This window comes from Phoca vitulina, unplaced genomic scaffold (assembly GCF_004348235.1).
Source record: "Phoca vitulina isolate PV1807 unplaced genomic scaffold, GSC_HSeal_1.0 scaffold23, whole genome shotgun sequence".
Lineage (NCBI taxonomy): Eukaryota > Metazoa > Chordata > Mammalia > Carnivora > Phocidae > Phoca > Phoca vitulina.
In genome coordinates this window covers 19,722,634-19,834,377 of record NW_022589726.1, presented here as the reverse complement: position 1 = coordinate 19,834,377, position 111,744 = coordinate 19,722,634, and the positions used below count along the sequence as shown (strand labels likewise).

At 43.4% G+C, this 111,744-nt stretch overlaps 2 protein-coding genes and 1 pseudogene across 8 annotated transcripts; 1 reads left to right on the top strand and 2 right to left on the bottom strand.

Moving 5' to 3' along the window:
• Window positions 1–6,156: 6,156 nt before the first annotated feature.
• Window positions 6,157–63,016, bottom strand: TFCP2 (transcription factor CP2). Of its 6 annotated transcripts, none has more exons than XM_032420485.1 (15): window positions 62,166–63,016; window positions 25,750–25,901; window positions 24,891–24,967; window positions 23,883–23,988; window positions 20,628–20,734; window positions 18,388–18,540; window positions 17,431–17,541; window positions 17,002–17,090; window positions 14,415–14,481; window positions 13,925–14,018; window positions 12,915–13,005; window positions 10,370–10,482; window positions 9,799–9,941; window positions 8,112–8,163; window positions 6,157–7,678 (listed from the first exon to the last, which is right to left on the bottom strand). In XM_032420485.1, exons 1-15 carry the CDS (start codon window positions 62,285–62,287, stop codon window positions 7,641–7,643), a joined length of 1,515 nt encoding a protein of 504 aa, XP_032276376.1. In that variant the 5' UTR covers window positions 62,288–63,016; the 3' UTR covers window positions 6,157–7,640. The 6 variants fall into 6 exon arrangements, with proteins under 6 accessions (XP_032276376.1, XP_032276377.1, XP_032276378.1 ...); XM_032420486.1 differs by having other exon boundaries at window positions 6,157–7,675; XM_032420487.1 differs by having other exon boundaries at window positions 14,433–14,481.
• A 6,930-nt stretch (window positions 63,017–69,946) lies between these two features.
• POU6F1 (POU class 6 homeobox 1) lies at window positions 69,947–98,713 on the bottom strand. Of its 2 annotated transcripts, none has more exons than XM_032420715.1 (11): window positions 98,467–98,713; window positions 87,782–87,875; window positions 85,596–85,791; window positions 81,308–81,411; window positions 80,237–80,462; window positions 79,454–79,710; window positions 78,618–78,746; window positions 77,786–77,989; window positions 74,900–75,041; window positions 74,177–74,345; window positions 69,947–73,164 (listed from the first exon to the last, which is right to left on the bottom strand). In XM_032420715.1, exons 2-11 carry the CDS (start codon window positions 87,827–87,829, stop codon window positions 72,819–72,821), a joined length of 1,821 nt encoding a protein of 606 aa, XP_032276606.1. In that variant the 5' UTR covers window positions 87,830–87,875; window positions 98,467–98,713; the 3' UTR covers window positions 69,947–72,818. The 2 variants fall into 2 exon arrangements, with proteins under 2 accessions (XP_032276606.1, XP_032276608.1); XM_032420717.1 differs by lacking the exon at window positions 98,467–98,713 and adding an exon at window positions 89,205–90,109.
• Window positions 89,368–90,079, top strand: LOC116642360 (annotated as a pseudogene).
• Window positions 98,714–111,744: the final 13,031 nt, after the last annotated feature.

Below are 111,744 nucleotides of genomic sequence, written 5' to 3'. Positions count from 1 at the left end.
TATAGAGAAGAAAATACAACGTATTGAGTTACCGTAATACGTATTGACTGGTTGATGTGTTTCCTATCAAAAATATTCTTACATGATCTCTGATCTTCACAACTTTGCAACTCATTTTTAAGATGGGATAAACGAAGACTCAGAAGTCAGAAGTTATATGTCATTTGTCAAGGACACCCAGCCTCGGCTTCCGGTCTCACTCAGAATACGAGTATATGTCTCTTCTTTGACTTATAAGGCCCTACCACATATAGGTAGGTACATCCCCTCTCCCTACTACCCTCACCACCCCCCATCCTGTCATCCATCTTGTTTCCTTCTACTTTTCCCCTCCTGTATTCCGTTTTAACTACATTGGCCCATTGGCCTCCTTGCAGTTCCTTCAACGATCGAGCTCTCACCTCAGGGCCTTTTCCCTAGCAGGCCACATACGTACTCCATCACTTAATTATTTGCTCAAATGTCCCCGTATCAGATTTTCCTTAACCATTTTTCTAAAATAGTGCTTCCCCTTAGTCTCTATCCCCTTGGCTTATATATCTTCTTAGCATTTACCACCTGATGTATATTTTTCAGTCTTCTCTCACTTGACTAAATTCCATGACAGCAAGGAATTGCTTTGTTTACTGTATCGTGCACCCCGTACAAAGCCTGATATTTGACATTTAGGAACTCACTAGATATTTACTGGATATTTATTGGATGGATGGCAGGACTTAAACTCAGGCTGGTTCCATAGCCTAGTGTACTTTTCACTGCAACCACGAACTATGGAGCCAGATCTGCTGGTTACCAAGCCATCTCAGTTTATGAACTGAGAAGTAGGCTAACTTGGACAAAATGCCAAAGATTCCAGTCCTCTCACCTAGGTGACATCAGAGGCTCCATGAGGCCAGGAAACAACAGTGCGAGATGAAAAAGCAGATCACAAAAAAGCAGTCCTTAGCGTACCATGCACTGATCATCTCCCTATCTGCTGAAATTTAGGTATGATATAACATGTAATCCAGAGCCAGACTGCCTGAATACAAACCCATCCCTCCACTCAGTTGTAGTATGACCCTTGGCAAGGTATGTAACTTCCCTGTGCCTTAGCTTCCTCATCCGCAAAATGGGGAGGACAGTATGTATCTCATAGGGTTTCATGAAGATTAAATAGTTAATATAGTATGTTTACAGTATAGTCAGTGCTATGTAAATGTTCATGATTCTGTCTTTCCTGGACACACAGATAACAAAAAGAGAAAGCCCCAGACAACTCTATAGAATCAGTGAGCAGAATTACAAAATAATAGCCAAAAGGCCATGTTGGTTAGGCTAAAAAAGTGTCTCATATGCCTACGCATCCACAGTTTGAGTCATAGAAATTCATCAGGGTACCATCAGCCTCAATGCCCATGATTAGTAGGTTAATGACACCAAATTAGAAGATACCCAAACCAAAGTTAGCACACCCTTTGAAAACACAGTAGAATCCAATTTGGGAATAAGCCCTGTATTAGTCAGGAAATCACCTGGACCTGTAACAAACATCACAACTACATATCACAGAGTCACTTATTCACCACATTTCATTGTCTTAGTAGAATCACTAGATAAGTAATAGTGCCAGTTTGCCCATAACTGCAATTCTGCCCCCTGCCTAAGCAGAGCCTATAGAGGGCAAATGACCAGGAAGCTCAAATGCAGAATAGAAACTACAAAAACAAAGTGAAAAGAAATGCTAATAGCCTTTGATGTCTAAATCTAAATGGTACTGCTTTGTTCCAAACCACACTGTAACATATGTATGAACCAGCTCAGAATACACAACTCACGAATGGGTGGTTTGTTTTAGGGACAAAAATGTCAAAGCAGAACAGGAAGAAAAGACATGAAAACCAAAGTTCAGATTTCATGTCTTGGACAGCTTACAAATCTGTCTTGCAGTTATGTCCCTACACATAGAGGTGATTTTGTAATCCTAAATTTATTGAGCAACTGGATAAGGGTATTAATACAAAACTGTGTTTTATACTCAATATCCTTTTTAATCTCCCAAACAATCGTATGAATTAAGTATGATTTCCTTTTTAAGATGAGAAAGTTGAGGTTTAAGAGAATATTTTGTCCAAGGTCACATCTAGCAAGAGCAAGATTTGAACAGAGACTTATCTGACACCAAAGAATATACTGTATCGACTATTCTTTACCACCAAAACAAGAATACACTCGGGGGGGGGGGGGGGGGGGAGGCGGTTGAAAATTAATAGGTCAGGGGATACTATGTGCTAAACTTCTTAGAGAAAAAGAGTTAACCTGTAGATTTAGCCCTGAGGTTGACATTACTTTACTAATTTACATTTAATTATAATCCAAATCTAGAGAGGTAGGCACCTCTTTGTGATTGGTTGCACAACAACAAAGAGATCAGTATGCACAAATCTGGGGAAAAGTGCCACAGCAATTTAAAGGCACAAACAATGAAGAAGCTGTATGCTTCAGTAAGATTTCAAAAAGGACACACACAAATTGATCTATGTATGTGCACAATACACACCCTATTTAAAAAAGCGAAATAACAATCAGGTTTAAGGGGGTTGAGTGCGGGGGTGAGTTTAGCGAGGGCAAGCTTAATAAGCCTAAAGGAAGTGAATGGAAGTCTGACGCAAAGTTTTAAAGATGTGTAGGGAAAGATAAATAAAAAATCGGTCATTAGAGTTCAGGAAAAAAACAGGAATCTGTAGCAATTAAAATGAGGAATATTTACCTCATCTTACACAAATATATGAAAACACAGATTCCATGTGAGAGACTGGTTAGTACTCATGCCCCCAAAGAGCCCATACAGTACAAAATAGTACAATAATGTAAGTACAATAGTGTTTTTTAAATAGCAAGTTTCCTTATAATTTGCATTAATCCAATTGAAAATTTAAATTCATATAGAACTTTTAAACCTTTGAAATTGAGAATGCAAATGCTAGACTTAGGTACAGTTTGTTGATTAGGCCTGTGTTCGTAAGAAATAACACAGAGGAGATCTAGAAGTGAAAAGGAAAGATGAAGAAAAAGAGGAGGAAGTGGAAATAGAGGGACATTTAAGGTCAAAGGTAAAATACAAGGTCATTAAACAAAGCAAGAAGGAGAAATAAAATATTAAGTCAGAAAAAGAAAAACAGATGCTGATGTCACATAGGGCATCTTTTTTCCATTCCATTTTGCAGTGGTAGTACATTCTTCCTCATTTAAACTTTAGAGCTTGTATAATGAAACAAAAATTTAACCACAAACAAAAAATAAATATTCTAGCTTTAGAGAAAGCCGTAGCCTACAACTGAGAACATATATCATTTTTAGGAGAAGCAGAAGAATGATGCAGGATACTCTGTATGAATTTGTACATAAATGATGCAGCTAGGTGGGGCATTTGTGCAATTCCTGTTGAGATTGGAGTTCTCATAACAGACCAGTAGAGGCCACAAACAGATCGAATTCCTATAGAGGAACCATCCACAGCCAAAGAAGCAGAACAATTCAGTAAAATGATAAAACGGCTCAACTTCAGCTCTCCGATCAAGCTATCTGGAATTGTTAGGTTTTGGCTAGAGAAAAAAGCTACAGTGAAGAGGGATAAGTTCAGTCTTGATTTCAAATATTTGCACCCCAAATCTGTGTTACTTTCAAAACCAAATGCTGAACCTTCATTCAATCCTTCACAGTAGTTTAAAAGACAGCCCAAATCTCTGCAGCAACCCTGTCCAAAAGATTTGCTGAGGGGCGCCTGGGTCGCTCAGTCAGTTGGGTGTCTGCCTCCGCCTCAGGTCATGATCCCAGGGTCGTGGGATTGAACCTCGCATCAGGCTCCTTGCTCAGCAGGGAGCCTGCTTCTCCCTCTGCCTGCCACTCTCCTGCTTGTGCGTGCTCTGTCAAATAAATAAAATCTTAAAAAAAAAAAAAAAAGAAAAGACTTGCTGAGAATACTTGGGGACAAAGGTTTTCAGAACACTCCTCCATTAGGCATAAATTAGAAAGGACCAGTTCCATTTTGCCAAGCCTTCTCCACTCACCAAGCTTCCCCATGCTCCTTCAACCCAGTGGTGAGATCACACTCTACCCCTCACAGCATACCTAGTGCCTGACTGTGCCTGACGTTCAGGAATCAGAGTATCTGCCCCCTTATGTGGACCTTTCTCTGGTCTCCCAGGTTCTGGTTGTCTTGTTATTTGATGTACTGTACTCTCTTTCCAGGCACTATGACCATTTCCATTTCCCCTCCCTTTAAATAGCTTCCTGAATAAATCATTTATGTGGGTAAACATTTTTACTAGCCACAATATTGGACAATCTTATTATTTAATAGCCATATTTCTGTAATAACTAGTACTTAATCCTTGGAGTCCTGCAATGACCTATCCCCTCCTTTTATTTCCCAATAACTCCCTTTTAACTATTAAGTCTTTATATAGCTGATTCTTCTAGATAAAACCTACCCCTTCAAGGGAACAGTACACACAATACTCAAATAGGAGCCTACTCCACTTCTCAGGAGGGTCTAAATCTAACCGTTCTCGCTCTCAAATACCCTCACTCTAATAAAACCATTTAACTATCTACTCAGTTTAAATATCAACTGGCAGGGCGCCTGGGTGGTTCAGTCATTAAGCGTCTGCCTTCGGCTCAGGTCATGATCTCAGGGTCCTGGGATCAAGCCCCACATCAGGCTCCCTGCTCTGCGGGAAGCCTGCTTCTCCCTCTCCCACTCCCCCTGCTTGTGTTGCCTCTCTTGCTGTCTCTCTGTCAAAAAATAAATAAAATCCTTAAAAATAATAATAATAAATAATAAATATCAACTGGCACATTGTTAAAAAGATAAAATCCAGTAAATCTTACTTCTAGGAATATATCTTAGAGGCACATGCAAAAAACTTATGAAGATGCATTTTCAAATGCACTTAACCTAAACATCTATAGGGAATGGCCATCTTTAAAAAGAATGATGTAGAACTATAAATTCTAATAATAGAAAGATGTTCAAGATGTTAAATACAAAAAGCAAATTGGAGACTATTAGTGTAACATGAGCCCATCTGAGTATTTGTCTGTGTGTGAGAGAGGGAGGGAGGGAGGGAGAGGGATGGGGGGTGTTCTAAAATGATTATCTCTTTAGAGTGGGACTAGGAGGTAAGAAGGAAAAGTTATACCCCTCTTTATTGTTTGAATTTATCATTTTGTGTATTATTTTGATAATAAAAAAGCTAGTTTAAAATTTTCATTTAACTGAAAGGATCACTAATAGTAAATAGATGTGATCCTTAAAAGCAAGTTGAATAATCGCAATGTTCTATCACTATACCAATTCTTACCAATTGTATAGCATTGGCACTATACTTTCTGGAGCTAAAGAAAGCCTAAACAATTTTCTGGTTAATTTAGGATCTGTGATTGCAAACTTGTATAAATTAATTTCTTTTTTAAAAATATTTATTTATTTGAGAGAGAGAATGAGTGTGCACAAGCAGGGGTGGGCAGGGGCAGAAGGAGAGAGAGAGAATCTCAAGCAGACTCCCTGCCGAGCATGGAGCCCAATGCTGATGCTGGGCTCAATCTCACGACCCTGAGATCATGACCTGAGCCAAAATCAAGAGTTGGATGCCCAACTGACTGAGTCATGCACGTGCCCCTATAATTTCTAAATATATATATATATATTTTTTTCTATAATAAATTTCAAGACTACTCTGAAAAAATCTAACCTTAAGTAAATTAGTAACTGTAATTTGTGGTAAATATATTAAAAAGATTTCTATATATCATTTGCAGTAAAGAAGAGTCACAGGTTCAGAAGGGACCTTAAAGGTTATCTAGTCCAACACTCCCAGCCTAATATTCAGACAGAATAATAAAAAAACAAAAACAACCAAAACCAAAAAACTAATAGCAGCCTACTGAGGAGAGAACTGACTTCTATGAAACTGAGAACAGTCCCAGGAACTTAATACAACCAGAAATGCCCCTCTTCTGAAACAGGGACATCTGGTAATCAATACTTTCATTTAAAAAGTATTTTGGCCTAATAATGTCAAGTTACCCAGGTCAGTTTTTAAAAGTCACTTGACTTCACTTTCCAGTTTCAAAGTCTTCAATTTGTTTCAAACCAAAAGAAATCAGACCATGTTGTGGGTTGATTTTAATGAACAAAATTCTCTGTATAAAAACAGTTAAACTTTATCAAATGCTTTAAAAACACACACGCACAGATCCAAATCCATTACAGAATCTTTGAACATTATCTTTTTTCACCTCAACATAATGTGTAAAGGGATTTCTGGATAAAACTCTACATGTGAAAAAAGACAACCCATAGTCTTACACGTTTGCACACGCACGCACACACACGCACAGACACACACATACACACTCTTGAAGAACTAAAATAAATGGGAAGAGTGTGACTGGGATAGGAATGAATTTCTCATAAAGCTTATATAAAAGAACACTACATGAGTAAAAGAACTTCCTATACCAAGGAAAGACGCAGAGAGGGGAAAGAGAAAGCAGGGGCTAGCCAAACTCATGAATAAATAGTTTGAGAAGCTCATTCAAGAACAGTGAATATGGGGAGTTCCAGATGACCCCTCATTTTCACCACTTCAGAGTCTGTGAATCTGATAACTGACGATGCTTCAAAAGCACGTATGTTCTCGGTTTTTGTAGCTCTGGATTTGTTCATCATTATCTCGGTGTGGTTTGTCCCTGTCAGTGGTTGCTTCCCCAGCTGTCACGTGGTGTTGTGTCCTATCCGCCGGCAGAGCTACGGTCAGAGACGGCGGCAAGCACAGGGTATTGCAAGGGCGGCATCGTGGCTGGCGGGTAAAACGAGCCAGATTGCCCAGGTTTGGGTTTCAGCAACACTGCTTGCTAGCTGCCTGTCGCCGGGCAAGCTCCTTAGCCACTCTGTGTCTCCATGTCCTCACCTTCGTTAGGGATCATTATTACCTACTTCATAGAGGATCATTAAAGAGGAGTTAAACAAGGTAATCCACTTAAAGAATTTATCACACTATGAGGCACAAGTAAATGCTCAGTAAATGTTAGCTAAAATTACGATTAGTCTTGGTATTACAGGGCGCCCAGAAGAAAAATTCTCTTCTACCTCTCTGTATTTCTCCTCTTTGGTGAGGTTTTCAGGGGCCGACGGTGGCAAAAGCCAGTATGTATGATGCAGAAGAGACTGAGGATCTAGTCTTAGGAATATAGATGTTCATTTTTATATTAGAAAAAAATTACATGGCTCCATATCACAAACCTTAACATCTTTCCATGAAACACCACACAATTCTCATCATCATTATGCCCTACAAACACCCTAAATGGTGTGGAGTTTCTAATGATATTCAACGACAACAGGGTCCATAAATTTTAACTAAGAAACCACAGCTGCAGAAATGCATGTTGGGCAATAATCTGTGTGTGCCACAAGAGCTTGGGCCAAAAGATGGCTGGGATTCTGCCTCCATGGCCTGGACTCCCCCACACACAGTCAGATGGGTCAGGTTCCCGCAGACCTTCCAATCTCCATCAGCGAGTGACTCCCTGTGAGAGGGAAGCTTCCAAGGGGTGAAGGAGGCAGCGGCCAATGAGGACGGAATGCCCGGCACCTACTTCAGTATGATATGATAGCTATCATTGGTTTCTGCTGTAAAAAAAAAAAAAAGAGAGAGAGAGAATAATCTTTAGTCACCTCTAAAACACAGTAGGAGAAAAAAACAAAACAAAACATGGTAAGGATCTTTTGAGAAGAGAAAAAAAAAAAAACCCCAGCAGGACAAAGCGCAACATATTTATTACCACAAAATACTTACAATAAATATGCATTATAAAAACAACATGCCTTCATTTCCTCATTTGTCCACGGAAGGTGGGAGAGAATGGCAGAGTCATCAGTTACACTTTGTCTATTCTGATAATGGCAAGAAGCCAATTCATACAAAGAAACAATCTCCAAAGATATCACTTTCTCTGCCTCAGATATGGTAGTTGATATTTTCCCTCTCTCCTCAGAGAAGTAAATCATGAAAAAAAAATCTCTTAAACTCCTTAGAGAGGCATCTGTCCTACTATTTTATTACCTTTCATTGTGTCCAGAATAAAACAGGCTTCTTCTTGAAAGTTCTGTATCATCTGAGAAAAGCAAGAAAAGTTGCTAATTATTAAAAACTTGGGTTTGCTGCATTTATTTAGACTATATGGCTTTTTATTATACTGGACTTAAGGGAAAAATAATCCTTTGTTTTGTTTTCTCGCGTTCAGTTTTTAAGTTTTAAAAGCTAAGCAGTCTAGGGGCGCCTGGCTGGCTCAGTTGCTAGAGCATGTGACTCTTAATCTCAGGGTTGTGAGTTTAAGCCCCATGTTGGGCTTTGGAGCCTACTTAAAAAATAATAATAAATAAATAAATAATAAATAAAATAAAATAAAAGCTAAGCAGTCTAAAACAACTGATCTTAAAATTATAGGATGCATTTTCCTGATTAACCCCAAGATGTTGCAAGAGTACACGGACACTGGTAGGCCCATTCGGGAGAACCGACTTCCAGGTCTTCATCTCCCAAAACTGCCTGAGAACCTCTTCGGTTTTCCCTACCCACTTTCCCTTCTAAACTCCCCTCCCCATTTTATAAAATAAAGGCATAAGTTTCACCCTCCTGGAATCCTACCAAGATGCCCCGCCCCAGGGTACAAAAACCTCCAGGATGCCAAAGTGTGACCGTTAATGTGAACTTTAATGACTGGGTAACAAAGTATTTTGTGAGCCACATGGTTTCTAATTCTTTCCTTGCACCAGAACTGAAGACTGACCTAATCACAAACTGTCAAATGATAGGTGATTCAAAATAATTCTTTGTGACATCACTATATAACTTGTGGCACCTAACTCCAAAGTTCAAAAAAAAAAAAAAATCCAGCGATGTTTTTATAAAAAATTCCATCCATTCCTGTCTGTCAATTAATCAGACTCCATAGCATTATTAATCTAGGGGGATAAAACAGAACGGAAGTGGTGCTGAACTCTATTTCATTCTAAAAATCAGTAGAGAGTATTCATCTATACATGAATTAATGTGGGCAGGGTGGGTAGGGAATCAGACAATCCCATCCATCTCATTAATAGACAGACTTCTAATACATTTTTCTTAATGTTTAAAAATTTATCAAAACATATAATACATTTTAGTTTATTGATTATATAATTATGGTGATCATTCTATTCAGAAGAAATCATTTTTAAATTTTTATTGAAACAAATTCTTAAGTTGAAGCAAAGTTGTTTCAAAGAAATACGGTAAGATAATTAATAAAAGATGTTTGAGCATAAAAACAGGTATGGCAAGATAAAATTCTATGGGAGAAGTGAATGGAAACAGGAGCTCAAGGAAACAAAGAAATGACATAAAAACTCTGTTAAAGAAAAGTATATTCATGTATTTTTTAAGACAGTGATGGTGGTATTACATCATTCTTCTATTTAGGTTACATGAAATATAGTTAGAATAGTGATGTAACCATTTCATTTTTAAAGGTTATATAATATGCCCAGGAATGACATATTTTGCAACTATTTAAACTTAAAACAAAAAAAAATTTAAGTCAACCTAAAAATGTGCACGGGGGGATACGTGGTTAGAAAGTCAGCAAGCAAAAACATTTGAAAAGCCCCGGTCTCGTAAGCGGAGCCTGTACCCCAGGAGGACGGCCCTTGCTCCTGTCACACGCCCTGACAAACTGGCATGTGGTGACTGAGCTGCGCTGAAAATCTACCTCATCGCTAATGAGCACATGGATTCCTGTTGGCCCCTGCTTGTAGATCTGGCTGATCTGGCGAGGGGAAATGCTGAAGAGCTGAGCAATTTTTTCTGTCAGTTCAACAGCTGTCAGTTCTTCTAGATAGATGGCGTGGTACACTGCAAGAGGGACAGAGCAAAGGGAGTCAATACAGGCTTCTCTGCTCTTAAAGGTAACCCAGTCACTAGGAATGCCCGCTCTTCTAAGGGACTCACAGACTGCCTGAGTTCAAATTCTGGCTCGGCCACCTGCTAGCTGTGTGACTGGGGTGAGTTACTTAACGTCCCTGAGCCTCATTTTCCTCACCTACATGTTGGCGAGAACAATAAAGGTACTGCAAAGAAGACACACCGGTTGTAAAAAGTAAAGCATGTCAACGTGCTGAGCATAGTGCCCGGTCTCTGGGAGGAACTCAATAAACGTGAGCAATTACCATTATTCTGGCAAATGCGCACTCTGCTGTCTGAGGCATTCCCACCGCACAGGCTCCTACGTCATCCCCTCCCCTCGCCTCAGTATGTGTCCTGGCCTGTCCAGAAGGACCTACCGAAGAAAGTACCATTTGAGTCTCCATCCTCACGCTTCTGCTGCTGCTGCTGCTGCTCCCTCAAGTGCAAGGACTCCTGACAAACATAAATGGTTAGCCTTGGCCGCACCATCCTGAGGAGGAAAGCGAGGCTGTTAGTGTCACGGTCTTCACGGGAAACACATTTTAAGGGAGAACCTGTGTGTCTGGGTTAGCACTAGAGGGCAGAGTTGCAAACTGGCAGCCCGCGGGCCAAGGAAGCTCATTTGCTGCTTCATTAGCTCTCCACTGCGGTGGATGTGTGCGCGTGTGCGTGCGTGCAGTTCGACTGAATCCGTTCCAATATCATACAAATCTCTGCAATTTTGGCTTTTCTCGAAAAATCAGATCTGGCAATCTGAGGCCCTCATTCTTACAAGAAAACAGTTGGCTGTTCTCCTTGCATTGACCCATGCATTCTTCACTACACCCCAGATTTGACTGTCGCACATTTACATGTGGCCTTTGAGTTTATCATTTAGGATCATTTGAGTTTATCATCCTTGATGTAAACCTTAGAAATATTCGAAACGTGTGAGCTGCTGCTGCATGGGTCCGGCTCAACATGTACCTTCTCCTTAGAAGCGCCACTATAAAACAGAGAATCTTAGTTCCCTCATTACCTTCTCCTAAGCAGCCTAAGCCTTCTGTCTCTTCTTACTTCTTAGACAATGGTATTCAATTACCTCTTGATCTGATCATCTCATTCCTATTTTTAAACGCTCTTTTATTTTTTAAGAGACAGCACATGTGTGCGTGCATGAGCAGGGGCGGAGGGGGGAGAGCCCCGCTGGGAGGTGTTTGGGGGGCTGGGGGAGGAGCAGAGGGAGAGAGAGAGAATCTTAGGAGGCTCCACACCCAGTGCGGAGCCCAAGGAGGGGCTCAGTCTCATGACCATGTGATCATGACCTGAGCTGAAATCAAGACTCAGACTCTTAACTGACTACATCACCTAGGCGCCCCTTAAATGCTTTTTAAATAAGTAATATGTTCAAAAAAAATGAAGATCCTCCGGGCGCCTGCGTGGCTCAGTCGTTAAGTGTCTGCTTCGGCTCAGGTCATTATCCCAGGGTTCTGGGATCGAGCCCCACATCGGGCTCCCTGCTCAGCGGGGAGCCTGCTTCTCCCTCTCCCACTCCCTCTGCTTGTGTTCCTGCTCTCACTGTCCCTCTCTGTCATATAAATAAAATCTTAAAAAAAAAAAAAAATGAAGATCCATTCTTTTTTCTCCAAATCATCAACCTCTGAATTTTTCCTCTTTTCTTTAAAAATTTCCAAGATTAGAGCCAACCTGACGCAACATTTCTTGTGATATACCCAAACAAAATACTTCACGATCTGTCTCATTATTTAGTCACTCATTTGGTTCTGTGGCATTAACCTGTATGTTTTTTACATTAATCCTATTACCTATTTGAAACTGAAAATCCCAAATAGAGACTACAAGTTACTCTGTTTTATAATTTGTAAGTGGACACTTAAGTAGTTCCTATCCAATTCAAGAATGACCTCTTCCCCAGTTAAAATGGACTCAGGGCCCTTGCACCTGTTGTTCCTCCTGCCTAGAGTGCTCTTCCCTCATATGACCCCATAGCTTCCATCCTTCTCATAATTCAGTTTATTTATTTATTTTTAAGGATTTTATTTATTTGGGGCGCCTGGGTGGCTCAGTTGTTAAGCGTCTGCCTTCGGCTCAGGTCATGATCCCAGGGTCCTGGGATCGAGCCCCGCATCGGGCTCCTTGCTCTCCGGGAAGCCTGCTTCTCCCTCTCCCACTCCCCCTGCTTGTGTTCCTTCTCTCGCTGTGTCTCTCTCTGTCAAATAAATAAATAAAAATCTAAAAAAAAGATTTTATTTATTTATTTGACAGAGACAGAGATAGCTAGAGAGGGAACCCAATCAGGGGCAGTGGGAGAGGGAGAAGCAGACTCCCCGCTGAGCAAGGAGCCCGACATGGGACTCAATCCCAGGACCCTGGGATCATGACCTGAGCTGAAGGCAGACGCTCAACGACTTAGCCACCCAGGCGCCCCTCATAATTCAGTTTAAACACCCCTGCCTCAGAGAGGTCTTTCCTGACCATATTCTGGGTACTCTACAGGTTATAACCTTGTTTTTGTTTGTTTGGTTTTCCTTCAAAGCACTTATCACTATCGAAAATATTCACTGTTCATATTTTTATCTCTCCCCCCATTAGAAAGTAAACTCATAATAATGGGTCCCTTGTCTGTTTTCTCACCAATGTATCCCCAGAGCCTACAATAGTACCTGGCTCATATTAGGGATACGGAGTATTTATCAAATGAAAAAACTAACTAGAAATGAAAAATGGGATATCATGAGGAATTCCTTAGATCTACTGTAGGAAAAAATATTTTTCATCTTCGTTTATTTGGTACATAGCTGGCATTCAAAAAGAATGTTTCGACAAGATGTAGTGAGCTATGCAAAGAGTACTATGAAGAGTCCCTGAATCCAAATCCATTTGAATTTCAACCTCACTGATATTTTTACACTAATTACATACCGGCCTTTTAATGCATTAAAAAGTCGGATTCCATCAGCAGGGCCACAGATTTGGATCACATCATCTCTAGTTAGTTTCAATAAATCTGCCCCTGGAATAAATATAAGAAAATGGGTGATAAAGGCAAAGACTGTCTTTGTTTATGACCACTGAAATGGCTCTGTCATGTTATAGTTCATCATCTTTTGCATGGTACATAATTCTCCATGACCTGGCCCCTGTTTCCTCTCTCACTTCAATTGCCACCCCATTCACTGATCCACTTAACCCCATGCTTTCATCATACTGATGAGGTCTAATGAGCATACTGTCCCTCCCTGAAATATCCTTCTACTGTCCAACCAACAGACTCCTCCTTATGCCCCAAGATTTACCTCACGCATTACACGTGTTCCCTAACCACAGACACTCTCCCAATACCCTGCTTCGTACCACTTATCTACTGCGTCACAACGATTTCCTTATTTTTTTCAGGGTTTTATTTTGATTTGATTTGGGTTTTTGTTTTTATACTAGATGATGAATGATCAGAAAGTAGGCCTTACCCATTTGTGTATTCCTACAATACCTGGTACCCAGAAGGTGCTTAATAAAAGTGGAACGTGCAAATACAATATAGTGATTTCAAGGGGAAAATTTCAGACTACCTACAAATGCCCTTGATAAAATACTGTATGGAATATACATTTTAAAAAGTATTGTATAGAATAAATATTTTTAAATTAAAGTGAGTTTAAACTAAGAAGTCTTTCTTTTTAAGTATTTCACAGCACAGATGCCGCTGGTGAGAAAATCTGAAGGGTTCTATGAAATTCACTTAATCCTAAAAATGCATGAAGATCTCTCCTTCCCTTCCTCCCTTCCTCCCTCTCTCTCTCTCTCTCTCTCTCTCTCACACACACACACACACACACACACACACACACACACCCTCACATGGATACTAGGAGGCCCTAGAATGTAAAGGACTTTCCTGTGTTGGGAAAAACAAAAGGACAAATGAATTTAACCTGAGAAGTTTGTAAAAAGCCTTGTGAACGTAGAAAAACGATTTCGATGCAACCACTGCTGAGCTTCCTGAGGTGTGGTTGTTGGCAAGAGGTTCTGAAAGAGAAAGCAAGCATTTTTTTTTCTTTTTTTGGTAACTGAAGAGATTTATGTCTTACATCATTAGGTAACATAGAGCTAAACACACCCACACTCAGACAGGCCTAGTTTGCTTGGAAGTTGTTTATACCTCATCAATATTCTTTCCCTGACCATGCAAGAAGCCCATGGAATTCCATCCTTATCTTCCTTACTAAACTGTAAGCTCTTTAAAGGCAGGGGTCCTGCATTAACTTGTTTCACATCCCTGGTCCCTAGGTTAGTGTCTAGTTCATAGTCAAAATTCAATAAACGTCGGTTTAATGAACGAATAAATATTATTCCTTAAAGGTTGGATATTTCTAATGACCTGCACAGTTATCAAAGTATTAGTAGACATTGCAAATAACTTACATTTAACTTTAGACTTACATCTGTCACTGGAGGGGGTGGCTCTGGCTGGTGGTTTGGTGAACCATTTCTAAGGAAATATTGAAAATGAAAAGGATGAGTCCATGACACATACTAGGGTTCATCATCTCACAGTAAGTCTCATGCTAGAGATTTTTTTTCTTTTAAGATTTTATTTTTAAGTAATCTCTACACCCAACGTGGGGCCCGAAACTACAACTCCAAGATCAAGAGTCGAGGGCTCCACCGACAGAGCCAGCCAGGCACCCCCCAAGCTAGAGATCTAAAGGAAACTGTGCTCTCTCCTAAAGCAGTCTTAGTCTGATAGTCAATTCTTCTATTATCTGTTAATTTAACATTAAGATTATGGGGAGAGGGGAAGAAACTGTCACTTGCAACCTTTATTATTATTGGACAAATTGAAAAAATATCAAAATTCCAGTAAATTGCGTTTAATTAGATAAATTATGGCATGAACAATATTTAACATAAGAAATGTATAATAGAAACAAAAATATCAGAACATAAAAGTAATCAATATATCACTATTATATTAAATATATAAATATACACACAAACATATACAGGAAAAAATACCAGAAAAAACTTTATGCAATGCAATGTAATCACATACTTTTATAATGAAAACCAAATTATTTTTAAAGCAGCTTCGAAAATTAGTGCTGCCTAATTTGCGATACACGGGCTCTCTCTCCACCCTCTGTTTTTCCCTGTATTTCCTTTTGTTTTAAGGATTGTCCCTATTTCCTAATGCTTACTTCTTTTATGGGAGAAAAATTTGAGTCTAATAAAAAAGTAATGACAAAGAGAAGAGAAAAAACTTTAAAACACAACTCTTAAATCCTATATATTTATAATTGCCTAGGGGTGCCTGGCTGGCTCAGTCAGAAGAGCATGTGACTCTTGATCTCAGGGCTGAGTTCAAGTCCCAAGTTGGATGTAGAGATTACTAAAAAAAAATAAACTTTTAACAAACATAAAAAATAAAATTGCCTATAAGTAGACTGCATAATCCATATGGATGGTAAGAGATTTTTCTTTCAAAATAGATCTTCTTTTTCTTTTTTTGCCTCAGCTGCAAAATTCAAATTCAGTATTCAAATTTAGTAATTAACTTATCACCAGGCCCTTACTACCTATTCCCTCTATAACTTCTACCTATTTTCATTTTTTTTTTTTAAGATTTTATTTATTTATTTGACAGAGAGAGACACAATGAGAGAGGGAACACAAGCAGGGGGAGTGGGAGAGGGAGAAGCAGACTTCCTGAGGAGCAGGGAGCCCGATGCGGGGCTCGACCCCAGGACCCTGGGATCATGACCTCAGCCGAAGGTAGACGCTTAACGACTGAGCCACCCAGGCGCCCCTTACCTATTTTCATTCTTAACTGTTATATTTTGAATAGTGAAGCTACCTTAATTACTTTTAGAAGCAGACTGAACATAGAGCCTACATAAATTCAAAAACAAACATTACAGCCAAAAAAAAAAAAATCACACATTCAGTAGCCTATTTTAAATTTCAATATGACCTACGTGGAATATGTGTTAAATGCTAAGACTAAAGACAACTTATTTTAACTGGAATAGGCAACTGTACCAACTTTCAATTATCTCTGATGATAAAAGACAATAAAGCAAGAATAAATGTATCCCATAGATAATTCTAAAACTTCATTTGAGCTATCATCTTCAACCTTCTTCCCCAATTATCAAAGATCCATAATTATTAGGTATTAGGATCATTCTTTTTTTTTTTTAAAGATTTTATTTATTTGAGAGAGAATGAGAGAGAGAGAGAGAGCACATTAGAGGGGGGAGGGTCAGAGGGAGAAGCAGACTCCCCGCTGAGCAGGGAGTCCGATGCGGGACTCGATCATGGGACTCCAGGATCATGACCTGATCCGAAGGCAGTCGCTTAACCGACTGAGTCACCCAGGTGCCCTAGGATCATTCTTAAAAAGTAACAAAACAGGGGCACCTGGGTGGATCAGTCGGTTATGCGTCTGCCTTTGGCTCCAGTCATGATCCCAGGGTCCTGGGATGGAGCCCTGCGTCGGGCTCTCTGCTTATTGGGGAGCTTGCTTCTCCCTCTCCCTCTGCCTGCCTCTCTGCCTACTTGTGCTCTCTCTGTATCTGTCAAACAAATAAATAAAATCTTAAAAAAAATAAAATTATTTAAAAAAAAGTAACAACACAGATTTTCGTGTTTGTACAACTGTATTTCAGTTCCTGAGGACCACTCTGGTGAAAGTATGCACAGGAAGTGAAATGACCACAAGATAAGCAGTGACAGGGAGAAGTGAAAAGCCCAGAAAATCCATCTCTGAATCACTAAAAACTGATTATAAATGCTGTTTTTTTTTTCTTTAAATGCTGTTTTCTAATAGGAAGAAAAAGAGGAGGAGAAAGGACTACATAAAACTCTTTTCAGTCACTTTTGAAGATAATCCAAAGCTCAATAGATCCATCAATGGATTTATTGATTTAGAAAGAGCTTCTACATGGGAAGATAATGAAAGAAGACATATTTAGGACAAACACAACCTAATTTCATTTCCCACACTTACCCTTCCCCAAGAGAAAAACTGCTATGGGAACTGTTGAAGCCAGGTGATGGGGAATTATTGACATATGTGATCTCAGGCCATGGAGAACACTAAAAACAAAGAACAACTTAAATACTGAAAAAGTACATTTGACCCTAGTGTCCCACCAAAACATTGTTACTTGAATAGCACATCTTGATTAGTAAATCTTAACTGCACAGAGGTCCCTATAATTAAGAGAAAATATACCCAGGACAAGTAAATCTTGACCAGGCTAGAACTTATGGGTTTGTTTTTTTTTTAACTGAGATGTAGTTGACATAGAACATTGTATTACTTTCAGGTGTACAATATAATGATTTGATATACGTATATAGTGCGAAATGATGGGATTTTCTTTTAAGAATAGGAAGTATTGATTGAAATCATCACCAAAAGAAATCCTTTCACCTCTGTGAGTATAGTTGTCTCATAGGAAGGCTGGTATTTCTCCTTTTCGTGAGGTGTTCGTTTCTCCATTTTCTCCCGATCCGTTTTTTGCTTTCTGTCTGCACCTTTGGGCTGGAAAGAGAAATGTTTTGTTTTGACTCATCAATTGACTTTTGATGCAACAATATTACCTTAAACAGTCCCATGCAAAACAAGGATGTATGTACAATGATATAAAGACAAGATGCATCCTTGCATCTAAGTCTGAAAATAGAAAATTTAACTGTGTGATGGAGTTGAAAAAGAATAAGAGATCTATAGCGACGGACATGGAAAGATCTCTAAAGCTCATAGCTAACTGAAAAAAAGCAAGCCTCATAACAATTTATACAGTACAATCCTATTGATGTTTCAAAGAAAAGAAAATATGTATATACTTATGTACATGTGTATATAAAAGCACAGAAGGGGACTGGAAGGATACATGCTAAATTATGACAGTGGCAACCTCTAGGAAAGGCTGGGAAGTCAGGGTAAAAGTGGTAAAGGGGGACTTCGGTCTGAATACTTCTGTATTAATGAATCTTTTGCAATGAGAATACATTTATATTCATATGATAAAAACAAATAAAGACCAAATTAACAAAAGAAAATCAAGTACCAATGTAACCAAAACTATCAACATTTCATAATTTTGTGAGCTTTTACAAGAGCTTGTAATTTCAACAGACTTTAAGAGCTTTCAGTGAAAATCCATGTTTTAGCCTCTAGCTCCCTTTCCAAGTTCCTCTTCTCCCATGCCCATCCCCATATAAATTCATTACCAGGCATCTCAGGGATTATCTCAAGGACTCTAGTGTAGACTGAGTTTTCACAGTTGTTGAAAAAAGCCAAGGTGACTTTCTGACTTGGTAGCTAATGTTAAAATTGAAAGATGAGGGAAAAGGATACAAGGGACAGCAGGAGGCCCAGGAATACCTTGAAGACTTTGATCTGGCAGCTGGCTGAGTGTAAGTGCTCAGTATATTCCCCATTTTCATTTTCTTTGAAGGTATCAATTTGTACTCGGAACGGCACTCCCTTTTCTCCTCCATGCTTCCTCATAGTGAACTCTGTGCTAATGCAGTGTACCTACAAAGAATACAGCATCCAGGTTTCAGTACTGCTAGCTAGCCACATCAGTCAACAATATTTTCTGAGCAACTACTAACAGCAAAACCTTTAAAAACACTATGAACATCTATAAAAAAAACTTTTATGCTAGGGGCACCTGGCTGGCTCAGTCGGTAGAGCATATGACTCTTGATCTCAGGGTCATAAATTCGAGCCCCACATTGGGCATAGAGTTTACTTAAAAACATCTGTGTAAATAAAATCTTAAAAAAAAAAAAAAAAAAAAAACTTCTAGGAGCTCCTGGGTGGCTCAGTCGGTTGAGCACCTGCCTTCGGCTCGGGTCGTGATCCTGGGGCCCTGGTATTGAGTCCTGTGTCAGGCTCCCTAGAGGGAGCCTGCTTCTCCCTCTGCCTCTCTCTCATGAATAAATAAATAAAATCTTAAAAAAAAACAAAACTTTTAGGGTTGCCTCGGTTAAGCATCTGACTCTTGATTTCGGCTCAGGTCATGATCTCAGGATAGTGAGATCGAGCCCTATGTCGTGCTTTGTGCTCAGTGCAGAGACTCCCTGAGATTCTCTCTCTCCCTCTCCCTCTGCCCCTCCCTGTGCTTACGTTCCAGTGCTCTCTTGCTCTTTCTAAATAAATAAAATCCTAAAAACAAAACAAAAAAACTTTTACTCTCTTTTAGATCTTAAAGAATGGATATTCTAATGGAGGAAATAAGGAAGCTTAATTATTACAAATGAAACAAAGCAGGGGCGCCTGGGTGACTCAGTCAGTTAAGTGTCTGTCTTTAGCTCAGGTCATGATCCCAGGGTTCTGGGATTGAGCCCCACGTAGGGCTCCCTGCTAGGCCGGGAGACTGCTTCTCCCTCTCCCTTGGCCATTGCCCCCCTGCTTGTGCTCTCTGGCTTGCTCTCTCTCTCTGTCAAATAAATAAAATCTTAAAATGAAACAAAGTAAATATACAGATCCAATGCTAACAAAAGCTACTGGGAGGAACTAAATTCATTAACTGTTTTAGACAATACAGAGTTAATATAAAAGAGAAATGATTTCGGGTTAGTAAAAGTTTCCTGGACTCTAAGGTAGACTTTAGAAAGCAGAGGCACCAACCATGCTGGGAAACTAGCAAATATGAAAACTCATATTTGGGGAAAGAAAGGTTTGCAAAGGCTTGCTTGGTACTGCATAAAGTGAAGACCCTGGTGAATCTTAACAGTGAAACCTTGACTGACCAAATATTAGCTTAGGTACATTGTTAATTTCTCTAAGCCTCAAAAACTATTTCTACTCCATAGGATTATTGCTGAAAGTTTTAAATAAAATCATATATATGAACTGTTTACTTAACATAGTGACTATCTAATGGGACATAATAAACCATAGCTTTCTTTATTACAAGTAAGAATTTTAATATTACAAATAAGAATTTTAAAGGAATCTACTCAACAGACATAATCAGATATGTAAAACAAATTTTAAGCATAAAGATGTTCAAAATAACTTTACAGATAATAGGGAAAATTTAGAAGAATCTAAATGCTAAATAATAGGGAAGTTATAGTGCATCCAAAGAATGGAATATTATATAGCCATCAGCAAGCGTTTTTGGTTTGTTTGTTCGCTTGTTTTTTATTTTGTTTTGTCATACAAATAAATAAATTGGGGAAATTAGAAGGGCAATTCAGACACTCCTCATTGCCCTCAGGCAAGTGTTGAGGAGTCTGGACTTGACAGGCTGGAACACTGTAAAAATTTCAAATTTAACATGTTTTATCCTTCAAGAAACACACTGGTAGGGGATTCTGGGTGGCTCAGCAGGTTAAGCATCCGACTCTTGATTTTGGCTCCAGTCATGATCTCAGGGTCCTGGGATCAAGCCCTGCGTCAGGCTCTGTGCTCAGTGGGGAGTCTGCTTGGATTCTCTCTCTCCCTCTCCCTCTGCCCCTCCCTCTGCTCATGTCCATGCGCTCTCTCTCTCTCTCTCTCTCTCTCCCCCCAAATAAATAAATAAATCTTAAAAACAAAAAAAAGAAAAAGAAACAAATTGGTAGTAAGAGATGCTGTTCATAACTGGAACCCCATCTGCAATGCTCTACCTGAATAAACACAGATGTCCTCTTTGCCGGGTCCCACAGGAACTCCACTGTATTCAGTTGGGTTGGATTAGCTCTAGGATCGATTATACCAACAGACATTGGGATATCTGAGAAACAAAATGGTAATCACTGAACAATTCTGAGGACTATTGGGTTTAAATAAGATAGCACCGATTGTTTTATTATTGGTCCCTAGTTACCAAGATTTTTATGTATCACACCCTAAACCTCTTGTCAATGAAAAGGGTTTGATTAGAGCTAATTTTGACCTAAGTCCTTTCCTTCTGAGTATCTTTTTTTCCATTTTAAAAGGTTTTTAAAATAAGACAATTTAAACGTAGTTTCCTTTTAATCTGCCAAAATTCTACTTAAAGACAAACTTAGTCTACACACTAGCTCTAGTGTTATGAAAATTGTAATATAATCTGCTTCACTTACAGTTTTAGGATTAGTGTTACTGATAGAAGTACACTAACAAGATTGCTATAGAAATATAAAGCAGAGTGTCTGAATAAAGGCAGAAGCATTGTATTACAGATAGAAGTGGGAAAAATTTAGGGGCGCCTGGGTGAATCAGTCATTAGGCGTCTGCCTTCGGCTCAGGTCATGATCCCAGGGTCCTGGGATCGAGCCCCGCGTTGGGCTCCCTGCTCCGCAGGAAGCCTGCTTCTCCCCCTCCCGCTCCCCCTGCTTGTGTTCCCTCTCTCGCTGTGTCTCTCTCTGTCAAATACATAAATAAAATCTTTAAAAAAAAAAAAAGAAGTGGGAAAAATTTAACATAGGGATTGATGCTGGCCTTAAAGTCATCAAATAACCCTGTAACAGAGCAACAAATCTGATACTCAAGAGGGAAGCAAAAATGAATGAGCTCCAGTAGAATGCTGCTTTCCATTCTATATAGCATATAACCAAATATCATTTCCTGACTTCTCCTATTAATATTCAAACTGGGGAGAGAAAGCCAGGCTGATATTTATGATCATAACTGTGCTATCACTATACTACTGTTTTACTGTCAATTCAAACAACAAGGTGGGTCCAACTGTGCTCGTTGTATTGGATTTATCCTAAGGTCAATTTATTAAGTGGATATCAGGATAGCTGTATAAGAACCAGTGTTTTCTCAGGTAAAATTAGTAGGTACTTAGATTTGTTCAACAACTGTTTACTAGTAGGAGATAATGACCAATAAGAGATCAAAGACATAGATGCCAGGATTAAAAATACATTCATGAAGAGAGACTGCATGTATGTTTGTAAAGGAACTTTCCTTAAACCCTATGATTTAAGAAAAATAAATTCTACCCTATGTAGCAAAGCAGTAGGGGAAAAACCTAAATTGTAAATCAAGAGGCATAGATTCTAATCCCAGGTCTCTTACTTTAGGTAAAACAAACCACTAATCTGCCTCTCAGGTATTAGTAAAATAAAAGAACTTGCAGCAATTTGGGAAAAAACCTGGCCCCTTTTACATACACACAAAACAAAATATCAGACCCTGAATAGCCAAAATAATCTTGAAAAGTAATCTTGAAAGGTAAAGTTGGAGGTGCCACGTTTCCCGATTTCAAAACTTACTACAAAGTTAGTTATCCAAATGGTATGGTACTGGCATAAAGATGGAGACACAGACAAACAGAACGAACACATTAGAGAGCCCAGAAAGGAGTCCTCACATACACAGTCAAATGATGGGTGACAAAATTGCCAAGACCATTCAGTGGGGAAAGAACAGTTGTTTCAACAAATGGTGCTGGGAAAACTGAATATCCACATACAAGAAATGAAGGCAAATTCTTACCTTATACCATATGCAAAAATTAACTAAAAAATGGATCAAACACCTAAATGTAAGACCTAAAACTATAAAACTCTTGGCAGAAAACATACCAGGAAAAGCTTCATTGGGTTTTGTAATATTCTTAGATATGACACCAAAAGCATAGGCAAGGCAATAAAATTATTAAATAAACTGGACTACATCAAAATGTAAAACTTTCATGCATCAAAGGACATTATCAACATGGTGAAAAGACAACCCACACAGAATGGAAGAAAATATTACAAATCTTGTATCTGATATGGGGTTAATATCCAGAATATATAAAGAATGCCTACAACTCACAACAACAAAACCAACCAACCAGATTAAAAAATGAGGGAAGGACTTGAATATACATTTCTCCAAAGAAGATACATATATGGCCAATAAGCACATGAAAAGACACCCAACATCACTAATCATTAGATAAGTATAAATCAAAACCACAATGAGATAACCACTTCACATCCATTAAGAAAACAGCACGTGTTGGCAAGGACGTAGAGTATTTAGAACCCTTGTTCACTTCTGATGGGAATGTAAAATACACAACTGCTATGGAAACAGTATGGCGGTTCCCCCAAAAATACAAAATGGAATTACCATACATGATCTAGCAGTCCCATTTCTGGGTATATATCCAAAAGAACTGAAAGCAGAGACTGAACTAAATATCTGTATACCCATGTCCATAAGCTGCATTATTCACAATAACCAAAAGGTAGAATCAACCCAAGTATCTACTAAAGGATGAATGGATAAACAAAATGTGGTATATATACACATACACAATGGAACATTATACGGTCTTTAAAAGGAGGAAAATTCTGATGCATACTACTATATGGATGAACCCTGAGGATTAGGTTAAGTGAAATAAGCCAATCACAAAAAGACAAACACTGGATGATTTCACTTATATGAGGCACCTAGAGTAGTCAAATTCATATGGACAAAAAGTAGAATGGTGGTGGCCAGGGGCTGGGGAGAAGGGGAATAGGGAGTTATTGTTTAATGGGTACAGAGTTTCAGTTTTGCAAGATGAAAAAAGTTCTGGAGATGGATGGTAGTGATGGCTACATAATGTGAATGTATTTAATGTCACTGAATTATTTACTTTAAAATGTTTTATAACGGTAACTTTTAGGTTATATATATTTTACCACAACTAAATTAAAAAAACAAAACCAAAAATAAAATCACCCTAAAGTAATGGATGCAATTGTTATGGAACTGAAGTGTCTACACTTCCAACTTTAATTTTGGTATTATCATCCCAGTAGTTTTTTTTATGCTTGGTCAATAAACACTTCAGGGTTTATGCTAATTGAGCCCCTGAGGTACTCTGAATCAATGTAAACATCAAGTAAAGAAAACCAATTCTCAGACCATACTTACAGGCATTTCCTGGGCAATAGATTCCCTTAACTCACCAATGTCAAGAATTCTATCTCCAGGTCGGTTCCACCTCCAGCCCTCCAGCTGCTGATGTTCAGTATACTGTAGCCGTCGGTCATGGAACACTACACGGAATATACTCTAAATGGAAGCAACAAAATCAAATGATAATAGGATCCTTTAAAAAATCAGTGCTTATAATGGGAAACTACCAGAAGTCACCTCCAGTTGGTTTCTAGATACAATCTAAAATTATTTTTCTTAAGATTTGTTTCATTCTAAAACCCATACCATACCAAACTCTATTTGAGGGTAAATTTTATAATTGCTCAGATATAATCTTTATAGTTAACTGGTACCATATTTAAAACGCGGCTTAAACATCAGTCCTCATGGACCGGGCAGAAAGGACTCTTACTGGAAGCATTTCTACCTGTCTCTACCGTTACCATGTAATAACCAGCTCAGCTCTTCAGGTGTATATGAAAAGCTCACCAAGTTCCCTGCTTGCTAACCCACCATACAACACTGAGGGTAAGCCGGGCTTGTATCTATCAACTTTCCTTTTGTTATTCTTACTTTGAGGAGGTGTTTATTAATATCCCTCCCACTAACTTTTACAGCTGCTGACCAAATTCTTCTGTCCCAATTGTGCTGTGAATTCATTGCTACAAGTCTAGACTAAGAACACTGCTATTCATCAACAGAAGTTTGTTTTTCTTGCTACTAGACCATGTATCCAAAGAGACACGAGTTTCTCTAAAAATCTCAAGGGGGTCACTCTATTCCACCCCAAACAACTTCACTGAACCAGGAGACTCCTTTGACATGTAGTAAGCCTTCTGTTTTTGCAGCTCTGAAAAATCCATGTGAATGGGGGGGGCTCACTCTCACTCCAAAGAAAGAACAGTTTACCACTCTGCCAGCAAATTGTAGTAGCTAAGAGACAGCACCAAGCCCTTTATGGAAGCAAAAGAACATTACCCAAAAAGGGTCAGTAAAAGGATATTGTGCAGAGGATTGATTTACTCATTTTCTTTTACCTTCACCAACTTGCCATTAATTTCTGGAAGTTCTCCAAGTTTCCTATTGTCTAGCATACGAATTTCATAAGACTGTCCTGGAAGAAAAAGTTACTATATATTATATTCATCATAAATTAAGTTTGCAAGATTCAGAAAGAATAAAATTCAGCTGGTTGAATATACGAGAGTATAATATTGTTAGTAACAACTATACTCCTTTACTATATGCCAGACACAGTGCTAAGTGTTTTCACATATTATATCATTAGTTGATACAATTCTCGAAAGTATTATCAATCCCATTTTTACAGATAAAGGAATTGAAATGTAAAGAGTTTAAGTAACGTACCCAAGGTCACACAACTGGTAAACAGAGCTGGGTAAGGATTAGAAAGAAAGAGGGAGAAGAATGAAGGGGGGAAATCGGAGGGGGAGAAGAACCATGAGAGACGATGGACTCTGAAAAACAAACTGAGGGTTCTAGAGGGGAGGGGGGTGGGAGGATGGGTTAGCCTGGTGATGGGTATTGAGGAGGGCACGTTCTGCATGGAGCACTGGGTGTTATGCACAAACAATGACTCATGGAACACTATATCTAAAACTAATGATGTAATGTATGGGGATTAACCTAACAATAAAAAAATTAAAATGCAAAAAAAAAAAAGAAAGAAAGAGGGAGATAGGAAGTAAAATCGGTAAACCAAAGAAGCCGCTGATATACATCAAATACGACATAAAAGTGCAAATCTCTGATGTAAGGCTTCAACTCTGACAGGTCACACTAGAAAGACGTACTTTTTACATAAAAGTACACCTAATAAAATGTCAGCCATCCACCAGATCTTCAATACTACTAACAAATAAGGAAGCCTCTAACCTTGATTGAGGTACGTCAGAGTTTCATCATGGAGTTTCACTGCTGGAGACGTGGCAGCACAGAGCACATATTGAAAAGGCAGGATTTTATTCTCATTATCAGGGGGCAAACTCGACTCTTCTTGCTTAAAAATGGGCAAAGCAAGGACATCACTGAAATAAAACAAACAACCTATGTTAACATCTGACAGTGGTGCAAAAGTGGATTTATGTTTAAACAATTTAACTGCAATTTGGTTTGGAAAACTATAAACATTACTCACTTTGATGAAGTTTCTTCCCATTCAGTTCAGATTACCTGCTGTGCTATCCCCCCTCACAACAATGTGGGCAATGACAGATATTCACTGCTAAAACTGTTTAGACAGGGGTTCCTAAAAGGGCTCTGAGAATCATACGCAGAGTTCCAAAATGTCAGTTTAGGACACTCAGTAACGTATTTGTTCTTCGAAAGGCACCACTGCAGTTATCTCTATAACCATATCAGCTGATCTACTCTAGGGACTAAAACAAGACTCAGAATTCCTAGAAGCCACTTGAAAAGGACAAATCAATGACCAGGATATATTTCAAGGTCAGCTTTCATTCTGTGGAATATAACTAACTAAAAGTGGTGTGTTTCAGTCCCTGAAAGCCTTAGGCAAATCTTAGACAAGCTCTCTAGTCTTCATTCCTTCATCTATAAAATGGGAATCACATTGGCTGTCTAGAGTAAATATGTGAGAAAATATTTTGGAAACCGTAAGGGACTAAAATTGATGTATAGGATTAACAATAATTTTCCCTCATAAACTCCAGCCGTGGTTAGTGGGAAAGAATATCCTGGGCCCTATCCTGGAGACCTACTGTTGTGATCAACATTTGCCGCAGACCAAACTTGAAAAGAATCTTAAGAGATGTACCAAATTAGGGGCGCGTGGGTGGCTGTTGGTTGGGCGTCTGCCTTGGGCTCAGGTCATGATCCCGGAGTTCCAGGATCAAGCCCTGCATTGGGCAACCTGCTTGGCGGGCTCCCTCTCCCTCTGCTCCTACCCCCCACCCCCCGCTCGTGCTCTCTCTCTAATAAATAAATAAAATCTTTTAAAAAAAAGAGAGATGTACCAAATTAAGGAGTATTTCCAACTATCTCAAGACATGCCACAAAATTCTCAAAATAAAATGTATTTTAATTCACTTACAGAATTTGTACCTGTATTCACTAGAACAGCTAAAGTTAAAAAGAAAGACAACCCAAATGTTGGCAAGGATGCAGAGCAACCAGAACTATTCTTTTCCAGCAGTAGTGTAAAATAACACAGCCAATTTAGAAAAAGGTTTGACTGTTTCTTTCTTTTTTTTTTTTTTTTTAAAGATTTTATTTATTTATCTGACAGAGAGAGACACAGTGAGAGAGAGAACACAAGCAGGGGAGTGGGAGAGGGAGAAGCAGGCTTCCCACGGAGCAGGGAGCCCAACGTGGGGCTCGATCCCAGAACCCTGGAATCATGACCTGAGCTGAAGGCAGACGCTTAACGACTGAGCCACCCAGGCGCCCCCAGGTTTGACTGTTTCTTATAAAATTAAGTATCTATCTGCCCTTTGGTCCAGCAATTCTACTCATAGGTATTTATCCAAGAGAAACGAAAATATAAGTCCACTCAAGGCTGTACATAAATGCCATAGCATAAAAGCAAAAATTGGAAAGAATCCAAATGTTTGTAATTAAGAGAACTGGATGCACAAACTGTGGTATATTCATACGATGGAATACCAGTCAGCGAAACGAAGGAGTGCAACAACATGGATGCATCTCACAGACATAATACCGAACAAAAGAAGCTAGATAAAAAGAATATATAATGTACGATTCCATTTATATGATGTTCTAAAACAGGCAAAGCTAAGGAGAACAGTGGTTTCCTGGCAGGGCAGAGATTGACTTGGAAGATATAAAAGGGAACTTTCTGGGGAGATAAAAATGTTCTATAGAACGCTAAGTGTGTGGGTTACATGGCAATTCTTTATATGCACCTCAGCAGTACACATTCTCCCCAAACAGTACAGAATCATTACATTCAGGCAAAAACAACCATTGATAGAAAACTGGCTGCACTCCTATAAATCTTAGAGACATTATCAATTCTTATTGGAAAACAAAATAAACAGAAAATGTTCTGATTATTGTCCTAACAATCCACATAGGAGTAATAAAAATTTAACGGCATAAATGCTTTAAAAAAAAAGGGGGGGGGGTGGCGGAGGGAAGAGAAAAGAAAGAAATTTCTCTTTCTGCTGTTGTCTAAATAGCAAGGCTGTATGTTATTAGTTGAATCCTGGCACCCGAAATGCAAACCAGTTTTTATGAAACACAAGTTTCTTGATGCTAAAAGGTATTTCAAAGGCTAGAAAAACAAAAGGTGCTTTCTTCTCCCTGAGGCCTTGAGGTATGTGTGCCTTGCTCAAAGGGTTGGGGTTGAGTGGAGGTGAAGAATCCTTCTTTCTGTCTATATTAATGTCATGTGAAACATACTACTGATCCCTTGAGACTATATAAAACTGCAGAAGCACTGGGTTTTCTAGAAAAGTACTCCAACCCAGTTCTTCCACTTCTCAAAATCAGGAAGCTACCAATGCTCCCACAACAAATAGTACAGAAAATAAAGCAAAACACTACAAAACTTTAGAAACATGATGCTAGTCTTTGGGAGACTTTGTTGCCTTATCATTCTCAACAAGTATCTCAATACATATCATTCTCAAATATACCACATCTGATGATTCCTTGAAAGATTAGTGAAGATCATCAGGAATCAAGGCGAATCGGATTTTGAAACATAGCAACAGCTCAACCTTTTAGAATGTAGAGTGGTTTTTTTTCCTTCTCAAATATTACTGGCTAGCAAGGTTAATACATAGCAATAGTCCCTAGTCTTCTCAATATAATGTGGCTTTACACCTAATCCCTCATGACTAAGCAATTTGATGCTGAAACTTTAAAACTAATTCTAAAAATTACCCCTAAAATTAACTAACTCAAAACAGCCAAACTAAATACACAAAACTATATTTTCTCATCAGAGATTTTAAGATCCAAAAACGTCAAATATATTTGAATTACTCATGTTCTTGCTACAGTGCATTTCTTTTACTCTGCTGTGGGAGCAAGAGTACCATTCAGTTCCACATTCCTAGAGATGGAGGCTAAAGGTCACTGGTGAGCACAGTTCTGGGACCCTGTCTATAGCAAAACAGTAACAGATTAAGTAAGCAACAATTTTGGAAATACAAAAGTCTGCTCCTTCTCAGAGGTAAACTGAGCATCGATCAGGAAAACCCACTCTGAGTGGTGGAGCCTACGTAGTTGGTACCAATGTACAATTTAGCATTTTATTACATTCTCCAATTGCTTCATGTATTTTTTTTTTTTTAAGTAATCTCTACACCCAATGTGGGGCTTGAACTCATGACCCCGAGATCAAGAGTTGCATGCTCCACTGACTGAGCCAGCCAGGGGCCCCTACTTCATGTATTTAATTCATTCCAATGAAACATAAGCTATTTGAAGGAGTAACTTCTCTTTTCTGTGCTTAGTAAGTATTTGTTGATGTGATTTATATTTTTGTTTGCATTTTCCAGAATACTCAGCACTAGTACATTGTGATCATTTTGGAATGTGACATCTGATCAAATATAAGGATACAGAAATCTCACCTGATAAAAAGATAAGTTGAGTATGTGTTAAAAATGTGCATTGCTAAGTGGAAATTCACACCAAGAGTGGAAACAGCAGAAAGCATCTAAATGGAAGTAACAGAGGAACAGAAGCATGATCAAGAATTCTTTCTTTTATCTAACTGGGATTCCATGAAGAGCTGCTTCATGGTCTCCTGAGGCATAAACTACTCTTTTGAGATAAGGCAACCTCTGAGTGGTCTGTAGGTATTCACGACTATGTTTTATTTAACCTTCTCCCTCAGGCCTACCATCTGTTGAATGCCCTCTTCTAGAGAGCCTAAGAAGGGAGAGGGAAAGGCTTGATGAGCTCTACCTTGAGTAAGAGAAGCAAGTAGACAGGTTGTCCATAGCACCAAAGAAAATTAGAAACTAACTTGGTTTATATGAGGTCCTAAGCTTCTAACTTCCCTACTTATGCCCTCATTTAGACTCCATCATGATGAAAACATCTGAAGCAAAACATGGCAATACCCCTGTGTCAGTCCCAGTGTGAAAGAGCAAGAACTAGAGAGGCTACATTCTACTCTGAGGTCAGCTTCAAAAGAAAAAAAAAAAAATCCAGTAAATAACTAGTCAGAACACCTTAAAGAAGAGGGGAAAGCAGACTGATTTCCCAGATTTGTGGGAAGGCTGACAGGGCAGATCAGGGAGACCTGGTAAGAAGAGATGGTGCTGCAGGTTTTAACACAAAGCTAGTGAGATTCCTTACTACTGAGTAATGGTAAAATAAGAGTACTTTCTGGTGGGCACCCTCTGTCACAGAAAGTAATAAAAGATTTCTCCTGTCTGAACATCTACTGAAAAATCACATTCAACTAAAAAGCAGCATATATTTTAAAAATTGCCTTGCTGGGGTGCCTGGGTGGCTCAGTCAGTTAAGTATCCCACACTTGGTTTCAGCTCTTGGTTTTGTGAGGATTGAGCCCCACTATGGGCTCCACACCCTGGGTGTGGAGCCTGCTTGGGATTCTCTTTCTCTCTCTCCCCCTCTGCTGCTCCCTCCCCCCCTAAAAAAAAACTGCCTTGGGGTGCCTGGGTGGCTTAGTTAGTTAAGCGGCTGATTCTTGATTTTGGCTCAGGTCGTGATCTTTGTGAGATCAAGCCCCTCATCGGGCTCCACGCTCAGCAGGAATCTGCTTCTCTCCCTCTGCCCCTCCCACTGCTTGCACACTCTCTCTCTCTCTCTCTCTCTAAAATAAATAAATAAATCTTTTAAAAAAACTGTTTGCTAATTATTCTATCACCAGGAAGGCAGAAGAAATGAGTAGAATTTTAATTCTGAACTGAATTTGACCAAGAAGAAACTGATCAGAAAAGAGGAAGTGGTGGGAGCCTGAAAAGGAAGCAGCCAAGCCAGATAAGTAAAAAGAACAAAGAACATAGCCAGATGTGGTTCCTAGTCTCTAAGAGAACAGGCTTCAAAAAACAATGACAATAGGACCCAAGCCCATGGCCTGAGATAATAAAAGGGGAGACAACAGGACTGAGGATCTCAAAAATGAAATTTTGCCAATCTCACATTATCTGAGATAGAGGGGAAAAAAGAGGGGAGGTATCTAAAGAGACTAAATGGAAAGCTCACTGTCAGCTCAGAATTAGAAGGACATGCCCAAGAAAAATACATATAAAAGGGGGGCGCCTGGGTGGCTCAGTCGTTAAGCTTCTGCCTTCGGCTCAGGTCATGATCCCAGGGTCCTGGGATCGAGCCCCGTATCGAGCCCCACATCGGGATCCCTGCTCTGCGGGAAGCCTGCTTCTCCCTCTGCCACTCTCCCTGCTTGTGTTCCCTCTCTCGCTGTCTCTCTCTCTGTCAACTAAATAAAATAAAATAAAATAAAACTATAAAAAAAAGAAAAATACATATAAAAGGAAAGAAACTATTAAAAAAAAAGTGGCACTGATATATATATAAGCAGCTTGAGGTGAAACCCAGAATGTGCTGAGACTTACAAAAAGTATAAGACACAGGTCCACTCTTTGATGTAAATAGTGTATTACTGATTAAAACACTAACATATTAGGGGCGCCTGGGTAGCTCAGTTGGTTAGGCGACTGCCTTTGGCTCGGGTCACGATCCTGGAGTCCCGGGATCGAGTCCCGCATCAGGCTTCCCACTCGGTGGGGAGTCTGCTTCTCCCTCTGACCCTCACCCCTCTCATGCTCTGTCTCATTCTCTCTCTCTCAAATAAATAAATAAATAAAATCTTTAAAAAAAAACAACAAAAAAACACTAACATATTAATTATGAGTATTTGGCAGGACACAGGGATCACTAGGAGCCATAACCAAACTAACTCATTTTCCTATTTTTAACACAGTATGACCAGGGAATGCTGTAAAGATAAATACTTCTGGATTTTCAAGGTGAAAAATATGAATTTTGTAATAGTTAAGTGGCTTCATAGATCACTATATAAACCATACCTAAAGAGTACAGGTAAGTCTAGAAGGTTTAGTAGTATGTCACAGGACCCCAGAGAAACTTGTCCTCTGCAACATTTTTTTAAAATGATTTGGGGGGAGCCTGGGTGGCTCAGTTGGTTAAGCGTCTGCCTTCAGCTCAGGTCATGATCCCAGGGTCCTGGGATCAAGCCCCATATCAGGCTCCCTGCTTAGTGGGGAGCCTGCTTCTCCCTCTCCCTCTGCCGCTCCCCCTGCTTGTACTTCTCTGTCTTTCTGTCAAATAAATAAATAAAATCTTTAAAAAACATTTTTTTAAAATGACTTGGATGAGAACACAGAAGAGGATGATGATCAAATATATAAATGATAGGATGAGAAAGCAAATATCCTGTATGATAGAATCAACTTTTAAAGTAATTCTAATTGGCTGGAAGAGGAGGTTAAATCTAACAAGGTAAGATTTAATAAGGATAAATATAATGTCACGCACGTTGAACTAAAAACAGCAAAATGGGCCAATACATGTGAGATAGACTAGGGCTTTAAAAAAAATCTATTTCAATGAGACAAACAGTATAACATGGCTGCCAAAACTGCTGATAGCAGGTTTCATTAGAAACAAAGTCTGATAAGGGAAATGACATTCTTCTCTATGCAAATCAGACTACACTTGAGTACTGTGCTTAGTTCTGAGTGTGGAACCTTAAAAAAAAGAGGACTTTAAGGGGCACCTGGGTGGCTCAGTCACTGAAGTGTCTGACTCTTGGTTTTGTCTCAGGTCATGATCTTAGGGTTGTGGGATCAAGCCCTGTGTTGAGCTCCACACTTGGCACGGAACCTGCTTGTACCTCTTCCTCTGCGCTCTCTCTCTCTCATAAATAAAAATAAAATCTTAAAAAAAAAAAGAGATAGAGAGAGAGAGGACTTTAAAAATCTAAGAAAAGAATAAGGGAGGGGGCCTAGAGTTATGCCATTTTTTTTTTTAGTTTTTTTTTTTTAAGATTTTATTTATTCATTTGAGACACAGAGAGAGAGCATGAGCAGGGAGAGAGGGAGAGGGAGAAGCTGGCTCCCCACTGAGCCAGGAGCCCGATGTGGGGCTCAATTCCAGGACTCTGGGGTCATGACCTGAGCCGAAGGCAGACACTTAACCATCTGAGCCACCCAGGCGCCCCTAGAGTCATGCCATTTGAAGAGTAAGTGAAGGAAATGAGGGTGTCTGTCTGAAGCAAAGTCTTGTTAGGTCTGCTCCATAAAGAGATTTAATCATCGGTTCAGGGTTGGACAAGCTGACCTTTAAAAAATGTCCTCCAAATCAATTCTATTATTTTATTATTCTAAAAAGAATAAATGTTTTGAGGCTGTTTGGGTTTTAGAAGCTGCATTGGGATAAGCTTAGGGATCCTACGGATTATTAGAAATACTAAATGGTATACAGTAGCCTCTAGTAGACAGGCAATCTATTTCCCTGTGATTATTGTCCAATGTCTATTCTACAGCATCTGCTATAGAAGGTAGCAGCCGAATGATAACTATACAAGCCTATATACTGGCTAGAGCAACTGGCTTGTAAATCTGTCTATACAGTTTGTTTTTTTTTAATTTTTTTGACCCTTGTGTATTTGCCATGACAAAACAAGGACTAAACGAATCATCATAAAGGCATGGACAACATCTAGGCATGCAAACTCTTCCGTATACCAAATCCAAAAGACTCATCACTAGTTTTCTCTAACACAGACAATTTCTAAAAATTGTACTCTTGGGACACCTGGGTGGCTCAGTTGGTTAAGCATCTGTCTTTGGCTCAGGTCATGATCCCAGGGTCCTGGGATTGAGCCCTGCATTGGGCTCCTTGCTCAGCGGGGAGCCTGCTTCTCCCTCTCCCTCTGCCCCTGCTCTTGTTCTGTCAAATAAATAAATAAAATCTTAAAAAAAAATCAAAATGGTATTCTCAGTTAAAGTCAAAACAAAGGTTTTGAATTCTTAGAAAAAGCCCACATCTTATTTACCCATGATGATTCTAATGAACCATGCTCTCAGAATACATTCTTCTAAACTAAGTATGAACTAGCTGGTAAGTGGAATACAAGTTTCCTGAGGTACTGGTTAACTCCCTTTTTAAAAAGAAAACTTCAATTATTCATTCAAATATTTATTGAGTACCTACTAGTACCAGACACTATTCTAAGTACTAAAAACTACGTATCAGGGGCGCCTGAGTGGCTCAGTTGGTTAAGCAACTGCCTTCGGCTCAGGTCATGATCCTGGAGTCCCAGAATCGAGTCCCACATCGGGCTCCCTGCTCAGTGGGGAGTCTGCTTCTCCCTCCGACCCTACCCCTTCTCATGTACTTTCTCTCTCATTCTCTCTCAAATAAATAAAATCTTTAAAAAAATAAATAAATAATAAAAAAAATAAAAACTATGTATCAGTTTTTTTAAATGAAATTATTTTCCTTCTTTCTTCTTTTATTCCCCCTTCCTTTGGTCTTCTATGTTTCAGGAATAGGCAATGAATGGTACATCTTTTTAGTTCTCACAATTTTTTTTAATGCAAAGTTTATGACATCATCTATTCCCCATCCTGTACTCACTTCTCCCTGACCAATTTACTAAGTTCTTTTTCATTTATGCTTAACTTACACCTAAACAATTGCTAGACAGTTCCTATCTATAGGAGAGCAAATGCTGAACACAGAGCTTGGGGGACAAATGAAAATAAATGAAATCTAGATGATCCAAATGTAGCCTTGGTGTTTTTTGTTGGTGGTGGTGGTGGTTTTTTTTAGCAGGGAGGGGCAGAGGGCAAGGGAGAAAGAATCTTTTTTAAGATTTTATGTATTTATTTTGAGAGAGAGAGCACACGCACACACACGTGAGCAGAAGGGAGGAGAGAAAGAATCTCAAGCAAACCCCACACTGAGCATGGAGCCAGATTCAGGGCTCAATCTTACGACTGTGAGATCACGACCCAAGCAGAATCAAGAGTCGGACGCTTAACCGACTGAGCCACCAGGCACCCCAAGGAGTAATAGCTTTCTTTTTTTTTTTTTTAAGATTTTATTTCTTTATTTGACAGAGAGAGAGATAGTGAGAGCAAGAACACAAGCAGGGGGAGTGGGAGAGGGAGAAGCAGGCTTCCCACCGAGCAGGGAGCCCGATGTGCAGCTCGATCCCAGGACCCTGGGATCATGACCTGAGCCGAAGGCAGACGCTTAACGACTGAGCCACCCAGGCGCCCAGGAGTAATAGCTTTCACTTTTGTGTTTTGGGGAACTTTCTTGAACTGCCATATGATGTCACTCGTATCTGGGAATCTAAAAAACAAATGAATAAAGAAACAAAAGCAGAATCAGAGCTATAGAGAACAAACTGATGGTTGCCAGAGGGAAGAGGGGGAGGGAGGGGATGGGCAAAATGGGTGAAGGGGAATGGGAGATACAGGCTTCCAGTTATGGAAAGAATAAGTCACAGGAATAAAAGGCACAGCGTAAGGAATACAGTCAGTTATATTATAAGAGCGTTGCATGGTGACAGATGGCAGCTACACTTGTGGGGAGCCCAGCATAACATGTAAAGAACTTGAACCATTGTGTTGTACACCTGAAACTAAAGTAATACTACTGTATGTCAATTATACTCTAATTTTAAAAATGTAAATAATAAATAAATAAAACAAGTTAATGCTATAAAAACTACACTGTCAGTGAAACACACTTATTTTTGCTCTTCTGGTAAAGAAACAGTAGTAAAGAATTTGAACAATATGGTCAGATCCAAAGAATAAGCAACTGGGTAAAAAAACAAAAGAAAGTGTGAGAGACGGTAAGAGAAAAAGAGAGAAAATAAATGTGGATAATAAGCAGTCTGGCCCCATTAAGAGAACGATAGGACAACCACCTCTTTTCCTCCATCTTTTTCATATGCTCTAGCCCTATGGCTTTCAATTTTTTTTCCTTTTTTCTTTTTAAAAAATATTTTATTTATTTATTTGTCGAGAGAGAGTGAGAGAGCACAAGCAGGGGGAGCGGCAGGCAGAGGGAGAAGCAGGCTCCCTGCCAAGCAAGGAGCCCAATGCGGGACTCGATCCCAGGACCCTGGGATCACAACCTGAGCTGAAGCCAGATGCCCAAGTGACTGAGCCACCCAGGCATTCTCAAATTTTTCTGAATACCATTTACATTAAGTAAGTCATTTGGGGTGGGGGACAGAGGAAGAAGGAGAATCTTATGGAGGCCTGACGTGGAGCTCGATCTCACAACCCTGAGATCACGAACTGACCTGAAAATCAACAGTCGGACACTTAACCGACTGAGCTATCCAGGCACCCCCCAAGTAAGTCGTTTTTATATTAAGACCCAGTACATGTGTCTACAGAACTGAAACAAGTTTCACAAAACAATACTTATTAATATTGGTATTTTCTATTTGACTTCATTTTTAAAAAATGTTGACCACAACCAGCAGTTTGAAAAACAGTGCTGCTCATCTTTCCCTTAAAACTTTGCACTAGGGGCACCTGGGTGGCTCAGTCAGTTAAAGCGGCTGCCTTTGGCTCAGGTCATGATCTCAGGGTCCTGGGATTGAGCTCCACGTGGGGCTCTCTGCTCGGCAGGGAGTCTGCTTCTCCCTCTCCCTCTGCCTTCCACTCTCCTTGCTTGTGCTCTCTTTATCTGTCAAATAAGTAAATAAAATCTTTTTTTTTTTTTTTAAGATTTTATTTATTTATCTGAGAGAGAGAATTGGAGACAAAGAGCATGAGAGGGGGAGGATCAGAGGGAGAAGCAGACTCCCCGCTGAGCAGGGAGCCCGATGTGGGACTCGATCCTGGGACTCCAGGATCATGACCTGAGCCGAAGGCGGTTGCTTAACCAACTGAGCCACCCAGGCGCCCATAAGTAAATAAAATCTTAAAAAAAAAAAACACTTTGCACTAAATTAATTTACAGTCCCTTTATCAGTATTCAAGAAACTAATATAGGGACACCTGGGTGGCTCAGTCGGTTAAGTGTCTGCTCGGGTCATGATCCCGGGGTCCTGGGATTGAGCCCTGAGTTGGGCTACCTGCTTAGCGGGGAGTCTGCGTCTCTCTCTCCCTCTGTCCGCGCCCCCCCCCCCCACTCGTGTGCTCTCTCTCAAATAAATAAAAAAATCTTTTTTTTTTTGGTGGGCAGCAAAGCAAGATTTATTGAGCAATAGTAAAGTGATAATACAAAGCTCCCAAGGAGGGAGGGGACCCGAGAGGGTTGCCCTAAATTAAAAAATCTTTTAAAAAACCCCAAAAACTAACACAATAAAAGACAAGTCTTCCAGATGAGACTGTCATTCGGCTACTTAAGAACAGGGATGTTGGGGCGCCTGGGTGGCTCAGTCGTTAAGCGTCTGCCTTTAGCTCAGGTCATGATCTCAGGGTCCTGGGATCAAGCCCTGCATTGGGCTCCCTGATCCCCGGGAAGCCTGCATCTCCATCTCCCACTCCCCCTGCTTGTGTTCCTGCTCTTGCTATCACTCTCTGTCAAATAAATAAATAAAATCTTAAAAAAAAAAAAAAAAAAGAACAGGGATGTTACCTACTCTAATAGATAATTAAACAAATAGAGACTCACATGGAGAGTAAATACAGACAGTATTCAACAGAAAAGCGACTCCTCCTCAACTCATTCTTGTTAGCTCCCTTTGGTGGTCTCATTTTTAATTCATAGAGCACATAACTCTCCACTGCAAAGCAATAAAAAGCACTGCGAAATCTAACGGCCAGCATGTTTGCACTGAAGACTGTCTTAAAAACTGCAATCCCAATCCTGCTTTTTATTTTTTATTTTTTTTTATTTTTTATTTTTTTAAAGATTTTTTAAATTTATTTATTTGAGAGAGAGAATGAGAGAGAGAGAGAGAGAGCACATGAGAGGGGGGAGGGTCAGAGGGAGAAGCAGACTCCCTGCCGAGCCAGGAGCCCGATGCCGGACTCGATCCAGGGACTCCAGGATCATGACCTGAGCCGAAGGCAGTCGCTTAACCAACTGAGCCACCCAGGCGCCCCAATCCCAATCCTGCTTTTTAAGTCAGAAAATATTTGGAAGTAAAATAGCTCTCAAGTCATTTTCTGCTGTAACTTGTAGACTGCATTACTAAATTAAAGGAGTCAGGTCTGCATGGAAGGTATATAAATATCAGTGGCCGTTAACCTTGCATATTAACAATCAATGGCGGGGGTGGGGGGGTAATTAAAACTCCTTTCCAGGCCATATCCTGTGCCAATTAAATCAGAAGGGGTGGGGGGATCGTGAGCTTAATTACTAAGTGCTACGTCTTTTTTTTTTTTTTTTTAATATTTTTATTTATTTATTCGAGAGAGAGAATGAGAGAGAGAGAGCATGAGAGGGGGGAGGGTCAGAGGGAGAAGCAGACTCCCTGCCGAGCAGGGAGCCCGATGTGGGACTCAATCCCGGGACTCCAGGATCATGACCCGAGCCGAAGGCAGTTGCTTAACCAACTGAGCCACCCAGGCATCCCACTAAGTGCTATGTCTTAATAAGCCAATATAATGGGTTTGATTTCTGTCATCTAAGATGACCACCTCTCTATACCAAAATCTGATTTTACAAGGTCCTCAGTGAGCCATCTTGAAACATTATCTCTAAGAGAAAGGGAGTTTGTTCAGGTCTATACATATGTATCACCAAATCCAACTACTAGGGGGAAAACACTCAGCTTGACATTGAATCACTAAATCTCCTCAATCTTTTTTTTTTTTTTTCCATTTATTCAGCAAATAATCTTTGAGCACCTACTATCTTCTGGGCCTATTTTAGATGGCAGGGATAGAACAGTAATCAAGTTATAGATGAAGTCCCCTTATAAAGTATTACATCATTGTCTAAATTTCTATCTCTGCATAGCAATAAATCATACTGCATCATTCTATAAATATCTATTGTTTTCCTACATTCCGTTCATTGTCCTTACAGTATTACAAATACTCAAGTAAGCATAAATGAATTATTTTAAAATATAGAGCAAAAGTGATGTAACTCAAAAAGGCTTAGTACATCTCTAGCAGGTGTTTTATACACTCTGCCCTGAGTAGCTTAACTCTACTACTCCCTTCCAACTTCAAACCTGGAATGCAGACTGTCCAGTGAATAGGACATTAAAATGCCAAGTGAGCAGTAGATAAAAACACCACTTCTGGATTTTATGCTGATGCTGCCCCTGATAGAGATATTGGTCATCTGACAAGTCTTTCTTTAGAAACAGTATTTCTAGAACTTTTTTCTAGATCTCAATACTGGGCTTACTATTCTTTAAGCACTTTAAGAAGTACTCCTAGATATGAACCATTCTATTTCTTCAGCACAGTTATGAGAGACCAGTGGTTTGAAAGTTGTTATTCATCATGTTTATCTCAAAGTTTACCCAAAAATGAAGCTAATTTCTCTCCCCCCACCCGTCTCTGAATCTTCCTCATTTCTACTCTGCTGAATTATTTGCCAATTACTACTTATTTACTTCTATAAGCAATGTGCATTTTATTTTCCTTTAGCTTAGAAAGTCACTGAAAACTTCTCACTTCAAACCTGTCTGCAAGCCTTACTTATTTTGGAAGCTGAAAAGTATCCGACCAATGTCAGATACAAATCTACTTCCAGAAAACTCATAAGATATTACAGGTTTAATCAAAGAAATCTGAATCAGCAAAGCCCTACCTCAGGAGATTTGCCAGATATAGGCCTGCTTTCTCAGTTTTTTTCCTACATTACAGGATTAGCTCTTACCAGCCTATAAATCTCACTGCTAATTGAAAACATCAAGACACTGCTAATTGAAAACATCACCTGTGGCATCATTAGTACCAGGCTCTTTTATGAAATTTGAAATTACCGACTCTTCCCATTAGGTGATGAATGGTAACCTGCAACAGTATTCATGGGTTATATATTCCAAGAATCTGACAATTTTGATACAGAAAGTGGAACTCCCATTTCAGTATTCAAAATCTGGTATCTACCATCATAGTATGACCTACATGGGAAAACAACAAGGGAAATCGCACTTAGACCCCTATGGTACTGAGCCTCAAAGCTTCTTTTCAGGTCCAAATGTCTACCAGTTCTTTTCTCCCCCCCTCCAGTTTAGCTTCCCTCCCTCTTCATGGGCAAGCATCACTCACCACCTATCCTTTGGGGTTCTTCTGCCTTGCTCATTCCATCCCCACTACCAAGCCTAGCTTCAAAGCCCCCAAATCTCCCTTGTCTCCCATTCCTCCCAAGCACGGATTTGTTCTTTAACGCTTTTAACTGCTAATGACTTTTGGGAAAATCCTAAAACTACCAGAGCGTTAGTCCTATGAAATGGTAAAAAGGCTTTAACTATCTCTCTCCCCTTATGCTCACAGTGGTTAAGCTGTATGAAAATTGCTCTTCCCTCAGACTACACCTTTGATGAAAGCCCAGTCTTCTAAAATGGCCAACACACTCCCTGGAGGTATCTCAAATTAGGCCTGATGATGTAATCAAAGCAGACCTGTTATTTACTCCCTTTCTTTTATGGATAGTAGATAGATGAAAGTAATTTGCATTTCTAAAGATATGCAGAACAGAAGATACCCAGTTCACTAAGCTTCGACCCTTCTCAGGAATGATAACTAGCTTTTTATCATTATCCTCCAATCTGTGTCAGAGTAACCTTTAAAAATGTAAATTTAAAATGTCATTACCCTGTTTACAACTCTTCATCACTTCCCAGGGAAATCATGATAAAGTACTAGCTCCTCAACTGAGCTCCCAAGGTCTTTCCAAAGTGGACCCAGTTTACCTTTTCATGTCTCATCTCTCATTATACGTCCCACATCTCTGTTCCCCTTTTAAAAGTTCCTTTCCAACAAACTGCAGTTCCTTTCCCTTGTTCTCCTTCACTCCCGCTCAACTATTGCCACAGATTTTTTACATATAAATTCACATTTAACCCATATAATAATGCTGTGGGGCATTCCTCGTTTGCCAGTTGAGGAAACTGAAACTCAAGTAATAGATGTTAAAAATTTGCCCAAGGTTACACAGCTCGTGAAGAGCATATATAAATCCAAGTTTATGCATCCATTCAATAAATACTTTTGTGAGCACTTCTGTGCCTGGTTGGCACTGTTTCAGGCAGGGAGGAAACTAAAATTTTATCCAAATTTTGTCCTTCTTTATTATTACTCAATGGCCGGCATAAAGCAACACCTGTTCAAAACATTCCTGGGGGGAGGCGGGGTGCCTGGGTAGCTCAGCCCATTAAGCCTCTGACTCTTGTCATGATCTCAGGGTTGTGAGATCCTGCTCCATGGCAGGGGGCGGGGGGGGGAGGAGTGCTGGGAGGGTGTGGAGCGTGGAGCCTGCTTAAGATTCTCTCTCAGGGTGCCACGGTGGCTCAGTGGTTGGGAGTCAGGTCATGATCCCGGGGTCCTGGGATCGAGCCCCACATCAGGCTCCCTGCTCAGCGGGGAGTCTGATTCTCCCTCTGCCTCTGCCTCTGCCCCTCAGCTTGTGCTCTCTCTCTCACTCACTCTCTCTCAAATAAATAAAGTAAAAAAAAAAAAAAAAACCTCTCTCTCCCTCTTCCCAGCCTCCCTCTCGCTCTGTAAAACAACAAAACAAAAACATTCCTGAGGAAAAAACCATAATCAAAAGCTTCTGTTCAATGTTTCAAAGATGTTTCTAAAGGTGGTGTGCTCCAACACTTCCACATGGCTATTTGTTCCATTCATACTAAGAGAATGAGAGTACCAATAACTGATTTCACTAAAAGGACTCAAAGCTTTTGCAATAATTGACTCCCTTGCCCAGAAGCTAAATTTCAGATTTCTGCCTGGCTGGTTCTTTTTCATCACTCAGGTCTCTGCTAAATTGTCATGTCTACAAAGAGATATTCCTGGTCACTCTACCTAAAGTAGATCCTATATATTTTCATCATGGCACTTCTTTCTGAAATTTCCTTGTCTATCTACTCCCCCTCTCATAAAAATCCAAGCTCCAAGAATGCCAGGACCTCATTTGTCTTGTCACTCTAGTATCAAGACCTGGCTATAGTAGATACTCAATAAATACTATTTAAATGATTAAAATAGGGGCGCCTGGGTGGCTCAGTCGGTTAAGCGTCTGCCTTCGGCTCAGATCATGATCCCAGGGTCCTGGGATCGAGCCCCGCATCGGGCTCCCTGCTCGGCGGGGAGCCTGCTTCTCCCTCTCTCTCTGCTGCTCCCCCTGCTTGTGCTCTATCCCTCTCTCTCTCTCAAATAAATAAAATCTTAAAAAAAAAATTAAATGAATAATAATAATAATAATAATAATAATAATACGCCCATTAGAAAATTTGGGTCTTTATAATTAGGCTACCCAGCAAGCATGACTGGGTTATACTTGTGGACAAATAGTCCAGGAAATGCTGCTATCATTTATTATCAAAACTGCATGGAGGACTTGGCTATCTACAACCCCTGTGGGGAACTCCTAAGTATTTGGAAGTTACTTGCAGTTGCCTCTCCACATACAATTTAACTAATTAAATCTGTCATACAACATGTTTTTTTTTTTTTTAAAGATTTTATTTATTTGACAGAGAGAGACACAGCAACAGAGGGAACACAAGCAGGGGGAGTGGGAGAGGGAGAAGCAGACTTCCTGCGGAGCCGGGAGCCCGATGCGGGGCTCGATTCCAGGACCCTGGGATTGTGACCTGAGCCAAAGGCAGACGCTTAATGACTGAGCCACCCAGGAGCCCCTGTCATACATTTTTTAGGTATCTTCCACTACCAAACCTATGAACCTACCTACCTTTGAAATGGTCTCTTTTGCTCCTAATACAATGAAGGCGAAGTCCTTCCTCCTAGGAAAGGTTCATCCTTACCCATGGACTTGGAATCCGTCTGTTCTCAATTCCCCAGAACTTTATTCCTTTAATTGTCCCAATGTATACACCATCAGTCTCCCTCTACTAAAATATAGTCAGCGTAATCATATTTGAGTATTCCCCGTCTTTAAAAAAAAAAAGTCTTCCCACATGCCCCTTCAGCTACTGCTACACTTCTCTGTACCTTTCATAACTGAAAGTCTCTATATACATAGTCTCCACTTCCTCATCTCTGATTCATTCCTCAAACCATGACAGTTAGGCTTTCATTCCACCTTTCCATGGAAACAATCTCCTCTCTGGCCTCTGAACACCCTTTCCTGATTTTCTTCCCACCTCACTAGCAGCATCTCCCCAGCTCCCCTGTGGCAACCCCTCTTCTTCTACAAAACCTCAGGAATTGGTGTTGGTATTCTCTTTCTGTACTCCCAGTGATCTCATTAATTATCATACATTTAAAGTATCACCTCATTCTGATGACTCCCAAACACACCTACTAGGTCCAGACTCCTATTTTGAACTCCAGATTTAAATACCTACATACCTTTGCCTCCTTGGTGCCTCTCAGGGATATCAAATGGACCAGATTCAAAGGAGAACTCTTGATTTTCCTACCCAGCCTACCTCCCTGCCATGTTTCCCACCCTTGTATTGGATGGCGATATGATCAATCAAAATGCCCAAACTAGGGGCGCCTGGCTGGCTCAGTCAGTAGAGCATGTGACTCTTGATCTCTGGGTTGTGAGGTCGAGCCCCATGTTGGGTGCAGAGATTACTTAAAAACTTTTTATTTATTTATTTATTTATTTAAGTACACTCCACACCCAACGTGGGGCTTGACCTCTCAAATAAATAAATAAATCTAAAAAAATAAATGTTAAAAAAATAAATCACAGCAGTAATAATAGCTAGCATTTATTGAACATTTACTGTTTGCCTGATGCTGTCCTAATTATTTTACATATATTAAAACTCATATTTAATCTTCATGACAACCCCATGAGGTAAGTACTATTATTATCTCTTAAATTAAAACAAGAGGGGGATCCTGGGTGGCTCAGTCAAACGTCTGGCCTTCGGCTCAGGTCATGATCTCAGGGTCCTGGGATCAACCCCGTGTTGGGCTCCCTGCTCAGTGGAGAGCCTGCTTCTCCCTCTCCCTCTGCCCCTCTCCCCTGTTCCTGTTCTCTCACTCTCTCTCTCTCACTGTATCTCAAATAAATAAATAATATCTTAAAAAAAAAATTAGGGGTGCCTGGGTGGCTCAGTCGTTAAGTGTCTGCCTTCGGCTCAGGTCATGATCCCAGGGTCCTGGGATCGAGCCCCGCATCGGGCTCCCTGCTCAGCGGGAAGCCTGCTTCTCCTCTCCCACTCTCCCTGCTTGTGTTCCCTCTCTTTCTCTGCCAAATAAATAAATAATCTTAAAAAAAAAAAAAAATTAAAGCAAGAGAGGTTAAGTAACTTGCCCAGTCCTGATGGAACCAGATTTCAAGCTCCTAAATCTCGTTCCAGAGGTCACTATGCCGGACTGCCTCTTGCAAAAAGAAGACTAAAGACACGGAGATCAGTTCAAAGTTAATGCAACAGTCCAAATAAGAAATGAGAATCTGAACCAGCAATGAAAGTAGGGAGACAAAGGGGTGAATTCAAAAGATATTCAGATAAGACCTAAATAGAGTGCTATATCATGTTCAAGAGCTGAAAAACTGAATACCATAAAGATGTCAATTTTTCCCAGATTGATCTATAGATTCAATTCCAATTAATATCTCAATAGATTCAATTTGACAAGTTAACTAAAAAATGTGTACCAATGAGCAAAGCCAAGAAGAGCCAAGATACGCTTTTTTAAGATTTCATTTATTTATTTTAAAGAGTGTGCTCGATCAAGCGGCGGGGGGGGGGGGGGGGCAGAGGGAGAAGGACAAGCGGACTTAGAGCTGAGTGGAGGCCAATACGGTGCTTGAGCTCATGACCCTGAGATCATGACCTGAGCTGAAACCAAGAGTTGGATGCTTAACTGACTGAGCCACTCAGGCACCCTGAGCCAAGACACTCTTAAAGAACAAACAAGACTAGAGATTTACCCTGTCAGATATCAAGAATTATTTCAAAGCATTAGTAATTAAGACATCATGGAATTGACTCAGACAAATTAACCTATATAACAGAATACAGAGCCCATAAAACAACCCTACATATGCGGAAATTTGATTTATGACAGAGGTGGTATTGCTGATCAGTGAAGAAAGTTTGGACTTTTCAAAAAATAATGTTGGAAAAAAGTCAACATCTATACGGGAGGAAAAAATGGAATTGGATCCGTAGCAACACCCAATATGAAAATCATTATTTTTAAAAATTAATTCTAAATGGATTAAAGACTTAAGCATGAAAAATGAAAATGTAAAACTTTTATTTATTTTTTAAAGATTTTATTTATTTATTTATTTATTTGAGAAAGAATACAAGTGTGGGGGGGCAGGAGAGGGAGGGAGAGGGAGAGAGAAGAGGGAGAGGGAGAGAGAAAAGGGAGAGGGAGAGAGAATTTTGAGCAGACTCCATGCTGAGCACAGAGCCCCACAGCCTGACGTGGGGCTGGACCCCAGGACCCTGAGATCATGACCTGAGCTGAAACCAAGAGTCCGATGCTTTACAGACTGAGCCACCCAGGTACTACAGAAATGTAAAACTTTTAGAAGACAATAATAGGAGAATAACTCTATGGCCTTAGAGTAGGAAGAATTTCTTAGATGAAATAAAAATCACATGCCATAAAGGAAAAGACTGATAAGTTATAACACACTAAATTAAGAACTTTGGAACCAAAGACACATAAAGTGAAATGACAATCCATAAACAGGGAGAATACCAGCTGTACAGATAACTGACAAAAGATGAGGACTCGGGGCACCTGGGTGGCTCAGTCGGTTAAGCATCTGCCTTCAGCTCAGGTCATGATCCCAGGGTCCTGGGATCAAGTCCTGCATTGGGCTCCCGCAGGGAGCCTGCTTCTCCCTCTGACTCTGCCTTTCTCTCCGTCTCTCATGAATTAAAAAAAAAAGAAAAAAGAAAAAAAAGATGAGGACTCAAAATATATTTAAAATTCCTATAAATTAACATGAAAAAGACCAACCCCACCTCCCCCCCCCCCAAAAAACTTGAATACTTACTTCTCAGGAGAAAACATGAATGGCTAGTAAACATATTAAAAAGGTGCTCAGGGGCACCTGGGTGGCTCAGTCGTTAGGCGTCTGCCTTCAGCTCAGGTCATGATCCCAGGATCCTGGGATCCAGCCCCACATCGGGCTCCCTGCTCAGCTGGAAGCCTGCTTCTCCCTCTCCCACTCCCCCTGCTTGTGTTCCCTCTCTAGCTGTGTCTCTCTCTGTCAAATAAATAAAATATTTTTAAAAAATAAAAATAAAATAAAAAATAAAAAGGTGCTCAGACTCATAAAATATCAGGAAAATGCAAATAAAACCACAATGAAATCCACATCCACTAACTGACAAAAATTAAAACACTGACTAGCTAAGTATTGGTTAGGGTGTATAACAATATAAACACTTAAACTCTCAGGTATACCAGGGAAAATAATTTAGCATTATCTTGTATAAAGATACACAAACTTCATAATCCAGCAATTACATTAATCCTACAATCCCTCTGCCTTGAATATCTTCTTTGTCCATCTTTGCATGGCCAAACCTTACTTTTCTTTCAGATACCCCTTCAGGAGGTAAAAGTAGTGTTTCTATGCTCTGAACTCCTACAGCACTTTATAAGTGTCTTGGTATATCAGTTTCTAGCCTGTATCATACCTATTTATATACATGTCTTATCTTCTCTAGCAAATTGTAAGCAAGTAGAGACAAAAACCTGCTTGATTTGTCTTTTAATCCTATAGCACTAGACACAACACTGCATATAGGAGCATATGGTAAAGACTCAAAGCTACACAATCAAGCTGTACAAAACCTAGCATTCAAAAGGCACTCAAATATTTGTGGAATGAAGAAAAATCTGCTTAGTGACTGAACCAACCAAGATTTGATGGGCATACAAAGCATGAACTAGCAGTGAAAGGAAAATCAGAACATCAATTTGTGTATCCCAAGTCCCCAGTCTGTTTTTCTCCCAGATTCCAGCTCGATGATGCATCAGGAGAACTAACTCTCAGCTACAAATGGGAATTACTGCCAACAAGGTGGACAAAGAAGGAGGGCAGGGCAGCAGGAGGTGGAAAAAAGAAAGAAGGTAACAAAGTAGGAGAAGGAAGAAATGGCAACACTGACTGGGGTCATCTTCTGTAAGAATTATGAGAGCAAGAAACTATAAGGAAGCAAAGAAAAACTTACAGACCTTTGGTAAAAAAGGCAGTGAATGATAGGACAACTTAAAAAGATGAGGAAAGCTAGCCAGCAATCGTTGTGCACTGGACACTTTTTTCCTTAAATTTATTACACAGTATTTCAGACATATAAAAAGACAAAGTATAACCAATACCTGTGTATACTCCACTCAGTTTAAGAGAGAAAGCACTAAGAGTTGAAGCCCTCTGTATCCTTCTTCCATTATATCCCCCTCCAACTTCCAGAGGCAACTGTAACCTGAATTTGGAGTGAGACATTCTTACTCATTTTTTTTTTTAAAGATTTTATTTATTTATTTGAGAGAGGGAGAGGAAGAAGCAGACTCCCCGCTGAGCAGGGAGCCTGATGCGGAGCTGGATCCCAGGACCCTGGGATCATGACCTGAGCCGAAGGCAGACGCTTAACCGACTGAACCACCCAAGCGCCCTTTACTCATTTCTTTATATTTTTACAGTGGTGCCATTTTTTCAAAAGTAGTGATAAATTTTGTGGCAAAGTGAGGAATCTCACCTAAATACACTGTCCATCATAAGAGACCCAGAATAAAAGGGAAAGTAAAGGAACAGTCGTAACAACTGACCAACTCTAAGACAAAAAAGAGATGGGGATTTAGAAGATGGATAGGTAATAGTTGAAGAGGAAAAAAGTGAAGGCAAACAGTAGTGAAAAAGAAGCAAAGCAAAAAAGAACAAAACTCAATTTTGATAAAGAGAAATAGCTGCCTCAGAAACTGCTACACTAGTTGCCTCTTAAACAAGTAATGAGTGAGTGAGTTCAGTTCACATACCCCATAAATCCACACAAACTACCTGTTAGGTACACCCTTCTACAACACTAGGGGTATATTGCCTCCGTGGAACATTTATTCTAATTGGGGAAAGGGGCAAACCAATGAGTAAGACATCAGATGTTCAGAAAAAGATAAAGCAGAGGACAGAAGGCAGAGTACTGGTGAGAAGAAGGAGCTGATTGCTATTTTATGTGAAAGTGGCTACAGAACCTCTCTCTGATGAAGTGACATTTGAGCAGAAACCTAGAGAAGTGGGCAATGTAGAAGGCTGTTTCAGGAAGAGTAACAGCAAATGCAAAGGCCTTGAGGTGGGAGCGTGCACAGCATTTAAGGAATTGTAAGAGGGCCAGCTGTGGCCGGGACAGAGCAGGCCATGAGAAGAATGAGAAGAGTCCATACAGACATGGTGATCAGAAGGGCATCCCACGTAGATCAGTACCAGAACTGAGACTTCAATTCAAAGTGAGATGCAAAATCACTGGAGAGTTTTCAGGAGAAAAGTAAAATGATCTGCTCTACATTTTATTTTATTTTTTTGCTCTACATTTTAAATAAGGTGATTATCACCTTATTGATGATTTAATTATCATAAATGTATCATTTAAACAGGGACACTTTGGTGAGTGGACAAGGGTGTTATTAGTAGTTACCTCAGGACAACAGACATTAACCAGATCTTACTTTTTTTTTTCAAGACCTTAATTTTAAAAGGCTTCTCTGCACAGCCAGTTGGAAGGGGTTCTTCTGGCCAAATCTGGAACAATTTGATCACAATATATAAGTTGTAAAAGATTACAACATAATGAAGTAAAAATCTCCAAGGCGACATTGTTAAACATAAATAAATAAAAAGGGAAAGTTCCTTCTTACAGCAGAAAGCCAACCAATAAATGTAGAAGGAAAGACAATTAGAAAACCATCATTTAGCAAACATCATAAAAGAAAATTGATTAGGGCAAGAGTCATCCACAGCTGCTAAAATTGGTAGGTGAATGCTTGAAAGTAATAGGATATTTTCACAGTCTCAGAATATATCCCCACAAGACACTAATTACAAAAGGAAAAATAATAAATTTATAATGGAGAAAACTGGCACACACCACCTTAACTTAGTAGTCAGAATTAACATTGCCAGTAATGGGACCAGTAACAGAATGTGCACCCTAACATGATACACAGAGAAGAACTCAGCATCCCTTCTTAAGTAGTACCACCCAAAGTGCATGACCTGAATCTATCATGAGCAAACATCAAACAAACCCAAATTGAGGGATAGACTACAAAATAACTGGCCTGTACTCATCAAGTTGTTAATGTCATAAAAATACAGAGTCAGGGGCACCTGGGTGGCTCAGTCAGTCAAGCATCTGCCTTCAGCTCAGGTCATGATCCCAGGGTCCTAGAATGGAGCCCCATGTCAGGATTCCTGCTCAGCGGGGAGTCTGCTTCTCCCTCTCCCACTGCCTGCCGCTCCCCCTGCTTGTGCTCTCTCTGTCAAATAAATAAATAAAATCTTAAAAAAAAAAAAATACAAAGAGTCAGGAACTGTCCTAGATTAAAAGAGACAAAAGACATGACAACTGAATCGATACACAATCGTGGATATTTTTCTGCTATAAAGGACATTATTGGAACAGTTGGCAAAATCTGAATAAGGTCCACAGATTAGATCACAGTACTGTGTGCTAAATTCCTAATTTTGATCAGTATACTACAGTTATGTAAGAGAATTTCATGTTTTGTTGTTTTTTTAAAGATTTTATTTATTTGACAGAGAAAGAGAGAGAGACAGCAAGAGAGGGAACACAAGCAGGGGGAGTGGGAGAGGGAGAAGCAGGTTTCCCGCGGAATAGGGAGCCCGACATGGGGCTCGATCCCAGGACCCTGGGACCATGACCTGAACCAAAGGCAGACGCTTAATGACTGAGCCACCCAGGTGCCCCGAGAATTTCATGTTTTTTTAAAAATATGCACCGAAGGGTCACCTGGGTGGCTGTCAGTTAAGTGTCTGCCTTCGGCTCGGGTCATGATCTCAGGGTCCTGGAATGGAGCCCCACATCGGGCTCCCTGCTGAGCAGGGGAGTCGGCTTCTCTCTCTGCCCCTCCCCCCACTCATGCACGCGCTCTCCCCCTCTCTCTCTTCTCTCTCTCAAATAAATAAAATCTTAAAAAAAAAAAATACACACTAAAGTATTTAGGTGTTAAGAGGCACTGCATCTGCAACTTAAACAGTTGTTTTTGTTTTTTTTTTAATCAAGTAGGCTCCACACCCAGCATGGAGCCCAATGTAGGGCTGAAACTCACAACCCTCAGATCCCAACCTGAGCTGAGATCAAGAGTCAGACACTGGGGTGCCTGGGTGGCTCAGTCGTTAAGCGTCTGCCTTCGGCTCCGGTCATGATCCCAGGATCCAGGGATCAAGTCCCACATCGGGCTCCCTGCTCTGCGGGAAGCCTGCTTCTCCCTCTCCACCTCCCCCAGCTTGTGTTCCCTCTCTCGCTTTCTCTGTATGTCAAATAAATAAAATCTTTAAAAAAAAAAAAAAAAGAGTCAGACATTTAACTGACTGAGCTACCGAGGCACCCCTTAAACAGTTCAGAAAAAAAAAATTCTAGGTGTTGGAGAGAAGAGGGAGAAAGGTAAAACAAATATAGCAAAATGTTAACATTTGAGTAATCTTGAAGAGTATTTAGAAATTCTTTGTAGTGTTTTTGCAAATCTTCGAGTCTGAAATTAACTATTTTTTATGAACAAAATACACATATACTTATAAAGTTTCTGTGTAGAGAACAGGCTGTGAGGGTGACAAGTGCAGAGCTGGAAGCAGGGCTGGACCAATTAAAAGGCTACTACAGATTAAGGACAGAGGTCGTGAAAGATGCCAAAGTAGAAAGCTCCAGAAATTGGTCCCTCCACCAAAAATAACTGTTGAGCTGGCAAGAAATGCTTGAACCAACTATTTTGGAAATCTGGAATCTAGTCAAACACCAGCAGCATCCAAGGGAATGCTTGATGAAGAAAGGAGCTGGTAAATTTTAGTGAATTTCAGCATTTGGCATACTATCTATCTTCCCCCAGCTCCCAGTCCCATGGCAGGCAGCTGTGGGGACAGTAGCCTGAGATCCTGTTGCAGGCTGCTGGTGTCAGAGTGGGCAATAGGGACCCTGTCCTCCAAAAATCAAGGTTATATGTTTTGATCACTGCTTTTGATTGCTGAAGAGTTGGCACACAGGCTGGCCATTGTTTTAACCCCTGTGCCAGAGGTGGCTTCCTCAGCAGAGTCAGACAAGGGGATTTAAAGAAACAGAACATTCTTTTTTCCTCTTTTCTTTTCTTCTTAGATTCAGGCATTTAAGAAAATTTCTGTCAAATCACCGGCTGACCATGGAGGTAACAGAAGAGACATCAGTGACCACATAAAACAAGGAACATACCCTTTGCAAAAATACTTTGGGAAAGTCACTAAACAAATGGATAATTTCAGTTTTAATCAAGTAACAACAGTAATCTCTAGGGAGGGAATAGAATCTGCTTTCCAGAGTTACCATATTACAATACTCAAAATGTCCAGTTCTAAACAAAAAATTATAAAACATATAAAAAGACAAAGGAAAGCATGGCCAATTCACAAGAAAAGAGAAATTGACAGAAACTATCCTTGAGCAAGCCCTGAAACTAGACTTAATATACAAACACCTTAAATATGCTCAAAGAGCTGAAGGAAACATGGACAAATAACTAAAGGAAATCAGGAGAACAATGTATGAACAAGTAAAGAACAGCAATAAAAGTTATAAAAAGGAAACAAATAGAAAATCTGGACCCAAAAGTACAATAGTTGGAATTAAAAATTTACTACAGGGATTCACATCAGATCAGCAGAAGAAAGAATCAGCAAACCTGAAGATAGCAAATTGAGATTACTCAGACTGAGGGGCAGAAAGAAAAATAAATAAAGAAAAATGAACAGAAACTAACAGGCCTATGATACACCATTCAAGTGTAACAATGTACATATTATGAGAGTTCTAGGAGAAGAGGGAGAGGAAGAGGCAGAAAAAATTTGAAGAAATAATGGTTAAAAGCTTTCCAAATTGGGATGCCTGGGTGGCTCAGTTGGATAAGCATCTGCCTTTGGCTCGGGTCGTGATCCCAGGGTCGTGGGATCAAGCCCCACATCAGGCTCCCTGCTCAGAGGGGAATCTGCTTCTCCCTCTCCCTCTGCCCTTCCCCCACTTGTGCTCGCTCTAATAAATAAATAAAATCTATTTTAAAAAAAAACAAAAAACCTTTCCAAATTGATGAGAGACATGAATCTACACATCCAAGGAGCTCAACAAACTTCAAAAGGATAAATTCAAAGAGAGCCACACCAATGTGCATTATGTACAAACTGTTGGAAAACAATCTTCAAAGCAGTAGAAAGGGACTCATCACATTTTGAGGGAACCTCAATGAAATTAAAAGTCAATATCTCATCAGAAACCATGGAGGCCAGAAGGCAGTGGGATGATATATGTAAAGCACTGAAACTAAAAACCAAGAATTCCAAAATGATGGAAAAATTAAACTATTTTTCAACAAAAGCTATGGGAGTTCATTTCTAGTAAACCAGCCCTATAAGAAATGCTAAAGGGAATCCTTCAGCCTGAAATGAAAGAACACTAGACGGTAACTCATAGTCGTATGAAGAAAAAAGATCATTACACAGGTCACATAGTATACTGATTTTTAGTATGTTTAACTCTTCTTTTTGTTTCCTATTTGATTTAAAAGACAAATGCATAAGGGTGCCTGACAGTGGAGCATGTGACTCTTGATCTCAGGGTTGTAAGTTTGAGCCCCATATTGGGTGTAGAGCTTACTTTAAAAAAAAAAAAAAAAGGACAAATGAATAAAACAATGATTATAAATCTATGGTAACAGGCACACAATGTATAAAGACATAACTGGTGACAATAACAACATAAAAAGTGGAAACAGAACTGGACAGGAACAGAGTTAATGTATGCTGTTTTTTAAAATTGAGATAATTGAAATATAACATTATATTAGTTTCACTTGTACCACATAATGATTTGATATCTATACATATTTATATCTATTGCAAAATGATCACCACAATAAGTCCAGCTGGTATCAAACCAAATTAGATTGCTATACACTTAGGATGGTTTTTTTGTTTGTTTTTTTTTTTAAGATTTTATTTATTTATTTGAGAGAGAGAGAATGAGAGAGAGCGAGTACATGAGAGGGGGGAGGGTCAGAGGGAGAAGCAGACTCCCCGCCAAGCAGGGAGCCCGATGCGGGACTCGATCCAGGGACTCCAGGATCATGACCTGAGCCGAAGGCAGTCGCTTAACCAACTGAGCCACCCAGGCGCCCTATACACTTAGGATGTTAACTGTAATCCCCACAGTAACCACCAAGAAAATAACTTTAAAATTATACAAAAAAAATAAAAAATGAAAAAATAAAGAAGGAATTAAAATGGTACCTTAGAAAAAAATCAAACACAAAAGAAGAGTAATTGAGGAACAAAAAATATATATATATATGACCTATAGAAAACAAATAGCACAGGGGCGCCTGGGTGGCTTAGTTGGTTGAGCGTCCAACTCTCAATTTCAGCTCAGGTCATGATCTCAGGGTTGTGGGATAGAGCCCTGCGTCAGTCACTGCGCTCAGCAGGGAGTCTGCTTGTCCCTCTCCCTCTTGCTCCTCCCCCACTGCTGTCTGTCTGTATCTTTAAAGTAAATAAAATCTTAAAAAAAAAAATAGCACAATGGCAGAAATTAGTCCTTCATTATCAGTAATCACTTTAAGTACAAATGGTTTAACTCACCAATTAAAGACACAGACTGGCAGAAAAGATTTTTTTTAATGACCAACCATATGTTGCTTACAGAAGACTCACTTTAGATACAATACACAAATAGGCTAAAAGTGAAAAAATGGAAGATCTTCCATGCGAATAGTAACCAAAAGAGACCTGCAGTGACTAATCAAATATCAAACAAAATAGAATTTAAGTCAAAAGTTGTTACAAGAGACAAAGAGGGACTTTTATATTGGTTTAAAAGACAATTTATCAAGAAAATATAATTATAGGGGCACCTGGGGGGCTCAGTCAGTTGTTTGCCTTTGGCTCAGGTCATGATCCCAGGGTACTGGGATCGAGCCCCACAGCTGGAAGCCTGCTTCTGCCTCTCCCACTCCCCCTGCTTGTGTTCCCTCTCTCGCTGTGTCTCTCTCTGTCAAATAAATAAAATCTTAAAAAAGGAAAATATAATTATAAATATGTACACACCAAGTAACAGACCCCCTGAATATAAGAAGCAAACACTGAAAGAACTGAAGGTAAAAAAAAAATAAAAAATTAAAAAATTAAAATTAAAATTAAATTTAAAAAAAAGAACTGAAGGTAAAAATAGACATTTCTACCACAGTGGTTAGAGACTTCAATACCCCCACTTTATTTTTTTTTATTTTTTATTTTTTATTATTATGTTATGTTAATCACCATACATTACATCATTAGTTTTTGATGTAGTGTTCCATGATTCATTATTTGCGTAGTAACACCCAGTGCTCCATGCAGAACGTGCCCTCTTTAATACCCATCACCAGGCTAACCCATCCCCCCACCAAATACCACTTTAAATAATGAGTAGGACATCTAGACAGAAGATCAATAAGGAAACAGAGGACTTGAACAACCTGAACAATTATAAATCAACTAGACCTAACAGACATATACAGAACACTTCAACCAACAACAGGAAAATATATATTTTCAAGTACACATAAAACATTCTCCAGGGTAGACCACATGTTTGGCCATAAACCAATCCTCAGTAACTTTTAAAAAATCTAAATCATACTGATTTTCTCTGACCACAATGGAATGAAGCTAGGATCAATAAAAGGAAAAGGAAAACTGTAAAATTTGCAAATATGTGGAAATAAGCAACACACTCTTAAACAACCAATGAGTGAAAGAAAAAAAAAATCACTAGGGAAATTAGAAAATACTGAGACAAATGAAAACACAATATACCAAAACTTATAGGACACCGTGAAAGCAATACTCGGGGAAATTCATAGCTGTAAATGCCTACATAAAAAGGAAGAAAGACTTCAAATAAAATAATCTAACTTTACATCTTAAGGAACTAAAAATAAACAAACAAACAAATAAACAAAATCCAAAACCAGCAGAAGAAAGAAATAATAAAGATGATGAGGGAAAAATGAAGTAGAAAATTAAAAAATAGTAGTGAATCCACAAAACCAAAAGCCTGTTCTTTAAAAAGATCAACAAAATTGACAAACTTTTAGCTAGACTGTCCAGGAAAAAAGGGGAGAAGACACAAATAAATAAATCAGAAATGAAACGGGCTATTACCACCAACTTTATAGAAATGAAAGGATTATAAGAGAACACTATGAACAATTTTACTCCAAAAAATAAGATAATTTAGATACAAAAATTTTTTCTAGAAACAAAATACCGAAACTGACTCGAGAAGAAATAACTAATCTCAACAGATATATAACAACAGATTCAATCAGTAATCAAAATCCTCTCAACAAAGAAAAGTCTAGAACAGATGCCTTCACTGGTGAATTCTACCAAACACTTAAAGAATTAACACCAATCCTACTCAAACTCTTCCAAAAAAAAGAGAACACTTTCTAACATTCTACAAGGCCAGCATTATCCTGACACCAAAGCCAGACAAAAAAAGCATGGGAAAAGAACACTACAGACCAATATCCCTGAATAAAGACACAAAAATCCTCAACAAAATACTAATCTAATAGCATATAAAAATGATTACACACTCGGGGCGCCTGGGTGGCTCAGATGGTTAAGCATCTGCCTTCGGCTCAGGTCATGATCCCAGGGTCCTGGGATCGAGCCCCACATCGGGCTCCTGGCTCAGCGGGGAGCCTGCTTCTCCTTCTCCCTCTGCCTCTCTCCCTGCTCATGCTCTCTCCCTCTGTATCTCTGTGTCTCAAATGAATAAATAAAATCTTAAAAAAAAAAAAAAAAATGATTACACACTATAACCAAGTAGGATTTTTCCCAGAAATACAAGGTGGTTCAACATAAGGAAATCAATGTAATATACCACATGATCATCTCAATAAACAAAGAAAAGGCACTGGACGAAATTTAACACACTTTCATGATAAAAACACTCAGCAAAACCTTGATGACATTATGCTAAGTGAAATAAGGCAGTCACATAAGGACAAATTTGTATGACTCCACTATATGAGATTCCTAGAGTGTCAAATTCATAGAGACAGAAAGTAGAACGGTGGTGCCAGGGACTAGGCGAGTTAGTGATTAATGGGTATAGAGTTTCAGTTTGGGATGATGAAAAAATTCTGGAGATGGATGCTGGTAATAGTTGCACAACAACGTGAATGTATTTAATGCCACTGAACTAACTGTATACTTAAAAATAGCTAAAATGGGGCTGGGTGGCTCAGTCGTTAAGCGTCTGCCTTTGGCTCAGGTCACGATCCCAGGGTCCTGGGATCGAGCACAGCATCGCCCTGCATTGGGCTCCCTGCCCGGCAGGAAGCCTGCTTCTCCCTCTCCTACTCCCCCTGCTTGTGGTCCTGCTCCCGCTCTCTCTCTCTGCCAAATAAATAAATAAAATCTTTAAAAAAAAAAATAGCTAAAATGGTAAATTTTATGTGTATTTTACCACGATAAAACACACACACGCACGCACGCACGCACACACAAAGAGCCAACTAGGAATAAAAAGAAATTTCCTTAATATTAAAAGGGCATTTATGAAAATTTCACAGCTCAGTAGTGAAAGACTGAAAGCTTTCCCTCTAAAATCAGGAATAAGGATACCCACTTTCACCACTGCTATTCGACAAATAAATAAATAAATAAAAATCTTAAAAAAAACAAACCAAAAACGGCTTGACAGTTCCTGAAAAAGTTTGGTATATACTACACACCTATTAGAATGACCAAAATCTGGAACACTGACAACACCAAATACTGACAAGGATATGGAGCAAAGGGAGCTCTCACTAATTTCCAGGAAGAATGCAAAATGGTACAGCCACTTTGGAGGACAGTCTGGCAGTTTCTTACAAAAACTAAACATACTCTGGAGTAGAGGGGGGTGAGAGGGATTGGGTGGCTGGGTGATGGACATTGGGGAGGGTATGTGCTATGGTGAGTGCTGTGTATTGTGTAAGACTGATGAATCACAGACCTGTACCCCTGAAACAAATAATACATTATGTTAATAATAAAAAAAATTAATTAAAAAAATAATAAGGCTGGGAAAATACCAGGAAAAAAAACACACACCAAAAAAACTAAACATACTCTTACTATATGATCCAGAATTGCATTCCTTGCTATTATTTACCCAAAGGAGTTGGAAACTATCTCTACACAAAACCCTGCACATGGATGTTTTATAACAGTTTTATTCATAACTGCCAAAACTTGAAAGGAAACAAAATATCTTTCAGTAGATGAATGAATAAACTGTGATACATCCAGACTAGACTACTGAGCACTAAAAAGAAATTAGCTATCAAGCCATGAAAAGACATGGAGGCATGTTAAATGCATATTTCTAAGTGAAAGAAGCTAATCTGAAAAGGCTACATATCGCATGATTCCAATTATATGACATTCTATAAAGGCAAAACTGGAGACACTAAAAAAAAAATCAGTGGTTGTCAGGGTTGGGTGGGGGTGGGGGAATGAATAGGCAGAACACAGAGGATTTTTAAGGCAATGAAACTACTCTGTATAATACTCTAATGATAGATACCTGTCATTATGTATTTGTCCAAAACTCTAGAATGTATACTACCAAGAGTGAACTCTAAGGTAAACTATGGACTTTGGGTGATTCTGATATGTCAATGTAGGTTCATCAATGTGGGTACAGAGTGTGGACCACTCTGGTAAAGGCTGTTGATAAAAGGGGAGAATATACATGTGTGGAGGCAGGGGGTATATGGCAAATCTTTGTACCTTCCTCTCAGTATTTCTGTGAGCCTAAAACTGCTCTAAAAGTCTTTAAATTAAAAAAAAAAAAAAAAAAGTTAAGCATAGAATTACCATATGACCCAGCAATTCCAGGCCTAGAAATATATCCAAGAGAAATGAAAACATATGTCTGGTACAGCAGAGTGATTATAGTCAATAATACTGTGTTGCATATTTGAAAGTTGCTAAGAGAGTAGATCTTAAAAGTTCTCACTCATCACAAGAAAACAATTTTTTTCTAACTATGTATGGTGAAAGATGTTAACTAGACTTATCGTTCTGATCATTTTGCAATTTATACAAATATTTAATCATTATGTTCCACACCTTAAACTAGTACAATGTTATATATCAATTATGACTCAATTAAAAGAAATCTACACAGAAATTTGTACACAAATGCTTATAAACATTTCATGGTCATCTCCTTTTTAAACACAATGACACATTAGCATTATTCATAATAGTCAAAAGGTGGAAACAATCCCTACATCACCAATGGATGAACAGATAAACAAGCTGTGATATATATACATATGATGGATTATTCAGACATAAAAAGGAATGAAATACTGAAGTACTGATACATGCTACAACATGAATGGATCCTGAAAACATGATGCTAAGTGAAAGAAGCCAAACACAAAATGTCAGACATTGTACGACTCCGTTTATATGAAATATCCAGAATAGGGAAATCCTTATAGACAGACTGCCAGGGAGAAAGGGGAGGGGGAAATGGGGAGCAACTGCATAAAAGGTACAGGGTTTTCTTTTGGTCTGATGAGGTGGTAGTCGCACAACACTGTGAATATACTAATAACACTGAATTGTTCACATTAAAATGGTTAATTTTTATGATGTGAATTCCACCTCAAATTTAAAAAAAAATGAAAGATGGAAAATTCTTTTTAAACTACAAAATTTAGGCAACCCTCTTGGGGCCCCTCCCTCTTCAGGAGCTTTGTACTCTCAATAAACCTTGCTTTGCTGCCCACCATAAATAAACAAACTAAACTACAAAATTTAATCTTTACTTTTTTTTTTTTTAAGATTTTATTTATTTGACAGAGAGAGACAGAGTGGGAGAGGGAACACAAGCAGGGGGAGTGGGAGAGGGAGAAGCAGGCTTCCCGTGGAGCAGGGAGCCCGATGTGGGGCTCGATCCCAGGACCCTGGGATCATGACCTGAGCTGAAGGCAGACGCCTAACGACTGAGCCACCCAGGCGCCCCAACCTTCTTTACTTTTTAAAAAAGATTTTAATTGAGCGAGAGAGAGAGCCCTTTTTAACTTTAATAACAGCTCTATTTTGATACAGTTCATATACTATACAATTCACCCATCTAAAGTGTATAGTTCAGTTGTCTTTAGTGTAGTCACAGAATTGTGCAACTATCACAATTTATTTTTATATATGGATGTATGCATTTTAAGTAATCTCTATACCCAATATGGGGCTCAAACTCATGACCCAAGATCAAGAGTCACATGCTCTAACGACTGAGCCAGGCAGGTGCCCCTCACCACTATTTTAGAACATTTTTATCAACCCCACTATTTTAGAACATTTTATGAACCCCCTCCCCACAAAAAACCCAGTACCATTAGCAGTCACTCCCCATTACCTCTTTCCCCAGGCTCTAGTCAACCACTATTCTACTTTCTGTCTCTCTAGGTTTGCCTATTCTGGACATTTCATAAAAGTGGAATCATATGTTGTGTGGTCTTTTCTGACTGGCTCCTTTTACTTAGCATGTTTTCAGGGAATTTCCTTTATTTTAACTATAAAATTTGTCCCATGTATTAAAATGTAAGGACAAAAGTAAGAACATTAAAGAACCACTTAGAAAAAGAACATTACTGAATACAATGGCAGATCAAGAGTCCAAAACAGAAATCCAGTTAAGATGAATCTTTATAAAATATAAATCAATAGATTTGAAGTGAAACCATTATAAGATGCAGCAAAAAATGCAAATTAGGGTAAAATGAATACATTAGGGAATATATTTTACAAAACAAATACCTTGTCAAAGAGAACCTCTTCCCTAAAAAGGTGTAGGAAAATTAATTACGAGGTTTAATTAAAGGGAGAAACACAAAGAGCAAAGAATCACTGTCTTTGTGTATGAAAACTCCTCCAGTCAGTGCTTCTTAAAATGTGGTTGTTGGACTACCTGCATCAAAATCTAAGAACTTGTTTTAAAAATCAGATTTCTGGCCTGTGCCCCAGAAAATCACTGAAGATGAGGCCCTGGGAACTATTTTTTTTTTAAGATTTTATTTATGTATTCATGAGAGACAGAAAGAGAGAGAGGCAGAGGCAGAGGGAGAAGCAGGCCCCCCGCAGAGCAGGGAGCCTGATGCGGAACTCGATCCCAGGACCCCGGCATCACGAACTGAGCCGAAGGCAGACGCTTAACTGACTGAGCCACCGAGGCGCCCCTGGAAACTATTTTTAATGGGTACTCTGGATGACTCTCATGAACACAAAGTCTGAGAACTGATATCTAATTAATACAAGTTAACACAAATGATTACATATGTATCAGAGTCAAGAGAAGAGGGACAGGAGCAAAATGCATAAAAAAGAGGAAGGTGAAAAAAACAAAGAAAAATACTTCAAATTTTGGCACACTGTGCTCTAGGGAAAACAAAGTGATGTTTGAAAACTCTTGTAGAACTGATGTTGGAAAAAATTCTAAATGTGTAAATACACAAACCATTGTGCTAATACCAGTGAAGACCACTCAGGGTATGACATAGGAAAGCATTTTTAAATTTAAGGTTGCCTGGTACAGAAAGCACATAACATGCACAGAATGTTTGTTGACAATGTCAACTATTTTTATAACAAGTACAGTTATATTTAATTATCTTCATCCTCTGATAATCCAGAGAAAACCAAACTTTTTGCTGTGTTAGTTTTTACATGAACAACAGCATGAATTGTCAAATATTATGTCAACTGCTGTGCAAGCTCAGGGTTGGGACATTTACTTTCAGACCAAGATCATCTGTATTTTTAAGGGCAGACTTATGTAAACAAGGACAGGCAAAACTAGAGTTAAATTTCTCAACACTAAGAGCATTCCATGATAGCGCTTAAATTTCCCTGAGAATCACTAAAATATGTATACAAGGATAGCCTTTATTATTCTAACTGTAAGCAAAGATTCCTGAAGATGAAGTATTAAGTTCTAACTCATTAATTTACTTCACTGAGGAAAATCCATTTTGGTGTAGCAGGCATAAAGACAAGAATTTTACATTACATAACTCTCAAAGGATCTCACTATCAGAATACAAAATTTGTCTACCTTCCCCATAAAAAAACATCTTTCCCCTATAAACTCATAAATTCAAACTGACGTTCTAAAGTCTCTTTTGCCTCACTTATTTAGACTGAGCCTTATAATGCATTTGGAAACCCAATTATATTCCATGTAATCCTAAGGTGCAGATGTTTCAACATTTCCAGACATGATTCTTGTACATCTCATAAATGAAACTATACTGGAGGAATGAAGTAGCTAATGCATGCAAACAAACTACATGGGAAGTTATGCTACTTTCATAGGAGATTTTTATTTATTATCAACATTTGACTTGATACACCAAAGTCTAGAAGTATCTAAAAGTTCTCTGATACTTTTTCTTTTTGTAGTTTATGTTTCAAAAGGCAGACATCCCACAATCAATCCTTAACGGCTGGCTAAGGCAGATGTGTGGACTTCTTCACCAAGGTCTCACATTTCCTTCCAAAAAGCAGTCAACCAATATTCATCATTAACCCCATCTCCCAACTCCCCAGACATCCCTAACATGCTCAATGTGGCCCCTTCACACACTTCCAGTCCAACCTACCCACACATACACACACACCATCCGTCTCCAAGTCTCCCACATTGGCACAACAAACAGCCTCTCAACATTCATCTGTTTTGCTAACCAAGGGCCATTCTTGCTTCTTCCACTGATCCTGCACAGACTTGACACTACCTACAATCTCTTGTTCCATTTCTCCCACAATAGTCACTATTCAAAGCAACAAAGAAACAAGTCAATGTTCCCTAACCGCAGACAGCTTATTTAACTAAATACCTCCCTCCATCCCCCCACCCCCCCGCCCATTCTCTTTCCTGCTTTTGTTATTTAGAAGGTGCAGGGTCTGGGAAAAATCTCACTCACCTCATGCTATAGGCACCAGCACCCAGTTCCTGGCCGATCCCGGACAGACTAGCATCAAAGTCCTGCACCAGCCCAGATTCAATCACTTCATCGGCCAGAGGCAGCTTCAGAGCCCAGGCCATGCTGGCTCCTTCCTTGCCCCAGGAGACACCGTTTCTTGTACAAAGGCAAGTAGTGTGATTCTACCCAATGGGGCCAAGACTGTCGAAAACTCCAAACCAAGATCTCCCACGCAGTTCCCACTGGCCAACCCCAAGCCTGAACCGCACTGCCCGCACAACTAATTTGCCGTACCCTCGGCTCCTAGCTCCTGCCTCGACTTCCAAAATCCCTCCCACCCAGCTCTCTGGAGCCGCGCGCGGGCCCCTTTGCTTAACTATTCCAGATTCCCCTGAGGCAGCCCTGGACTCCCGTACTCTCAATCCTTGGGCTCTCCCCTTGAGCTCGTGGTGGTCACTCGCTGCCTTCCAAACAACCAGCAGCAGAGACCCGCTGCCTACCCGGCGCTCCCACGCCGCTTTCGCACCTTTTCCCCCGGTCCCCTTCTGCGGGAAGCCCCCTCCCTCCGGGGGCCCGCTCTCTCTTTCCCCTCCAGGCCTCGCTTCCGGTCAGTCCCACGATCACTTCCGGTCACCCCCTCTCAACCCCAAAGCTCTTAGAACCAAATCCAGGTCTCCGCCGAGCCAACTCCCCGCCCTCTGCAGTCCCCCACGGCCTCGGAACATGGAAGGGGAAAGTCCAGCACCGGCTGGAAACCCAGACTAGCCAGGGTCCTCCACCGCCCGCCGCCCCAGCGCCAACCAATCATGGCGCCCTCTCCCTTTGCGGGTCCGGAGAACGTGACGTCACCCCGTGGCTCGCCAATGAGGAAGAGAGTTCGTGGGCTTCGGCAGTGATAATAGGCTAGCTGCGCGACGGCCCCCCGCCCCCGGAGATGGGCTGGGCGGTCTAGGAGAGGACCCAGCGTGCGTCAGGTGTCTCCTGTTTAAATGGCCCTCTCTGTGGCTACCTGAGGACTACCTTCCGCCGTGTACCGAGTCCGCACTCTAAGGCGTGGGTGGAGCCTTCACTCTAGTCTTACCGAACCCACCCCTAGCCCTGGAGGATTCAGCACCGTTTCCTCGGCGCTCCCTGTAGGTGCTCCTTTGCTCCTGGAATACTCTCTCTGCTTAAACTCACCTCTCCGAAGGTCAAGACTCTGCTTATCCTCATCCTTCGCATTCTCCCTAATGCATTTGAACAGGAAAGCATGAGATAGGTGAAAGTTGGAGTTTTTTAAAAAGTCGTGGTCTGAATATTAGGATTTGGGCTGGCGTCTTCACTTACTAGTTTGGTGAATTTCGAATAATCGCTTAATCTCGTTGAGATTTCGATTCCTCATTTGAAAAGTAGGGATAACCATCCCTGCTTCACCTTCCTTCGCTGTTTATCGAGCATCAACTATGTACCAGGAACTTTATGACATTATTAGTAATCCTCAAGACAATCTTGTAATTAGAATTATAGTTCTAAAGCTAAGTATGATGACCCTCATTTTACCAGTAGGGAAAGAAGCCTACGAACTGAAATTTGCCAGAGCTAAATTGCTGTGCCAACTTCAGAGCTGATTCCAAAGTCTGATATTTTTTACTATAAAATATTGCCTATATGTTAAAGTATTGGTTCATTGTTGTATTCCATTGTTGAACTTTTTACAGTTTGTCTTGAGTCGTATGTATCTGCCTTTTACACTAGACTGTGATTTCCTAAATAAGAGAAAAAAATCTTTTCCAGGCTTGTGTTCTACATATCTCCTAGTATAGTTTCTGCATTCAGTAGGACTTTAAAAAAAAATGCTTATTGAATTAAGAAAGGAAAGAGGCTGGGCACCTGGGTGGCTCAGATGGTTAAGCATCTGCCTTCAGCTCAGGTCATGATCCCAGGGTCCTGGGATCGAGTCCCGCATCGGGCTCCCTGCTCCTCGGGAAGCCTGCTTCTCCCTCTCCCACTCCCCCTGCTTGTGTTCCCTCTCTCGCTGTCTCTCTCTCTGTCAAATAAATAAATAAAATCCTTAAAAAAAAAAAAAAAAGAAAGGAAAGAGGTTGACATGAAGTTTAACAGCATGCCCCCAGTTTCAGCCACAAGATTCTCTCTTTGAGGGCTCTAGGCTTACCTTAATAAGCCCTGGCATCCAAGTCTTGGTTCCCTGGGACATCTAATGTCTCTTCAAGCCATTTCTTCTTCCCTTGAGCCAGTTTTATCTGAAAACATGTGTCTATAAGTAAACCAACTGGTCCTGGGCTCAGAAACCAAAAGAGAGATGCCATAATCAAAATCCTTTGTAAACAAACATTATATCCAGAGTATTTTTACACACCTGTTAGGTGGAACCATGCCTCCTTGAATTAACAGCTCCATCACTACATGCATAATCTGGGCAAGTAACTTTAAATCTCTGATGTTATAATGAGAGACTTGTATTTACTGAGCCCTTCCTCAGGGCAAGCCCTAACTAGGTGCTTTATGTATAGAAGCTCATTTAATTCTCACATCACTCCTGTAAGAAAGGTACCATGATTAGATTCATTTCATAGATAAGGAAACTGAGACTTAGAAAAATTAATTGGCTTGTTCAGGGTCACCCAGTTTACGAGTGGTGAAGCCTGACGATCTCACAGTCTAGACATCTAACCATCGTGCCACTCTGTCCCTGTGGATGGTTTTAACCTAAAAAAGATCTGTTTCCTACCTATTCTTTTCAGAGGTGAATCTTGAAGCTTGTGGAGGTGAGAATATTGAATTATCAAAAACTGCACACATGAAGATGTCTTGGATGAAACATTTGTTTAATATGGAGAAAAATAGCTCAAAGTGAATGGATTTAAAATAAAACAAGGGGAGCACCTGGGTGGCTCAGTCGTGAAGCCTCTGCCTTTGGCTCAGGTCATGATCCCAGGGTCCCGGGATAGAGCCCCACAACGGGCTCCCTGCTCAGCAGGAAGCCTGCTTCTCCCTCTCCCACTCCCCCTGCTTGTGTTCCCTCTCTTGCTGTGTCTCTCTCTATCTAATAAATAAATAAAATATTAAAAAATAAAATAAAATAAAACAAGGAATATTCATATTAGATGTTTGGAAGAGATAATTACCATATCCAGGAATCTTATGGAGCCCTGTCCTCTGGAAAATATTTAGAAAAAGACGGACTTGTCTTTCTCAGAAATGTTTGAGCTTAAGTTTAAATTCTGAACCAAAATAAAGGCCACAAAAATCCTCCTTACCATTTATTAATTCTAAAATAAACTGGGGTAAGATGAGAAGTAATTCCTAAGCCTTGGCCCCTCGCAACTGGAATGCAGATCAGTCTTGAGATTTATGTCTGTGAGCCCAGATCCCCCTGTGGGGAAAAGATTTTACAGATTGTTTACCCCTGGAATGCTGTGACTGGGGGGAGTGGACTTTTCCCTTCCTCTCTCTTTCCCAATGTAACTAAAAGTGAAACTGGAGTGCCAGGGCTGGAAACAGGGATTTCAGGGACAGCCCTGGGAGCTCTGCTTCCAAGAAAAGATCACCAGGTATTCCCCTGGAAATCCAGCACCACCTATCAATAAACCAAATTTTGTATGGGTAAATTCATCCCACAACAAAAATCATGGTTCTTATTAGATATAGTAAATATGACTAATTAATTAGAGCACCTGTGACACAGAGCTCCAAATTCAGTATTCTGGACCACTGGGTGGAGTTAAGGCTTATCTGTAAAGGGTTCATTTCCCTAGATTAGGTCCCAAAACTAGACACTGTTTAGATGGATCTGAAGGGGTTCAGAATGAGCCTCCCCAAAATGTGCATTTTTGGCTTGTGGATTAATTTGAGCTGAAGTCAATCAAGGCCTGAAAGGCTAAGGAAAAGATTTTATCTTCCCTTTAACTGCCTAAAATAATTTAGATAGAGGGCCTAGTCCAGGAAGAGAACTATCATCAGAGATAACTACAAAGAAGATGAGCTAAGTATGGTAGCTATGGGAAGCTCAAGGGCCTGTTTGTTCAGATTCCTTTCTGGCTCCATTGTCTCTGCATGCCATGGCAAACATTTGCTTGCCAAACATTTGCTCTTCCCATCTTCCTGTAAATTATCTTCCTCCCCTTTAAAGTCTCAGGCCCCAACCCCCTTCCCCATAGCTCAGGATGCCATATAAGCCTCAATTGCTTGACCACTTGTGGGTCTCATAGTCTTATGGGGCTGTTGTACATATGTAATTAGATTTGTTTTTTTCCTGTTAAGTGTGTTTTATGTCAATGTAATTAATAGACCCACCAAAAGAACCTAAAAGGGTAAAGGAAAAATTCTTCCTCTTCTACAGAACACAGCAGAGCTGACCCTGGGTGGTAAAAAGATGTGGAAATCCTACCAATAAGATCAGGACAGAAAAGCAATTCCCAAGTCCCATCCTGTATGGGGTAAAGTTAAGCACACAGGCTTTAGAGGCAACTTACCTGGGTATGAGACCTGGTTCTGCAGCTCACAAACAAAGCAACCCTAAGTAGATTCCTCATCTTCTCTGTGCCTCAAGTCCTTATCTATAAAATGGGTATAATAGTGGTTCTTACTTTACAGAATTATGGTGAGAATTAACTGACATAATGCATGTTAAGTGCTTAGAAGAGTACCTAGAACATAGTTGTGATCAGTAAGGGTTAGCTATTATGATTGACAAAAAGGGGACCCTAGCACCTGTCCTGCCTACTTCTCAAGACAAAACAATTCTCTCAGAGGCTTGAGGGCTCAAGCTTCTGGGTCAGCACCCATCCATCCCTTAGGCTTCCCTTCTCACTCAAATACTGAAGTCAGTCACAGTTGCTGGGTTCCCCAGTCAATTAGTGGGCATTTTCTTCTAGATACAGGAAGAAACCATTAACCAGGCAGGCTTTGTTGAGGGACTGACCACCTAATTTTAACTCTTCACATTTTCCTACATCCCCCCAGACAAGCCTGTGAGCCCCAATCTGGCTTCTTTGAAGGACTCTGTAGTTGAGAGAAAAGGAAATCAAAACCTTTCATAGCCATGCAGCTCCAGGCAACTTCTGGTTGCCTGCATCTCTTATCTGTAATCCAGAAACCAGCCCACATCTTCTCCAGCCCATAAAAGATCAGTTCCCTCTTCACAGCAGTCCTCAGCACAGTGGACATCTGCGATATTGTGATTTATAAGAAATATATATATATATATATAGTGTATTATATGTGTGTGTGTATATATATGTGTATATGTGTGTATACACATATGTGTGTGTGTGTTTATATATATATATCCAGATGACCAAAACATAGTCTCATATATATTTGGTCTTCACCCACAGTTCCTGGCTCACAGCTTCCAAAACCCTTGGAGTTTCCTGAACAATAGAGCTATGGGAGCATCTTTTGTGATATTTTGTCTCTGTCCTCAGTTCCTGAAAATGCTTCAGAGCCATGAAGGTGAAATGGGTGTCTTGTTATTCATAACAAGCTCCTTTTCACCACAGCTGTGTTTGTTAATGAAGGTGGCTTTTGGAAAACACTTAAGGATGGGGGCTGGTTGCCAGGGAAACCAACCATGAATAGTGGGTTGGAACTTTCAGTCCCACCCCCTGATTTCTGGGAAAGAGAGAGGGGCTAGAGTTTCAATCAATCACCAATGACCAATGAGTTAATCAACCATGCCTATGTAATGAAACCTCTATAAAGATCCCAACGGAGGGTGTTCAGAGAGCTTCCAGGTTGGGAAATAGAACCGTTCCATGTGCCACTGCGCCAGGGCCCCAAGCTCCATGAACACTGAAGCTCCTTTGTTCTGGACCTTGCCATATGTATTTCTTCATAGGGCTGTTGATTTGTATCCCTTAATAACCTTTGTAATAAAGCAGTAATCTAGCGAGTAAATGGGTTTCCCTGAGTTCTGTGAGCCATTCTAGTAAATTAATCTAGAACCCAAAGAGGGGGTCATGGGAACCTCTAATGTATGGCCAGTTGGTCAGAAGTGTAGGTAACAACCTATACTCACAATTAGCATCCTGTTGGAAGGGGACCGTTGGAGCCTCCAATCTGTAGCTGGTCAATCAGAAGCACAGGTAACAACTTGGGCGTGTGATGGTATCAGAAGTGGAGGGTGGTCTTGTGGGACTGAGCCTTTTACCTGTGGAATCTGATGCTATCTTCAGGTAGATATTGTCAGAACTGAACTGAATTCGTGGATACCTTGTTGGTGTCTGAGCATCGCTTATTGGTGTGGGGAAGCCTCCACACACACGTCGGAATTGAGTCCAGAAACCCAAAAGAACATCTCAGACCTGGGAATAGAAATTGCAGTCCTCCACAAAACCACCCCTCTTCGTTCCAGGCTGTCCTGGGCCAAACGCCAGGAACCACATTCAACTGGTTTGAGCCAGAGAGATCAGCTTCTACCAACTCTTCTGGTGGGAGCTGCTGGGAGCTGCGTTTCTCAGGTCAGGGCCAGTTGCTGCCCAGATTCCATTCACTCCCACATATCACAGTCTAAACCCTGCATAGCTAAGCAGAATCCTCTATACCTGCTTTCTCCCAGGAGTGTGATGTCAGGAACTCAGCTCTCATTATTTCCTTGAAGGAGAGGACAGGAAACACATTCAGTCATCTATCTGATGTTCATCAAGCACCTACTGTGTGCCCCTGGCCTGGGTACTGAGGAGTCCCAGCCTAGTGTGGACAGCTAATATTAGGGTTGTGACATCTACGCAGAGGTAAGCGCTGGCTTCAGAAAAGTCAAATGACTTTTCTGCCCCATTATTTCAGAGTGCTATAAAGCTCCTCGGATCCCTAAGCCCTACATCAGAATGTTGGACACCTTTTGTCCCTTGGGCAGAGGTGGAGTGGTAGAGCATGATCTAGAATCCAGCACAGGGCCTGGCTCAGGGATGTTGATTGGGTGGAATCAGAGGTGATGCCTTGCTCTCACCAGTTTAGATGATGGAGCCCAGACCTTATCAATACCAGGTAGGTGGAAGGGGGAGAAGAGGGGGTGCAGGGGTGCATGGCATGAACCCAACTCCTAGGAGGTAGACAGGTAAAGAGAGGGGCCCATATTGCAGTCACGCTCTCCCTGCTCTAAGCCCAAGTGCCAGGTCTGCCCCTAACATTTGTAGGCCTAAGGAAGAGCACAAATGAAGATCCACTTGCCACACAGCTAAATTTGTATCAAGTCTAAGTTAACTGTGAATGATCTAGCCTTGTATCATGATAAGCATACCTTCATAATAACCTGAAGTTCTGTGTTAGAATGTTCCGCAGCCTTGGTCCCCAGCCTACAGTCTGCCTTCTATTCCCTCCCGGCACACCCACCTCACACAGCAAAGGGCTTTGTGGGTATTTATAAACACTCCAGCTTGTATATCCAAGCTCCATCCACTCAGCTCTCTGACAAATAGCTGCCCCTTGGCCACCTCTTGGGCCTAGGAGTGTGCACGCGAACAGCACAGTCTGTCAAGACCCGGAGAAGAGAGGTCGGAAAGTGGGCTTTGCAGGGAATTCCGAGGTCCTGGAAGGAGAAAGGGCACATCCTCTTGACCCTGCATTCCGTGGGGAGGATCCTGGCTGGAGGGTCACGGCAGGGCTTTCTGAAGTGAGAGGCCAGGGCACTAACGCTCGCCCTCCTGCAATGGGGTTTTCCAGGCTACGAGCTCTGATGGCAGAGTAGCTCCCCGGTACTTGTCTGGCTCCTCCCTATCAGCCCCTGAGAGGCGAAGGATCAACAAGCAGACCCGTACAAAAGAAAAATACTGTTTATTCCACACAACTACATCAAGTGCTTCATCCCCATTCTTCCCTCCCCACCCCTCACTCCAGCCCTCAGCAGGCTTTGCCCCTTGTGGGGGGACAGTCAGAACCTCAGTGTCAGAGCCTGGCCTATGAGACAGAAAGGAAATCTAGGCATAGGAAGGTGAGTGGGTCCAAGGGCACAAAAACGTCAGGGTTTCTCTCATTCCAGATTCAGGCGTGTTCCTCAATCCGCTTGGCCAAATTCTTCCCTGGGCCCCCACTAGATAAAATGCCGTGGATAGCGCAGGGTCAAAGACCCCAGCTGATTCACTGGGCCACAGAAAGTTTTGGTCTTTCTTTCATTTAAAACAAAAACAAACACCACCACACGCAGACAGTGAAATCGTTTCTGCCCTTTCTCCTGCCTAAGCTCTGGCTCTGTCCAGAAAGGTGCTTTCAAAACAAAAGTTATATAAACTCCCTTCAGAGCCTGGTGCTACCAGAAACAAAGCAGAAAACCCACCTCGGGTACAGACAGCTGCTCCCCGAGGGTCCGACATGGGAGAGCAGGAACAGAGACAGCAAGCCGGTGAGCTCTGCCCTGGGCCATTTCAGGGATACTCTGCACCCCCCTGCCTGGGGAATTCAGCCCGCAAAAATCCTGTCCCTCGGAAAGACCTACCCATCCTTCCTGGAGAGGAGAAAATGGTTTCATTCGAGCCCAGCCTCGGGAAGACAGATTTAGAAAAGGGAGGAGCTGAGAAAGCATGGCCAGGCCTAATTTAGACCAGAACTTCATTATCTTTTTCCTTCCGCAGACCAGGACAGATGGGTTCCTCCTGCAGCTCCAGGGCCACGGCCACGGCCATGGCCACACCCTGGATTATATGCTACTCCCAGGGCTCCAGCTGTGACCCACTTGTCTCTCCCAAAAAAAGCAAGCATATCTGAACGCAAGTGTTTGAGGGTGAAAACCTGTCTCTCTCTGATTTATTGAAGGGTAAGTCACTGAATCCTTTGCCAACCCCAGTACTTTAACTCTTCTTACTGAAAACTTGCTTAGCACACCTCTCCCAAGCCAGTTCATCTCATGCAGACAGGGTGGATAACCCTAAACTTGAGTCTGACGCCTCCCCCCGGGAGACATAGTCTCTCCTGGGAGGCCGGGGCAGGCAAGGTACCTGCCTGCTTCCTCATTCTCACCACACTCGGGAAGGTTTGGTTGGTCCAAACATAGCGGGGCAGGGGTGTATGTGTGTGTGTGTGTGTGTGTGTGGCAATTTGACACACAATTGTCCTCTCACACTCTGGCAATGTAGGGCCTGCCAGGGACCAGTCGTAGGCAGGAAATGACAGCAAGCCAGAGGAAGCTAGACCAGGAGGTGGCTCTGCCACAGTGACCAGTGGGGGTGGGGATGGGCCCTGGCCTCACAGCCACTTCATCGGGGTATATCTTGTGAGGTGTGGAGCTGGGCGGCTGCTATGGACCTGGCTCTGTGACTTGTGCCCCTTTAGGGACGGTCTCCTGGGTTCATCTAAGCCAACCTCTCAGTGCTCTCCTGACCTCCCAGAGTGAGACACTGAGTTCCAGGGGCTGTCCAGCCACCGTGAGGCTGGGAAACTCACTTAGCAGCTTGGGTGAGACGCCAGCCCTCAACGTGCCACAGCTGTCCTTTCTACAGGGGACGCCCATCCTGCCTCAGGGGGCTTCTTGACTGGGGGCGGAGGGGGGGAGCGGGGATTGTTGGCACAAACACGTGATCTAAGACTTTGGACAAAATAAGATTTCTCCTCCAGTATCCAAGGCTCAAAGTCTCAAAGAAAATTAAGAGTTAAGTCACCTTCTGCAAGAGACCTTCCTGGGCTGCCACCAGTCCTTTCTGGGTGTTGGCCTTTTCCCCGGGCCCTTGCTGTTTGGTTTAGTGTTTCATTTGCCCCTTCTGAGAAGGCCCGGCACTGGGTTGGGGGTGGGTGGGAGGACAAGAGAAAGAGAGAGTCAGCATTCCTTCCCTCATTTTTCTCCAGGGTGCTGCGAGCTTGGGCAATGGGATTTTCCAGGCTGCCAGTTCTTTATCCCTCACTGTTTAGTGGGGGAGACAGCCATGGGCAGAGATTAGATTAAAATCTGGGAGGATGGGCTTATTTACTAAGTTCCCAGCGTGCTGTACACCCAGGTCAACTCCAGGACAGCTAGAGTTCAAAGCTGCTTCCTTCCACCATGGATTACAAATGAAAAGGTTCCGCTTTAGTGCAATTTCCCCCCAAAAGGAATCAGGAAGAAGTGGGAAAGGAGATCACGTGTTCTGGCCCCAGGGCTGCGGGAACCTTCTGACCTTGAAGGCAAGGCAGACACTGAGCCTGACCTTCTGAGCAGCTCATCACACTTTTCAGAATTGTGCCTCTTGGGTCCTTTCGGGGGGGGGGGGGGGGGCCTGCAGGCACAGGGTGGGAGGTGAGGCTGCAGTCCCTGCCACACTTACACACAGGAGCAAAGGGGAAGAGAGGGCCAGAGAGAATGCCATCAAAAACAAGAGCTAATGGCCAGGGGTCCTTCGGGGGCTGTGGCAGCCCTGCCCCAAGGACGGGGGGGTGTCTGGTTCCCAACCAGAATTCACCCTTCGAAAACCACATTAGCAAAGTGCTTCTTTAAGTGAGGGAGGGGTCCCTCGGCATGACCGGCCCGAGCCTGGAGCTCTCCGGTGGGCCCCTCTGCCCTCCCCATGCTGTGAGATACGTGGAGGAGAGGAGGGAGGCAGCGGACACACATGCACACGGTGGAGTCTCGCGACCCAGGACAAGCACAGCTGCGCGCCACACTGTGACAGGTGCTGTCACGGCGGTGGCTGCAGCCAGGTGCCAAGGGAGAAGTACAAAGTGCTGGAACGCAGGGCTGGGGGCTGAGCCCTAAGGGATCTGAAAGACATTCAGCTTGCTGGTGTTCTTGAGCGTCTGGCGCCGATTGCAGAACCAGACCCGCACCACCTCCCGGTCGTAGTTGAGCTCCTTAGCAATCTCGGTGATCTCCTGGCCTGTGGGCAGTGGGTTCTTCTCGAAGTAGGCATTCAGGGCCTCTATGGCCTGGGGGGTGAAGGAGGTGCGGCGTTTGCGTTTCTTGGAGGGCTCACCTCCCACAAACTCCATCAGGTTCTGCTGCCCTTCCTGGTTCCGGAGTTCGGCTTCATTCAGCCACTTTTCCAGCACTGGCTTCAGCTTCTGGGCACTCTTGGGCGTGATGTCCAGCTTCTCGAACCTGTGGGTGACCCGAGCCCAGGGAAGGGACGGTGAGAATGTCTTATTCCTCACACTGGGGTGGGAGTACACTCCGCAAGGGGCCGCTCCTCTCAGGCCTGGGGACACTGGACTAAATGTTCCCCTCACCACCCCCACCAAGACCACCCTGGCCCAGCCAAGCCCGGACCCCTCAGACTGTCCTGCATCCCAGGTCATACCAGGGAGACCACTCCCATGGCCTCAGTTCAGTGGTGCAAGGATAACAGCGCAACTGCTGTATGAACAGCTCTTCCAGAACGTTCACACCCAAGTGAGTGAGGTCCTCTGAGGAGTTGTCTAGAGAGGCTTTCAGAGATGGCACATGGATGTCACGAGTGCACCTCTCCAGTCAGCCCCACAGCAGCCTCACCAAGTCAGACAACTCTTTCTGACCGAGCCCAGACGGGACTACGGAACTGCCAACACGGAGCCTGCTCTAACGGTCACTCTCGTCTGATCCAGGGAGTTGGCAGGCACCTTCCGGCCATCCCTGAGCCACGTGCTCATTCTTGTTTGAGACCCTCTGCCCTCCTTTGATGCTGGCACCAGAACCAGTTCGAACTCCGCACGCAGAAAAATCAGCTCCATCCCTTTAGAGTCATGCCTTGGAGGAGGGGAGATGGGGGCATAACCGGGGGGGGGGGGGGGCAGCGGGGGTCGTGGCTGAGAGCCAAGTCAGTACCGAAGGTCCCGCTTTGGGGACCAACTTCATAAGCTGTACTCCTTTTTCTGTAGGGTTCCTGAATGGATTAGGGTCTTGGGCTCCCCCCACTGAAAGACCACATAAACGCTCAGGATTGGAAGATAAACTACAGAAGGCCCTCAGATGGACTGCGTCAGTCTTTGGCTACTCTAGGTGTTCATGTCGATCCTTAGAACAGCCTTCCTGGTCTAGAAGGAGGCAGGAGCAAGGGAGAATATGGAAAGGAGCCATGCATCTGGGTCCCAGTGAGTGCCTAGTGACATCAGGTGCCTGAGCAGGACTTACTCACCTGCAGATAGCTGACTGGCTGTAGGCTGGGCCTTCCGTGGCAGTCAGAGCCTGACCCACCTGAGTCTGCGTGAGGCCCAGGGACAGCCGTCGGATCTTAAAGTTCTTGGCAAACTCCCGGATCTCTTCCAAGTTGATTCCGTCCTCATCCAGACTTGGGGTATGTGGCTCTAGGCCAGAGGAAGGGACCAGGGGTGAGTGTGTAAGACAGATGATATCACTGCTTATCTAGCTTATTGGCCTGGCCTGGTAAAGTAGTGAGGGATGAGGACATTTGACAAAAGGCCCATGCACCCTTACTGTCCTCTTCGCCCCTATTCCCAAAGCAAACAAGCCTTGCAGGAAAGGAGCCTGGACTAACTGTCGGGAAGTAGGGGTCTGTTTTCAAGTTCTTCTAGCTCTAATGGCCGACCCTCCCCCATTCTCCCTACTCCTAGCCCCAAGCACAACTTAGTCATCCACATTCCTCAGATACTGGGTGAGAGACCAAAGGAGAGACAGCCAATGGGTTGGCTTCTCAAAGAAGCATCCTCCACTATCATCATGCCTAGAATCCAGCTCAGCAGGAATGGGAATTAGAGAGCCAATCCCTGGTGTCAGGCCTTTGCCCTTCCCCTTTGGACTCTAGAAAGTTTATTAAGGAGAGCAGCATCTAAAGGCGCTGGGGTATTTGAATAAATGCCTCCTCTCCTCTTCTCTACAATCCTCTCCAGGAGCCACTTACTGGATACCAACTGGCTGACAGTAGGGGTCTCAGAGCAGGTGATTGGAATGGGAGCAGAGGCAGATGGCTTGGCCGCTGGGGCTGGGCTGGTGATGACCACCGCAGGCTGGGGCACGGCTGGCGTGGGCTGGATGGGCTGTACCTATGAAAAGAGAGTCCATGAGTCCCCACTGCCCACCTGCCTGGCTCAGGGGCTTGCAGTCCCTGCAAGGTCCAGAGGCAGGGCAAAATGGGCATGAAATCCTCACCCACCTGGCACACTCCTACCTATGCGCCATCACAAAGCGAGACTTACAAGCTACTTATTAGCACCCACCCAACAATCATGACCAAGTTGGAGCCTCATAGGCACCTGTGACAAGGCAGGTCAGAGGCTCAGAAAGTTTCAGTACAACTTGGTCAAAGCCCCAACAAGTATCCACCCTCGAGATAACTGCTCTCAAATCTTTTCCCTCAGAGCAGAAGCCGAAACCTGATTCTAGGGCCTCCCAGACCCCAAATGTCCATCAATAGGGAACTGGCAAGTGATTCCTGGGACTTCCCTGCAGTGAGATTCTATGCAGCTATTAAAAAGAGTACAGTAAATCTCTTAAATACTGACATGCAAAGAGCTCTGGGTCACAGTGCTAAGTGGAAAAAAAGGTAAAGCAAAAACAGTTTTTAGAGAATAATTCCTATTAAAAATACATATGGGGATGGGTTAGCCTGGTGATGGGTATTAAAGAGGGCACGTACTGCATGGAGCACTGGGTGTTATACGCAAACAATGAATCATGGAACACTACATCAAAAACTAATGATGTAATGTATGGTGATTAACATAATAAAAGAAAAAAAAGAAAAAAATACATATGGGGGCGCCTGGTGGCTCAGTCATTAAGCGTCCGCCTTCGGCTCAGGTCATGATCCCAGAGTCCTGGGATCGAGCCCCGCATCAGGCTCCCTGCTCGGCGGGAAGCCTGCTTCTCCCTCTCCCACTCCCCCTGCTTGTGTTCCCTCTCTCGCTGTGTCTCTCTCTGTCAAATAAATAAATAAAATCTTCAAAAAAAATTACATATGAGTTGCCAGGAAAAAAGTCTGGAGGCATATAAAGCGAGTTGTCAACAGAAGTCATCTCTGGAGGTGGAATTTTACTTTTTTCCATTAACATACTATTGGAATTTTTATAAAAATCATGTATCATATTTATCATCAAGAGAAACTATAAATATATGACATTAGTATTTTTTTGTATGATTTTTTTTTAATAAACTCTACCCCCAACATGGGGCTAGAACTCATGACCCCGAGATCAAGAGTCGCATGTTCTACTGACTGAGCCAGCCAGGTGCCCCTAGTATGATTTTTTTTCTTAAAGCTTCCTGGAAAGTGTAGATTTCTCTAGGATGGGTCCTATTCCCTGGATTCTACCTCTTGGTAGCTCTCAAGTCCATTCCCTCTTCATCACCAGAACCTTATTAGCCTTCAGTCAGGGCTCCTCATTTCTTGCTAGAACTGTTTCTCGGCTGCCTCCTAACAGGTGACAAGGACTCAAGTCTTGCCACGGTTCAGTTCTTAGCTCCACCTGGATAAGAGCTAATTTTTTTTTTTTTTTAAGTAGGTTCCATGCCCAGTGTGGAGCTCAACGTGGGGCTTGAACTCACAACCCTGAGGTCAAGACCTGAGCTGAAACCAAGAGTCAGATGCTTAACCAACTATGCCACCCAGGCACCAACCGCCCCCCCGCCCCGGGTAATTTCTTTTTAATACACATCTAGCCACTTCCCTGCTAAAAGCCCTTCCATGACTCCCCACTACATAATAACAGTGATAAAATAAAAGCTCCATTTTTCCAGTGCTTCCTGTGTACCAGAGTGTTAACTGTCTTATGTGTAATATATCCGTTAACATTCATAACCTTCTGAATTGGTACTCTGATAATCTCCATGTTACAGAGGAGGCTACGGGGTTATGCACAAAGCTTGGAAACAGCACACCACATTTGAGGGCCACGGCCTCAACATCACCTGAGAACTTGCTAGAAATGCAAACTCTTGGGCTCCACTCCAACTCTACTGAATAAGAACTCCGGGGGTGGGGGGAATGTGTGTGTGCGCGGGGAATCTGCATTCCAATAAGGGGTGGTTCTGACACGCACTCAAGTTTGGGAACCCCTGCTCTGGCACATTATCATTCCTGCAATTACATAAAGGTAGGCCCACTCTCCCATCCAGCTCATCCCTTTAGATGAGTTCACCGACCCTTCTCTATGAGGCCTTGCTGAACTCCCCGGTCTGTTGGGAGCTCCCTTCTCTGGGTCCCCACAGCACCTTCTCAGGTCCCTATCATAGTCCTTGTCACGCTGGCTTGCAGTGTCTCCAGCACTGGGCTACCTAAGGCTAGGGAGGGCATCTTACTCGTCTCTAGATCTTCAGCACCTGGGACATAGTAGGCACGCAAAAACTGCTCCTGGAATGAACAAATAAAGCAATAATCAAAGCCACAGTGCAGAGTGAAGGGGTGAAGTGGGAGGAGGTGCAGAATAAACTTCTGGGGCTCTGCCGGTGGTCTGTTCACCTTGGAGCTAATCAAGGCTCAGTTTACTCTGACCACCTCCCTGGCCTTCTCAGCACACCACTAGCCTCTGAGGGCACAGAGACGCGTTTTTGGGTGTGTGTGGGTAGGGGTGGGGGGGGTGCTCCTTCCCTGGACAGAGTATGTGGGGACTCGCTTGGGCCTTCTACTCTGGGATTTCCCCTCACTTTGGAGAGGTGCTCTGTTTCCTGGGGACTTCGGAAGATAATCTTGTCCTGCCCTGCAGTCTTGAGGGAGGCAGCCCATGCCAGACAGCCCTGCCTGCCGCCCACCCCCCACAATCCTGCCCTCGCCCCAACCCAGCCCTTGTACCTCACTCTTAGCAGGGGACTCAGGCGTGCTTGCCTTCCGGACAGCCACGGGCGGAGGCAGGGGGCTGCTGGCCAGGGTTGCAATCACCTGGCCCTGGGCATTCAACAACAGCTGGGGCGTCACAGCCTGGACCTGCAGGCTCTGGGCTGGTGCTGGGGCTGCCACGCTAGCCGAGTTCACTACCCACGGAAGGGCTCCAATAACCTGCGAGGAAACAACGCAGGGACCCCGGGTGTGAGGCCAGTGTCCAGTCCTGCCCCCAACCCAAAGCCCCACACTGGCAGGGGAAGGGACTTAAATCATTGCACCCTTCTGGAGCTCAGTTTCCTCATCAGTAAAGACAAGGATTCATCCTCTAGGAGCTGTTTCCTTTGTTCGATCTCCAGAGCTGTGGTGGGGCAGGAGTAGGTCTGCACGTGAGTCACACGGCCCTGGATGCGAATCCCTGCCCTGCCTCATTTTATTGGGTGGCTTAATTTCTCTGGACTTCAGCCTTCTCCCCTGTAAAAGGGGAATGCAAATCTCCACCTAGTAGGCCTGTACTCCAAGTGAGGTGAGGTAATGTACGAGAAAGCACCTAACGCAGATCCAGGCCACGAGGTGGGTGCTCCACAAATGAAAGCCCCCGGCGAGAGTGAGCACCTAGAGGGTGGGGTGGGGGCTATGCCCCTGTCTGGGCTCAGCATCAGCACAGAGCTGCCACACGAGGGACAGGGACAGCAGCTTGACACCCTTGGAGGTGTTGGAGTTTCTTTGACCGTTAGCCCGTATCCTGACCCCCCAGGCAGCTTCTCCACCACCCCACCCCTCAGCCCTGCCTTTGACCACTTGCCTGTCCCTGAGCGTTGGTGAGGATCTGACTGCTGATCCCCGGCATGCTGGGAATGGCGTTGGCAATGACCGGAGTGGTAGTGAGGGAACCTAGGATCTGGGTCTGTCCCCCGAGGGAAGCGGCACTGATCTGTGGGTGGAGAAAGAGCCCTGCTCAGAGGCCAAGGGGCAAGAAAGAGCCCTAGGCAGAGAGAAGGCTGAGGGCCGGGGGTGGGGGGTGGGGGGTGGGGTGTGTGTGGGGGTGTTGGGGAGATACAGGTGCTGGGCAGATGTGAATGTGGGCTGCAGGCCCAGGTCCAGCTGAAGAGTATCCAGGGCAGGGGGCTGCAGGGGCCTGGCAGGGAAGGGTGGGGCCGCCGCCGTGGAAGGGTAACTCTGGCTAATCTCTCAGGCCAGGCCTGGGAGGACAGAAAGTCCAGACTGGAGGGGCCAGTGATTCTAGTCGCACCTAACAGCTCCCCTGGCAAGCCGGGAGCCACACTGGACAGACACTGGCGCGGGGCCGTGAGCCTCCAGCTCCGCCTTAGTTACAGCTCACAAGTGTGCAATCCCCAGACATCATCCCACCCTCCAAGGCCGATCCAGTGGTTCAGGTTCTGGAGAATTTGCCCAGCCCTCGTGGCGGAGGCTGTCTGCTCTTGTCTGGGACGGATGGGCTGGCAGATGCAAGGAGAAGGCCTCAGAGGGGGGCCATCTCTGCTGATGTGTTGGAAAAAAGAGCCGGATGCGGGGGGCTGGTCCTCCACCTCCTTCCTCCCCTGTGGGAAGGGCCAGTTCCACCCTTGGCCCAAGATTCGGTCCATCCCTGGTCAGCCCCGGGTGAGGGCAGCGGCTTACAATTCCTGGGCTCAGCGCGAAGCCCGCGGGCTGGACGGTGATCTGTGGGGGGGTGTCCACCGGCTTGGGCGTGGGGGCCGCAGCGGTGGCAGCAGTGGGCTGCGGGACAATGGCAGGCGCGGTCTGCAGCAGCGGCTGGGTCTGGAACAGCGTCTGGGGCTGGGCTGCTGGCCGGGGCTGGCTGGGCGAGGAGGCCTGTGCCGGCGGCGGGACAGCTTGGACGGGCGTCGGGAGGGCGGCGTTCAGCACGGCGGCTGCTATGGAGCAAGGCAGAGACAGGGGTGCTCAAACGCCCAGCCGCGGCCCCCCGAGCGGCTCCAATCCCAGGGGATCTGGCACAGGCAGGAGAGGGGGTTGGGACAGCGGGGCAGAGGGGACAGGCAGCTGTGATTCCCTTGATCCTTGCAGGGGCAGCACAGGGCAACAGCTCTCATCCCCCCTCCCTTGGGCCTGGAGATGTGGAGGTTCAAAACCAGAAGCTGAATCTTCTTGCAGTCCTTCTCAGGAGGCTGGTCGTGGGGTGCATTCTGGCGAGGGGGGAGAGGGGCAGTCTCAGTTGGCTGGAGAAGGAGAGGCCTGCTGGGCCAGCACCGTGTCATGGCCTAGAGTCCCGAGGTGGTGCAGCAGCTCTGTGGCGGGGTGCCTGGGACACCGGATCCAGACTCCAGGGCTGTGGCCCTGGCGGGCTGCGGGTTCTGAGTCCAACATGGCAAGCGCGCGTGCAGGGAGAGTAGTGTAGGGTGGTGGGGGGCCTGCTGCCGTCCTGGGGAGAGTTGCCGTTACCTTGCAGACCGGCTAAAGGTGGCTTGAAAATTCCCCCCGTGGGAGAAGCAGCTGTCAGTCCTGGGAGGGTGGCCACGGTTGCTGTAGGAATTGTCCACACGGCCAGCCCCTGCTGACCAGCCACTTGACCTGCAATACTGATGGGGATAAGAAGAGGTTGAGTAACTGCCCCTGCTGGAACCATAACTCCTGTCAGAACTGTGGCTAAGTTTTCCTGAGTCAAGACCTGCAAAAGCAAACAAGATTTCAAAAAGAAAAGAAAAAATAAAAAATCAACATTGACAGCGCAAACACCGGGTCTCTCGGACCCAGTTGAGCACAAACAAAGCATTCTGAGGGCGGTGTGTGTGTGGGGGGGGGGGGGGGGGCCACGTGAGGGTGGGGAAGAGACAAGCCCTAGCCGGAGGCCCAACCCTGAGGGGGCGCCTGGACCTGACGAGCCTGCCTTCAGAGAAGCTGCCCCTCTTGGAGACAGGGCCTGGCCCTGCTCACAGCACAGCCAAGGGGAAGCAGGGGCGGGGGCTGGTGGGACGAGGTGGTCGAGGGCCTACAGAGGCCTCTGGGCAGCTCTGATGGAGGATACTCCCCTGCCGGATGCCTGGCAGATCTGTGCCAGGAGGGAAGGGCCACAGGGAGCGCAGCACTGCTGGGGGATCGGGAGGCAGCTTCTCATTGCCCTGGGGCTGCCCCCTGGCTCTAAATGAGGACTCTGAACAATCCATTAACTCTGCCAGGCATCCACTGGAGGGGCTCACAAGGGCATCCCCTCATTTAGTCATGGGATAAACAGAGCCACCTGTGGCACGAAAGAGTTAATGTTCTCCCTACCTACAGTCCTCACAGGACCCAGGGATACGACCTGGCAAGCACACATCTGATTTTCCCAGTGGGCCTGATCTGGGGTAGGGGAGAGGCCAGGGGTGCCTAGTAGGCGGGAGCCCCTCCTCCAAGCCGCAGCCCCTTCCCTGTTCTGCCTGTGAAATTCCCAGGTCCCCCGGCCAGCCCACGTTGGCTGTCCCATGCTTCGCTCCTGCCCAGGGCCCTCTGCTCAGTGCCCCGGGGGGCCCTTACCTGGGGGGCAGCCAGGGTCTGCGAGGCCTGAGGCTGGCTGGGGGCTTGGCTGAAGGTGGCAACAGCAGGGGCAGGGCTCGGAGGGATCCCCGGCAGAGACTTCACTTCACGTGGCATGGAGAGAAAGGACAAGGAGTGAGCCCGGTACGCGCCGAGGGGTCACCGGAGTACAGCAGCTTGTTGCAGCCTGAGGGGGCACCTCTCAGCCTCACACTCTGTTTCTGCATAACCCAAGGCCGATCGCTGGCCTTCCCTGGCCCCGGGGAGACTGCTTCCCCCAGTGCTGCCGGTCGTGAGAACAGGAGGCTGGGGAGCCCTGTGCCAGACCTGCAAGTTAGGCTACCCTCCTCCCACCTCTAGTTGAAGAAAATGCACGCCTGTGCGCAGCTGGCTCTCAGTCTCTCACTTCCCGGCTCCGCAGGACACGGTGACCTATCACATCATCAGTAGAAGGGCCTGAAGTGAACGTGTGGCAGGAAGGGAAGGAGCTAGAACCGATGGGAGCAACTTCCCTTGGCTCATCCGGCAGCGGAATCATTGTTCACGCCACCTGCAGGCTTCTTTTTGGATGCAGGTGCTGGCCTGGGGCAAAGCTCCGAGGATTCCTGTAGGGCGAAGTCCTTGAAGTGACAGCCCTGAAAACTGGACTCTGGAACCCAGGGGCACTCCAGGCTGGGCAGAGTTTCTCTGCCAGTGCCTAAGGGCTGAGGTCCAGAAGAGGAGCTTTGCTGAGCTTCTAGAGGAACCTCCTGTGAACCGGAGTTTTTCACCCATGTTACAGCTTCCAACTTAGTCAGGTATTGGGGACCCCACCAGGAAACCTCTTCAAAGCTACACAACCATGAGGAGAGGGGTTATTATTTAATACATGGTGAGACCACGGATGGGGTGATGGAGGTTAGACCAGATTGGTGGCCTCTTAATACTGGCTGGGCATAGATTTCCAGGCCCGAATCTAGGCCTCCTGAATGGGAATGGCTGGGAGTGGAGGCCAGCAACCTCTCCTCTCCCTCTACTTTCTTTTAAGCTTGCTTGTGATACAGCACACAGCCATAGTGGGAACCACTGAATCAGACAACCTTCCAACCCTGCGTTCCCAGCCCGTTTTAATCTGTAAAGGCAGCAATTTAACTCAGGACTGTAATGTTCACAGTATATAAGGACAAAAAATCCAATTGTTTAAGGAATTAAAGAGACAAACAGGCAACAACTAAAGCCTTCTAAAATTCAAACAGGGGGCGCCTGGGTGGCTCAGTCATTGGGCGTCTGCCTTCGGCTCAGGTCATGATCCCAGAGTCCTGGGACCGAGCCCCACATCAGGCTCCCTGCTCCGCGGGAAGCCTGCTTCTCCCTCTCCCACTCCCCCTGCTTGTGTTCCCTCTCTCGCTGTCTCTCTCTCTGTCAAATAAATAAATAAAATCTTAATAAAAAAAATAAAATAAAATTCAAACAGAAAACAAAATGGCAGGTTCATCTCCACTGTGGAAGGGAAATGCAGTTCTAACTACTGAAAAAAATCAGAGAACATAAGGATACTCTGAATCTATGAAAATTTATTTATTTATTTATTTGTTTTTTAAAAGATTTTATTTATTTATTTGACAGAAAGAGACATAGCGAGAGAGGGGACACAAGCAGGGGGAGTGGGAGAGGGAGAAGCAAGCTTCCTGCTGAGCAGGGAGCCCGATGCGGGGCTTGATCCCAGGACCTTGGGATCATGACCTGAGCCGAAGGCAGATGCTTAACGACTGAGCCACCCAGGCGCCCCTGAATCTATGAAAACTTAAAAAAGATTTTGCTTGACAAAATTTTATGAAATTTAAAAAAAGGAAAGTGGGAAAATGGGAATGTGATGAACACGAATGAGAAAAGCTTACCATCTAAAGAAAGGACATATTCATTTTATTAGGATTTATTTCCAAAGTAGGACCCAGGGTCCAAGGGTTTGCATACATTTAGGGCTTTTGTCCCTTCCTGCAAGACTGCTTTTCAGAGACTGAACCAATTCACAGAACAGTCAATAATGTTCCTATTTCTCCAAAGTGCCACCCAATTTAGGTTTTATCACTGTTTATTTTTCTGGCTTAACAGGCATGTGGTACCTTATAGCCAATTACTTGTCCGCTCATTGACAGATTTTGTATTTTTCATGTAATGACTTCCTCCTATGTACACAATTGATTTCTCTTCAAAAGGAATTCGAGTGGACAATACCTCAAAGGAAAAAACAAATTTTCAAAGGACCAGTACAAAGGCACTCAAAGCACTACCGGTTATGACAGTGAAAAACCAGACAGTCTGACAATAGCCAAACCCAGACTCAGGTGTGTGAATCTATGGCAATAAAGGAAATGGGCCTATGAATAATATGGTGGTAAGTGTCCTATTACAGTCTACTCTTGGTGGCCACAACTATAAAGATACATACTTGTGACAAGGACTGGGTAGTAATTTAGAGTGATATAAATCACTCGAGCTTTTTCATCCTGAAAAAGTTTCCCATTACTTAGTTTTGTTTGAAGAGGAAACTCTTCGTAATATTGCGTACCTAGAAAGATTGCAAGGCCACAGTCTAAGTTGGCAGCTTCTTAGGAGGTACATCGAAATGCCTCCCTTACCTTCTTGATGATAACTAGAATTTCCCTTCCAGAGAATAGGACTTTCGTGAAAGGCTTAAATATACAAACCTCTGGAAGATGATGTACACTACCATAAACACTCATGCTAAGGTGTAAATAGTTGATTTAGGATCCATTTCCGAGAGCAGGTTTGGACAAGGAACAGAATTAAGGCACCAGGAGAAATGAGATATGGAAGACAGATTAAAGAGTAAAAAGGGATGGGGCGCCTGGGCGGCTCAGTCGGTTAAGCGTCCGACTCTTGATTTCAGCTCAGGTCACCATCTCAGGGTCCTGCGATCGAGCCCCACATTGGGCTCCTTGCTGAGCATGATCCGGTTTAAGATTCTCTCTCCCTCCTCTCCACCTCCCTCTCTTAAAAAAAAAAAAAAAAAAAAAGAGTAAAAAGGGAAATGAGGATAAACCTGGGATACCTCCCAAATTTCCTGAAAAGGGGCCTCATCCCCACCATGGAAAAGAATGAGAAGGGGGGCCAGATGTAACATCCTTGTCTCGGCTGCCTGCTCTCCAGGGCACGGCCCCCACAGGAGTAGGCCGATGCCCTCCCTAGCTTCAACACGGAGCAGAGCATTTCCAGGCTAGGGGAGAACGGTCATGTCTCTTGCCATTCCTTTATTCAAAAGGAGAAAAAATGACCCGGGGTTACTAGGGTCCCAAATGAATCTGCACACTGATTTGTGGGTAGAGCAAGGGATATGAGGCCTTGCCGTTTTCTTTTTCCCTAAAGCCTGTCCTCATTTGCTCTCTTCTTGGCTCCTCCTCTGGGCCCACCCCCATCAGCCCAGATCTCCAATCTAGGGAAGGGAAGATAAGCAGTAGCCTAGGGGAGATGAATCCTGGCGTTCTGGGGGGACTGACTAGGGAGGTCCCAGGTTTCCAGCAAAAGATGTCTACTCTGCAAGGTATCAGTGAGCAAAGTCCAGGAGAGGGTGCCGCACGGCCAGAGAGCCATGCGTGACACCAGTCCCAGCCTCTAGGACAGCCCTGGTTGTATCACAGCTATACTGCGGGGCAATTAGGAGAGACCGTGTGGGTGGATCATCTCTCTCCATTCCCCGTACAGGAGAGTCAAACTCTTGCCCTAAAGTGTCTTTAGAGGGCAGCACAAATAAGACCAGCTGGCGTGACTCACAGCAGCCCAGCTGGGAGTAAGGAGCTCAGATTCTATAAGGTCCCACCTAACCCACACCCTTAGTCCAGGGTAGGTAACATGCCCCCCTACCCCCAGCTGCTGGGACCTCCCAGATCCACCACCAAAGGTACTGAGTTGGAAGGGCTGTCAGGATCCTAAAGGTCTAGTCTTTTCTGCATTGGGCCTGAGGGTCTGGCTGAGACCTGGAGCCCTCCCTCTGTGAGGTGAATTCAATCCCCTCAACTGAGCCTTGCCTCTCTCCGCCCACCACACCATGACCCATCCCAGTTTAGGTGTGGAAGTGATTGAAACCAGATCTAGAGTTCCAGGGACAAGGAGGGCAGGACAGCCTTAGCAGCTGAGCAGAAGGATAACTGTGGCCAGAGGCTGTCCAGTGGACAGGAAGACAGCAAGACCCTGAGGCCACCGAGGCCCCAGGGATTCATGCTGGCTCTCTAAGGAGCCAGAGAAAGGGACTCAGGTGGTGCAATGCCAGATGGGACCGATGGCCTCGTACCAGTTGCCTCTGCAGAGGAGTCTGGGTTGTCTGGCCCGGCTTCACCAGCAGGTTCACTAGCTTCGCCAGGGTCTCTGCTCTGGGAGCCCTCAGCAGCCACACCCTCCAGCCCTTTGCCCTCCTCCTCAGCAGAGATCTGGGCGTCCACTCCAACTTCCAGCACACGGATGGTCTCGTGGCCTGACATCACGATGACCTGCAAACAGAGCAGAGGGGACTTCGCTGGTGCGGAGCGGCTGGTCTAGTCCTGGGGAACAGAGCTCTGGATTTGGCTGGGGGAGAGCGGAGAGCGCACTTCAAGACTCGGACCTCCTGCCTGAAGGCGGCGTGCTCTGTGGCAATTTCACAGCCTGGGGCAGGCTGCAGCTCCCTGATTCCAGGCAAGGAGCTTCGGAAAGGAACTGGGGGCCTGGTGACAGAGGAAGGGCTTGACATGTGCTGGAAAAAGCCCCACAGAGCCAAACCGCTTGGGGATATTTCTATTTGCCCCCCTTCTTGGACTCGGTTCAGGGAGTGGTAAGTGGCCTATCCCACAGCCTTGCCAGGGTGTCCTCTTAGCTGCTAGGATATTGGAGTGTGGTGATGGAGGCCCCTAACACGGTATCCACAGCCTAAGCGGGGCCAAGAAGCAAATCCCTCTTCACTTCTCTTGAAACCTTAGAGAGGGACGCCTAGGTGGCTCAGTCGTTAAGCGCCTGCCTTTGGCTCAGGTCATAATCTCAGGATCCTGGGATCGAGCCCCGCAGCGAGCCCTGCATCGAGCCCCGCATCGGGCTCCCTGGTCGGTGGGAAGCCTGCTTCTCCCTCTCCCACTCCCCCTGCTTGTGTTCCTTCTCTCGCTGTGTCTCTGTCTGTCAAATAAATAAATAAAATCTTAAAACACACACACACACACACAAAAAAAACCTTATAGAAGTTCCCTCAAAGATAAAGGGGGTGCAAAATGCTCCACAATGTTGAGGAACTTTTTAAGCTCATGATTCCTTTATTTCTAAAACGCTGGGGTAAAGGCCAAGATTTCCCTGCGAGCTAAGTTCCCGAAACAAGGGTCAGGAATCCTGGACTGGAGCTTTGGACCCCGTGGGCCTGCAGGTCCAGTCGTGCCACCTGTGGGCATGCTCCAACCTGGAGGGGGGCTTCCACAGCCCAGCGGTGCAGGCAGCCTGCAGGCCTCCTTAGAACACTTGGTGGTCTTCTGCTCAAACAGCCAGCGCTCCTGCGCTCTTTACCTCCAGCACTTTGAATTGGGCCATTCAAGATTCGGGGACACTCCGTATATGCAAAAGCTCTGTCGGGCCTCCCCTGCACTTGGCCTGTACCCGAAGGCACTCCCACAACACAGTCCTGAGGCCTGAAAATTGAATCCAGCCAGAGACTGCCGGAAAAAGTGACAATGTAACCCATCAGGGAAGTATGAGTGAAATAAACTTCCAAAAGCAGTACCCTTTCTGATGCAAACTTGACCTATGAGGGACTTCAGTCCAATTACATTTTAAGAGATATTAGTCTTTTTTTTCTTTTAAAAAATGATGTAATAAATACGTTCACTACAAAAAATTACAAAATATATATACGAAAAAAGAGAGTAAATTACGTGATGTCCAAATCTTTCCTTACATAAAAATATACATATTTGTATATATGTTTTTAAATTTTTATTTATTTTTAAAAGTAAACTCTACCCCAATGTGGGGCTTAAACTCACGACCTGAAAATCAAGAGTCACATGCACTACCAACCAAGCCAGCCATGTGCCCCATACATTTTTGTATATTTTAATTTCATTTTTTAAAGTCACAGCTTAGGGACGCCTGGGTGGCTCAGCCAGTTAAGCGTCTACCTTCGGCTCAGGTCATGATCTCAGGGTCCTGGCATGGAGTCCCACATAGGGCTCCCTGCTCAGCAGGGAGTCTGCTTCTCCCTCTGCCCCTTCCCCCCCCAGCTCATGCCCTCTCTCTCTGTCTGAAATAAATAAATAAAATCTTAAAAAAAAAAGACAGTCACAGCTTAAATCCCCCAACTCAGCCCCTGAGAAATCCTAGCTGGTAACTATATCTGGATGAGTGAAGTGACCAAGAATTTTGGTAAGAAACAGATACTGACAGGCTCTGTGGAGTCTTCCTCCTGACCATACCCTGGGGTCCATGACCCTCACTCCCCCCGCCCCCTCCTGCCCTATCATATACCTGCTCATTGACAGTCAGAGATGACTCTGGCCCGGCTCCAGGATCCATGGTCACTTGTCAGGGTGGGGTGGGGGCCGGCCCACACCTAGCACATCTGTGGGATGACATGGGACAGGAAAAGCAAAGGCTGATGTGACACAGTAATACAATTTCTATATCATCTCAAAAAGTCAGGAGGACAATGGTAGGAAGAGAGCGAATCTAAGTGTTCCCAAATATCTGTAGAAGTAAGCAGGATTCTAAGGACTTTAAAACTAAAGTGTCTTGCCTTCCTACAGCATCCCAGGAGAACCTACACTCAGGAGGAACCAGGGTGACAAGAGGAAAGAGAAGGCCAAACATCTGTCCCTGGGAGTCCCCCAGTCTGCAGGGAGAGAGCAGACCCAGCCGAACCCAAGCTGATTTTGGCCTAGACCCTGAGAACCTCAGATACAGGAAAGGAGCACTCTGGCTAATCAGAGGGCTTTTCAGGGAGGAGTCTGAGCAGACTTCCTGGAAAAGATGGTAAAGACAGGTATAAATTAAAACAGTAGTCCCCAACTGGAATATGCATGATCATCACCTAGAGCACTTATTAAAAATACAGACACCAGATTCCCCTGAAGCAAGCATCCCCAGGGAGTCTGATTCAGCAGGGGGTCTCACAAAATCAGCTGTTAAGTGATTCTGTGGCAGTGGCCTAGCGACCCTCCTGGCCTTTAACACTGGAGGCAGGACAACCTCTAGATGGTGGAACAGCCAGCCAAAGGCAGGGAGAGGAAGTGGGAGGAGCCCTTGTGAAGAACAGATTGGCTGGCTGGAGCCACAAACAGTAGGGTCATAAGAAATAAAGGTATAAAGGGGACAAATAGGTTTAGATACTTACATAGCAAAGAAGGCAATTAACATTGACTTTGAGTGCCTCCAGTGCTAAGTGTTTATGTAACACTTATTCGTGCTCATTACTCATGCCGGCCGGGGGGACGGGGGCATTATTACCACCACGGTACAGATGAGGAAACTAAACACAGAGAAGTGTTCTAGATTCCAGATTTTTCGCTTCCCCCTCTTTCAACCCTGGGGTGTTGATCGGTCTTCCTCATTTTATTTTATTAATTGAGGTAAAATTAACCATTTTAAAGTGTCAAACTCAGTGGAATTTAATAGATTTATAATATTGTGCAACCATCACCACGATTTAGTTCCAGAACATTTTCATCATCCCCAAAGGAAACCCCCATTAGCTGTTACTCCCTTTCTCTGCCAGACCCAGCCTCTGGCAACCATTAATCTGCTTTTTTCTCTATGGATTCATCTATTCTCCATATTTCATATAAATGGAATCATATGTCATGGAACACTACATCAAAAACTAATGATGTAATATATGGTGATTAACATAACATAATAATAATAAAAATAAATAAAATAAATGGAATCATACACTAAATGGCGTTTATGTCTGCCTTCTTCCACTTGGCAAAATGTTTTCAAGGTTTATCCCCGTCGTAGCATGTATCAACACTTTAATCCTTTTTATAGCTATGGAATAATGGATAATATTGGGTGGGCTTTCGGCACTCTCTGCGCCGGCTCAGGGAGAGGCAAAACTGAGATTTCATTTCCAAGATGGAAAGTGCGTCAAGCTCAGCTGCGACTTTACCGAGCACTCCCCAGGCCCGTGCTGATCCAGCACCTCCCCACACAAGCAGTCCAAGAGAAAAACCTGTAAGGGCAACACCTAAACAATAAGGAAGGAAAACAAGATCTTCATTTAATCCCTGTTACAGCATGGTAAAATGTCTTAGAGAATGAAGACTACCAGAACTTTTCAAGAAATCGGCATCTTCACCGGAAGAAAACTGTTTGGAATTTTAAGAACATTTTAAACACATAGATCGTGAATGTGAAGAAAGTCCGTATTCCATAAAATTATGTGAATCTACGCACTTGATCCTGGGTCGTGCAGTGGTCTCCAAAACGATTTTGTGAATGAGGATTCCCAAACACGGATTAAATGAAGAACAAGCAAAACTGGTGAAGCAGGTCCAGGAAAAGGAAGACCTTCTTCGGGGACCAAAACTAGCATAATGTATAGACCAAAGAATGATTTGGGCCAGTTACGGGGTTGCTCGAAAAGAAGTGGAGAAGCTGTAGTCAGCTGTTGCTTTATGAGGGGCAATCGGTTGCAATTGACAAGAAGCCTCAGCCTTGCTCAGTTGCTAGGCCACTATGGGTTAGATGACCGATTGCTATACTATAGCAGAAAGGAAGAAGAACTTACAGGTGTTTAATTCATAATTTTCCCCCTAGGATTTCTTTGAAAATGATAACGTAATTAAAAGATATTTATACACTTTTTAAAGATACTAATACATTTTAAAGGGAAGATATAAACCATTAGGGCTTAGAGAAAGGTACCCTGATAACCATCAATGTAGGGGCACTCTACTAGATAAACTAAATTATAAAATGAAAATTTAGTATTTTGAACAAATTTGCCAAAGAAGACGTGACATTTAAAGAAATGTGAAAAAAAATGTGATTAAAATAATTTGGACAATTCTGGAAGTCAGTTTTAATATATTGTTCTGTTTATTGTGGTAAGAAGTTTTATTTTAAATGTTTTTAAAAAAAAAAGTCCAACCTGGTGAATGTCTAAACCTAAACTGGTCTAAAAATGCCTGCCTCTCTCCTAATTTTGTGACTCTGGTTTCCATTCATTTACCACGTATTTCCATCTGGATGGTCTAGTAGGCAATTAAACTCATATGTCCCGAAAAAAAAAAAAATCCTGTATGGATATACCACATTTTGCTTATCCATTCATCGGTGGATGGATGTTTGGGTTGTTTCTACCTTTTGGCTATGTGAATAGTGCTTCAGTGAATTTTTCTGCACACGTTTTTGTTTGAACACTTGTTTTCAATTCTTTGGCATATATACCTAAGAGTGTAATCGCTTTTTAGGGTCTTCACTCTTTGGCAGAATGTTTCCTGGCCAAGGAGGCAAGGAGAACCATGAGGTTCCTTCTCTCCCTTTCCTTCCCTAACCACCTAGAGTAGGGATGAAAAGAAGGGCAAGAAATTCAGGACACCTAGCAATTTGAAAAAAGAGTAAATAAGGCTTCCCTTTTCAGGTAGGACAAGGTGGGGCAGGAGGGGAAGAGGAATTTGCTGGAAGAGCTAGTAGGCATCATCCACCCTCACTGGGACTCTGGCCTCATTCCTGGGTGATGTCCTCCTCCAAATTTTGTACATGGGAGCCTTCTGTGAGTTTTGCCAAGAACTTGGCAATTTACCACCAGTGCTGGATGGGAACTGGGATGAGCCATGATATTGGTTACATACAGAAGTCAATTAGCAAGCCATCTGCAAATTCAAATAAAAGGCAGAGACAAAATGGAGCAGAAAGGCATGCAAAGTAAATCTGGGTCCATTATAGCTTGATACATACATTTCACAGGGCAAGAATTTTCCAGTTCCAAAGGCCTTTAGACGGGAGGCATCAGTAGCTAGTCATTGTGGGGCAAGGGGCATCTGCTCGAGAGGAGCTTAAAGCCTGCTCCCAGTCTTGTGGCCACCGGTTCCTTAGGGCCAGCCGTGGCCACTCACAGGGAGTGGTTAAGCAAGTGTTCACTTTGTGACTGTTATTCGGGGGATTCAAGCAGCAGAGAGGCTCAGGTAATTCTAACATCCCTTCTACCCTCGAAATTCCATGAGCTTATGTGGACCCGGGTACTCAATGTTTAGTCCTCCGTGTCAAGGGAAAAGGCAGGCCTGGCTCAGAGCCTCTGGCCACGCAGGCGCACTCTGACCCGCCAACCAGGCTTCTGCCTAGCAGGAATGCAGGCAGAACAGAGGCAAATGCCTCCCTCATCTCAGACCCCAGGACTTACTGGTCTCCCTTCGTCTTGGCTTGAGATGGCTCCTATCAGAGATACGCACGTGACATAAACACCTCTCCAGTCTGTAGACACGCAGCATTCTGACTCTGAGCTCTGTCCTGTGCGTCTCCTGGCTCAGTATCTGTGCAGACTTTCTCCTGCAGCTGGTCCCAGCCCCTTGCCAGGAACTTTCCACATTTTTCAAGCCTAAGGCTGTGGCTTGGCCTCACTGACTAGACAGCCATCTTTAGTTTGCTTTTTGACCGGTTCCCCAATGACAGGGGTAAACGGCCCATTTGCACGGCCTCCTTTGAGCTCACGATGCCATGCCGTGCCCACAGCCTGGCAGCCAGTGAGGAGAGACGATCCACGGTCCGTTTTAAGAGAAGGGGCTCCTGTGATCACTCAGGCAGTAGAACTTCACACCATACACAGCACAGCGGAGCTGCTCTGGGTAAAGCTGGGATGGGAGCCAGAGCCCACCCAAAGCCTCCTCCTTGGTCTTCTTTCTCCAGTGAGATGAGTGAAAAACACCTGACTTGAACCTGGCAAAGCACCTCAGTTGGTTCCCAGACAGTTCATTTATCCCTCCCTTTCCTGGGCTAACATCTAAAAATACAGGTAACCCCGGGGAGAGAATGAACGGTGGGTGCTGAGGCATTTGCCCACAATCTGAAAATCCGGAGGTCTGGGACCATCCAGGAGTTCCAGCAGAGGGGCCTGAGTTAGGGGACCTGGTTCTGTGTATCATTCTCCTTTGGCAACTGCTTTGGGCTTGCTTAGGGCAACGTTCTAAGGCACCCAGGAGGAGCATCAGGAAACCTCAAACGGGCACCTGGGTGGCTCAGTTGGTTAAGCATCTGCCTTGGACTCAGGTCATGATCCCAGGGTCCTGGGATCGAGCCCCGCATCGGGCCCCCTGCTCAGCGGGGAGCCTGCTTCTTCCTCTGCCTCTCCCCATGCTGTGCTCTCTCAGTCTCTGTGTCAAATAAGTAAATAAAATCTTAAAAAAAAAAAAGAAAAAGGAAATCTCAAACACATCCGAACCCCCTAGAGTAGCCTGAGATTCTATTAGGAAAAATCCTGAAATGTTTCGTCCTTCATTTATTCAACAAATATTTCAGTGGCTACTATGTGCTGGGCATAAGGGATACAATGGGGGAGAAAACCTTCCTCAGCTTTGTGGAGAAGCCTTCAGTCTAACATGGGAGTCAAGGAAACAAAGAGAGAACTACAATACAGTCTGTTTAAATGTCATGATGGATAAACAGGGGCAAGAGGATCCACAGAAGGGATACCTACTGCAGTTTGGGGTTGGTCCTTTTCCCCTTGTTCCTGGGTTCCGACATGAAATTTTATGTATGAAGAATCTTATGCCATGTGGAGGACAATGGAAATTCTCATATGGGATGCAGACTTTTAACTCAGACTCATTTCTGTGGTTTTCATCCCTCCCTTAACACTTCATGTGGTTGAGGTTTTCAAGGTGTAAAATACCTTCTGACTATACAGTCAATTTTGGAGGCGGAGGGTCCTCTTCGTGAAGTTAGTGGACTCTAAGGAATGGCTGGTTAAGCTGAAATTAGTTTTACCTGTCCTCAATTGAAAGAAAGCCACATTTATTGTGGGAAATCACCTTTCAAAAATTTGACTTTATTCTCTCAGGCTAGGCTGTTTGTTGGCAGCAGAATGTCCAGCTCTATACTCCTTTTATATTTAAATTGTGTATGCACTTACCTCTTGCAGAGCTGCCATTCAAAAAGACCACAATGATGGCATGCGGGAGACTGGCATAGATGGGTAACTAGGGCTGAGCTGAATGGTGCCATCAACACTTTACCTCCTCCCTAGATGGGCTCACTCAGTCACACAAGGACCAAATCTCAATCTCCGGCTGGGACCTTATCTGGGAACTTCAGCCTCAGAAATCCAAATGCCTACTGACTGTTCATATCATCTTGTACTCAACATGTTCAAAACCAAACTCCTGATTTCTTTTTTTTTTTGTAGGCTCCACATCCAATGTGGAGCCCAACACGGGGCTTGAACTCACAACCCAGAGATCAAGACCTGAGTTGAGACCAAGAGTTGGACGCTTAACCAACTGGGCCACCCAGGTGCCCCCAAACCTGTTCCGCCTGCATGCAGCCTTCCCCGTCTCAGCCAATGGGCAGTTTCATCTTTCCATAGACGCTCAGGCCAAAAACCCTGCCATCATCCTTGCCTTCTCTCTTATTGCTCACATTTGCTCCTTCACTGAATCCCACTGGCTCTTCCTTCCAATATGCCCAGAATTCCCCCACTTAACACTGCCATGGTGGTCCACACAGCTTTTGTAGCTGGTGTGAAGGAACACCACATCCCTGCACACAAGTATTATCAGCCCTTTTCTTAAACTGCCAGACTCCAGAGAGGCTGCCACCTCAAAGTCATTATTGCTTGATGGATTTTCTGCATGTCCTCCCATCCTTCTCCATTTCTGGTCCCAGGACACAGATTTCCCTGCTTACACCTGCTGAAGAATAATAATCACATATAGTTTATTGGGACCCATGACCTTTACACATAGTATTATAGTGAGCACCCTCTGGAGACAGACTGTGTCGGGTTCATCATCTCAGCTTTGGTATTTACTAGCTGTGGGCCTCAGGACAAATGACTTAACCTTTGTGCCTCAGTTTCTTCATCTGAAAAAATTCGAGAAATAGCACCGACTTCATAGGGTTATAGTGAGGATTGAATAAATTAATGCATGTAAAAAGTTCAGACTGATGCCTGGCCCATAGTAAGGGCTCAGAAAATGGTAGCTCTTATAAAAATTTACATACATTATCTCATTTCAATTTAGTGCAGCCATTAAGAAGCTGGATTCATCTCTCAGTTTTAAGATTTCTTAGCTGTGAGACCTTGGACAAGGACCTAACCTCTCTATGCCTCAGTTACCATATTTGAAACGGGGCTAGCGTTACAGTAAATTGAATAAGGGTTCAATGTATAGTAACTATTACTATTTGATTCTGGGACACCAGCGTCCCCAGTCCATAGTGCAAATCCACACCGAAACTTGACCAACTGTGTGACTTTCCACAGGGGGGCAGGTTACTTCTCTGTTTTCTCAGGGATAAATAATAAGAGAGCTTACTTCGGAATTATTGAATAAAACACTAAGAACAATTAGTTATTATTACTCCCATTTTTATAGATAGAAAGTTGAGGCTTTGGAGGGAAACCTAGACTCAAACCCCAGTTTGGCCATGAAATAGCTGTGTGATCTTGGGCAACTGACTTAATCTCTCTGAAGCTTAATTTCTTCATCTTTAAAAAAAAAAAGATTTTATTTATATATTTATTTGAGAGAGAGAGAGCATGAGCGGGGAAGGGGGGAGGGAAGGGGAGGGAGATCAGAAGGAGAGGGAGCAGCAGACTCCCGGTTGAGCAAGGAGCCTCACGATGATGATGATGATGATGATGATGATGATTATGATGATGATGCAGGTTTTTTTTTTTTTTTAAGATTTTATTTATTTATTTGACGGAGAGAGAGACACAGCGAGAGAAGGAATACAAGCAGGGGGAGTGGGAGAGGGAGAAGCAGGCTTCCCGCGGAGCCGGGAGCCTGATGCGGGGCTCCATCCCAGGACCCTGGGATCATGACCTGAGCTGAAGGCAGACGCTTAACTGACTGAGCTACCCAGGCGCCCCTAATTTCCTCATCTTTAAAATGGTGATTAAATAGGAAAACCTTACAGGGTTGTTATAACGGTGATAAGAGATCATGTAAGTGGAATGCTTAGCATGGGGCTCTTATTATGATCCCGTTTTATTGAGAGGGAAATGGAGGTAGAGAAAGGTCAGGTGACTTGCCCAAGGGCACAGGAAAGTGAATAGCAGATTCAAAATTCAACACAGTGTCCACCTATCCCAGGCCCCTATCCTCCTAACACAATACCAAACTTCCTCTCCAGAATTGTAAGGGCCTTATTCTGGCCCCCAAGGATCAGGACACATTGGAAAATGAAAACTCTCAGTTCTCCTCCAGACACCCCCCCCACACACACCTCCATCGACTGGCAGAGATAAATAGCTTGGTAAGCTGTTGACAGACCAGCTAGGCATTCACATGGGCCAGAAAAAAGGGAAGGAGAAAAAGATAGGAAAGTAGTGAACAACTTTAATTCCCCCTTTCCAAACTATCACGTATAATCTTAGACATACATAGGCAAACAGTAAACACCAGTTTAATAAGGACACATTTAGTTTCTCCTCCTGTTCCCTTTCCCTTGTCCGGAAACATGATTCACTCTACGCAGGGTGAAGGGAGGGGGCAAATGAAACGTGGAAAATAAAAAGTAGGTATATTCCCCCACTAGACTGTAAGTTCCAAGAAGACATGTCCACTTATTAACATACCCCAGTGCTTGGGGCGCCTGGGTGGCTCAGTCATTGAGCGTCTGCCTTCGGCTCGGGTCATGATCCCAGAGTCCTGGGATCAAGCCCCGCATCAGGCTCCCTGCTCAGCGGGAAGCCTGCTTCTCCCCCTCCCACTCCCACTCCTTCCCTCTCTCGCTGTGTCTCTCCCTATCAAATAAATAAATAAAAATATTAAAAAAAATACATACCCCAGTGCCTAGTATAATACCTGGTACATAACCGGGGCGGGGGGTGTTAATGACTATGAGCCAAAAATATAAACTAAGAAATCAGGTCACTTGCCCTCCTCATATTTCCTACCTCCTCCCTCAAAACACAGATCCTATTTCAATTTTTTTGCCCCATTCACAGTCCTAGGACTACTTAAAAATTATTTCAAAGAAGTGGCAGTAAGTTCTGGAGAACCTTAACCACTCTTACTCCTTCCTAATGTGGCAATCCAGGTTCCCTCCCATTCCCTCTGTGGCCTCACTGATCCTCATTTTGACACAGAAAGAGCTTGGGGCTTAAAGGCAGAAGACCCAGGTTGAGTACTGCTTCCCCTCAGGTCATCTCCCTAAGCCTGTTTCCTTATCTGTAAAATGGGGCTAAATGATAGTACCCATCTCATCGGTTATTGTAAGGATTAAATTGGTAACATTTATGTAAGGCACTTAGAACTGGGCCTGGCACACAGCAAACACTATGTAACTGTTACTACTATTATTGTTGTTATTTTTAAAGTAGGCTCCACGCCCAGCCCAGCGTGGAGCCCAATGCGTGGAGCCCAATGCAGGGCTTGCACTCACAACCCTGAGATCAAGACCTGAGCTGATCAAGAGTTGGATGCTTAACCGACTGAACCACCCAGGCTCAGTAAAATAATAATTGTTATTATTTTTAATTGAACTAAAGCATGCATATAAAAATGTTTTCAATTGTAAAGTGTTAAAAAACAGAAAAGATTATTAGTATGATTTTATAGCCAGTTAATCTTGGGGAGAGGGATATAATCTTATCCCATGTTCCTTCATAATGCAGAGAACCCTTAGCGAAGGAAATTTCTTCAGATTCACTTTTTCTTAGGTGCTAGATAGTACCTTCAAAAGAGAAGAAATAGCTCATCTCTCTCTCTCACACACATACACACACATTATCACTCTATGATATTACCTTGTATGCTTTCATGTTTATTATCTGCCTTCCCTTGACCCCCTAACCACCACCACCACCTGAACTGAAATGAAAACTCCATGCCGAGGTAAGTTCGATCTGTATTGTTCAGAGCAGGGCACATACTAGGTATTTTTGTTTGACCAATGAACGAAACGAAGTTCTACTGCACATATGCTAAAACAAAACAAAAAAAAACAGGTCACAGAAATATCACCCTGAGCACCAGGACTTCAATCAAAATGGAATATATGGAATTATTCTTCAGAAGGCCCTGCTTGTCACTGTTGGCTGCCTTAGAAAACCAAAATAAGGGGAGGAGGGATATATGTCCATAAACAATTAAAGACCAGCCTGTACTTTTGGAGCAAGGAATCTGGAAGAGCAGTGAGGTTACAATCTCTGCAAAGAACTTCTTTTCATTTGCCCAGAAAGGCTTCCTGACCGTGTTTTATTTCCCCCTGCCCTGCAGCTGAGGCTATTCTGTGGTTTTAGGCTTCCAATCACGGCTGAGTGGGGATTACAAGGCTCCCTGCGGCTCCCTTGGCCTTGCCAGGTGAGAATGGCCAGGAAGCACATATCGGGCCCATTATTATGACTATTTGTTAATAATAATATTGTTATTAAATATTTATGAAGTGCTTATGCTCTGCTCGATGGTGACCCTCCCACCATTCCTCCACGCTTCCAGCAACGTCTGGGTTCCTAACCCCGAGTCCCACCAGTCCTCCCTGGGTACTGTGGCTGGGGAGAATTGTGACAGGTCACCCAGGCCGACCCAGTTGACCTTAACCGCCGGGAACCCAGGCGTCCGGGTTCTCCGGTGGGGCGGGAATCCGCTCCCGGTCGCCACGGGGTCTGTGTATGTAACGTCCGCTCGGGTCCGTATCCCACCTGGGCTCCAGGGGAGGGGCCGGGTCCAAGCTCCCCACGGGGTCCACCTGGCGGCCGCCCCCTCCCCTCCCCCGGTCCCCGCCGGCCCGCGGGCGGGCGAGGGCGCGGCCCCCGGGGTCTCCGGCCCCGGGCGGGCGGCCGCGCGCAGTCTCATTCCCAGAGCTCCCCGCCGCCCCGGCCCGGCATCCCGGCACCCCGGCCCCGCGGCATTTTTTCTCTTTATCATAAATATATAAATTATGCTAATTACGGGCATTGCATATTAACCAAACCCGAAACCTCCCCTGCCCGGCCCCCTCCCCCTCCGTGCAAACCCCTCCCCGCCCCGGACCCCGCTACTTACCGGAGCCCGAGCCCGAGCCGCCTTCGCCCCGGGTGCCCGGCGGCCACCGATTAGAAATTCATCTCACAGCTCGGGCCAGGGGGCCGGGGCCGGGGCCGGCCGGCCGCCGCCCGCAGACAAAGAAGCCAGTGCGGCTTGGCTGGGCTCGGCTCGGCCCGGGAGCCGGTCGGGACCCGCCGCCACCCCCGGGCCCCCAGGCCGGGCTGGGCAGAGCCGAAGGGGACTCCGCGGGCTGCGCCGGGCGGAGGGGGGGGGCGGCCGGGAAGCGGGAAGGGGGAGCTGGGGGGGGCGGGCAGGTATATATATTTTTCTTCTTTCCCCCCTTCCACAACCCCCCCTTTTCTCCCCCCCCCTTTTTTTCCCTCCTTCTGCTACTTGGATTTTTTTAGCTGCTGCGTCATGAGCATAATTTATGCAAAGAGCTTTGCCGCATGCTGCACCGCGCGCGCCAGCCGCCGGGGGCGGCGGGCTGGGCGGGCGGTGGAGGAAGGGAGGGGATCTGGGGAGCCGGGAACGAGGAGGGGTGGGGGTGGGGTGGGCACCCTCAGCCCTTGGTCACGCCGGGAGGCCCCAGCTCTCCTCCCGGACTGGAGTGGAGGGTCCGTGGGGGCGGGTCACGCAGCCCCCTCGGAGGTGCTGCTCGAGGTGCTTTCGTTTTGGAAGGTGCGAGAGTGGGAGCAGGAGCGCGGGAGTCCGAAGTGGGGACCCTATGCCACATTCCCTTCGGCCTAGGGTTGGGGCGGGGACTCCCAAGCCACCGCCGCCTTTCCTCTCTAGTTAGTCAACTGTGCTCCTCATCGTCGAAAGTCAAGTTCAGGTCCATTCCCAAGCCCCGAGCCAGAACCCCAGCTCGAGACAGGAGTGGGGGGCTTAGAGGGCGTTCAGCCAGCGTCGAACCTCCAGTTGGTTGTGCCCTGGCTCCATTTCAGGGAGGGGACCCAGGTCCTGAATGCTCCCTCCCCCCTCACCCCACTGGCGGTTGGTTGTGGGCTGTCAAGACAACTTCCCTGCCTTCTTGTCCAAGTGGACAAGAAAATATAAAAAAAAAAAAGAGAGACAGTTCAGTAGATTGGAGAAGAACAACGTTCTGCTTTGCTGGTGGTGATGGTGCGGACTGTTTGGTTTCTCTAGAGGCCTTTGAAGGTAGGCTAAGGGGAGGGGATTCGAAGAGGTAAGAGTTTGGGGCCGAGGGTAAAGCAGATTGGAGAAGTAGTTGACAAGCGGAAGAGGAAGGAGTTGGAAGACCAAAGGAGAAGAGAAGGAACGACGGGAGAAAAATTGAGGAGGGAGGCTCTGTAAATTCAGTGATGGTGGTGGCCTGCTATCGGTCTGGGTGCACCCCTCTGCCCGCCTGTCCCCCCCCCCCAGTTTGGTGGTTAACGGGGAGCGGGGAGAGAGTGTTCCATAGTGTGAGGAGAAGGGAAGTGGAGCCCCCAGCCCTCCCAGGACTGTTCTTTAAGCCCCCTGGTGGAAGACACTGCAGGGGAGGAGAAGACGGGGAGCAGCACCACGTGGCTCCACACCATCACTACTACACACTTTTCCAGAATGTTGCCTGGAGCTTGCTCACACCCAGGGGTCCTGCTCACCGAAGCTTTCCTCTTGAGGCCTGACATTATCATTCGTCTGGCCCGCAGGGCTCCGGTTCTAGCTCTTTGCCGTTTCTACCTGAGGGTGAGGAGATACGGCTGCTGGCAGATTTATAAGAAACCAATGGATTAGGAGTCAGAATATTTAGGTGTGAGTCCCAACTCTCCTGCTCACAGTCCAGGCAAGCAGTTTAACTTCTTCATTACTTATAAAATGAGGGTTCTATCTATGATCACTACTTCATAGGGTTAAGAAGTTTAATAGTGAGGCTGTATGTGAAAGCACTTAGGAAATTAAAAGCTCTATACAGTTGTATCAGTCCCTGTATGATAGTTGCATCCGTTTTTTTAAAAGATTTTATTTATTTGTCAGAGAGAGAGAGCACAAGCAGGGGGAGCGGCAGGTAGAGGGAGAAGCAGGCTCGAGCAGGGAGCCCGATGCGGGACTGGATCCCAGTACCCTGGAATCATGATCTGAGCCAAAGGCAGACACTTAGCCAACTGAGCCACCCAGGTGTCCCATAGTTGCATCCATTTTAATGGCCTTGTGAAACTCTGACACATGTCATGGTATTACAGCTCTTGGGAGTTTTGTTTGGTCTGTCTGTAGTCTCTATGGTCTTTCCCCTCCCCTTTCCCCTCAGATTGTAAATTCCTCGAGAGCACAGGCTGTGACTTAATCATTTTTGTATTTCCTACTACTCTGTGTGAAGGAGGGGCACAGTCTTGCTATTGAACGTTGTTACACGAAGGCAGAAACTCTTAGTCTATGTGACTTGGTTTGGTGCTACACACAGATCAAATGCTTTGAATGACGTAAATGTCGATAGTTTTTTTTTTAAATATTTTATTTATTTATTTGACAGAGAGAGAGCATGGGCAAGAGGGAGAAGCAAGGGGGGAGGGAGCAGCAGACTCCCTGCTGAGCAAGAAGCCCAACGAGGTACTCGATCCTGGGACTCCAGGATCATGACCTGAGCCAAAGGCAGTCGCCCAACCAACCAAGCCACCCAGGCACCCTGCATTGCTTGAATTTCTGATGAGCATATATTAACTTTTTTGTACATTTAATTTTTTTATTCGGGTCTAACATGTGCACACAGTAAAGTACCTAAGTCTTAAATGTACAACTTGAATTTTTACGTAATTATAAATCACTACTCACAACAAGATATAGAGCATTTCTGGGCACCTGGCTGGTTCAGTCAGTAGAGGATGCAACTCTTGATCTCAGGGTTGAGTTCAAACCCCACATTGGGCATGCAGCCTACTTAAAAAAAAAAAAAAAAAGCATTTCCAACACCCAAGAAAGACTCTCCTGTGCTCCTTGATAGTCAATAAACTCCCAGTTACCACTATTCTGAGTTCTGTCCCCATAGATTAGTTTTGTGGTTCTTGAACTTCATATAAATGGAATCAGACAGTATGTGCTCGTGTCTGCCTTCTGTCACCCAACATATGTTTCTGAGATTTATCCATGTTGTTGTGTCTAGCAGTACTCTTTGTTCTTTTTTTATTGCTGTATGTATTCCATTGCATAATTATGCCACAATTTATCCATTCTACTATTGATGGGCATTTGGGCTCTTCCTGTTTTTGTCCCTTATATGGATAAAGCTGCTATAAACATTCTTGTACAAGTCTTTTGGTGAGTATATGCACTCATTTCTCCTGGGTAAATCCTGAGGAGTGGAATTGCTAGGTTTGGAGTATATATTTAATTTTTGTAGATTCTGCTAGATTTCAACAATGTTTGAACCAATTTATGTCCTCAGTAGTAACATATGAGAGTTCTAGTTGTTTCACATCCCCTCCAACACTTTTAATACAGTTGTTTTTTTTTTTAAATATTGCAGTACAGTCTTTTTTTGGAATAAGTATATATTTGATAATCAGAAAAAAGCTTCAACAATATAAATATTTTCATGGATGGGTAGAGAGCGATGTTGCCAGTGGCTCCCTTCTGCTTCCCAGGCCAAAGAAAACTCCTGCACATTTTCTTTTTCTCCTGAACTCCCACTTCCCATGCCTTCTGAGCCTACATTTCTTTAACAAATAGTTATTATCTACTGTGTGCCAGACACTGGGCTGGGTGCTAAGTGTCCAGTGGAAGACAAAACAGACTGCTCCCTTGGAATTTATAGTCTACTAGGGAAACAGACATTCAACAAAAAAATAAACACAAATATATCATTACACATGATGTTTAAGAAAACAAGGTGGTACAAAAGAGTAACGCTGTGGGGCGGGGCAGGGCAGACCTCTCTGAAGGAGTCAAATATGAGGCAAAGTGTAAAAGACAGGATAAGCAGGAGGCAGAAGAACAGCAAAGGCAGAAGCAGAGGCAGGGCACAGAGGCCATGAGGCAGGGAAGAACTTGGCCTTCAAGAAACTGAAAAGAGGATCAATATGGCTGGAACACAGCAAATGGGAGTTGCACAAAATGGGGCTGGAAAGATAGGCAGGGCCCACATCAGGAAGGCCTGGCCATATATACCTTCAATCTTTCAGTTTAATTAGGTTCTTTCTTTGCAAACTCCACTCAAGGTTTATCTCCTCCCAAAGCCTTCTTGAATAATACCACATTGTTCTAATTAGTATTATTTTAATTACATCATTGTTCCATTGATTATATAATGACTTCATTATATAATTTGTAGTTTATAGGCCATTCATTCTTTTTCTGGAGAATATATTGGTTTCCCCAACAGATGTGGGGCAGGGCCTTATGTTTACTCTTTTGTCTGATCTCCTCCAAGCACTAAGCATATCAGGGGGGCAGCAAGAGGCTGTTGATAGGAAGAGTCTCCCTTGGCACTGTACTCCATTCCTAGAAAGCCCTGGGAATCTGAGCAAATAATCCCTGGTGTCCTATCTTCCCTGCCTTGAGAACTAACCCAGTTTCAGGTCTTCAAAAATTGTCATGGAACAATCAAATTTCCCCAGGATCCATGCCTATTTTCCCCAACACCATCCTTGTGTCCATAGTTAATTTTGCCCCTCCCCCTCTCTAATCACCAGATTAAAGGCATCACTGCTGTTGCTAAGGGAATGAGGTGTGGGCAGGTGGGAGTGAGTTGGAGGATGATAACAGTGGGGAGGCAGGTTGGTCAGCAGGAAAAAGCTCTCAACTGGGAGAAGACAGCGATGCATTTCCAAGTGCTTCTCTGCCAGTTTATTCCCCTCTCTGTGCTTACCTGCTTGTTCTCTCTGAAAGCTATTAGGATTTTTTTTTTTTAAATCTCTGGAGTCTTAAATTTTACCACGTTATAGCTTGTGGTTGGCCAGTTTTCATGAAACAAGGATACTGTTGCCCATCTTGACTGGTCATATTGAAGTCCTTGTGAGAATGGGTGATGGAGGAGGAGGTCCCTGAGTACTGTTAACAATGTGGGATATTTTAAGGTGAGAAGTCAGAAGGGTTTTTTTCTTCTTCTTCTTTTTTTCCCCTGAGAAGCCAGAGTTTTTGAAAACTTGTATGTGACACAGAGTATGGCTGTGCATACTCCATTTTTTTTACAGACCTCCCACCCTGAAATGTGTATATTTTATTCTATTTAATTTCAGCAATGATGTAGAATGGTATTACTAGGCTGCTGTCACTCTGACAGATCACCCTACTAGCTCAAAGGGTAAATATGTGTGGTTTTTTTCATAATTTTTGTACAGTAACAAGGTGAGGAACATTTTAGCTCATAAATTATTTACCAAACCTCACAGGCATAATAGGCTATGTGCATATTCATCAGGCCATCATCCATTATTCATAAGAAGTTCACTTCAACTGTTAGAAGAAAATGAGGTTGTTGATTGAAATGCTGAAGAAATGTGGTCTTTTGTTCTCCCCCCTCCTTTCTCCCATCTGAGTAAGTCTGGAAGTTTCCATCAAAAAATGATATTGTAGGAAAAAGAAATTTATTCCTGACATGCAGATGTGTAGATAAGAGGGAAAGAAAGCCTGGAGTAGGAAATAAACTGGCAGAGTCAACCACCATTCATTTAACTTGGCTAAAGGCCCCTGATTCCTGCTTGCATAGAGATTGTGCCCAGGAAGTGGCCAGAGGGGCTATCCTTCCTTGCAATAAAAAAAGCAGCTTCAGCAAATCTGATAGAGTTAATACTTATATTAACTAAGAGACAGGTTGCATTCTATAGCTCAAGAAGTATTTATCATTTATCTTCTTTGACCTTCACACCAAATCTGTGAGGTAGGAATATTCAAGATGAGAAAACTGAGGCTCAGAGAGGTTAAGTGACTTGTCTAAGGCCAAACAGCTGGCGAGGAGCAGACCGGGGGTAGAGCCTACATTTTCTTTCACATTCCATGTTCTTTATATTCTGTCTTCCTAAGTCCTCTGGATGATAAAGCCCACCAGTCCCAAGAGAGAAGCATTTCACAACGCGTTCCACGAACCTTTGATTTTATTATTTTCCTTTTACATCTTGATTATTTCCGTGAACTACAGAAGCAGATAGGCTTGAAAGCATCAAATAAGACAAAGTTCTATAGAATGGAGACTAACAGATGTCCCTGGGGCATGAACAGTGGTTAACTGCTGTGACCGCAAACCCCCATCGCCACAGAAGCAAGTAGGAGACATTATAATCCAATCAGATCCACAGATCTGTGTTCAGATGTGACCATGGTCACTTACTAGCTGTGTAACCTTGCGCAAGTTAGCTTTTTTAAGCCGTAGTTTCCTATTTGTAGAATGGGAATAACACTCACTCCTAAGGTTTTGTATGTGTTGACTGAGATAATGTATATGAAACCCAAGTGTCAGCATTTTCATCTTTTTTTTTTTTGTATTTCCCTCCATTTTAAGGGTCACCTCTCTCTAGTATATTTGGGGAAGTGGAATGCAAGGCAAGGTTTGTCTCACGCCTGTCTCCCAAATCTTCTGCTTGACCTTCTGTTCCATTTGGTCTTGGGCCACTCACTTGGCTGCTGGTCACAGCCTAGCATGCCTGGTGTGGTTCCTCTGGATGAAATGCAACTATATTCACAGTGGGGCAGGGCTATGAATTCTCCCCAACGTGACTACACAAAGTGTTCTTTACACAAAGAGGGTTGGGGGACGACTAAAGAGAATTCCAATGAATAAGGGAAAGCTTAAAAATTTGCCTTTAACTTTCCCTATAATCCAAGTGAAAAACAGCTGAGGAGTTCAATCTTTATTAAAGAGTCTGTTCCTTTCATGGAGGTAGCCCAGACCCTAACCTGGCTCCCTGTCCTCAGGTCTGCTTCTCTCCCTAGAAACTCCTCCTTCAAACCTCCACTTCTTTCTGGGAAGTCCCAGGCCCTTCCTCCCTCTTGTTCCTCAGCTACCTCCAGTATATTTCCCTAAATCTGACAAATTCAGTCTCGAAGAGGTGAATGGGTGTGTGTGTGTGTGTGAGAGTCTGGAAGAGGTGAATGGGGGTGTGTGTGTGTGTGTGTCTGGAAGAGGTGAATGGGTGTGTGTGTGTCAGTCTGGAAGAGGTAAATGGGTGTGTGTGTGTGTGTGTCTGGAAGAGGTGAATGGGTGTGTGTGTGTCAGTCTGGAAGAGGTAAATGGGTGTGTGTGTGTGTCTGGAAGAGGTGAATGGGTGTGTGTGTGTCAGTCTGGAAGAGGTAAATGGGTGTGTGTGTGTGTGTGTGGCACCAGGGGAAAGACGCCACAGAGCAGGTGTCCCAGTGAGCTTTGGCACACAGTCCACCCGCAGAACTGTCTAGAGGAGGCTGGCACCCAAGTCCAGAACCCTTCCAGTCTCTTGGCCAGACTGAGATGCAGATGAGGCTCTATTCTTCTGTCTTTTGGAAAGTAAGTAACCTCTGAACACAAACACACACCTTGAAGAAGAAAATGCAATCTCCACCCCCAAACCGGCAAATGTCGATGTGTGTTTGTATTACTCCCATTACTTTGCACTTTTAATGAGCATGGGATGATTCTGACGCAGGTGGCTTCTGATTTCACATTGAGAAAAACCAATCAAAACCCCAGAAGAGACACTGCCCCAGGATTTACTGGGCTGCCCCAGCCACGGCGGAGTTAGCCCTTTGCATTATTATGCAGAGCAGTGTTAGTGCCTCTCCTACAAAGGCTGGCCTGGAATAAGAAAGGAGGGTCCATTTCTGAGTCCTGTATCTTGTAATCCTTGTTCCCGTAGTTACACAAAAAACCAGCCAAAGCTTTGAAAAGGCTGCTTCAAAGAGCCAGATTGGATTCGTCCACAAACCTCTGCCCTCCCTCTTTGGGCTGGAAAATGGGAGGTGGTTTTGTTCTCTCAGTTACATGAGTCAAGAGCAGAACACATAGTAGGTATTCAAGAAAGGTACATTAAAAAGCTCTACCCAGCCTGATTAATTGGGAGTGGGGACCGAGCAGGAGGAGGCAAGGGGACTCTTTGAGCCCTCAGACAGTTTACCCATCTCTACTGCAGCACTTACCAAGTTCTGTCCTAATTTTGGTCCCAGCATCTGTCTTGCCAGGCACATTAGCAGTTCATTAGCCATCATCCTTGGCTTTTCCCTCTTCTTCATCCCAACATTATTATTTTTAAAAATATTTTATTTATTTGTCAGAGAGAGAGAGAGAGAGAGAGAGCACAAGCAGGGGGGAGTGGCAGGCAGAGAGAGAGGGAGAAGCAGACTCCCTGCAGAGCAGGGAGCCTGATGTGGGACTCAATCCCACGACGCTGGGTCATGACCTGAGCCAAAGGCAGACGCTTAACGACTGAGCCCCCCAGGTGTCCCCAACATTATTTTTAAAAATACCTTTATTGAAGTATAACTGACACAATAAATTGCACATTTAAAATGTACAATTTGGGGCTCCTGGGTGGCTCAGTTGTTGGGCATCTGCCTTCGGCTCAGGTCATGATCCCTGGGTCCTCGGATTGATCCTCACATCGGGCTCCCTGCTCCGCGGGAAGCCTGCTTCTCCCTCTCCCACTCCCTCTGCTTGTGTTCCCTCTCTCGCTGTGTCTCTCTGTCAAATAAATAGATAAAATCTTTTTTAAAATGTACAATTTGATAAATTTTGACATATGTATTCAGCCATGAAACCATTTCCACAATCAAGATAACGAACATATCCATCACCCCCCAAAGTTTCCCAGAGTCCATCTCTCCCTCCTCCTCCCCCAGGCTTTTTGTCACTACAGATCAATTTTTTATTTTCCAAAATTTTATATAAATGGAATCCTACAGTATACATTCTCTTTTTTTTTGGTTAGGTTTCTTTCATGCAGCATAACTGACATTATCCATGTTGTGTGGATCCACAGTTCATTCCTTTTTATTGTATGGCAATACCACAATTTGTTTATCCATTGACCTACTGACGTTCATTGTGTTGTTTCCAGTTTGGGGCTGTTACAAATAAAGCTGTTATAAATATCCTGGTAAGTCTTTTTGTCCTCATATGCTTTCATTTCTCTTGGGCTAATGGAAGTAGAATGGCTGGATCATATGGTATGTGAATGTCTAACTTAAAAAAAAAAATTACTTTGTTTATTGTTTATTTATTTTTTTAATTCAAGTTTTTATTTAAATTCCAGTTAGTGGGGCACCCGGGTGGTTCAGTTGGTTAAGCATCCGACTCTTGGTTTCAGCTCAGGTCTGATCTCAGGGTCATGAGCTGCCTCCACGCTCAGCAGGGATTCTGCTTGAGACTCTCTCCCTCTCCCTCTGCCCCTCCCCCCGCTGTCTCTCTCTGTAAAATAAATAAATAAATATTTAAAAAAAATAAATTCCAGTTAGTCAACATATAGCACAATATTAGTTCCAGGAGCAGAATCCAGTGATTTATCACCTACATACAATACTCACTGCTCATCGTAAGTACACTCCTTAATACCCATCACCCATCTAATCCATCCCCCTGCCCATCTCCCCTCCAGCAACCCTCAGTTTTTTCTCTATAGTTAGGAATCTGTTTTATGGTTTGCCTCTCTCTTTTTTTCCCCACCTATGTTCATCTATTTTGTTTCTTAAATTCCACACAAGTGAAATCATATGGCATTTGTCTTTCTCTGACTTATTTCGCCTAGCATAATACATTCTAGCTCCATCCATGTCATTGCAAATGGCAAGATTTCATTCTTTCTTATGGCTGAGTAATATTCCATTGTATATATATATACCACATCTCCTTTATCCATTCATCAGTTGATGAACATTTGGGCTCTTTCCATACTTTGGCTATTGTTGATAATCCTGCGATAAACATTGGGGTATATGTGCCCCTTCGAATCAGTATTTTTGTATTCTTTGGGTAAATACGTAGTAGTGCAATTGCTGGATCATAGGGTAGTTCTATGTGTATGTTTAACTTTTAAAGATCCTGCCATACTGTTTTCAAAGTGGTCGTACCATTTTACACTCTTACCAGCAGTGTGTGAGAGTTCTAGTAGCTCTACATTCTAACACTTGAAATATTCAGGCTTTTTATATTAGCCATTTAAATAGGTGTGCTAACACTATTTTAATTTTTTACTTGGTAAACATTCACATGGTTAAAAATTTTAAAAAACATTTATAGGTATACAGTGAAAAGTCTCACTTTTGCCTCCGTCTCCCCATGCCAACCAGTAACCACTTCTATAGGTGTCTTGTGTATTCTTTCAGAATTTCTTTACTCAACCGCTAATGAATATTCTTGGTTTTCCTGCTCTTTTACAAAAGGCATCATGCTAACCACACTGTTCTGAACCTTTTTTAATTAAAAAAAATATTTTGCAGAGCTTTCTCATTCTTTGTTACAGCCACACAGTATTTAATTGTATGGACATACTAAGATTTATTTTACTAGTTCCCTATTGATGGACATATGGGTTATTTCTTTTTAAAAAATATCTTATTTATTTGAGAGAGAGAGAGGGAAAGAGAGATTGAGAGAACGAGGGGCAAGAGTGAGAAGCAGACTCCCCACGGAACAGGGAGGCCACTGTGCGACTCGATCCCAGGACTCTGGTATCATGATCTGAGCCGAAGGCAGACGCTTAACCAACTGAGCAACCCAGGCACCCTAGACGTATGGGTTTTTTCTAGTCTTTTGCTATTACAATGCTGCAGTGAACACCTTATACACAGTGTTTCTCATGAGTGCAAATATATCCGTAGGGACCATTTCTAGAAGTGGGGATAGTGGGACTCAGTCAGTTAAGCGTCTGCCTTCGGCTCAGGTCATGATCCCGGGGTCCTGGGATCGAGTCCCACATTGAGCCTGCTTCTTCCTCTCCTTCTGTCTGCTGCTCCCCGTTTGTGTTCTCTCTCTCTGACAAATGAATAAAAATCTTAAAAAAAAAAAAAAAAGTAGTGGGGATGGTACTGTGTAGTTTTGATAGATATTGCCAAATTAACCCAATAGGAATTGTGCCAATTTATACTCCCACCATCAATAAATTAGATTGTAGTCAGAGAAAGACAAATACCATATGATTTCACTCATATGTGGAATTTAAGAAACAAGACAAAGAAGCAAAGGAAAAAACTGAGAGAGACACACAAACCAAGAAGCAGACTTAATTACAGAGAACTGATGGTTACCAGAGGGGAGGGGTGTGGGGGGATGGGTGAAATAGGTGATGGGGATTAAGGAGCCCACTTGTTGTGGTACCACCTAGTGTTGTATGGAAGTGTTGAATTAGTATATGTACACCTGAAACTAATATTACACCGTATGTTAACTAACTGGAATTAAAATAAAACTAAAAAAAAAATAAATAAATAAATTAGTGTGTTTATTCACAGCACTGCAAATAAAGTTAGCAAATGTTTGGATTTTACCAATCTGATAATGGTGTTTGTGTGGTTTTAATTTGCCTTTTTCTTATTAAGAGTGAAGCTGAACATCATTTCATATGTTTAAAAGCATTTGTAGGGGCGCCTGGGTGGCTCAGTCGTTAAGCGTCTGCCTTCGGCTCAGGTCATGATCCCAGGGTCCTGGGATCGAGCCCCGCATCAGGCTTCCTGCTTACCGGGAAGCCTGCTTCTCCCTCTCCCACTCCCCCTGCTTGTGTTCCTGTTCTCGCTGTCTCTCTGTCAAATAAATAAATAAAATCTTTAAAAAAAAAAAAAAAAGCCATTTGTATTTCCTTTTCTCTGAACTGTGTTAATGTCATTTGCTACTTTTTCTAATGGCTGGTCATGTACTTACTGATGTGTATGAGTTCTGGGACAGGGAGATTAGCCCTTTGTGATACAAATCGCCACTATCTTTTCTCTAATTTGTCACTTGTCTTTTCACTTTATGTAGTTTTCATCCCTGACATTAATTCTCTTAATTAATTCTGGACACATTAATCCTGAGTATTAGTCCAGTTGTTTCTGCCTCCTAAATAGTTTTGGAATGCTGCCCTCCTTCTTTCTACCCCCTGCCATTTCCCTGGGCCAGTCTGCCATCATCACTCACTAAAATTACTACTTGGTATTCTAGCTCTCCCAGACATATTTCCACTCCTGTCCCCTTATAATCTAGTCTACATTTTGTAGCCAGAAAGCTATTTCTAAAATAAAAACAGGATCATGTCACTTTTCTGCTTAAAACTCTTCAGTGGCTAACCGGTGCCCTTAGTTAGAATCCAATGTCTTAAGATCGGATCCTCTATAAGCTCCAAGGTCCCCTGCGTGGTCTGGCTCCTGTTTCTCTCTTTACCATCATGTCTTACTAGACCTCACCTCTCATTCCATGCTCCTGCTATACTGAACTGTTTTCGTGTCCTCTCTTTCCATAAGCTCTCTCATTTCTAGGCGTTTGCATAAGCTGTTCCTTCTTGGAGGAATTCCCTTCGCTTGCTAAACTTCCACTCAGCCTTCAGATTTCCTATCCAACATCACTACCAGCAGGAAGCCCTCCCTGAGCCCAGTGGAAGAGATTAGGAGCACACCCCCTACTGTCCTTATGTCAGCGCTATGGTTATCTGTTTACTTTAGGTAGACTAAGTTCTGGGAGGGTAGGGACTAAGCCTGCTTCTTCACTACTGTTTCCCTAGTGCCTATCACAGGGCCCTGCACATACTAGGTGCTCAATAAATAGTTGCTAAATTAATTCAAGAAAGGATGTCTGATAAATGACTAAATGAACATTTCATCTTGGTGGGGGAACCCAGGAGAAGGGGAAGGAAATAGAAAGGTTCTCGACTCCTGTCCAAGAAAGTAGCCAGTTGCTCCTTAATCCCACCTGCCAGAGAAAACAGTGGTTTGTGACCCTTCCATTTCTCTTGGTAACCTCATTTGGCTCTGCCCTCGCTTGCTTTATGTCCAGGTCCCAGAGTGATAAGCAAAACAACTAACATCTGTAGAGGAGGCACTGACCAATCTGAGGGCAACTTGCCTTAGCTGGAGCTAGGTCCTGGGTTGCGGTGGGTTCCAGTGGAGGGCCAGAGCAGAGAAGTGTACTTGGGGAGACGGTTTGGGGCAATGGCTCTTTACCATCCGGTAGAAGTATCTGAATTTTTTTTTTTTTAAAGATTTTATTTATTCATTTGAAACAGAGAGATACAGAGAGAGAGCGAGAGCATGAGCAGGGGAGAGGCAGAGGGCAAGGGAGAAGCAGGCTCCCTGCCGAGTCAGGAGCCAGACGTGGGGCTCGATCCCGGGACCCTGGGATCATGACCTGAGCCGAAGGCAGATGCTTAACGATCTGAGCCACCCAGGCGCCCCGAAGTATCTGAATTTTTAACACCTGGTAGGGCCTGACCA

Coding starts and splice junctions, on each gene's coding strand:
- POU6F1 (XM_032420715.1), bottom strand. CDS start 87,829: ATGGATCCTGGAGCCGGGCCAGAGTCATCTCTGACTGTCAATGAGCAG. Junction 81,412..85,595: donor CTCCTCTGCAGAGGCAACTG/GTACGAGGCCAT, acceptor TGCCACGTGAAG/TGAAGTCTCTGCCGGGGATC. Junction 73,165..74,176: donor AGCCAGTCAGCTATCTGCAG/GTGAGTAAGTCC, acceptor GGTCACCCACAG/GTTCGAGAAGCTGGACATCA.
- TFCP2 (XM_032420485.1), bottom strand. CDS start 62,287: ATGGCCTGGGCTCTGAAGCTGCCTCTGGCCGATGAAGTGATTGAATCT. Junction 13,006..13,924: donor GCTTTTTACAAACTTCTCAG/GTTAAATTCATT, acceptor TATTTATTCCAG/GGGCAGATTTATTGAAACTA. Junction 10,483..12,914: donor TTTAATGCATTAAAAGGCCG/GTATGTAATTAG, acceptor TTTCCTCCTCAG/GATGGTGCGGCCAAGGCTAA.